Source organism: Astatotilapia calliptera, chromosome 13, assembly GCF_900246225.1.
Source record: "Astatotilapia calliptera chromosome 13, fAstCal1.2, whole genome shotgun sequence".
Lineage (NCBI taxonomy): Eukaryota > Metazoa > Chordata > Actinopteri > Cichliformes > Cichlidae > Astatotilapia > Astatotilapia calliptera.
Genome location: NC_039314.1, coordinates 15,832,624 through 15,951,165, shown reverse-complemented (window position 1 = coordinate 15,951,165; position 118,542 = coordinate 15,832,624). Strand labels below are relative to the sequence as shown.

At 43.7% G+C, this 118,542-nt stretch overlaps 1 protein-coding gene across 1 annotated transcript; it reads right to left on the bottom strand.

The window, feature by feature from the left end:
* Window positions 1–2,510: 2,510 nt before the first annotated feature.
* Window positions 2,511–112,613, bottom strand: zmiz1a (zinc finger, MIZ-type containing 1a). Its single transcript, XM_026189863.1, has 24 exons — window positions 112,402–112,613; window positions 82,410–82,525; window positions 67,001–67,077; window positions 34,981–35,091; window positions 32,195–32,308; window positions 28,628–28,733; window positions 12,300–12,435; window positions 10,293–10,407; window positions 9,946–10,166; window positions 9,650–9,851; window positions 9,264–9,545; window positions 8,983–9,159; window positions 8,752–8,820; window positions 8,443–8,608; window positions 8,161–8,302; window positions 6,993–7,203; window positions 6,704–6,809; window positions 6,417–6,577; window positions 6,241–6,308; window positions 6,090–6,158; window positions 5,728–6,005; window positions 5,187–5,362; window positions 4,436–4,723; window positions 2,511–3,982 (listed from the first exon to the last, which is right to left on the bottom strand). Exons 4-24 carry the CDS (start codon window positions 35,047–35,049, stop codon window positions 3,875–3,877), a joined length of 3,264 nt encoding a protein of 1,087 aa, XP_026045648.1. The 5' UTR covers window positions 35,050–35,091; window positions 67,001–67,077; window positions 82,410–82,525; window positions 112,402–112,613; the 3' UTR covers window positions 2,511–3,874.
* Between the last annotated feature and the right edge of the window lie 5,929 nt (window positions 112,614–118,542).

Sequence of the window (118,542 nt, the reverse complement as noted above, 5' to 3'; positions counted from 1 at the left end):
TACCTTTAGGCCCTGATACTAACAGCCTGAATCTATCTGCAGCTGAACAGTATCTGAAAGTGGTGTCCTTAAAAAACGGAAAAAAATCCATGACGTAAGAGACCAAGAAAGTCATACAAAAATTGTTTGCTTCAAATTCATGTGGTTCTGCAAGCTACTGAGTCATGGAGTGTTCTTTCTTTTTCACTCAGCTGTACATAATATATAAATAGTTTAAACTGACTATATTTAGAACAGTAGCATCACACTATCACTAACAAAGCATGAAGGTCAGAGTTGAGCTGGACGTGGGTTGTAAAGGCGCATGCTGTGCATAGCAACTTGTAAACAGGCTAAAGAAGCTTAAATGTATGGAGTTTACCAACTGGATGTGTCCATGTGTATCAGTGGAGCGTTCAGCTGAGGAAGTGAGCTGTGAGACGGTGAATGATTTCGACTTTGTGGTCTGCATTTCAATGTTCGGGCTGGATCAGGTAACCCTGAATCTTCTCTTAATTATGTTTTATTATGTTATGTTATAATAGGCCTAGCTGCCGAGGGCTTTCCATGACTCACTGTACTGCTTACACACCACTTTGCATTTAGTTACTAGATATTAGTGATCTCTGACTGTCTTCCAGTTTGTCCTGTCTTCCTCTAATTAACTCCAACTCATTGCGTCACATGACTGCCCCTCCCTGTGGTTGTTCCGCCAGAGGTTTCTTTGTGTTAAAAGCATTTTGAGGCGACTGCTCTGTGATTTTTGCACTACATGTAAATACAAGTGAACTGAATTTTTTTATTGTTCCATGGAACATGTTGGACAAGTCGAGCCCAAAATACACAGAAGGCTGCCAACTGTGTTTCATCTGAATACATATTTATTAGATAAATATTAGGTTGTCACATCATCTAACTACATACAGTTCTGCAAGACTAAAAATCACAATTAGTTCCTTTATTTTCTCACCAGTTTAGAATATGAAATGATTGTACATACAATGTACAAAACCAAATAGACAACTGCCACTTGTGCCAATCACTTCAGATTGTACCTTTATAGCATAAGTTTTGCCAAATTGCATAAAAATTATAAATTTGACAAAATGTTTTACAAACTGTAAATTTTGGAAACAACCCTCGAGAGCCTTCTCGAAGCTCGATGTCTCCCGAGTCCCAATTATACCTCAAAAGGTCGGAATAATTTCGTAGCACCTTTATAAAGTACACAGGTAATAACGAAATACACAGAATTTTCATATTACACAAGAGGAAAAACGTCTTTTCTTTTTCTTGAACCCCTTGTCGAAGGGGTTCATAAAGTATCTTACATAAATGAACAGGCATGGTTAGAGAGGTCTGCACAGACATAATCAAACACAGACTCATTTTCCCAATTCAATGTCTGACAGGAGGATGCAAGCTTTACAAATTCTAAATACACTATGCACACTCCCACTGGAGAAAATGAATACATTTCTGTTAACGTGTCTCTATTTGTCATTTACATTATGTACAAATATCCCTTATATCCCAAACCCGTCCCCCAAAACTTACTGGGGGTCTTTCCCGAATTTCATTTTACAATATTAATCGTCTTCTCCTTTAAATCCTCAACTAGTACAAAGTGTGTCGCGAAAATTACTCGATTTTTGTGAAAGGTTACAGTCATAATTACACACTGTGTAGGGAAATAAAACATCCCAATGCGGCAGTGCATTGTCTTTAACAAACATATAAACAAACACAAAACAACATTTGACTCTTTCAGCTGTGTTGTATGCAGGCCATGTGATTACTCTTGAAGCCAAAATGTGGTTCTTGAAAAAGGATCATAAAGCCTAAATATGGGCGACTTTTTTTTTTTTTTTACCAATGACATACAGTTTACTTCATATTCATTGTCTTTACTGCATAAACTGATGTAAACCAAATTTTACTCTCATACAAACACTGGACAAAAATAACTTAAAATGCAAAACAAAAGTGATGGAAACACACAGATCGATGGCTATGAAAAGCTCAGTATCACACCTCAAAACCATCCAGAGGACTTTTTTTTTTTTGCACATTCTCACCTTAAATAAAGAAGATGAGGATCCAATAATATTGAACAAATACGTTTTGGAGAAATTTGGACCCCAGAGCTGCATTAACAACCTTTTATATGTTTCTTCCCGCTGATTCAAAGTCACAGAGTAATGGAAAAAACTGTACACAATACACAGGTACTTAATACAAAGCCAGTGAGAGTGCATTTAAATCAATTCCTTACAATGTTGGACTGTTTATTGGGGACTGTGTGTATTTAATGTGTGTGAGTTGTCACCGACAGACACGCAGTACCATGTAGATGCCAGTAATAGTTAGGTACAGTACTGTACATTCACAATGTATTCACAAAGGGTATATACAACAGCTCTGGAAACACTGTCGGGTCATGCAAGTTGTTTTTTTTCTTCCCCTTCCCAAACAGTAATAAAACAACAAAAGATCAGTACAGTCATACAGATTTTTTTTCTGTGTGTGTGTTTGATTTTTTTTTATAAAACAGTGATTTTAAAAACTTCTGTGGATGTCTGTGGGATGCTGAAATCCTGCTGTTACACCAACACACAGTAATATCCAGACTCAACCCCTTACAAAAAGCACAGGACAGCTGCGGTGACTGATTCGTGTCAATAAAGGGAAAGGGAGCAGGAGGTTGAACGAAGAAAACACAAAGACGCTGACAAAGAACAAAAAACCCCCGATGAATTTACAATAAAATAATAAATATAAAGACTAGAAAGATAATGATTTGATCAAGCACATCTAGGCTGGACAAAAGACAACAGGAGCCGTTGGCACACATGCACTTGTGATGGAAACTGTGCTGAATTCGATGAGAAGTGAAACGTCACAATAAATACACAGGTGCTGAGACAGCTCTTTAAGCTAGATTGTCCCCTCCCTCCCCCCTCCTCTTCTGTCTCAAACTTTCTCTCTCCCGCTGTTTTCCACGTACGCTCGCAGGCAAACGAAAGAGGACGCGGAAACACACTCGCAGTCGGGCACACACACACACACACCACATTTCACACTATGTGCACTCGCCTCCTCCGCTGACACTCAAGGACGATTGAGTTTGTCCTCTCAGTGCACTGATTCTGATGAGTTCCAGTTATTTAACCACCTCACGCACACACAGACACACACAGACACACACACACACACATTCAGAAGTCTAGGGAGGTGGGGGGGTGGCAAGGTCAAAGGGCATGGCATACGCCAAAGTTTTGGAAGAACACATTTCAAGGGTAAAAACACTCTTACAAGACAATGTCTTTGCCGCCGACTCTCGTCCTTTTTTTTTTAAAATGAAAATTATAGATATTTATATAAACAACAAAGCTACAACACTTTTCCTGGAGCCCACAACGGCTCCTGTCTCCTCTGTGTTGATTACATATAATGATTATAGCTGCACAGTTTTTCAGTTGAAAAAAAGTCACAAATATTTAATATATATATATATGTATATGTATACATATATACACACACACACACATATATATATATATATGAAGTCACTTTAGTGCCCACCGACATGGCTGTAAATGGCGTGTTTTGAGTCAGAGGTGGTGGAACTGGTGTGTTGAATCTTTGCACAAGCGAAAGAAGGAAGTGTGGGGGACGAGAGGCTCTCCTGCTCTCTCCCTAGGAGTTCCCAAACAGGTGCCCCCCCCCCCCAGCTGTGCTCCTGTGCCGCACATTCTCCGTTTGTGTGTAAGTGCATAAGAAAGCTGATTTGAAGTGTTAACAGGAGGTCGGTCAGGCGTCTGTGGACGGGGTGGTCCGACACGTCACGACTCCCACGGGGGTGAACGAGGGGCTCGTGGGCAAGGCGAAGGTGCTAGTTGTTCTCAAAAAGGGAGAGGAGGTCGTCGTTGCTGTTGGTGGGAAGGTCGGGGGGGTCCAGGTACGAGAGCAGCTCTTCTGGATTCGCCAGTTCGGGAAGCAACTGTGCACGAAAGGCAGAAAAAAACAAAAACATGATTTCTTTTGTTCTTTTTTTCAAGGAAGGCAAATTTACCTTTTCTAGTGACTTCATATGAAGTGTTGATTTTATTTATTAACCTTTATTTAACCAGGAAGATCCCATTGAGATTAAAAACCTCTTTTTCAAGGGAGACCTGGCCAAGATAGGCAGCAGCAGATGTCTCACAGTTACAGAAATTACCATACTCAAACACAGGCAGCAACAACACACATGCAACAATAAGTGAAAGAATACAAATAAAAGAAAAAATAAAATTCAATAAAATTCGTCAATCAATAAAGTTGATGCTAGCGTGCACATAAACAGCTACCGCCGAGAGTCAAATGTTAACAGAAAACAGCAGAGAGATGAGAGCAGCTGCGGCAGACAACAGGTCAACAGTTAGCTTACGGCACCCAAAGCAGACACACTTACATCCAGGGAGGGTTCGGGCATATCCTGGGCTCCCTGACCCATCTGCCCATCTGAGGAGGGGTTAAAGTTCAGATCGCTGTGAGGATGACTGTTCTGCCCGGGATGCTGAGGCTGCGGCTGAGGCTGCGACTGGCGAGGCGGGTGCGATGATTGGCCACTGTGATGCAAGGGCTGCCCTGACTGGACACTGTGATGTAAAGGCGGCCCTGTTTGGCCGCCGGGGTGGGGAGACGCATGCAAGCTCTGCTGCTGCTGCATGGAGTTATGGGACTGATCGGAATGGGACATCTGCAAGTGCGAGAGGGCAAACAAAGAGCGACAGTGAAGGAGAGACGGGAGGGGAAAAAAGGAGGAGGATAAAGCGAGAGAGACACACAGAGAGGGAAGGAGAGAGTGTTAAGGGGGGAAGGAAGGGGGGGAGCGAAATGAGTTCCAGCGTGAATAATATGGAACAGGCTTTCTAAATGGAAGCTGCGATCAGCAGACATGTACAGCTGCAACATTATACGGTGACATGAACATGTGAGCATGACTGAGCACACATGCTGGCTAGAGGCACAGGCTGCACCTTGGTCAGATAAGAAATACAGGTGTTCAGTACGGCACAGATTCTCTAGAGAGTTTCTTCCTCAGACTAAGCAGCAAACATGACTAACTTAGCATCGCATTAAAAAAAGCCCAAATATATGAAAAGCTTAATGTGCAACTTTATTCCCATAAACCATGAGCAGCCAAAGTCAGATGTACTCACTGGATCATTCATGCTGTGGCTGAGGGGCTTATCCTGTGGGAGGAGACCACCAGGCCCGTCGGGAGGATGGGATAGCTGAGGTCCATGGATGAAGTCATTCATAGGGGGACCCCCTCCACCTCCGGAGGGGTTCCCGTGAGGGAAGTCGAAATTCCCCTGGGTGTGGTAACTGTTGCCTACAAGGAGAGAAGATAAAACACATCTTTTGAAGGGGCTAACTGCAGTTTGGTCCCGCTCACTCATTTGATGAGGAATCCCTGATGTTGCAAATAAAATGTACCTTTATCAAAGCAGTTACATAACAGGATATACCCATTCTACTTTTTTTTTTTTACTGATGAGAAACATTTATCAGAGCAGGAACATTTTTTAAAACACAGTTTCAGCATAAAACTCTCCTTGGGGCTGTTTCTTTGTTTAATGCACTAGAGACACATCAATAGATCCTGCTGCAAAATGCACAACGGCTCATTCTTCCGATAAATGAGATGACTCTCCTGTTATTATTCTACACTGCAGGACGCTGCCTGCTTTTCATTACCTGCTCCCGGGTAATCTCCCCCGTTGCCACTAACATGTTGACCGGGGTGTGGTGGGTATGGACTCGGCCCAGGTCCGGGTCCAGATCCTGGGCCGGGGCCTGGCCCTAGCTGTGCGATCATTTCCATCACATTAGGCATGGTCATCTGACTCGGGCTCATTGTTTTAAAGCGCTTGGCCAGCGGTGCGTCGGGGTCTTCTTTGATGTGTAGCTCAGACTTGATGGGGACAGGTCGCCAGCTACATGTGGGGTCTATAGTTACCTCCTCAAACTCTGAACTATTGGAGGAGAAAACAAATCATGTTGGCTTCACGTCTAAACAATTTGTGCGTGTAAAAACAGGCTAAACAGAGTGAACTTACTTTTGAATAGCATTCAGGATTCCCCACATGTACTGGTCCACCTCGAGTCCTTCTAACAACGCAGTTTTACTATAAAAAAAACCCAGAATAAAAACAACACATAAGCTACTGGATGGATTCCCTAAACGTATTTTTACACAAGCCTCCTTACTTGCACACAGGACACCTCCATGTCCCCCTCTCACAGTTGAGCTGCAAGTAGGACTCCAGATCAAAGCACTGCAGACAGAAACATCACAAATCCTCATTAGGATAATATTCTTCCGTTCACTGCAACACCAGGCACGCATTTCCATTAACATTATTTCCACTTAAATGCACGCAAACCTGAACATGCTTGCAGTCGTGCCCCCTCGCAGGTAGCTGGATGCGTCTGAACGTGATGGGACATTTCAAAGACACTTTAATGGCCGTCTGCTCCACGCCGTCTTCCCCGTTAAGAGTAGTGTTGCCCGCCGAGGCCGCAACGCTGCTGAAGTTTCTCTTAACTGAAAATATAAAGTGTCACAGAGGGAGCAGTCATAGATGTGCTTAAAGAACGATAAAGAGAAACAGGGTTGAGTTCACTGAATTCGGATGTATTATTGAACATTAACTACGCAAAGGAGCCGTACTCTTGGTGATGCAGTGTTCTGCAGGGAGGAGTCTCTTCTTCAGGAGCCCCTGGAGGACGGATCGCACAGATGGCCTGTGGACCAGCTGAAGCACAAACAGGTGGGACTGCAAAGAAAAGAAGCCATGAACACAAGCAGAATTAGTACAGACAGCTGAATCTCATTCATACTCCAGACAATGCAAATTGAAATCACGTGTGTGTAAATCACTCCAGCTTGTCTGAACTAATGAATGAAGCCGCTACATATCAAAGCTGCTAGTCGGTGCTCTGAGAATGCGAATACTCACACAACAGCATGCGGTGACCGTAATTTGGATGGTGTTCCTCCCGGGTTGGCAAACGTGCTTCAGGTGCAGGGGTTTGTGGGAGGTTTTGTTGTCTCCCCTCTCGATGGTGAGAGGCGTGGCGTTGACGCTGACCTGGACGGAAGCAGGCCAGTTGGTGTTCATTTGCCTGTCTTCATGATGGTAGCACTTAAACTGCAGCTCGAGGTCAGACCTTTGAGGGTAACCAGAGGAATAACAGTTAGTGGAAAAAACTGGGAAAAACAAAACGACAGCCGCACAGTCTGTACAATACATCAGGCATCAGAGGTTAACCAATTCTAATGAGTTTGAAAGTCAATCTTTGGTTTTTTTCTTGTTTCCCTTCCTTAGGATGACTTATTGACAGACACCCATCCACTGAGACCATTTCTGATGACGCTTCATGAATAGCAGATGGATCAAGTGAAGGGTCAGATGCCAGATTTTGGATTTTGCCTGTTTTTTAAGACCTGTAACCTCATCTTTTGCCCTCCACGTGTCCAATTTACTCTATTTTTTAAGGACATACTGCACACCCTGAAGACATATGCCAGGTTTTTGGCTCATGGTTGTTTGTTTTTGGCAGCTATGAGGAAAGAACTGAAAATGACTGGAAAAGCAGGCAGTGTCCAAATAAAAACTTTGAAAGATCTCCAGAAATCCTGGAGAACTATTGCTTAAGACCATTTTATAAAAAACACGGGTGCCAGTTTAGCTCAGGGGGTGAGGAGATGTCGCAAGGCTGAATGCAACAACTCGGGTTTGATTCTGACCCAAGGCCCTCGCTCTCCCTCCTTTCCTGTGTACTCTTCACTATTACATTATCTGATGAAGGCAAAAACCTTGCAAAGAAAAAAAAAGAAATCTGCCTCCTTCGATGTCAAATACAAAGAAATGAAGCGGATTGTATGTAGGCAACACTGTGCTAGCTTACGACAAATCAAGATTCTCACTATTAATAAACTCTGCAGTAACACGTGATTTAGTATGTGATTTAGTATCTCATGTCTGTCACATTCATGTGGCGCTATAACAACAGCCTAAAATAACAGCACCCACAATGTAGCAACTTTCACCACACATCCATTTTAGAGCTTGCTGTGCACATGCTGCACTAGTAACAACAAATACGAAACTACAAGGTTTTTACCTCCACATGAGGGTCTGGTGGACGGACGGTCGAAGGTGGAAGACGTGGTTGCTGACAGCCAGGTTGTGCTCCAAGCGGAACGGTTCCAGCACCACTCCGTCCCTGACTGGGAACGTCAGACGTAGTTCCTCGTTGGGGATAGCTGCAGACGAGGAAAACGGGAGAGGATGGCTTTTAATCTCAGAATGTAAATGTCAGGAGGTGAGATAAAAGGATAAAAAGGACAAAAACAGACAAATGAGTCATGTGAACGACTCGTTTCAGGTCTGCTTGGGTACTTACTTGGAGGGGGCGGAAGCGCTGTCATATTTGGTTTCATGTCGGCTGGAAACGGGGGCTTCACATCCTGGTTTGGCGACAGATACGGCGGAATACTACTTCCCGGGGTCATGGGAGGTGTGGGGTTTCCGGGGACTGGAGAGTGTGGGTAGTTACCAGGCCTGGGGGGCTAAAGAAAGGTGGGGGAAGTGCAATAATCAAAAGATCTGTTAAAGTCATTTCACAGACATGAAAGGCTCAAATCTGGCACCAATGTCTTCACCTGCTAAAACTGAAATTGCACTTTTACATGGATACGAAGGAAAAACATACCCCACTGCCTTGGCCGTAAGAGTATCCGCCTCCAGAGAAGTTGGTGCTCTGACCGTTGAAGGGCTCCTGCTGAATAAGGAAAAGCAAAAAGGAATTGATACAGTTCCCTTTAGTGCCAGGGATGCACTATAGTTTAGGTGACAAGGGTTCAAACGTCCTGATCTTCTGAATAATTCGCTTCCTTTGCCCCCCTTCTGACCCTGAGTATGCATAAATGATGGACTAACAAACCTTGTAGTACTGGCTCATGGGCATGCCAGGTGGGTACTGCCCTTGGCCCTGTTGCCCCGGCATCCTCTGGCTGGGGTAGTTAGGAGAGGGCAATGGTCTGGAGGCATTTGATGAGGGATACTGCCCCTGCTGTTGGAACTGACTGTTTGGCCCATACTGCTGACCTCCATAGCTTCCCTTCAAGAAGAAAGTTTAAAAAAAAGAAGAAAAGACATTATATATATATACATGTCTCAGGTGCTACAACAAGAAGAATATTCATGTCTGATATTTCCACTCACATCCCCAGGATATGGTCTCTTTATCCCCTGCATGGGTATGCCCTGTCGAGGTCCACCGGGATAACCTTGCTGAGGCATCCTCTGGCTGTGAGCTCCAAAAGGCGTCATGCCTGGGGTTCTCGCCTGGTTTATACCCATTGGAGGCCCGCTCATATTGGGGTTGTTCATGGCAGATCCCATGCTGGATGGATTCATTCCCCCAGGGGGACCTCGTGGGCCTGGCTGATTCATAAACTGGCTATTGTAGGCTGGAGCATGGCCCATCTGGAACGATGGACACATCTGGAGAAAACAACCGAATAATTAATGGCTACATTTTGCAGCAGGTAGTTACCTAACATCTTCCTCCATCAAACTGTTTGCCTCATAGCAGATGTGTACTGTACCTGTCCATACTGGTTCATGTCTTTATTCTGGGTTTCCTGCAGCGCCGCTACAGTGGCTGTTGCAGTGGCTGTCGCGGTAGCAGCAGCGGCAGCAACAGCAGCAGCTGCAGCTGCAGCAGCTGGCTGGGTGAAGTCACCAGGAGGACGTGTGTGGGAGGCCATTCCCATACCTCCTGGTGGTGCATTCGGGCCTCCAGAGTAACTGATGAACACATGATTTATGTTTTAACCACTCTTTTAAAACCGGAGCTGCTGTCTTAAAGAATAAAAAAGAAGACTGGTATCCTGTTTCTCACCTCCCACTGTATCCTCCAGGACCACCGGGGTAGCCGGGCCTGCCGTACATGCTCTGCTGCATGTATGATTGGCTGGAACCGCCTTTATTTGGGAATTGTTGCTGCTGCGCATTGAACTGGGGTGAATTGAGCCCTGCTGCATTGCCAGACATGCCCGATCCCACTGGGTTACCCCCAGGATTCATGGGGTTATTGCTGTTTGCCATTGGGTTGCCTAGCACCTATATTTAACAAAGAATCAAAGAGGAAGTGAAACTATCTGCTAGGTTTGTGCAATAAACCTGTCTTAAAACTGTTTGCTGAACTCATATAATTACAGAGTGGGTGCTTTTCATGCATGGACATACCTGACTCTGTGATGTGTTGGTAACGCCCCACACTGTTGTAACCACGGACAATGACCCAGGGGGCTGGTTGGCGTTTTGTTGCCAGGGGACAGAGTCATAGGGAAATGAGCCATCACTGGAAAACAGATCAAAACACAAACAATGTGCCTGATGTCACTTAAAGTTCTGAGTAACTCTAGGGTTTCTTAAGCCGAAATGTTCATTCAATTTAAATGTCTGGCGTTGAGTTTCACACCACATTTCGAGCCAGGAAATCTGCTAATGATTGCACAAGTAAGATGAGTCAAAATTTCCAAATGTGCCGATAAGGACTCGTCTGTCCGCATGCACCGGTAAACATCTAAGTTCTTCGGATAAGGATAGGTAGTACACATCTGGAATGTTTAGCGTTCAGATTTAAAACAAATAGAGTAAAATACGAGATTCTGTTACACATGATAAACAAGCTAAGTCTCCATGAGGGGAGAGGCAAGTGGCCAGCAGTGTGGGAGGGAACTGCTGCTCTTGGAAGGCACCCTGTTTTCCCTGAGAGGTTAGCTCTCAGAATGGACGACATGTTCAATATTTCCTCATAAATACACATTATCCCAAGATCTTCAGCAGAAGCAAACAGGACTCTTGGCTAACTCCAGGCTTTTTTCCCCCCTTCTCTTTTTGTTTTTTTGAGAGAGGTCCGAGCACATGCTGTTCTCTAAAAGCATTACCTCACATCTGTCTTCCCTCTAGGTTTGCCCTTGCACTTCACATCACTTCACTTCCACAAATTTTTCTGGCTTTTCTCCAATCAGTGGAAACCCTCATGAGGCCTGAATGTTAGATGTGAACCTTAATTTCTTTAATGACTTCCTCTGATGCCTTATAAACACTATATTGCCAAAAGTATTCACTCACCCATCCAATTCATTGAACTCACGTGTTCCAATCACTTCCATGACTACGGTGTATAAATTTAAGCACCTAAGAATGCAGACTGTTTCTACAATGATCTGTGAAAGAACATGTTGCTCTCAGGAACTCCAAGCTGGTACTGTGATAGGACGCCCCCTGTACTGCTAAATATCAGTCAGCTGTTATAACAAAGTGGAAGTGATTGGGAACGACAACAACTCAACCATGAGGTTGTAGGCCACGTAAAATCAGAGAGTGGGGTCAGCAGGTGCTGAGGCGCACAGTGCACAGAGGTCGCCAACTTTCTGCAGTCAGTCGTTACAGACCTCAAAACTTCCTGCGGCCTTCACAGTGTGTGGCAAACTTCATGGAATGGGCTTCCACGGCCAAACAGCTGCATCCAAGCCTTAAATCACAAGCTCAGTGCAAAGTGTCAGATGCAGTGATGTAAAGCGTGCCGCCACTGGACTCGAGAGCAGTGGAGACGTATTGCCTGGACTGACGAATCACATTTCTCCATCTGGCAATCCGATGGGTGAGTCTGGGTTTGGCGGTTGCCAGGAGAATGCTTCTTGTCTGACTGCACTGTACCCAATGTAAAGTTTGGTGCAGGGGGTTTATAGTGTGGGGCTGTTTTTCAGCAGTTGGCCTCAGCGCCTTACTTCCAGTAAAAGAAACTCTTAATGCTTTAACATTTTGGACTTTGTGGAAACAGTTTGGTATGGAAGAACTTGACTGGTCTGCACAGAGTCCTAACTTCAACCTGACAGATCACCTTCGGGATGAATTAGAGTGGAGACTGTTATCCAGGCCTCATCGTCCATTATCAGTGTGTGATCTCAGAATGGTGAAAAATTCCCATAAGCACTCCTAAACCTTGTGGAAAGCCTTCCTAGAAGAGTTGGAGCTGTTATAGCTGCAGAGGCTGGGCCGACATAATATTAAACCCTATGGACTTAGAATGGGATGTCTCAAGTTCACATGCATGGGAAGCTGGCAATATATTGTACACTGGTTATTCAGATGCAGTTTCCTCCCACCACACACTTTATTGAAAATGTGACTTTACTGAGAGCCAACTGCAGCAGGCTTTGTAATCTGACAGGGCATGTATCTCACCTGTGCGTGAGGCCGGGCTTCATGCTGTTCATGCCGGGCTGCATGGGGACTTTCCCCTGCGGTTCGTTCTGTCTGTTCTTCTGGTGACGCAGAAGGAGGAGGCGACCCAGCTCCTCGCACCACGACGACAGCAGGGCTGCAAGGAGAGCACAATGACAGGTTCATGATTCCTCGTGTGCACAACTGGTCTGCACTGGGTACTTATGTATTATCAGACGCATGTTTATGGCTCTATGGTTGCAAATGATCACACAGAATGTCGCTTATAACAGAGTTTTAAAGTTTTCCTTCAATAAACACAATTACAGGTGTCTAACGGTTGCAGCTTGATGTTACTGCTAAAGCCTCCAGGGGGCAGCCTAATGCAACACTTCCATTATCAATCGCTCTGTGTAGTTTCCACAACAGCTGCCTTACACGTCATATCAACCTGCAGAGTCAAATATAAACTGAGATCTATGTACAGCACAAAGGACCTCCCAGTTTTCTCTGCCACTGTGAGGAAAAAGCTGAAATGGAGCGTGAGAGGCAGACACCAGTGAGTGATTGGGGTTACAGATAAGAGCCGTGTAGAAAGTAAGAAACAGTAACATCTTCAGTCCTCCACTTCCTTCATTCATCAGCACCACTTTATTCTTTGCCTCGTTGTCCTCTCATGTCTCTAAGGACTAATCAGACAGCCTTCTCATCCCGCCTTCATGAAGATAAGAGTTGGGATTTTTTGTTCTTGTTCCAATGATGTGCCAATTTTATTTGATTTTGTTGTGTTTTTTCCCCAATGCCAATCAAGTTGTCTTCTTTTTTTTTTTAATCGATGGGTTATTTGAAAGTTGCCTTGACAAACATCAGCCTAACAAAAGAAAGGTTACCATGTTCATCATTTTATTAAATAGTTTAAGATGCTATTTATAGCCTTGTAGAGCCAGATACAGCAGCTTTTAGAAGGTGCTGTTACTAGGTTTGGGGCGGAGGGGGTGTTACAAAGTCCATGACACTGAAATTGGCACTGCATTAAGATTTACACTATGTCTAAATGATCTAAATGAAAGGAAATTAAAAACATGACATGACAAGTGATTATTTCTGAAGTCACTCGAAAATGACGAGGAGTGAAAGGAACAACAAAGAAAGGAGAGAAGGGAAAAAATAAAGGAGAGGAGCGGTTACATTTTCCTCTGCAGGGTGGAGAGAGCCAAGCCTCCTAGTTAAAGAGGAATTATTCCACCCTGCCATTACGGAGAGCTTATCTCCCCACTAAATCACCACCTCCACACAGAGGGACTGTCTCTTCAACAGGCAACCCACCATTTAGACCTAAAACTCCAAGCTCGAGTGATGGGAGTTGCTTTGAGGCAGGGAGAGACAGGCAGAGGACAAAAGAGAGCAATGGCGACTTATCACATCAGCGTGGTTATGAGCTACTGAATCTAACAAGCTGCCAAGGCCAGATGTCATTCATAATAGAGTGAGGGTCTGCTCTGGGCGTCGTGCATATTTAGCGAGCTTAGTACAGTGTACATGACCTTGTTTTCACCTCACAGCCCCCTGTGTTAAAACCTCTGCCAACACTATCACACACCCACAACTCGCCCGCCATACTCCTCTCGCTTTACCTCTTTACGGCCCTCCTCTTTACAGAGCCCCGCACGCCCTCGGTCCTCATACAAATTTAAATAGCATTCTGATGGCATCTGTCTCTACTACTATCCATTAAGTTGTTTTGTTGACTTCGCTAATGGAGAACATGAGGTGCAGATGTCAAGCGTGCAGACAACCCAGCCAACAAAAACAGAAGAATATAAAGACAAGGTCTCCGTCTCATTACACCTCTCTTTATTTCATCTTTCTATTCATTCCCGTTGAATGAATAGAAAGATGAAACTAAAGCCTTCAGTTTGTTCTGAAGGTGCTAACAGCTGGCTGGTTGAGACAAGTTAAGGTCAGCTACTTAAAGATTCTTCTTTAAAGCCTTTCTCACTCTCTTCCGTCTTTTGTTTCTAATATTAAAGAATGCCATGTTTCTATTCTCTGGTAACTTTAACATGATTGCAACTTTACTTAAGAATGAGAGAATCCTGAAACCAGCAAGATTACTGAGATAGTTCAGCTTTGGGAAATGGTACTTTTAAGAGTGATGGGAGGTCTTCTGGCTCGGTTCCCTTAGAAGAGCTGGCTCTTATGGCTCCCAAATGGCTCTTCAATCGGAGCCTTCTATTTTAGCCCAATTTATTAATTATACATATTTTGTGTGCTGGGAAACTTTTTTTAATGCATCATTTTGACACAGGTCTTAATTTTGTGAATTCAATACTGCTATGGGAGAACATACACATGGGGCTTAAGGCCTGCAGTCTACAATATCCTCGAAATGCGTCGTTACTTCACTTTTTCCTTGCGTTTAAATCCGGCTCCCTGTCTCTCTGTTGCTGTGTTCCAGATATCTTGGAGTTGCGTCACTCCCGAGTTAGCGCGTTCCAGATACAGTGAGGGAAAATTTATTTTGGTTCTTACCAACTTAGAGCCATTCAGGTATCACTAGCAACACGGCATAATACTTATTTTTATGCTCTTAAAAAACACATTCGTGGATAAAGCCCAATCAGTCACATTTAGTGAGTTACAAATACACAACAGTGGCAAAACAGGTTCAAAGTCTACAGTTTTAGTACTGTTTATGTTCAGTGCTGCCATCTTGGATCGCTACCTCAGGTTATGTTGGTCTGCTCCAACATTCCGGGAAATCCAAATTGACGTGGTGTTCCACAAAAAAATCATCTAAGGGAACACGAAAATTTGTACCCGGTCTGTACGACTACCCTCGCTGTCTTCCCAACTGATGCCCCCCTTCCTTCTTTTACATAATGGTATAATCTAAGTCTGAAACTGCAGTTCCACAAATGGCCACTTGAGGCTCAAAAAACATCATAAAAAGCCCAAATTTTACAGCACAATTAAACGTATTTACGTTTCTGTACCAGCCTGACATTTAAAGTGTTTTGGTCCTTATTCCTATATAAATGTCACCATTCATGAAAAGTCTGGAGTCAGGTGGGTCTTGACACAGTTCACAGTTACTCTTTCCACCCGACGATCAAGTGATCATTCCTGCTGTACATCTTTAAGCTGCACGTGTAGCCGGTGCACTGTAACGTAAATTATCTGCAGACAAATCAGCATAGTCACAGGTGAAAAGCTAGTGGGTCATTTAAAAAAGCTAGAATGAGTTTACAATATATAACCCAAGCATGCCCACTTCTGGCTCCAACCCCCTACCCCACAAAAAACCAAACAAACCACTTGGTAACCTAAAGGCTTCACAACACTCATCCACTAAACAACGGGTTACTCACAGTGGCTACATCTAGCTTTAAACGGTGAGATTATCCTATTTCTGCTGAATAGCTACACTGTCAGGGCTACTTGATAATGTGCTGACAATTTACAGTTGGGTAAAAAAGTATAGAGATTGTAGCTGATGGAGAAAGTGTTCCTGAAACTACTTTCTCGACGCATCAGTCTGACAGTCTTTCACAACAATAACATCATAAACTGCTGTTTTTACCTGCATCGAAGAGTCAGCTCTCAGTTACGCCGTGCTGTGCTTTTAAATAGTTCCATCATCAAATTCTATCGAAAGCATTTAATAGAGAATCTCCTTGTCCTTGACTTGCAGCTGGTGAGCCCACAGATATTCAGCAAATGAGTTTATCTAAGCTAATCTCACCATCTGAGACTTTCTAAAAAGCATTCAAAAAGCTGACAGAGTCAAGCGCTTCTTCGTAATACATGACTAAAACCACAGTTACTGATCTGCCTGACTAATATCTGTAGACAACGGTGACATTCAAGCCTCTGGGGCTCATCTGAAGCTACTATTCTGTTCTAACAAGTTTCAGTGGATTCTCCAGCCTTAAACAGAGCCTCCTCCTGAGCACATAGACTGCTCTGCAGGGAAAGCCGGACATAAGCTGAAGCTCTCGTGAACCCGTTCCAACCATCTCCGTTTCTTAGAAGCTGGGACTTTTAATTGAATAATGCCCAGAGACATATGGGTCCTCCTCACTCAAGCTGTATTTAATGCTATATGGCTGACTGATAGCAGAAGCCCTGGCTCATTCTCACCTCACCTCAGCCCCTCTGGGAGCAGAAGGGAGGGAGAATAAGCCCTGGTAACAGGCTGCAAGGCCCATTAACTAATGACAGAGTGTATGTACAAGTCCTTTTTACAAGGAAACCCAAATGCTAATTACTATGAACTCTGGCAGTGCTGTGTGTGTGTAAGCATCTGCGTGTGCGGTAAAAGCCTTCTGCTACTGAGCATATCATTTCCCTTAGAAATCCTGACAGATTGCTAATACTTTAAATGTATCCGCCCTAATATAATTGAGTTAGCCGCAAGACAGCGACCCCACTTTGTTGATAAACACCTGACCTGTTCTGAAATATGAAGCCGGTGCTCTGCCACGTATAAGCGCAAGGTATTCAACTTTCAGCAAAGATGCTGAAAGCAACAGCAAAAGAGTGCTGCTGTGCTGTGGCCCTAAATCACTGTACTAAGTGTACTATTGTGTGGTTAAAGATTTAAAGAGTGAACACAGCGAAGCAGCCCTGTGTCTGAGCATGCCAAGTGCAGAGGTAAAGTGAACTTCCACCCACTCAAACGACTATTTCAGAGGGTGACATCTGCATTAAAAGAGGAACAGAGTTCACCACGCATTTAATACAGCGTAATTATAGTGTGTATAAATAAAAGTAAATTAAAAAACAAAACAGACAGGCCATTTTGGCGGGGGGAAAGCACTGGCATGTCACACATTTTATAAAAATGACTTTAGATGTGAAGTCGCTTTATATATGATCAATACGCAAACATTAAGAAAAGAAGCTGGGTAAAACTGCCCCACCACGGGGGGGGGAGGGTTCATTTTCAGCAGAAGAACGTAAAGACAGCATCAGCTGAGGTGCATTATCAAAAGTATATTATGGCAGCCATGTTTCCAAAATGGAATTAAAACAGTACAAATGTGGTAAGCAAAAGAAAAGAGCTGATGTCTAAATACTGTGAACTGCGACTAAAAGAAAGTACTGTTGAGTTTTCAAAGCCTGTATGAGAAGAGTGCTCCGGAGTGTCAGCCCTTTCCCTTTTCTTTTTTTTTAAAGCTTGCATGGCAACTGAAATTCAGTGCAAGAGAAGTGCACCTGTTTCCTCTTAAGACTGCAGTTACAGCCATGACTGCACTGTGATACCATGATACTGATATGGAATATCTATTACTGACACAGTATCACGTAGCAGCTGGAGGGCTTGGCTGTTTTATGCATACATATTTAAGGGTTAGCTGCTTTCAAGAAAGCTGCTAAAAAGGAGATGTTACATAAGACTTTCTGAGCCTCATTAGTTTGGATGGCAACACAAAGAACGGCTGAAGGAGTTTTATGAAGTAGAAACAGGTAGAGATTTCTTGCTGCTCATACTCCTCTTTGTACGATTCTGACAGAAGAAGCAACTGCAAAGTATAAACTCGGTTAAATAGCTTAATGAGGTTGGTTTGCACAAAAGCTCAAACACGTTTGAGCCACATTCAGCAAAAGCATTGTCCTAATTGTGGAGGATTTAATCAGTTTAATCTTCAGCAGGAATGCACATCCCTCATACTGTACACTCTCACATCAAGCCTGATCCTAAAATTACCACACAAAAAAAGAAAAAAAGCCTCTGTCACAAGTCGCGGCACGCTTTGATAGAGACATGTAACACCGAACATGCAGCTCTACTGTAGTTTTTGTTGATAACAAAACACACACACACAAAAAGAAAATACTACATGAAAAATTACACTTTCTGAGCATGAACACTGCGGCACTAGACAAAGAAGCCTTCTGAGACAATGTGTGGGATGATAAAAAAGAAAAAAAAGAAGCAATTTATAATAGATATCAAAAGCAGAGGTCTGTAAAACACTGGCAGGTAGAATTATGCTGTGTGGGTACAAAATATTATGCAAAATACAAATATGGAGGGGATATAAAATCCTGTGGAAAAAAAAAATCATGCTTTTTGCCGAAGTGTAATGGAAGCCATTTAAGCAGTCAATGATATCCCCCTTCCTGCCCCCTCTCTGTTAAGCCAACTTCTTCCAAGAGAAGAGCATATCAAATGGGCTTTAGTCTCAACAGCTTGGAGGCAGAACAACTCAAACATGCCCTGCAGAGAGAAAGCTCTATGTCAAAAAATCACAGTCGACCAAAACCAAGCCTTTAGTTTAACGTTCACACGAATCACAGTGTTCCAGATCTTCTAGCTTGAAAGTGCCTCGTTTTGTTTGGATTTTTCAAAAAGACTTGATTATTGCTTTTTGTTAATTTGAACTGAAAAGCAAAGCGACTTCCTTATCGGGAAGACTTCCATCCTCAACCTCTGGCTGTACACCAGATATGAGGACAGAGGGGGGGGTGGAGGATGGATGGAAGGATGCTAGACAAGAGGACAGGTGGAGATGGAGGGAGTAGGCAGATCCCCTCCTCCCCTGGATGTGTGTGTGTGGGTCACAAGCCAAAAGAGATGCTGCAGCCCAAAAGGGAGGGTAGCTCTACCTGAATCACTCTGACATCTCCTGCAGGTGCTGGTTTCTGTGGGGTTCAAATTACACATTTTTAAATGTGGCAGAGTTATGAGAATCAGAATAAACACCAAACATAATGCAGTATGACGGCTAGATCTGAGCAGAAGGTTGAAAGTGCTGGAGGATCTCCGTGCTGCCACCAAAAACACTCTTTATTATGTTTTTAATGTATCCATTTGCAGGTAAGCTGAGCTTGACTGAGACTCCCTGCAAAGATTCACATTTCCTGCCATAGTATTTATTGCAGATTTAAATGGTCGCTCTGATGCAATAGATATTTTCATTATGTGTGCCATATATAATATATTAAACTACAAAAGCCAAGCCAATCCTTTGTATATAACACATATGCATCCTAAAATGCTCGTTCAGTAAAATCAAAATATACGTTTTGGTTAATCTACAGATTATTTACTGCTTGTTTAACCAACCAAAAGTCCAAAACCTTAAAATAGTTGGTTTACAGGGACATGCAACTTAAATAGTTGCGGACTCGTTTTGCTTCCCTTAAATCTTTCGTGCGGGGAAATCTTCATGCTTGCTTTGGGTACATTTGCTATAACTGGGAGTATGAAAATCAGGTGACTTGCATCAGATGCAACAGAGCATGTCCTCCATAAACTTCTCAGCCGTGGGGGGCGGGATGTCACCAGCATCCGTCCGTGATCACACAGCCACAATCCACAATAAAACAAAATGCACTGTTGCACTCAAAGGAATCTGGAAACAAGCATGCTCGCATACAAGGACAGAAAAGCAGCTAAAGTAAATATGAAATCTGCGGTCTGTGCTGGTGAGCAAACAAACACATTCGGTCTCTTGGCGTCAGGGAAGATGTGCTTAAACAGTAAAGCACCTCGAATAGCTCGAAAGAACATCAGAGAGGAGCAAGCTGTGAATGAACTGCTCTTATCAGCCACGTGCAGCTCGCCACCACTGGAGGGAACGAGCAAATATCACATGCTTAATTATAACTAGACACGCTACTTGTCTCAACTTCCACAATGAGTCTTTCATCTCACACTGTTGTTGCTTCAATGAAATCATTAGGGTGAAAAACACAATCAGAAATTCTGAGATTTCCCGCGGCTGCTCTTTCATAATCTAAGACAATGATTAAAAAGTGATGAAATTCCAGCTACGGAAGCTGGGTTTTTTGTTTTTTGCACATGAATCAGTAAACAGCGATTTCACGAGGAGCGGCCATGAGAGGCCATCAGCACACCTCGACTAGATGGGGGAAGTCAACGCCAAGAATGGAGAATTTCACTGTTTCCTGAAACACTTCCTGCTGTCCTGCCCTATTGCTCCTCCCCCACTGATCACATCAATACCCGGCATCGGCTTGTCCTGCCAGAAATCCCTTGCTCAGATTCTCCAGTCATAAATCGAACGCTGTTTCGCTCGGGCCACACTTGCTCGTGGTGGGTGGAGTGACACATGTAAGGCATGGTAATGATTCACAGAAAAGAAAAAAAAAAAGGCAAAACAAACTGCAAAAACAAAGTAGGCCACACACACCCACACACACACACACACACACACACACACACACACACACACACACACACACACAAACACATCCAGTTCAAATGTCAGGAATGAGTCACTAAACAGCCTGATGGGAAGTACTCAGAGTGCACTCACTGGGGTTCACCAAAGTGTGTGGAGTAAGTGATACAAACAAAGCGCTGGAGTCAGAGAGAAAGGAGGAAGGCTATGGGGGAGAGCGGCTGCATGTGGCTGCGAGGTTGAGGATGCAGACGGTTTCAGTGGTTTACACCCTGCTCAGGCTAACAGGAAGTGCTGCAGCGCCACTACCGCTAGCTGGAAGTCATATTGTGCCATAATATAAATATGTATATTTCTTTCTTTTTTTTTAACCGCCGGTCAGTGAATGGTTACGATATTGTTTACAAGAGCCATTTGCTAATTAACTTGTCAGTTTTAAGGTTAGATTAAACACTGATTGAATCCCCTGCAGCGCCCTCGTGTTTTTATTGCCTGGCTGCCCTTTGCTCATTCAAATTCTGTTACCCTTTAAAAGACGCACAGCTGACAACACGGCGGACATTAAACACTTTTCAGCATCACTGAAAGACTGAAAGAAAAAAAGAAAAACTAAACCAGGCCTTTCTGTGCACTCATCCAACTGCATTGTCCTTCCATGACTACACTCTACACCCCCTCCTTCCTCCTCTCTCTTCTTCTCTCCTAATGAGTGGACAAGCAGACAGGCTCTGGCTCCAAGCACAGGTCAACAACTTAAAAAAAGAATCCACAATGGAAAAGTGGGTCATCTTTTCCTGACTGAAAGAGGGACACTGACGCACGTACTCCTAACACCAACATGAGCACGACCTCTCTTACATTTCATAAATCTGAAGGATTTTACTAGCTGTACGATGCTGCATAGCCACCAGGGCTCATACAATCATAGTGTAGCATTGTAGCATTTCTATAATTGTAATGTTAAACTGACAACCCTAAATCCTAACTCAAGATAAAACTTAAAACAACCTAAGTGTAATGCACTGCGAAGTGTGTGTTTGCACACACGAAACAGGCAGTCAGTGTAACCCCTATGACAGAACAGCATGTAGGTCAACCTGTGGTCAGCTGATCTCTTCTGATCCTCTCTGGTGCGAGCGACCGGTGTGTTACACTACTACAAAGCTAGAAGCCCGTATTATTAAGCCTGAAATGCACAAATGTCAAGGCACAGCTGAAATGATTATTCCTATTTTAAATGTACTAAAATAACATACTTTAAAGAAACACTGCAGCTAATTGTTGCTTTTTCTTCTTGTATCAATCATAGATCAAAAGCAGTTGCTCAACTGGCCTCTGCTAACCCCCTGATCATCCGCTATGCATACAAACACACTCGCTTAATACGCCAAATAGTTCTGTGCTAGAGAGGCACGTGGAGGGGGGAGCGCACACACACACAGACACACACAGACACACACACTCTCTCTCTGACACTTACCCAGAGCCGGGCAAAGTCCCTGCACATCTCATCTCATTCCCTTCATAGCGCAGAGAAAAGACTCAAGTGTCACAAATGCTCCTGTTTCTGCAGAGGCCAGTGGCAACTCTCAAAGCTTTTTGCTGCTTCCAAGCCTCCTGTGCCTGTGCCTTATCACTCTCACTCTCTGCACAGATCTCTCACTCTGCTCACTCTTTTCTTACTTCCTCTGTCCTCTCCTGTCTTTCTCCCTTCTCTCCCTCTCGCTCTCTTTTCGCTTTCTTTCTCCTTCCTTGCTCTCTGATCTGTCTTTTTCCCTTGTCCAGCGTCTGCACAATGCACATCAATTATTCAGAGGCAGTCTCCCAGTTTCTCCAGCTTATCCAATCAGAGCAGGGCTCTGCACTAATGGGCTCCTGCTGTACCTGCTACCGGCTCCAACACACTCTTGAGACAGCAGAGAGGAGGAGGAGGCGGGGGGGTGGATAGACAAGAGGGAGCAGTGGAGGAGGGAGGATGAGAGGAAGAGATAAAGACAGCGAGGCGACGCAGACAAACAGGACTAGCGATAGAGACGGCAAGATATTTGCAGCGCTTCTCACCTCAGTTGTAAGGTGCCGTTATTGATGTGTAGGCTCTAGCTCTCCATTGCTCTGTCTCTCTAAGCTGTTACACAGTTCACTGTGGAACACACACATGCATGATCCAGCAATGTGACTGCCATTTGTCAGGAAGGGCAAAGAAAACCAGAAGAAAAAAAACAAAACAGAAAAACCCTGCAAGCTCAGATTGCAAACTTGCATAAATGGGTGGAGCTTAAAACGCTGGCTGGAAGCCTACACACGAGGAAGGAAGTGGGAGAAGAAAAAAGATCAATCTTTTCAAAGACAGACAAGAAGTAAGTTATCGGGCTTATCAGAGAGGGGGACTCCTGTCCGCAGGACAATAAAATCTGACAGCGGCCACTTTGCACATCCAGCTAAGAAGACACACCAGAGATTAGCAGAATATCTGAAGTAGATGAATAAAAATGCGAGGCACACAAGGGTGAATCTGAGTTCATTGTCTTTGCGCGCCCACCTCTTAATAATGAACAGGAAAGACCTAACCCGATGTTGTTCTCGCTGCCCTTACCTAAATGCTAAGATGGGGCCGCACAGTCAAATAAAGAAGAGGGAAAAGCCCACGGGCCTCGTGACAGCTGAGAGAAGTTTTTCTTTTGTGTGGTTTTTGTGCAGCGTACGCAGTCATTAACAGTTTCACAAATGTCCCACGCATAATCGAAACGCACAGACACAACAGAGGCATTGTTGGCCAGAAATATAACTTTAAAAGGGTGTGTCGAAAGCCCCTGGGGGGGAGATGATGGTGGGGGTGTTGGCTGAGGTCCTGAGATGTGGGTGCCAGATCAGTCAACCCTGAACAAAAGGAGGATTTAAATCATTTGCTCATCCGGTTTTGACAAGAACAAAGTCTTCTGTGTGTGTGTGTGTGTGTGAGTGTGTTGAGTACAACTGCACTGTCCTGTCAGCTGGGATATTACTAAAATGAATTCGCTTGTAACTGTATAAACCAAACCAATTAAGGAGTGTGTGATAGAGGGCCCAATCAGCCAGAGGCAGCAAATGCAGCTTCCATAATAAGTGTTTCCCCGTGAGTTTTATTTCTATAAAATTAATAGTAAAGTTCTGAAGGTAGTTTTGGGGGTTGCATCATCTAAAATGAACCACTGGAGAGTGTCAGAAGAGAGGCCCGTCTGCTAAAAATAAACCCAGTTTCCTGTTAATAATTCAGAGCCCTGCACTTACTCAGCAGTAATTAAATATAAAAGTCTGTAAGGTTGATTGGGTCAGTAACAAAGGATGCCTACACTTTCCTCTAGTTGTACATACACATGCACGACTCAAAGATGGAAAGAAAGACAGGCCGAGAAAATCAATCAGGTGAAAGTAAATTGAAGCAGATAAGTGGAAGACATGTCAGATTGTTGTAGGCTAAGAGAAGAAAGACAAGGGTTTGTGTCTACGCACAGGCGCTCACACAGTGTGCCTACACAGAGGCTAATAGGAGGACTCATTCTCTTGCAGTTCTTGTTAAAGTGAGGGAGTTTACTGGCTAGTGAAGTGTGTGTTTTCACAGGACATGGGGGTGAGTTACAGCCACACCCTGGAAGTTTTCTGTCACTGTTGACACAGCAGAGCGGCTGTTTTCCTGATCTGAGCTCTGAGCGTGCTCCGCTGACTGACAGAGAAACACCAGCTTTGCCAATAAATTTCATAAATGTCAGATGCGAGTGGGTGGAAGGGACTCCACCAGCCACCTCCAACAAAGCCTTCTCATCATCGTTTCCTCTTTTTTTCTCAAATACTCGTTCTTAACCAGCTGAATCAGGGAAACTACCCTAACATGCAAAACACAGTGCAACACACTGATCACTTGTGTAGATCTAAAATCGCCCACTACACCAATGATAATGCAGTTAGTAGTTAGTTTATGCTCTGCTATGCGGACATATTCATTAAAGCCCAACAGATATAGGACTTTTAAAACCGATACTGATATTTGGTGATTTTTAAACTAACCGATAGTTTGATATATTAGCTGATATTTTTTTTTCTTTCAGACACATTAAACATAAACAGATTTCATTAACATTTGCTATGCGTAGTTACTTATTTACTTGTTTACGCTCGTGGTTGTATTTATGGCATTGCTAACATGTGTCGTGGAAGATTCAAAGCGCCCTCTGGTGGGCAAACAATGCAACGTCAACACTCGTAACATGGTTGAAGGGTGTTTCTCCCACCTCGTCTTTGTATATAAATTTTCATTTATCTGCTGTTATAAGTGCAGACACAGACAGATTAATATCAGCCAGTAATCTCTACCCACCTATACAATTGTTGGGCTCAAGCAAAAAAATGAAAAAAATCTATGTGTCAGGTACAACTTTGTAAGTAAGAAGCTTAATAAGAAGCATATCTCTTTAGCATGCATTTAATTAATCCAGACAAAGCAGGTATGCGTCACCATGGCAACCAAGTGACCATAGCTTTAAAACGTTGTATTTTAATCCAAGGCAATCTTTAATCTTTTTCTAAACCCAACCTCACAGTTTTAGACCATAGCTCTAACCCAGTAGTTTTAATGTCCAAACTTATTCAGGAAACTATTTTTAAATAATAACTTATTATTTTACAAACTTTTGTGAGACTGTGCAAGTGTATCTCTGTGAAACAGACAAACAGAGAGGAGAGAAAGGAGAGGAGACACAGGTCATGTGAACATGATGTACTTGAGTTTATGACTTTTTATGCACAGCTTTCCAACAAGTGCACATCCATCTAAATTCTCTGGTTGAGATGAAAGCTTTGTTTAGTTCTAACCTTGAGCACCTAGCCATTGTCCCGTGTTCTCCTGGCAACGGTGGTTCTTGTTTTTGCGTTTTCCCCTCCGCTGACTGGAAAAGCACCTTTTCTGTTTTACTGACTTCTCCTTTCACAAACTAAGCAGGAGGAAAAAACCTACTGCTTAAAACTTCAGCACTGGGAACCAGTATTGTAAGTGAGACTTGCTAGTACAGGAGAGCAGGCTACAGGAAAGCTGCTGAAGGAGGGGGTGGGGACTAGTTTGCAAAATCATATATATATTTATAGCATTACACGAAAACTAGAGTTAAGTCTATGCCATGTTAAGGCCTGGAAAAAATGTTAAATATGTAATTTTAATGTATGCAGATAAGGTTTTACAGTTCGAATCATTGTTTGGATAGGGACTTTAACCTTCTGTGTAAATTACAATATCACTCGAGATTCCAGTCTAAATAACTATTACGTCTTTGAGTTAGACAAAGGGAAAACAAGCAGCAACCTGTGTGTATCTTAAACATTAAAGCTAAAAAAGCTACCATTCCAGGGAGGAGCCGCCTCTAATCCAGGGCATGTCGAGTCACGCTGGAAACATATACACATTCAAAACAATCCAAGTCACACTTCAGATGTAATCCGAGTACAAACAACAGGAGGAGATATTTTCAAGGAGATGAGGTGACAAGCTGATAACTGCAGACAACTAAAGCTGATCTTGGTGACAATTTGTGAAGCTTTTCCTTCATAAAAGGAAGATAACTAACTCTTTATGAGTTTATATTTAGAGTAGCAGATTCACTGAAAAAGGCAGCAGAAAAAGCTTCGACAGATTTTGTGATTAATCTAATTTCCTATGTGTTGTGTTTTGTGCATTTGTAAGGCGGAAAGTGCGCCTCTATCATCTAATGAACCTCTGAGGTGTAAGCGTATTTGTGCTAGACTACAGATTATTGGGTGTAAAACATAAACACAGATTTACTTAAGTTTATTTTTCTATAAACCTGAGCTTATAGCATGCCTACTCCAAAAAATAAAAAATAAACATGGAGCAAAACATCAATGCTAACAATCCTACTATGCTAACAGCAGTAATGCTGTGTATCTTTGCTGGTTCTGAGAGTTAACAGTGCTAATGCTACGTTGCCTAACAGCAGATAGGTCTCTTCTCTGGCTGATTCCAGATTAGAGCAACATACTAATCCCCCAGGCTTCACTGCAGGGTCACAATCTCCAGACAGCTCATCGTCAGCTGCCTGCTGTTGCTGAAAATCTTTCTACTTCACTCGACAGATCTCACAGTCAGCAATTTATACTTTCATACTGTGCAACTATGCCTTTGTACTTTGTTCATGGGTTCAATTACTTGCAAGACACTTAATTGAGACACACAAAAGAGTTGATGTAAATATTAAAATGCAAAGTCAGCCTTCTTGGAAACCTAAAAGTTTAGTGATTAGTTTCTAATATGTTCACTCAGCATTTATTTGCATTCATTCTACAGTCATTTGTGGCTGCAGTTTTTAAAAAAAACCCACACAAATATCATTTTAAATGTTTTTGTTGAACTGCTCTAATGGAGGGTAGGGATAATTGTTTCATCAATTTCTTATTTGACTGATGCTTTCAAAGAAAGTGTCAGTGTGATTGATCTGCAGTCTGCCTCCATCCCTGAGGAGCCTACAGATAGCATCCCAGACTCCTTGGCCCTTGTCTGGGCTCTCAGGTATCAGATTCACAGGCTTCTGTCGCCATGCAGACTCCAAGAACATTGTGCAGGAGCTGCACAATTAGACACACACGCATGCATAAATGCACGTACATACACACGCGCGCGCAAGGCAGGTGAAAAGACACAAACGACCACACAGACAGCCGACACTTCTCTACATCTCTTTCTGAGCGCATGGATGTATCTTTGATTTCATGCACACATCTTGTCTCCGCTGTCATCCCCTTGTCTGGCTTCTCAGACAGACGTCCTTGTAAGGGAGCTAAGACGGACGCTCAGTGAGTAAGATCTGCCCTGAGTCATATCTGCTTCCCACCCCAGCAGCCTGTCTGCCCTGTTTAATGGCTGGCTGCATCATATCTCACATCCCTCCCCCAACCTCGCATAATTACACTATAGTACCCATTTGTCTCCTGTACATAAACAGCTCTTCCTGAAACCCTCGTGCTGTCTTCTATTAGATCCCAGAACCATCAGCAGGCCTGAAGATGATTCTGACTGTCAGTCGGGCCCAGCCCAGCCCAGCCAGGCAGCCTGCCAGCCAGTCCGTGCCATGGCCTGGACAACAATCATATTATCCCAACGCAGGAACACAGAGAGAGACAGAGAGAGAGAGAAACACAACAATCAATAATGTACAATGACGTCTGTCTGACCACTTAAGTTCCCCCCAACAAGATGCTTCCCGCCACAACTGAAAGCTGATATTCACCCTTAGCAAATGTTCATATCACGGACACTTTGGACAAAAAAACAAAACAAAGCAGAAACTCCCTTCTGTACATTTAACTGCAACACATTTAACTGTAGCCTGTATGAGGAATTATGGGATAAGATTTCAAAACCGTTACTGACATAACTGCAGTTCCTGTTTTCCGACAAATGACACACGTTTAACTTGTCAGAAAAACAAAGAAACCAGACAAAATATTTGACTCTTATTATTCCTACTCATGCAACCGCCGAATAAAGGTTTATCTGTGCTCTGACTGGCTGACAACAGCTTTGTCAGGTTTCTGTCAGGCAGAGCGAGTGGTCCAGCACACATCAGCGACACCTCTCCAGCCATCCATCTCTTTCTCTCTCTCTCCTCTCTCTCCCGCCTCTGCATGTTTCACTTTGACAAATGTACAAGAACAGGCAGCTCCTGCAGGACTGTGGGAGGCGGAGAGGCGGGGAGGGGAGGTATGGATCGGGGGAAATTGGATTTGATAGATAAATGTCTGAGGATAGCATTACTGCTCACTCTTTCTCTTTTGGCTTCATGTGTATGTGCGTGTAGGCTGCACGCACGCAGTGCGGAAACACTGTTGAGTGGACTCTTTTTCTCAGGCTACCTCTCAGACGGCTCATCTCAATAGCACATCAATGTTTAATGGGAACTAAAAATAACTTCACATTATAATGCTCCATGGACTTTTTGTGTGATGTTTGTGGTTGCTGGTAGAAATCAACCAACCACAGATTCATGGTGACTTTAACAGACATTTATTTTCTTTTTATTTATTGAAACTATACAGTTATTTAATTAATAAGCTAAACTGTCTGTTAGCATAAGACTTTAAGATGTGATTTTATGATATGTGACTTGTTTTGTATATAAAGAAAAGTTGTTGTTTTTAAGTGATGGGTCTTACCTGCAGATTTAGGAGTGAATTTGTCCCTGTTGGCAGCACATACAGCCAGCAGCCTGTAGCCCAGGTCCAAGTCAAACCCCTGCTGAGCAGCAACGCGACTCACCACCTGGAGAAAGAGCAGCGGATTGTGAGTATAGCTGCTGTCTATCTATCAAAAGTCCCCAAGTTGAATTTCTAAATATTCTCGACTGCTGAATTTATTAACTGTGCTCATATTTTGAGCCACTTTTGTAAATAAACTTCATTTCTCTTCAGAAAGAGTGAACGCTCACACACAAATACACACACGAAAAGACAGATAGTAAGATTAATGTGGAGTCTGCAGTCTGGCTCGCTCCAATGATCCAGAGTTGGGACGAGTTTGATGACTTTATCCTCCTCCAAGAGAGGCGAGAGTGCCAAACCACAGTCACTCTGCAGAAGGAGCAGAGCTTATGAAGGGTCACCTGAAACAAGTCTGCACTGACCAGGAAGTGAACTGGCCAGAGCGCGACACCCAGCCAGCCGGAGCGTGAGTCAGATGTCCAACCAGATGAGGAGAATGTGGGACTTTTTCATAGTGCTAGTAACTTTTTCTTTTTTATGAGATCATACTGAAAAGTGCAGGCTTTGTTGAATCTATATGCAACAGAGGAAATACTATGTAATTCTGACTGCGCAGAGCCCAATATAAACACACATTCACTAGGAGTTCCCCTGTACTCGCTACCAGGCATCCACCACCCAACTAAAAAAATCAAACAATAAATAAAAAGATCACAAGGTGATGGTGCATTACCAGCTGCTGGCCAGATATTACATTGCCCCAGATGTTCTATGAATGGCTCAAATGAAAACAGGAAGGTATGCAGTTCCAGGGGATGTCCAGACTAACCTCTGGATAGTCTGCAGAACTGTCTGCTCTGAAAGCACCTGAAATAATAGGTATTGGGGTATTTTTCTGTCGATTCAAGCTTCAGTTAGCGGGTAAATATGTCTAAGTTTTTCTAATCCATCTACTATTAAAACACAAAATTGGAATAGTTTGCACGTTTCTATCCAGTTATGCTTTTACTGCTCTGCCAGTGTGTTTAGGATTATTGCCATGCTGAAAGATGAGGATCTTTGCTGCAATCAGAGGATCTCCAAATGGTAATGCATGGTAAATCAAAATCAGACTTTTCCATCATTTTAACAAGAACCCAAACACCACTGGGTGAAATGCAGCGCAAAGCCACAAGAGAGCCTCCACCGTGTTTAACAGATGCCTGTATACGCTTACTGCTGCACCTCTCTCCCAGTTTCCTCCATATATATTGATATAAAATTTCAAATTTGAGTTTGTCGCTCCATCAGACTGATTTCAGAACAGTCTTATGTAAAGTGGCATATCTCAGCCTGAAGAATGGCTTCTTGACAGTCGCCCTTCCACTGAGACCATTTATAATGAGGCTTTAGTGAACAGTAGATGGATGAACTGAAGGAGCAAATACATCTATTAGGTGGCAGGTTTTAAGCTAACAGTTTTTTGGGAATCATCTTATTGGTGCAAAAATACTTTATGCCTGCAAAGCTGTGTTAACTTTGGCATTTTATTTTTATAGATTAAACAAAAAAAGGGAACAAATGATGTGTTTTTGCAACAGGATGCTAGTAACAAGGTGCCAAAAGCTACAACTTAAAACTGGTTCTTTGCTAAGTTGCCTGTTATATGTAGACACAACACTGATTCATCCTGTGAGTTAGGTTCCTTTTTATGCTTAAATGATTCATCGGCCAGTGTTACAGGGGTAAGCACACTAAAAACCTTCCTCTTAAAATAATCATTTATAATGAGTAGACTTAAAATGAGTCAAAAAGCAGCCAATGTCCAAAGAAAGAAAGAAAATAAGTTTCTCAAAAACACTTTAAACAATTAGAAGCAAGTCTGGCTCCTTGGAAGCAAAACAAAAAAAGAGAGGTGGCTCGACACTTGTGCACAATACTGTAAAAAGCTTGGGAGGTGAAAAAAGAGAGAAAACTGGTGAAATGATGTCAATAATAGGGTTTATTTGATTGTTCCATTCAGGAGAATAAAATATGCAATTCTACACTTCCAGTGCAACTTGCATTATATCCATCTGAAGCTGCTCAGGACACATCAGGATTAAGCAAACTATTCTGACAAACGCTCAAATCGTGTTGTTGTCAATGGCTTAATTTCCTGCGTGAGTGAGTCTGCCCTACAGTTTATACAAGGCAGGCAGCCAGTTACAGAGGCTAGCATAGATTCAACATGGATTTAACAGTGTTTCACCTCATAAGCCTTTTTCAGCTTAATCTCCCTCTGAGGATGTGCATCCAAGCACATATTTCTGTCAATATGAAAACAGCGCTGTGAGAGGTGCTGAAAGGGTTAGTAGGCCACTCACTTTCTTGTTTATCTATTTGCCAAAGAGAAAAGGAATCAGTTTTGTAGTTTATTTTTAACTGCTGTTGAAGTCATTCGTGAAAGACGGCTCCTTGTGAACTACGTGGGAGAATTTAGAAAACTGTGGAATCATATACAAAAATAATACATATGTCTGCATCCACTACATTACCGCCCACACATTTTGCATAAATATAAAGAAACAAACAAAACACAAAAAAAACACTACACCTGTCATGTAAAGTGTCATTCTAACAGTGGAATACTTGTTATTTGCGTCATCTCTTCCTGATTCTAAAGCCCCCGGGGAACAGGCGCATCCTCCACATGGAGCATGCGTTCAATTAACAGTCATGTTTAAATTTCTCTTTGGATCTCTGATACACAACCGGCATAAAGACAAAATCCTGAAAGAATGCACAGACTTGTTGCGTGTTCTAATTCTCCAGATAAGCAGCAGTTTGCTCCAAGTCTGACGAAACAATTTAGCTGATGGAAACCGCACCATGCTGAGAGGGATCTCAGTGGGGGGGCTCGATTGTATAGCTCCTTATCGGCCTTTAAGAGGCTTTTATTGTGATTTACACATTAATGAGCATTTGTCTGTTTGCTCACGTGAACGCTTGGACTGGGAACAGCGTTCTTTCAGTGCTGCAAAGGCTTATCTTTGCAATAAACAAGTGAAACACGCAGGTCTTTGCTCTAAGGGCTCGCACACATGGCTGCGCATGTAAGTACGTGTGTGAGAGGTTTGTACACACCTGGTGAGAGCCAGCTCTCTGGCCCTGTGCCCAGATCGATGAGCAGCAGCTAGCGAACTGAAAGGCGATAGCCAGAGGTGACTGGGTAGTTACAAACCTCTTCATACCTCTTCTGTGTATGTGTGTGGTTTTGTGTGTGCACAGCACAATGTAGCAGCAGCTGACGACAACTTCTGTCAAGAGCCTAAGCAGCTAGATCACCTCTGGATCCAAATTACAACGTGCTATTAACAGCTTTGTAAAACAATCTGAAATATCTACACGAATATTACATGAAACTTGTGTATATACGATCCTAAACGTCGGCTAAAAGCCTCAGAGGTGGACACATCCTTATCCAAATCTAATTACTGTTTTCCTTGTGTTCAAAAAAGTACCTGAAAAACTCAACAAAAACCATAATTAGTGTTTGCGTACCGTCAGACATCCCATGAGACTTTGCTCGAAAGGTCGCTGGAAGGCCCGGGGATCTCCACACCAGTCGAGCAGCTCTGTGGCCGCTGAGTGGAAGTTGGCTGGGTTCTGTAAGTGCTGTGCAAACAGACAGAAAGGAGACTGCTATTAGAGACAATGGGAAATAATGAGTGTTATTTTTTTCGCATTAAGTACAAATTGGAAAAACACTGAACCCAAGTAGTTTTGCAGCCTTGTTCTCCCCCCTTAAACTGCCTTGATTTAATGTCTTGTGTTTCTCCGCAACCCTGTGAGGACCTTGACTCTTTCCAATATACGCCCACTCAGGGCTCAGCCGCAATGTGGGAAGAAGATCACACCCATATCAACAATGATGCCAGTGTTTCTTGTTAATCTCTCTTGGCAACACCCATCCCTCACCCCCATGACCCACACAGCAACCAAATCTTTCCCTCCAATTCTCCTTCTCTCACTTCCCCTCATTCCCTGCCTGTTCTCAGTGTAACAGAGCCCAGGCACCATTACTCCACTGGCTGACTTGGCTGTGCACAAAGAAAACAACCTTGGTCCTGGCAGCTATGTGTGCAGACTCAATACGAGCCGTTGGTGTGTTGTCTAATCTCTTTGAGTCTCTGTCTGTCTCTCTCACTTGTTCACTGAGGCCTGAAACAGTTGAGTCTTTTCTTCCCAGTGTCTGAAGGCTACTGAGGCTGGCAGGACACAATAAGCGGTTTTAAAATTGGGCTCCCTTTCTTCACGGCTCAGGAGGTTAATAGCTCTGAAATGGCGCAGAGCTGCAGCTCGTTCACTCGGCGAGATTGAGCCCACTTGAAAGCATTTATTATTCTCATCTAGAGCTGAAGCGTTATGTTTTGTGTGCTCTTGGAAAGAAGGTAGAACTATTGTCTTTAGGGGGCAGCAGAGGTGAGCATTTCTGAAAGGGCAGCTTTCTGGCAATGTGTGACAAAAGGGACTCCTCGTTGCAAATGCGACGTGTCAAGCCGGTGCCCGCCCACTGAGAAAATCTCTGAGAGCGTCCAACGATATCATGGGCTTCAAGAGAGGCCTTGAGTGACTCATCTTTTGTGATGTGAAGATTAGGCATTATAGAGTTAGTTGTAGACTCTCACAGGAGTCTGACTGATGACGAAGAAAAGCAGAAAGAGTGAGAGAAAGTGAGAGATGCTCTCATCGAGGTTCAGTGAGAGGGAGGAGAAGAGCCTGCTCTAGATGAGTGATATAATCTGGCATTATTGCTGCTTGATGGGAGGCGTATCAACCTCCAGCGCGAGAGGAATCAGAACTAGCACAGCAGGGGCTGTCTGTCTAGATCTGAACTCACAGCTCCTCCTGCCGCAGCGCTCGCCACCAACTCTGCCTGACAACCTCGACTCTGGTGTGAGGGGGAGGACAGCGGAGTGAAACAGCTCAGCTGAGTTTCAGGAGGAGGATGGGGCCTGAGCTGTTCTTGTTGTTGTTTAGGGTTGGATGAGGACAAGAACTGGTAAGCGAGGGAGAGAGAAGAGCAGCTGCAGCAGTGATGGGGCTTTAGCACACCAAGAGACAGACGTCTGACAGACTGTCCTCAGCGAGATGACGGACCGGCGTACTCCTCTTTTTAGGCCAGCAGTGGTTCAGGCTGTTCAGTGCTTACCTGGCTGCATGAAAAAAACACGACACAGAAAAGGGCATAACAGCTTGCTCTGTGCCAGCGGCTTTCCCCAAACCAAAACAACACCCTGCTAGCAGAGCTACCACAAGCTCAGCGCTCAATGACTAGCTCAGAGCCTTTGAAGTCAGGTTTACGACAAGCTCCATTACAGCAAAAGCTGAGGAGTACATAAAACAAACTACAATTAGTGCGTTTATTAAGCCAGACGTGTTAAATCCGCCTATTACAGGCTTATCGGTGACGCCAAGGAAAGTAAGCGAGGGGGATTTTAGACGTGAGCAGTGTCAGTTACTTCAAATTGTATTCACTTGAAATGAGCTGACGTTTCAAAAAACAGAGCCTTTCCAAGATTTGGTGTCGTGCAAAAGAGCCGAGGCGATCTGAGCATGTTCAGATGGAGGTTATTATGAAAGGTGCGCAGGAGTTTAGGAGGGAACGCGGGAATAAGGGGGTGGAGGTGGGAGGTTCAACAATGGGTAAAGAGAAATTGCAAAAAATCACAAGCTAAGAAGCTCCATCATTCACTGAGTCACTCTAAGGCATGGTGTCATATGGATGTTTTCAGATATAAAGCATCACACCCACGTAGCATAAATGAATATGCCCACAGCCAGCCAGCTAGCCAACCAGTCTATGAGCTCTTGTAGACGATTAATCACAGGCAGAGGCGGTAGCCCTGGGTTATGTCTGTCTGTATATATGTGTGTCTATGAGGAGTCTCCTGAAAGCTGACAGTCAAAGAAGTATTTAAGCAAAACCACAACAAGGGTAGGCAAACGTCAAGAGTCAGGAACGTGAAGTAAGGGAACACAGGACCAGGAGAAGAAGGGAGGGGGGCTGTTATGTTGCTAGTCGCTTTGAAGTCTGTTCCTGTGTTAGCTGCCAGATTTGCCTCCCCCTCTCTCTCTCGCTCTATGACCCTGTGCAACTTGATCTGTGTGACTGGAGCTAATGGCCAGAAAAACTGATGCCCAAATAAGGTGCTGAGGGGAGAAAGTAATGCAGGAAGGATGAGGAAATGTACATTCTTCTGTCTTTGCCTCTAAAAACTGTGTCTGCAAAGGAGTAAAACAAGGAGGAGGAGAGAGGGCTTCTACACACTGCTCTGCATACACACCTGTTTGATGCACTGCAGCCTGTCATTGGTCTGCTGGATGTGCCGGTCCATTGATGGTAACGTGTTCATCTTGACGTCTCTATCGGGACTCCATTAAAGAGCTCTTTTACTCTGTAAAAGAAGAGGATGGGGAGAAGTACAACTGTTACAACAGGTTTCTGTCAGGTCCCCCAGAGCGTGCAGAGTTTGCAGGCTGTAAATTTCAAACAGTAGCTCAAGAAATGTTTCAAACTGAGAAGCCAGCTTGTTTACGCGCTGACTCACTGAAGGGTTTGATCAGCCTCGAGCGCATATTTTTGGCAAATGCACGAAACTGAGATGTCCTGCAGCAGCAGCATTAATGACAAACGGAAACATGATGAAACTGAAAGGAAACTGTTGCAGCTTTTTTGCTAACTATGTGAGAAAAGTCTCACACTGCAAAAGAGAAAAGACAGCTGTTAGCAACCCTCAGAGCTGAAGTTATCATTGTGCCGTGGACAAACAAATCAAACAGAAGATAAGTTTCTTCTTTTTCTCTTTTTCTTTGCAACAACATGAACAATTGCCACCGTGCGTTCACTTTTCTGAGCATCTCAGAGAAATATGCTGAGATTTGGATTAATGGGTATCGTGCTGATTTGCCAGCGAAGCCCCCGTCCCTCACCATCCCTCTGTGTTTATCTCTATCAGTATTGGTCCGCTTCACATTCCTCCACACAAAAGGCCAACAGAGAAACCACAGGTGGGGGTGGAAAGCTGCTCAGCACTGATAAAGGGTCCCCCAAGATCCCCTGCTGCGAGAAACAGAGCGAAAGAACAAACACGATCGAAACACAGTGCTCAGCCTGAGAGTTTTCATCTGTAGCGCTCAGTCTTGTGCACCTATCTTAGAAAGAGCACAGCAATATGCACACACACTCTCTTTTACACACGCGCGCGCACACACTCTCGCACTTAAGAGCATGTAAACACAAAAGCTTGAATGCTTCACTTTGATTAAACGTAAAGGTAAAACTTCAAAGCAACACTTTAAGAATAAGACTGTATTACTAATCCTCCGAGCTTAAGCATTACCAGATTAGAGTTACACAGAGTGCACTTACAAAGTCTTGAACATCACCAATACACTGCTTGCATGAGTAACAAGGAATTCTGGAGCAAATGTTGTGAAATGCCTGGCAGGGAAATGTCTCATCGCGCTGCACGGTGTGGGCGCTGACTGTCCTGAGGAAACTGCTAAATCCGTAGAGTGCGAGCCACAAAGTCACTCTGACTGTGCAAAACTTGACCCCTAACTTTGTGTGGCCTAATTCTGCCATGCTGCTGTGCCTCCCAGCGTCCAGCAGATGTCTCCCTCTCCTGCTGCTAACCAGCATGTCTCTTTTTATACACTACACCTGGAGCAAGTGGTCCAGAGAGGCCTCCTTTAAGCCCTGACAAGTGCTACAAATCCCCCTTCAGCAAGCAGGCAGCTCCACAGACCGCTAACAGGGCACGCTTCAGCCCAGCGCTGGCCGTCTGACCTTGTGGCTATTGATTAACTGTTTCTCCTCCAGCTCCCCTTCCTGCTGTCCCAACACATCAAGACTAGAAAGAAAAGAGGAGGGCCGGGGGCTTTGGGGTGGAGATAGCTACATATTTTAACCATCTTTCCCTCCTTCCCTCTGTTGCACTTTCACAAGGTCCAACACACACACACACACACACACCCCTCCCCTCCCCATCAACATACAGCTCTTTTGTTAGTCGATGAAAAGATGGGCCCTGAGGTTCTGAAAGGAAAATGAGGTGGAAATGTGACTGGTTGGCCAGGCTGCGCTCAGTCAGCGGCATTGTAACTGAGACTAGAAGCCAATTCACCTGACTGACCGACCGTCCGCGCTGTCAGACCACCCAGCAGCACACGCCCATGTAATGTGTTGCGTAACAGATGATGCTCCATTGTAGACGGAGCAGAACATCTCCCAGTTGCCCCACACCCTCACTCCTCCTCCTGTACTTTCAAAACGAAACACGCTAATCTGTTATCTGATCACTGGGAGGGGAAGCTAAATGTTTTACCGCAAAATGTTGAAATCTCTGCTCTCAGTTTTCCACAGATTCACTGATTAGGCTGGAAAAAAAAACCTTATGTGTGTGTCTTAGTGTAGCAGTTGACTTTTTCCCCCCTCCTTTCCAGAGTTATATTTTTCTGTTTTTGGGCAACTTCCATCATTGTTTGAGCATGCACAAGCCACAGACAGACCTGCTTAATCTTTATTGTCTTCCCAACATCTTAATCAGCAACAGTCAGCACTGCTTACCCGAGGTGCAAAGGAAAGCATTACACATCCAATTACGATGTGCATATTACGACCTCTCTACAAAAAAGCAGTGGGAGGATGCTGCTATGAATCAGTGCAGAGTAAGAGCAAAATATAAGCAGTGCTAACATCCAAGGAAGCTTGTGTTCTTTTTTTTTTGTTGTTTCCCTCCTTCTCTTTCTGTTTCTGAGCGAAAACGAGCTGGGAGAAACGGGGCAAGAAATAAGCAATCCTAAACAAAAGCGCAGTGATATGAAAGGCCCTGAAGAATGGCAGGAAGAGGGAAAGAAGGGCTAGGCTCGGTGGAGAGAAGAGACGGAGAGAAACAAAAAAAAGAGTGTTGAAATGATCTCTTCATTATCAACAGCAGCAGCACGCACGTGCACAGACACAGCGTACGATCGCTCATAGCGCGAGTGATTTCTCATTTCAGACAAATGACTACCACCTTTGTCAAGTGCAGCGAGCTTTGTGAATGTGATCGGTCGTTACACGGAGGCAGCTGTGCAGGAGCTTGTGACACATCGCAGTGCTATGCATTGCGTGGGAATACATTAGGAGCAGGGTTGGATGATATGGTTGCAATCAGCGCCTTGATAGGTCAATCACAGTATTCTCCAAAATCAATGCGCAAGCAGTGAGATGCTAATGAATGCAAAATTACCTGCGCAGACATCAGCTGACGTTACAAACTAAAACTGTAGAAGCTGTGTGCTGTGCACTGATGAAAGAACGGGCCCCTTTGCTCCCTCGAGGGCCAATCTGACACTCACTTAAATAATCTGTTCACACACACTTAAAAAACAACTAAACGTGCTAAAAGCACATTTAAATATGTTATAGGTTCATAGCGTGCCAGTAATACATAATAATAGGTCCAAAGTTAGCTTTAACTCTGTGGTCACAGAGCATTACTCATAATCCCATATGACTTTTTGATGACTTGCTCATCATCTTTACAAAGGCTGCATTGTTTCTGTCAGTCACTGCAGGTCGGCAGTTGGGTCCTTACAATTCGCTTTTGTACTTTAGACAAAAGGATGTAAATGAGATGACGAATGAAAAGATTCATGTGCAAAATAAACTCTTTGTGGGAGTATAGCAGGACCTTATAATTTATTTTATTAGTTCTTAATTATAGCCTATTGATAAATAATAGCGATGTAAAATTATCTGCCTTATTGAGGACCCAAACTTCTGCAGCTACGCAAGCTGTAAGTGCAACATGCTGTCGCCGCTTCCTTGAAATTTCTTTAACGGTTTTTTAAAGTTGAAGTCGGAAAAGGTTTCACGGTGCCTCGGGACGGGTCTATTTCAAAATAATGAAGGGCTTTTACATAACCACGTGGAAAATTATATACTGCTTTCATGCTGAATCTATGCTGTAGGTGAAGTGCAGAGGGGAGTTCTGAACAATGACAAAAAAAGAGCAATCTGATGAAGTCTGACCAGTGATCAACTTCATTTTGAAAAGGAGAACTCAGTTCTCTGGACTCAGCGGGGGATCTTCACTCCTCCTCTTCATCTTCAGTCATATGGCCACAGATTTTCTTTTCGCTCTCCTCTCCTACAGCCCCCCAAGACATCATTAGAGCCACCCAGCATGCGAGTCCCTTACACCACCTTCCATTTTCCATTCTATCATTTTCTTCTCCCCATCCCTCATATCTCAACCCTCCTGCCACTCTTCTTTCCTCCCTCACTCCCTCCCTCCCTCCTCCTTCCCGGGGCCCCGTGTGGGAGCTGCCATAACAGGAGGTGGAATGGATTCATTTGCTCTAATGTGGTTTGGGCTGCAGCGTGGCACGGCACAGAGCAACACTTTATCCCAGTGCACTGAGCTTCTCTCCCTCTCTTTCTCTCCCTGTGTGCAGTTCATGTGTTTTCAAACAGGCCAATCAACACCACTCAGCTGTGATGGCCTCTCTTTACCTCTCCCTCCCACAATCTCTGCTCTCAGTATGTCTGTAAAAAAGCCACCAGCCATTTCTCTCTCTCTCACACATACACGTTATTATCTTTAGTGGCAAACTCACAATGCCATACAGCAGCTATTTTCTTTATATTCTCCAGTCCACTCCATTTTATTGTCAGCTTTCTTCATTTTTTTCTTTACAAACCTCCTTGCATCTTCATATCTTTGTTTTTCTGCCTTGTTTCTGTCTATTTTGTTGACTCCCTGCTAATCCTCTCCTCCGCTAATCTCTACCCTTCTCCTTTTCCCTCTCAGCAAAGCCAACTATTAGTCATATCGCTCCCTCTGGGCTTTATAAAACTCAAACCCTCTACACCATCACAACCACCAGCCTCTATAAAAATGTGAAACGACTTGTCCCAGGGGTGGAAAAAATAAACTCTAAATGTTGCTGTTTGTTTATCTTCTGTTTTAATGTGACAACCACAGGAGCACCGGGCAGCTATGTGACACCCAACACTGCAATGCAAACAGCTGTGATGTGGGGATATGCGAGCGGCTCTGCTGCCGTCTATAAATATGGAGCTTCTGTTGTGGAATATTACAGGTATGCACCACCAGATACCCCCGGGAACAGACGATTATTTCACCACTCTATATGTAAGTTCAAAAACGGAGCACCATGTGCTAAGTGAACGGAGAACTGAATCCTATAATCTTTTAAGTTAATTTTAATTAACACAGTCATGGTGAGGACAGCTGTTACAATTAGTTACCTTTTAAATTTATTTTTAGATTAGATTTATTTTTCTGTTTATAAGGTGAAAAATAACTTTTCATGAGTTGCAGTACTGTGCAAAGGTCTCAAGCCATTTATATATTGATTGGAAAATAGGAAATAGGCACAGCAGTTTATTGAAACACTGGCAAACATACACAGAGATTGAATTTGTACACTTCTAACAGGCTTGAAAGTCAATATTTGTTATGATCACCTTTATTCTTCAACACAACCTGAACTCTTTTAGGTACGATTTCACTCCATAAGACTTTTCTCTCTGCTTCCTGCTTATGAATGACAGCCATCCTTCCACTGAGACCATTTCTGATGAGGCTTCTGTCAACAGTAGATTAATCAACTCAAGGACCAGATGATCTCAGGTCCTGTGTCAAGTCTTTGCTCGATTTGACTTGAAGGTACTTTTTTTTTTTTTTAGACCTGCCACTTCTTCTTTTCTCCTCTATTTGTCCAGTTTCCTCAATTTTGTTAAATGCAGAGATATGCCAAGTTTTGAGAATCACCAAAAATAGTGTATTTGGTGTTTTTTTGTAACAAAATGCCTAGAGAAACAATTTAATTTTTTTCTCAGAAGCTGTGTCTTATATGTAGCCACAACACTGGTTCACCCCTTGAGTTGGGTGCTGTTCTTATGCTTGAATGATTCATCGGTCAGTGTTAAAAATGGTCAGGTACAAGGACCAGCAAATGACCAAAGAAAAACTTTGGAAGACCTTCAGAAAGCCTGGAGGTTTGATACTGTCTTTAAAAAAAAATCACAAAAAATGACTTCTTGGAAGCCAAAAAAAGACCTCAAGACCTCTGCACAGCACAAAGCACTAAAGCAGTGTCGACAGGTGGTTAAACTTATGATTATTTCAGCTCTACCAGGACAAGTTTAGAAATATAAGTAACACAAAGCCAGTAGTGAGATAATTCTACAAAGCTTTGCTATCTTTAATGTTTTACCACTTTCAGAACCAACTAGGAAAACAAAATATTTAATGAAATGTTCTGTATTAACAATGGGTCAAATATAGTTTTGTCTGTGAAAGATATTCCCCCGCTGAGAGAAATTCACAGATAATTATCCACTGACTTTGTAGTTCCATTCAGCTTTGTGGAGCTTGTGAGCTTCTTAGCTCTCTAACGTTTCAGCCACATCAGAAATCTATTTTCAGGGGAAAAGTTCTGATAAATTCTCTATGCATCACCTGTAAACAAAGAGAAACCTGGAGAGGAGAGTTTCGAGGCTCCCTGGGGAGTTAGTATGCAACAAAATGGCCAAAGACATTTATTTATGAGGAAGATCCAGGTGTTACTAAAGGACAAGATCAGAGAGGCTAAGGACAATTACAGGAGGAAGCTGGAGTGGAAACTCCAGCAGAACAGCATGAGAGAGGTGTGGAGGGGCATGAAGACCATCACTGGATTCAGGCCAACCAACGGCAGGGGAGCTGAGGGAGGTGAGAATAGAGCCGACGAGTTGAATCTGTTTTTCAATAGATTCGACACCACAGTGTCTGCTCCCACCCCCACAACCTCACCTGCAGTCAGCCTGGAATCCAGAGCCACACCACTGTGCCAGCCTCTCTCTTCACATGTTGCCTCCTGTGAGATTCCTGACACCCCTCCCCCACCCATCACCTTCACTCAATACCAGGTTGAGATGCAAATGAGGAGACTTCACTCAGGCAAGTCTGCTGGACCAGACGGAGTGAGTCCCCTTGTCCTCAAGACCTGTGCCCCCCAGCTGTGTGGAGTCTTTCATAAACTGTTTATGCTGAGTCTGAGTCTGCAGAGGGTCCCGGTGATGTGGAAGACATCATGCCTCGTCCCTGTACCAAAGACGCCTCGTCCCAGTGGCCCCCAGGATTACAGGCCCGTGGCACTGACTTCCCACATCATGAAGACCCTGGAAAGGCTCATCCTGGACCAGCTGCGACCCATAGTAAGACCACATCTGGATCCCCTTCAGTTCGCTTATCAGCCTCGTCTCGGAACAGAGGACGCCATCATCTACCTGCTCAATCGTGTCTACACCCATCTGGACCAGCCGGCGAGCACTGTGAGGGTCATGTTTTTTGACTTTTCCAGTGCTTTCAACACCATCAGGCCAACCCTCCTGGGTGATAACTTAGCAGCGATGCAGGTGGATGCTTCTCTGGTGTCCTGGATTGTTGATTACCTGACAGGAAGACCACAATATGTACGTCTCCCACAGTGTGTGTCTGACAAGGTGATCAGCAACACAGGGGCACCACAGGGGACTGTCCTCTCCCCCTTCCTCTTCACCCTCTACACCACAGACTTCAGCCACTGCACAGAGACATGCCATCTTCAGAAGTTTTCTGATGACTCTGCGGTGGTTGGATGCATCAGCAGGGATGATGAGACAGAGTACCGGGCTGTGGTCGACTCCTTTGTCACGTGGTGTGAGCAGAATCATCTGCAGCTCAACGTGGCAAAGACCAAGGAACTGATCGTGGACTTCAGGAAGACCAGGAAACACTTGACCCCTGTTTCAATCCAGGGGGTCAGTGTTGACATTGTGGAGGACTATAAATACCTTGGAGTACACATTGACAATAAACTGGACTGGGCTAAAAACACCACAGCACTTTACAGGAAGGGCCAGAGTCGTCTCTATTTTTTGAGGCGACTGAGGTCCTTCAGCATCTGCCAGAAAATGCTGAGGATTTTCTATGAGTCTGTTGTGGCCAGTGCGATCCTCTATGCTGTTGCATGCTGGGGGAGCAGGCTGAGGGTCGCAGATGCCAACAGACTTAATAAACTGATCCGTAAGGCCAGCAATGTTGTGGGGATGGAGCTGGACTCCCTCAAGGTGGTGTCGGAGAGGCGGATGCTGTCCAAGATAAAGACAATGTTGGATAACACCTCCCACCCACTCCATGACATGTTGGTCAGTCACAGGAGCACGTTCAGTGAGAGACTGAGATTACCGAAAAGCACCACTGAACGACACAGGAAATCATTCCTGCCTGTGGCCATCTCCCTGTACAACGCATCCACTTAACACACTGTTTGCTGCTACAACTACACATGTTTCTTTTCCAAATATTTATTTATAAGTGACTTATGTATGTATGTATGTATGTATGTATGTATGTATATATATGTATATATTGTACTATTCTTAGTTAGCGTATTGTCTGTCTTGTCTTAATGTTGGTTTAAAATGGAGCACTGTAACAAAAAATAATTTCCCCCAGGGATCAATAAAGTATTCTGATTCTGATTCTGATTCTGATTTGCACATGCTCTCCGTGTGCTGCATGTGCAAATAAAAGTATGTTTTGTCATACTTGCGCTTGCGCTTTGACAGCATTACAGTGGACAAATCCTGGGTTGCAAGTTGAGCTCTACCACCTGATAACTATAAAGCTAAATGCTCAATTACACCTAATCCCATATTTTAACATAATAGCACAACATTATTATCCAGGTCCAGCTAGGTTTACATTTGTATTGTCTATACTGGAATAATAAGGAAAGGCCATTTATCTAACCATGAGATACAAAAATCAGGTCATCCATGAGCAGAACAGAGCTTTGAGCATCACATGATGAATGAATGAACTCCTTATTCCATACAATGTTCCAGTTCCAGTTCCTGAGGACTAAAAATACCAACTGGGGGAGATTGTATGTCCTGGCTGCCACATATGATTTTCCACTGTCACCAAAGGCGAGATTCTATCACTAGAGATGCAAAAGAGACGAAGCAATTGAGCATATGTGTGTGTGTATGTGTAACATTATGACAGTGTGTGTAGCCTTCAGGACTTCAGAGGCGAGTCTGAAGTTTATTAAGTGGGATAATGGAAGTTTAGTATGTTTTTAGGAATGTGTGAGAGGAGAGGAGAGGAGAGGAGAGGAGAGTGATTGACAGTGCAGTCTGACAGGCTTGTGTAAAGCTAACCTTATGGGCCTGACTCCAGCAGAGCTGTTAGCTCACACACTGCCCCCTGTGGCTGCTGAATGGGTAAACTGACAAATTCCATGTCCAGCACTGGCAAACTGCTGACCCAAATGCAATTAAACAACATCCACCAGGGTGAGTGTAACACATCAGTGTACGGTAGCATATGAATGCGCATGTGATATGTCTGTGTGAGGAGAGAGTGATGAAGTGTGTGCAGGAAGGAGAAACAGAGAGACAGGGGCAGAGGGTGAGACTTACAAAGAGTGAGTGTGATTCAATCTGCTCACTAAGCCATGAAATGGTATTGGTGTCATTAGGGAGAGCAAAAATATATCTGTGCCAGCCTGCCCTCCACTCCCCTTGTCTCAGACACTCCAAATGCACAATCTTACAAAAAAAAGCTCGCAGTCCAACCTCTTTGCACATAGTGGAACAAAATGCCCCACTGTGCTCCAGCTTCTGCTGAACATCCTTTGTTTATCCCTGTGGGCAAAGCCTTTAAACCATAAATAATATTTTTTAAATCTCCGGAAGTTAAACTATAAACATGTGGACTAACCTTTGCATGTAATTTTACATTCTAACCCATACCCACGTTGCGTTTGTATTTATTAATTTATTTTAAACACAATATGATGCTATTTTGACAAAAGAGTAATGCTAGGTCTGGCTAGCTAGCTGGCTAGGTGTGTTAGCCCTGTGCTAAGACTGGCAACCTATTCCAGGGGTACCCCCTCCCACCTATAACTAGCATATGCTCCAGCCCAACAACAACTCTGATTTTGATAAGTGGAAAAAAACAGAAAGCTCGATAATATTTTTATTAATATAATTTTAGCTAGTAAAAAAAAGGCTTAAAAATGTACTTACCAGAGCGTACTTAAAGCTTCTTTTACTAGCATATTGCCAAAGAAGACATAAGTCTTTATAGTCTTTATACAAACAGGGGTGTTATAGATAAAACATTACCTAGCTTTATGGGAGGGCGGTGGTTAACAAAATTGTGCATTTTAAACAAAAAAAAATTCTAACACGGGAGCCCCCTTGCGGACATTCAAGGAACTGTAGTTTTTGCCACCTTTACAAGTGCAAATTTTTTCAGCTCCAAAATAAAACCACAGTAATAACAGTACAGTACAGAGTACCAAGTACTCCCTTTCTCATTCAGTTACCACAAATCATTAACATTACTAATTACTAAAGGTCCTGTCTTCATCAAAAGCCTTTTTTTTAGGTAAAAAGGCATTTTTTTTTACCTTTAGGTATTTTGTGAAAATACCTATAAAAAAAAGAAAAGAAAGAAAGAAAAGAAAAGAAAAATTGGCAATTATTGGTCACTGAAGTTCACATGCCTTCATCAGATTACAGGTACTATAATTTATAATGACTTGTTCTTGGCATGTGTTGCTGCTATCCAGCAATAAATAAACAGCTAAGATATTCTAATGTTAATCTAAAAAAGCTACAGAATCCTTATTGATTTTCCGACTGCCGTGTCTATAGCCGAGCATTGCCTGGAGTCGGCACAGAATAAAGGACTTGTTCAAGGACACTCAAACAAGACTTGATGTTTACCAGTACATGCACCAGGGCCTCCCATACGAGAACAGTGTGTATCAGAGATGCAACAAACCCAAACAAATCACTTTTTCAAGCTCTGAGTGAAATCCTTTGACAGAGGATTTTTACAGAGACCGCTAAATAACCTTAGAGATAGCGAGACCTGCCTGCACGGGTAGATGGGAGAGCGCATTCATCTTGTTCTTTGAAAGTTTGCTCACTGCCGTGCGAGAGCGAGAGGAGCAAACAACACAAAACATCTGCTCGCTGTGAAAATGAAACAGCCTAATGGTGTACACAGAGCACCAGTTTCATTCACTGAAGGGACAATCCACACAGGTATTATTTGGCACAATGAGCGCAAAAAAAAAAAAAAAAAACAGCACTGAAAGGCTAATGTGCTTCACTGCAGCATTTACAAAACACTCTTTCGGAGCTACAAAGCACTCCAACCGCGGTGTGCGTGTGTTTATTTGTCATCTCAAGTCCATCACATCAGCTTATCTTCACGCATGCATGTGTGCGTAACATGTGGTGATGTGTGACATAGCGGGCACGCTCATAAGCAAACGGCACCAAACCTCGAGAGGCTTTAAATGTGTGTACATTTTTTCCTATGAAAGAATCATATTCTGCTGTGACTTCGCTTGTGAGATTCAAGGTATATGTAGAAAGAGCTCAGGAGGACGCGACAAATGGATGGGAAGAAAGGGGGAGACGGAAAACACTCACACAACATATTACATGGAGCGGGAGGCAGGGTGAGGCAAGCAGGGAGAGAAGGGGGGGGGGGGGGGGGGGCTTGAAGAGCAGCAGAGAGAGAGAGGGAGATGGCGAGAGGTCATCCTTGGGTAATTTGTTTTGGTCCTCTCAGAGCGCAGACACACAGGGAGCAGGTAAACCAATTACAGTGTGACATGAATCACTAAGACCTACAGGCAGCCACACAGCTGGCCAGCCAGAGCAGCCAAACAGTCGACCGAGAGCGCGCTTGTCTCTTTCTCTAAGTGCTGGTCAATCACAAGCCGCAGCCCTCGTCCCTCCCTTTGACCACGACTGCACATCTGGAGGGAACCGATGAGAGAAAAAGACAAACATAATTTCCCCCATGCGCTGAGAAATCCCGCGAAGCTCCCGGGACTCTATCGCCAATGGATCTGAATGCTTTTGTGAAGAAAAATACCCTACCCCAGCCACATGACTGACACCCCCCCCGAAAACGCAATGCATCACGGACAACAGCGGAGAGGCATTTACCAAAAGTGATGATGGCTTCATCTGCAATAAATAAATCTATCTGACAGTCCTTTGGTTTCTCAGTTCCGTCCCATTTTTGAACCGCAAACAATAACGATAATGATACTGTTCCTTTGAAGAGGTTGTATGTCAAATCCTAATGGATGTTAAAGCCAATCCAAATACCCCAGGGGGAAGTATTTACACGACAAAGACTTAAGCTTTTACTTTAATTTCCTTAATCACCCGACGGCTGCCAAAATGATGTTGTGTCAGGCCTCAGTCATATCTACGCCAGTGGCTATAAAACAGAGGAGCAACTTGAATAAACAATCATCTAGGTCTCCTTCTCTAATCCTCGAGCTGATGCTAAACTGACAGTCGCATCAGGAAAAGCCACCCAGCATCAGAAAAGGGAAGAGAATGAAGTTGACAAGGAGAGGGATTGGACTGGATTAGATATCGCCTTGGCACTTGGTTTTATTTGATGTGGCCTTGGTGCATGTTGTAGATTCAGACGGGGTAAATATTTGATGAAGGGTGTTGGTGTTGGGCTTGCTGCTGCCAGGGGCTGTTCTCAGGGAGCAACTAATAAAGACGCCGGCGAGCAGGTTGTCGATCACCAGCGGGGGCGCCGGCTGAGTTGAAGTGGCAGGAGACTGTAATCTCAACCCGACGGTTACCCGCTCCTCGAATATGAGCCCCCTTTTTTCTCTCGACTGTGCATGCGCTCCCATGCGCAGACACACACTGTGGCACGCACCAGCGGGGCTGTGGCGAGGTTTCCTAAGTTTTTAAATCTTACCATCTTGCTGCCCCCTTGAAATTAATAAGGGCCTCCGAGCTGCTCTCCCAGAGCCACTAACTGGCCATTTGCACTGTCTGGCTCCTCTCACAAACCCTCCCCTCCTTTCCTCGGTCTTCTCTCCATCACACCCGCTGCTCTCTTTCCTCCTCTCTGTGTCTTTAACCCCACAATTTCCCATTTTCCTTCCCTCCATCTCTATTGTCTTCCTTTGATCTCCACCCTCTTCATCTCTCCTCTCTTCCCACCAAACCTCCTCCCCTCTCCTGACTCCTTGTTTCCTCCACCCCTCCCTCCCTCCACCTCCTCCTCCTCTTTTTTCCTCTCTCTCTCTTTCTCCATTCCTCTGGCCCTAAAACCAGCCCCTCGGCCGCCCGCTTGCGCTCACTCAGATGGCTGTTACCATGACAACCCCGTTCTTTCAGCTCTCGCAAAATAATGAAGACAATGTGTTTTCCATTTAGATGAGTTTTCTGGTGCAGCGGGGAGATATGGAGTGTCCATCTTGCCTCCTCTTTCACTGCGGAGGAAATGTAATAAAAAAAGAGGGTTTCTAACCTCTCTCTCTCTCTCTCTCTCCACGACACTCCCTTGTTCTGCTGCTACAGGCTTGTGCACAGGCAGGTTAGGGTGCTGGGAGCCAGATGGGTGTTAAAGCGATAATAGCAGCAAATGGTTGGAACTGTGAAAAAGCGCATCATCTAATCCTCTACATGTTAAAAAAAGCTTTACAGGTTGTTATGGTATGTTGCTGATTCTTTAAAAAAAAAAGAAAAAACTGCAATGAAGTCACAGGAGCTAACTTGTCAGTGACAGATTACAGAGTCCTGCTCCCTGTTGTCAAATCCAAGCTGTGACAATGACAAACTGTGAACATTTCAAGTTTTTTTTTTTTTTTTAAAGGAGTGGGGGGCTTAGCGATGATATTTTTTTTAAAGCATAATGCTCCAGTGCGGGAATAAATGCCATAAAATTGATGGAAAGAGCTTTCTTTCTTTCCTTTTCTCACTGATGCAGATTTATTAACTTCACAGAGCACACAAGGGGAGCTGCAATCCAACAACTTGTTAACGCTGAAAAGTAACATTTACGCTCCTTTAAGAGGTAATTCAGTTGGAGCATGCTGGCATTTTCACCCAGGGGTGCAACGTAAACAAAGCAAATCCTGGTTTGTTGATTTCTTTCTTTTTTCCTTGCAGTGCATTCTCCCTATTGCCAACTGTTTTGCAATAAATAAATAAAAAACATTGCATGAGTCCTGAAACCTCTATAACGCAATGTTTTGTCTCTCTAGCTCCTTGTTGTTTGTGTTTATAAGCACTGTTTGGCCTTTGCAACGCCTGAAATATAACGGTCATAAATTACAAATCTGAAGCAGCTTATACGCATAGGTCGGGTTTCTGGTTCGCACGCTCCAGACATGTGAAGCCTTCTGCTCGGGAAAGACATATATGCGAGAAAGCGAAAAATGGGAGCAGTATATGTCTGTGTGTATGTCTGTGTGTTTACAGTGGAAATAGTGAGTCTGGGACATTTTCTTTGGGTCTCTTTTCCAGTGTTTATGGAGAGTGGTGAGCAACAACACTTCCTGAGAGGAAAGCCAGCTTTCCGAGTCCAAACCCCATTCCAAGCCGCGCAGACGGGGAACGCTCTGTCTCCAATTTATGTTTTCCACCCAGCGCCGTGTAAACACGAGCACAGAAGAACTGGTGTGCGTGTGCGTGTGCAGAAGGACGGGTAGGGGGGTGTTTCAGATAATCCACACTTGCAAAACAAAGGCAGGCGAGCAGACTAATCACAGACAAATGAGCCAAAACATCTCAGAACAAAGTGATAGCCCAGCAGCTCCCAGTGTTTACCAGCTCTAACAGGCCTCTCACATGAAGCTGTGACAAGAGCACGACACAACTCGGGTCAAGCTCCATCACAATCCATCTCCTGACCTACTCATCTCTACCTGACCTGTCAACACAGTCGACAGAAGGATCCAAAAAAAGGGGGAAAAAAGAAACGAAAACTCTGCTTCTCACTTGCCGTCTCTCTGCTGGCCGCCCTCTGCTCGTTCTTAATTACATCCAGATCAGACTATTAATGAAGTCAGTCTGATTTTAACAGCATCTACGGGGAGCGAAGGAGGGGTTTCCTCATCCAGGGAGCATATCAAATAAAATCGGGCTCTTGGCCTTGACAGGTTTTGTCGCCAATTAAAATGGCACGCTACACCGAAGTAGGGGTTAGGGCTAACTAATAATTATTTTCACTGTTGATTTTCAGTTTTTTGTTTGTTTTTTTTTGTTTTTTTAAATTAAAAGCCCCCTTTTAGCATGACTGGCACTCCCTCCATTTTCACAGTTGCCTTCAGGCATTAAAAATCACAACGTCCGTCTGGCTCCCAGTACCTGGTTTTGGTGATGACATCTTCATAACGGCCTCTAAAAGCATGAAAAGTCTCGTCTAGAACCAGTGAATGTTAGAAATGTTTCTTTTTTTGTTGCTTGACAGATTACTTTAATGATTAATTGATTATCAAAACTTTTATTGCTTAATGTTCTGTCCTTTGAGGTGATTAATAGACTAATCGTTTCAGCGCTAACGCTGTTTTCAGCACTCTGCGGGGCCAGCTAGCTTCCTTTACGGAGACGCATCAGCCATCAGCTCATCCGTTTGAAGTGCAGAGAAGGTTGTGACAGCCTGCCATGTGTGTTGATGTATACATTTAAACAAACCGAAGCATCAGCTGCAGAAACTCCATCACATTGCCTTCTTTCTTCTCCTGTTGTGAAGTAAAACTAGCCGCGTTTGATCCTCAAAGAGTACACTGCCAGCCACGCACATACAAATGCACGAACAAATATGAGGCAGGGAAATTATACAATTCCATATGTATACAATAATGGCAGTCTTTTGATGAACAGGCTGTCAGTATGGGGGCTTTAAAGTGCTCCAGTGATGCAGTTGCTTCCCACATGCGTTTGTATTTGATGTACAGCATGTGGCGGGAAACAGCCTCCGTGCCACAGGCGCTCTGATCTTCTTAAGGCACTCCTGTCAGAAAGCACGATGGCAACGACACGCACCTTAACAGTCTCATCTACTGTATATGTTTACACATGTGAGCCCGTGCACGTGTGTGTGTGTGTGCATGCATGCATGTGTGCCATCAGGTGTGTTCTGCGTGCGCTCAAATGTCTGCCTCTGTCTCTAATACCATTGTCCGCTGCCACCTGCAGCGCACACACACCAAATCCCGACAGATCAAAACACCGCACTCCATCAAATCCAGTGAAAAGCCTGTTTACTGATGATCTGGTGTGAAGACAACAGGCAGCTGGAGTGGGAGATAGGAAGGGAGGAAAAGAGAGGAGAAGAGAGGGAAGGCGAGGTGAGGGGTGAGAGCGGTTGAGGCGGTGAAGCTATCAGGGAGTGGCCCACTGCAGGGGCCTTTTATTATGAGCCATTGTAAAGGAACTAGGTGGGATAATTGGTCTCCTATGCCCAATGTGAAGCATGCATTTTTAATGAGCACACACTGTTGCTCATTTAATATATAAGCAAGACACACATGACACAGAAATGCTATGAAATGTTGATGTTTATATGGAGTGTTTGCTCAGGGGAGACAGAGATATTACACTTTTGCTCCATTCAGTTTGTCGTGCCAGAAAGAAAGAAATACAGATACAGACTCCGCGGCACGCTTTTTGTGTTAGATATATGTTGGCATGTGATTTGCTGTGTCTCCTGTAGCACCACAGCAGTAATTAAAAATTTTATTTCTTGTCCAAATCAATGTTCCTGAGAAAGATTCAATTAAAAATAGATCAATGAATATTATTTTTTGCTGTAAGCTTCAAGTTTTATTTTTTCCGCACATGAAGGCAAACTCAAAGGTCTGCTGTTCTTATTCCTGTTATTATAAGACGGACAGGATTATGGATTTGGTGACTGAATCTCATCAGTAACTAGTTGATCATCCCATTCAAACTCGCTGCCTGTAAGCCAGCAAATTAGATGCCAACTCTGCTCACCCAGGCGCTGCTGGAAAGTACAGTTAGGGAATAAAACACACACCAACACCAGCCAAGACTTCTGACCTGTCAAAGCACCTCGTAATGTTCGCACTGACCTCAAAGCAACAAAACGAGCAGTGCTTCGCTTTACAGCTGTGTCAGGCGGGCATTAGAGGGCTGCGCCGACCAGGAAGTTAAGAGCTTGGTGGCAGAGAGCAGAAGCACCCGAGTTTAAGTGAATTAAGAAAACTAAGTCGTGTTTAACCCCGGCACGAGTCCATCTCTCCTTGTTGGAGGGCACGCTGCCTGGGCTGCCACCTCATAATAGCATTAAACACATCCCAGATTGATGTTTGGGAGGGAGCATGCTGCAATGACTGTGAAAGGGCAGCAACCAGTAGAGGACTCCACTTGGACGTGGAACAAAAAAATAGTTAGGCACAGTGCGGGGGACTAAAGAGGGGCGGCAAAGAGAGGATAGAAGACAGAGAAGAGAGGCGGCAGGTGGAGAGGGGTTTGAAAAATGAAAGCAACCCCAACCCCACACTTCTTCGGGGACCCCACAGACCTCCCCCAGTATCCTGCTCTGAAGCCCTCCATGAGATCTCCGGTCTGGATCCATCCATCAACCCTGCTCCTACTCTGGATGCATGAAGCAGCCAGCCAAAACAGAAAACCCCCTCTGTAGTAACCCATATAATGTTTATACAGCCCCACCTGCTCTCCCAATCATTGTCCATTCTCTCCCCTGGGTCCACTAACAATGAATGCACATTACATCCAGTCTCAGAAACCTTTTAGGGCCGGGTGGAGTATCAGAGATAAGGATAATTTGATACTGTTTTATACAAGATATGGGAAATAACCATTTTTGTAACACCGAAAATGCTTTTTCATTTGAATATAAGCCTGGTTAGTGAGCTACATTTATAAATTGCATGGGTGTGACCCACTGATACGCAAGTCTGCTTATTAATGGACTAATAAATTTACAGAATTTCATTCACTTTCTTAGATTCAATTCAAATCACAAGAGCAGCCTCAAAGCTCTTTATACTGTAAGGTGGAGACCCTAAAACAATACAGAGAAACCCCAATAATCAGACGAGCTTCTATGAGCAAGCACTCGGTGACAGTGGGGAAAAAAACTCCCTTTTAACAGGAAGAAACCTCCTGCCGAAACAAGCTGAAGGAAGGGCAGGCATCTGCCACAACCTGTTGGGAATAAGGGGAGGAAGACAGGACAAAAGACACACTAGGCTGCACCATGCAAGCCAGACATATTATTCCTGCATCCAAAAGCGCCAACATCACAAACACAATGGAGATGTCTGGTTCAATGGGTGGAATTAGTGGAGGTGAAGCCTAGTAGACACCTGCCAGCTTTAGCTCCCTGTGTCAATACACCTCTATGCCAAAGCAGCCACACCCCTGACTTTAAAGCTTTAAAGCTACCCCGTCATACAGTTTTTAAAAAGGAGGAAACAGAGGTTCAAACTGTAAACATGCTTTTTAGTTCATTTGAACGTAACACTCTGTGGGGACTGACTTGCTTTTCGAGTCAACCTCAAGTGGCCATTAAAGGAACTGCAGCCCTTAGCGATTTAGAGGTTGCAGCTTGGTTTTCTACTGGCCGTACCATTGTTAAATAGTGAGTGTGTGGCCACACATGACCAGCCAGGTGTGTTTTCTCTAACATGTGCTCTATATTGCCTACCTCTAGAAACCTAAATGGCCAACCACTCTGAATTGTCCTTTTCTGTGTTCTAGCTTTTTTTTTTTGGCATTGCAGTGAAGTCCATAGTTGGAGTGGATAGGACCTATGTGCTCAACACATACAGTGTGTCAGTGCACATTTCTGTTTATACTGTATGCTGTCAGTGTGGTTAAACAAGGGATCTAGTCATCAGGTCATGGCCATTCTCTTTGATGCCAGTACAAAAGCTCCAAAGCGGATGTGAGCTAGCCTGCACCTCCACCACCAAACACCCCGCCCCCCCAACAGCCCAACGGCCAATCCTCTCCTCTGACTGAGCAACTACCACACACACACACACACACAAAGAGAGACGCAGAGAGCTGAGCATAAGCATCTGGATCACACAAATGAATTCTATTTTCTGACGGTAGACAGACGGACCCACTGGACAACCGCCACTAATCTGCTACCTCCCCTCCTACTCTTCCTCCTCCTCCTTTCACCAGCACCAGCACCACCACCTATAATCCCTGACAGGGAGACAGGGAGTGAGAAAGAAAGTGTTTAGGACAGTGAGTGAGAGAAACAGAATTAGAGGGAAGCACATTTGCACAATGAAAATAGGCTTGATCTTATCCCCGTGCCTGAAATGAAATGGACTGCCCGCTCACTAAATAAACACTTGTTGGCCACTTTGCTAATGCTACTCAACACAATGGAAGACAGATGATGTTTCATTCACACTCTTGGCTGCTTTGTTTGATTTGCTGGCAGAGCACAGTTTATATAGTAGCAAAAATAATAAACTTTGGAGTCCAGTGAAAGCAGCGGCGGTGTAGGTCTCACTCAAGTCTTGTTAGGTGACTGAAGACTCAGCGGCAAACACGCTCAGGACAAGAAAACACACAGCAAGAGCCATATTTCTTCCAATTACGTGTAACTGACTTGTAATTTTGCCCAATCTCCTGTAGGTTTGTATGTGACCCCGCTGCAGTATTGAAAAATGAAGCAGACATAAAGATGAGGTGTATGAGTGTCTGTCTTGTGTGCTACAATATGTGCTTTGTATTCATTGCAGATAACAGGAGGCCATTGGAGGGGAGAAAACAGCAGCCATTGATTTTGTGTGCTGGGCAGGCATTTCTCCATTCCAGAGTCTGGTCGATACATTCACCAAGAGCAGGGAGCACAGGAGTGGTTATACACCACTCTGGACACTGCATTTGCACGCACGCACACACACACACACAAAGACATGTTTGTATTGGCAGTCACCAGCAAATGGACACAAGGCCCATCAGGCAATCAAAGCTTTCTTATTACCCGCCAGCGCATTCACAAACAGATACATGCACGAACAGAGGCAGCAAATACTACCGCTTACAGAGCGAAAGGAACAAATGCATTCAACGAGGCGATTTCTTTACCACGAGCAGCCCATGAGAGGGTGGGGGTGTATTTCAGCATTAAATCCTTTATCATGTACCCGGCAAATCAAACATTGATTTCCTTGAGCCACTGTGCCGAGGGCAATAAGGATCTCCTTCATCAACCGAGGCAGCATGGGCCACACACACACAACACAGCAAGCACACAAACACACAAACAGCAGGCACTAAATGAATATTAGGTGGAGGAGTAATAGCTCCAATCGGAATAGGAAAAACACAGGCTATTCTGTGTGAACCGCCTGTTTTGGAGCCAGAGGGGAACGCCGGTCAGCTTTGATCAAAGACACGCAGCTTCAGCTGGACAAGTGGCCATTAGGGGGTCACAGTGACAAATATGACAGTTCAACTCATGCTAATGTCTAATGAAACCCTTCCAAAAAAATGCTTTTACTAGAATAGCTTCACTTGAGTTTTTTTTTTCTAGTGCATTTCTGCACAAGATCTGCCATTTGGATGTATCAAGGCTTTACAGTCTGAAATCAAATATTTACTCATCTGCAGAGTACAAAGTTCACCAAACTCATTGGCCTCTGCATACTTTTCATAAAGTGCTTGTTGCTTTTTGAATACATGTTTGCGAGAGCTTTGACCATTAACACCTCTAAAATTGATGAGATAACCTTTTTTTATCATTATGTGCGCAGCTTTTATTTAAGCAAAGCACAGCATTGTGGATGAAGTATTTCACACCTCAGTACTCAAAGTGAAAAGTAAAGAGACTGAACACCCTGACCCAAGAATATTAGAAAACATTGCTGTCAACATGTCAGCGCAGAAAGTTACCTTGACAGAAGTACAGAAATTGGTTTGACATTAAGTTAGATGTGGAAAAATGTCTTTCTGCAGCAAAGTGATCCATGGTGTTGAAGGCCAGGAGGAAGTGGAGGGAGGGAGGAAAGAGTAAAACCAGCAAACATCCATTACAGGTAGTGCGATGCTATCGAGTGTAAAACGGGAACGCTGCATGAAGACGACTGAGAAAGTTTTCTTCCACTGAACTGTATAAGCTGCTTTCCCAAAATATGCCAATAAAATCTGGAGGTTATTGGGATTCCCTCATTGAAGTGGAAAGCCATAGTGCACAAAACCGTTTTTGCCTGTTTGATTGTTTCTTGATTTGGGGAACATTAAATGTCAACCTGCACTCAGTCATTCACTCCGAGATGCCAAAACTCACCATGGGAATAAATCTCTGTCTGACACGCAAAATAATCTTTCACAAAAGGTTGAATCGTCTTTGCTTATAAACTCACCGGCCACTTCATTAGGTATATCTGCTCAACTGCATACTAATTGGTCTGATAAGAAGGTAACGGTAACTCAAATGACCTTTAACAGCCAAGCTATGCAGAAGAGCATTTCAGGAGCAGAAGACCACACTGAGCGCCACTCCTGTCTGTTAAGAAAAGGAAACCGAGGCTACAATTCACACAATTTCTGCCTTGTATCAACAACAGAGTAATGATGTCAGGGTGTATTTTCTTGGTACACTTCAGGCCTCTTAGTACCAGCTGAGCATCATTTAAACACCATGTTGCTGACCCTTGATCACAGTGTACCATCTTCTGATGGCTACTTCCCTTAGGATAACGCACCATGTCACTAAGCTCAAGTCATCTTAAACTGTTTCTTGAACATGACAGTGAGTTCACTGTATTCAAATTGCTTCCAGAGTCACCAGATCTCAATGCAAAACAGACCTTGCTGGCATTTGTTTTACCCTGTCTTAGTTATTTCTTTGCTGTATTTCTTTCTTGCTTTATGCCTGAATTATACTTCAGTGGGAAATATACACTGTAACTCATGATGTAACCGGAAACCCTTTTTAACTGTACGCCAAACTTCCATGAAAAATTTAACTACACGTCAGGCCAATGCAGTCCGCAACAACTGGATGGTACATAAGGTTGCAGTGAGGGGTTTCCGGTTATTTCATAAATTGATCTGTAAATTCCCTGCAGAAGCCTAAATCGGGTTTTAGCCACGTGTAGGTAAATACAAAGAAACCATGACTACATATCTTTTCCACCTTGTCCTGGGACAAAAAAAACAGAATGACGATCCATGGAAAAATAAATTGGGATAAGTTCCTTTTTCGTGAGTCTCCCACAGTTTGAGAATTCCTTCTTTAAACCTTGAGATGTACCGGCACTGCTGCCTATCAATAACGTGTTTACACAACATCTAAAGACACGTTTTTTGATGTTAGAGCATCAAGCTGAAAAAGTCGCGATCTGACTCAAACTGCACCGTGCGCATGAGGTCACTTTCCAAAAAGCTTGCTCTTGTGAAATTAAACAGTTGTGACATTTTAAGCTGTTAGCTGAGAGCCAGTCAGAGACGGGGGATGACGAACAGGCACACACAGAGGAACGCAGAAACATATGCATGTAAAAGATACATGCACAGGGAAGCAAAATGGAAAAACAGGCTCAGGAAATTGGCCAGTTCCTGTATAGGAGAGGTACAGAGGGACAGAAAAAAAGGTGGGGGTCGAATGGAAAAAAAACAAGTGGGAGTGAGAAAGACTGACAGAGAAAGACAGACTCTGTGCCTTATGTAACTTTAGTGTCACTGTCCTTTTGTTTTCCCGACACACCAACATGTCACTGTCAAGATTTTCCTGTAACTATTACAGCCACTTAGAGAGTGTCTATGGGCTAAAATTTACCGCAAGTGTTGTCGTTTGTGAGAATGCTAAAACAAGGGTTAGGGTTAAGTCGAATAATAATACTGTATGCCATATATATAGTATATAGTAAGAACACAATAATTACAAGTTTACTTTGCTGACATTTTTAATGGAAAACAAGAATAAAGTTACTAAAATGTTTGTGGTAATGAATTAAAAACGCACAATTAAACAGATTACTTACAGCTAAAACAATTAATTGATTAACCAACCCCCAAAATAATAATAATACTAATAATAACAAACATTTGCAGTTTTCGCATGTTTAGATGCAAAGGTATTTCTGTACAAATGTACAAACGCTTCATTTTCACTGTACCAACAATATAAAAAACATAAATAACCCCTTTTCTACCTATAATGTGTCTTTCGCATGTTATATATGTGTGTGTCTCAGGAAACGTAGCCTAGCCCTCTGTAACCCTCAGCAGAGTCAACTTTAACCTCTCAGACACACAGAGCAGAACAGATGACCCCCGCTGAAATCTGAGCTGCTGGGTTTCCTCTGTAAAGTGAAACTAGACAGACACCTGACCCCGACTGACATGTGACACACACACACACACACACTACACAATCAGAAACACCTGTTCAGACATGCACTAAAGCACACATGGGACACAAACATTACCACATCCACATTAAGGGAATTTTCACTGAAGCACAGAACCCACACTCAAGTGAGTCCTGTGTGCTGTTATCCTTGGACACACAAGCAGAGCTCGCCCTAAAACAACCGTGACAGTGTCTGCTGTATCTGCAGGACAGGCAAAGTGTGAATGTGTGTCTGGAGAGTTAAAGAACATGGTAGGTTCACGCTCTTGCTTCTCCATCCGTCAAGTCAGTTAAAGGACAGTCAGAATTAGAAAGAAAAGCTGCAGGAAATATCGGGAGTCACGGGAGCAAACTAACAGTGTCATGATTTGAGCTCTGAGTCCATTAAGTCGATTCCTTGCATGCTTTTGTAGTTATGTTCATCTCTTTGACCTCGCCATATGTCGCAAGAAGCGTCAGCATTAAAGGTCGAACGCCAAACGTTCTTTTTCCTGAACTCAATGATCATTTAAAAGTTAACTTCAGTGGCATCAGATAACATCAAACATGGATCCAGTGAAAAGTTTCTGTGTCAGTGACATCTTAACATATTGTCTCGTAGCTTTTCTTCTTGCTATCGTCATAAAACAAATAAAAACAATGCAATAATATGTTGTAATGTCCCTTCACTTTTGGCAGCACTAATCCTCAAGCCCATTCATTCAAAGGCTAAATTGTTATAGTTATAATGGAGGCATCTGAGTCATAAATGCACATTTACTGCACAAATGAGTAGTTAAAGCAGCAGACTGGTATATACGTGTTGGAGTAAAAAGAAATTAATATTCTTTTTAATTTGTTAAAAGGTTCGATAAACACTATATTTTTAAATCAGTATTTTCTACCAAGTACTTCATAGTTCAGGCTTTAAAGGGTTAACAAATTTTAGACACAGTCCTCTGTGGCACAGGAGAACAGGCTTATATCAGGCTTTGACTGCACACACATTACTTGGAGACTCACTTCATGGCTGTTTTTGTTATTAGCACGGATGGCTGAAGGACAGATAATCTAAAAAATGTCCCAAAAGCTTCGAAAAGCTGGTATTCTGTATTCGTCATGAATGGAGACCCTTTCTGCAGGATGAATGGCATGTCCATGTGCGTGCATGCATGTAAGAGAATCCTTTTCCTCTTAATAGTTCATTAAGAGGAGCCACTTCACCGCTGGCTGGATGAGGGAGCAGCAGCTCCTAGGCTTTCTGCAGCTCCACTAATCCTTCACTTACCTGAACCACGTCAATACTGCTGCAGGCCCCCACCTTCTGCTCCATTCTCCGCTTTCTTTATCCACAATACCACCCCCCAGCCTTCCTCGTCCTTACTGTTCCCGCCTTGCAGCTCTCATTTTTAGCCCTCAGACACACACACACACACCCACCTTCACCCCTTCTTCCATTCCCCAAAGGTGCTGCTTGATATCCATCCTATCTCTTTTCCTTCCTCTGGACAAAGCAGAGAAGGTACAGGGAATAATAAGGCAGAGCAGCAGGGGTGGGACGGCCCCAGTGAAGTTATTAAGCCTCAGACACAAACACACAATTCGCCACAGGGCTACAGAGGTGAGACCCCAGGGGGTCGGGGGGCCATTTCTGTTTGTGCATGTGTGTGTGTGTTGAGAAGGCACTATGTGTGTTCACGCTGGGAGCCATGAATGATGAGACCACACACCTTTACTGACACTAACAACTAAAGCTGGTACTGGCTAGCATCTTTAATCTGAAATCTTTTCATCCTGAAATTCTGCAGGACCCTTCAAAGTGTATGCTTTGAAGGGAAAAGGTCTCTTCAAACAGCATCTGAGCCATCATGTAAAAGCTAAACTCTCCACTGAATAATAAACAAATTCAATTCATTTAAATGGGTTAATGGCACCTTGAGGCAAAGTGAGACGTGTTTCATTGCAGGTTTTAGAGACTGTCAGTCCCTGCAGCTGCTGAAGTAAAAAGAAACAAACAAAAAACTCCCACATCTAAGCTGTACAAGGTTTGATGTGGAAGAAGGTCGTCCATGTACATAACTATACTACTGTACTATGCAGGGTCAACCTGCCTGAGACTAGAGAGAGGAGAGGTCCAGTTTTAACTAGCTCTATCTTCACAGCTATAAGGATAGGACAGGATTTGGCTTGACCACTCCATAGCTGGGAGCTGATAGCGCAGTGCAGGGCCAGCGGTGGATCATTTTTCATCTCTAAATCTGCTTTGGCATGGTCAGGAGTGCCACTGTGTGTCTAAGTGTGTGTATGTGTGGCAGGGGTGTGCAGGGGGTGGGCACGGCAGACACAGAAAACTCAGAGGGACCGCGAGAGGGAGGGGCGGCCGACCGGGGAGCATTGTGGTTCATCTCTTGTGGTTTTTATTGGTGCTCTGACAACACAAGGCTGGGTCTTCCCTCGCTGCTCAGCTGAGCAATCAGGTCACCTCATCTTGACAGACGCAAACACGCGCGCACAAAGACGTCAACACACAGAGGCGTGCACGCACATGCATGCACACATCGCACATGCAGCCTGCAGCTGTTGCCAATGATGTCAGTCCTGATTTGGCCAAAGTAGCCTTTTGTTTCACAGCATGAACAGAGGACGAGGCTTCATTTGGCAGTACAGTAAGATTGTTTGGATTAGGGCTTAGCTACTGGTTGCTGACAGAAAAGTCTCACAGCAAAATAAATACTTTTCCCCGGTTAAACAGAGAAGAAAAAGTTGAAAATAACTTTGAAAATCAGTTAATAACTCAAAGCATCTTTCTGACTTCTTGTAGCTTGTTGTATGTCAGCATTTGTAATGTAAAGCTGCTTCTTGGAGCTACAGAATAACAAGATTGCTATATTGATTAAACAGCATAAAATGTAGAGCATAAAACTGAGCTATGAAACTATTGTGTACACACCAACAGTTGTGATGCAAGAACAAAAGTACACATACAGCCTCAAATACATACATTCATTCACAAATTTTTTAAAATAAGTGGTGCTGAAGGTTCTAAAATATCTGTTAACTTGACGAGGCCAAGGCCTATTAACTTCTCATTAGTGATCAGGACTGACTGCAACTACAACTTTCTCTTTGCCTGCATAAAAAGGATTTGTTTGACAGCACTTAGTGGACTGAACGATATTAAGAACAATGAGAAAAGTCAAGGAAGTCAATGAAGTAGAATTGTAGATTTACACAAGTGAGGGAGGTCTCTTGGAGACATTTCTAAACACCCGCAGATTCCAAGATCATGACTTCAAACAGTTCTACAACAGCAGACTGGAAGCAGACTGGAAGGTCTGGAAGAAGACCTGAACTGTCACTGTCAGATGTGAGTAAATGGGTTAGGATGTTCAGGAACAACCCAGAAAACACCAAGGCTCAAGCCTGGCCTTAAACTGGAAACTGCTGTAACACCATTGTCACTGTCCACAATAAAGTGAGTTTTAGAAAGAATCCCCTGCCCAAAAAATTAACACCTTCAATCTTGGTTTAAATTTGCAGCTTCCCAGATGAACAATCCAAATACCAAGTTTTATAAGTCAAGAATGAGCTATTTTACCACAATGACAAGAGGTATGTTTGGAGGAGTAAAGGTGAGGGATCAAGCATCAAGTGGTTATAGCATTATGCTCTGGGGCTGTTTTGGTGCCAGTGGTACTGGTACACTGCACAGTGGAAGGAATAATGAAGAAGAATTCTTCAACTTCACCTCAAATCAACAGCTAGAGGGCTGAAACTTGGAAACGGTTGGGACAATGATTCCAAACACACATCAGAACTGGTTTGGGAATGGGTAAAGCAGGCTAACATTAAGCTTCTGGAATGGCCTTCCCCCGACCTCAACCCTCCTGAAAATATGCAGACTATGCTTACAAGCCAGGTCTGTACCAGGAAACCAACCAATTTAAATGAACTCTGCCAATTCTGCCAAGAAGAGTGGTCAAATATTCAGCCAGAATTACTCCAGAAGCTTTATTATGCCTGCCAAAAATGCCTGATCGAGGTGAAACTTGCTAAGGGACATTTAACCAAATATTAGTGAGGGTTTATATATACTTTTGACCCTGTGCAGATTAGAGAAAATACAAAATGAGCTCAAACCAATACCACCTGATTCTTGTTTCTTTGTTTTATAATCACCCCACACTGGAAAAAGAAGAAATCATAAAAATCATGATGATTGCATGTAAACCTCTCCCCACAACTACAGTACAAGAATCTGAATGTTTTTTTCATTTATATTTTTCAAATATTTCAAAATCTACAGCAGTGTGATTAAAAGTCTATATATAAATGAGTACACGGAGCAACAATACAGCATATAATAGGAAATTGTCAACAAACAACTATAAAAAGTGACAAGCTCTTGATAATTGCCAGCCTCCTCAGCAGGTTATTGACACCTCACGGTAATGAGTTGTTTCAAAACTTGCACAAGTACAAAACTGACAACGCAAAAGTTAGAGACCTCAGCTCTAGTCAAACACCCTCTACCCCCTTATCCAACACACACACACAAACACGCAAACACTCACCGCCTCCAACCTCCTGATGCCTGTTGGCAGAACTGTCTGAGGAGCTTAATTGGTACTTTCTTATTTTTTTCTCCTCTTTCTCACTCTCTCTTTCTGTCCCTCTTACTCTGTCTTTCTCTCATTCAGCTGTGCGTGCGCGTGTGTGCATTTCTGTTCTGGTGCAAAAGCATGTGTGTCTGCGTGCTTTCATGGCAAGAGGATAAGAGCGTGGGTGCCACTAAATGAAACAGAGGCTGAAGCAACTGCACACTCTGTGGCAATGCGATAGGGCGAGCCAACTCGGTTAACCAAATCTTGGAATGAGCCGCCGAATTAGGCGCATACCACGAACACACAAGCTGCAGACAGACACGCACGCAGATGCACACAGGAGTTGTCCCGGTGCCCGGGCAGCTTTCCCGCTGCCAATAATGAGGAGGTTTTAAAGATGTGCATTTGTTTGTGCAGATCTAAAAACACACACTTTAACGTCTAACACCACGGTTTGCGCGCACACCGATCGCGCACCAGTTTCACTCAACAGATCCCGCTTTCTGTTTACGTTTGTGTACAGTAGCTTTTATGACACACACCGAGTTACACATCACACCTGCTGACATGAGATACAAACATAGCATGAGACACTCTTCTGCTAAGTTATTATGCTGTCAGTGACATTTTCGGGAATAATCCTGCTTCTCCTGACATTTCATCCGGCGGTTGCTCGAGCTACACGATGCCGTCCAAGCAGCCTGTTGATGCGAGATGTGTTTTGTGGAAGCCCGGCAGCCAGTGCTGCTTGTCGGGAGCGATGATTAGATTAGGTCTGCACTGATTACAGTCTTGTTGGTTACAGTATACAGTTGTATCACAGAGACCAAGAGGGCAGAAGCGGGAGTCACTGAGAGTGGGAATGTCAGTTTGTCAAGCTGTCAAGAGCGACGTTGCTATGTTGTATCCCTGTGTTTAGCTGAAGTAGCCGGGCAGGGAATGAATCAGCTAATATAAAAGAGCACCAGAGAGGATATTAATACGAATCTTTTAGCAGTTATCAGCACTCAGGAGAGCGGTACAAAGCCATACGTGAACGAGAGCCTTTCAATCAGATCATGGCGTAAAGGAAACGCAGCTGCACATGTGAACGGCTCCCATTTCACAAACAATGCTATCACAGGCAAACACTTTTAAAGGCAAGTGCCTTTCTTTGGCATTGTGCAAGGCAGTTGCAGCACAGTGGCACAGCAGCTCAACCGTAGCGTGTAGTATTGGCTGAGAATAAATAATCTGAAAAGCCTCAAATGCCCTTTGCCTTCCTAAGCTTTATGAAATATTAACCAAATTAATCTACAGTATTTTCTCCCTGAGAACACATACTGTGCTGCCACTGATTCCCTGTAAGCCAACAATCATTCCTGAGATTAATTTGAAGAAATGCAGGAACATATTTGATCTGTGAAAGCCAGCGACAAGGTGTAATTATTCCCTTCTATATATTATGGTTCCTATTAATTGCGCCTGTTCCGGCGAACGTTACTGTGCTTGTTTAACTGACAGCCACAGGGCCACAGGCATCTCTCAACACAGCTTTACTCCTAACAGCGAGCGTGCTGGGTAAAACGCATTATTATAACAGTATGGGCTTGCCAGTATATCACCTGATCAGAGGTCAGACTGCTCTTGTACCCTGTGAAGATATTTTTAAAGACTGGTTTTGATACCCTGTTTACTAAAGTCATTTCTAGAGGCCTCAAGGCAGAACAAAAGGGCAGAGTTCACTGGGAGCAGAAAGAGCTTCGCTCCAAACATGTGACCAGAAAATGAGGGCCACAAAGTAAAATAGAAAATCATTTGAAGGGATTTTATAGATTGCAGATTTAATGTGTCCATCTGATGGAAAAAGAGAGAGAGAGAGAGATCAGAATTAATCCTCTTAGCTGTTTGTTTGGTAATCTGATTTAGTCTGATTTTTAGGCTGCTATCTCTGCTTGTGGTTACTGATGCTGTCTCTGGATTGACCACAGCCATTTTCACCTTCAACACCCACCCAGGGATTTGGCTCGACACATAAACAAAATATCGGTATATGTAAATCCCCTGTACAATTCACCAAATCCAGCAATGTGTCTGCTTATGAACTTATTCCCCGCTCTGACATCGCTCAAGAGAGGCACACCACGGCTGTCCCTGCTCCAAATAAATGACCTACTTTGCACATTAACACACATTTACATGCAGGCAAGATCCAGAGCGGGCTTTGTAGTTTCTGTTTTCTAACTAAGACACTTTGCGCTTTAACTGCAACGTGTCTCCTGCTCAGTTCTTAGAAATCGCAGCTCTTTTCTTTCCTGCTCAGTGAATGTGAATGCAGACATGCGTCCCTTTCAAGTCTAACTGAAAAACAGGGGAGTAATATAGTCCAGGTTTGCGAGTAGAATTGTACTTTTGTCGTGCATGCATGTTAAAGGAAGGTGAGGCTGGCACAGAGGCCCACCTAAGGTGCTCCCAGCTCAGGCAGAGCTATTTCCAGACACCCCCTACCACCCAGCCCCTCCCAACTCCTCTGTGGGGGAAACCACACCACTGCGCAGACCCCAGACACGGACACAACTTAAGAATGGATTCATTATTCACATACACACAGGCGCTGGCACATAAGGGTGCGATGTGGTGGTAGTTCGGGGGGGCAGGGTAAACATACTTTTACTTAACTTTACTTAGAACTGCTAAAGAAGGCATTAAAGCAGCCAGCTCAGCTTTTCGGCACAGTTAAACAATGTCATGTAAATGCCCAGTGGGGCAGATTTGCCACTGTGTAAATATGCACCCTCAAAACTAACGAGATGGCACGTGCGTACCAAAAGGAGCCGTGTCGCCATGGACACACGAAGCAAAGCTACACAATAGCAATGTAAGTCAACCCGGCTTTAGACGTGCACGTCATAGCAAGTTTTTAAGAATGCCTCACAGCACAAGACAACTCCACGCAACTTGACATGGATGAATATGTAAGTGCTCTCTCGCTCACTCTTATACTTCCTGTCTCAAACAAACGTGCGTGCACGTACACACAAAGAGGCCAGATTGCACACAAGTTTGCTCACGGACCATGATAAGAAAATGTGGTAAATGCGTAATCTGATATGCATGACTTGAGGTTTCTCTCTGCCTTTCTTTTCCTCTTGGAAATCGCACGTTGCATCCATAATTTACACCAGCCTCCGTCTGTTTCTCTCTTTTCCACTCTGCTCTCCCCTTCTTTCTTTCTTCCCCTCCTCTCCCCGTCGCCCCTTCTCTCTCCTGGCAATCTGGCTTTTGCAGCTTTGCTTATTAGCATATTGCAGAATGTGCAGATGCCACCAAAAATTATTCACCTTCAAGCGCTTTGATGCCGTTTCACATGTATACAACTAACGCTGTCGACATTTTGCACAACCCTCCCAAACAAAACCAGAAGGACTGGGCCTCTTTTTACCTAAAATGCGATGGAGGCCTTAACATGACATCCTTTAGTGCGCTGTTTCCTCATATCCTCATCCAACCCAATTACTTCATGCATCATCGTGGTCACTGTCACATGACGACTGATGGGGTGTTTCATCTCGGCTAAGGTTTAAATGAACACTTAATATTCATGCAGTCCGAGGGTTATCTGAATACATAATGTCCATGCTGTTCAAAGGAAAAATGAACAGAGTATTCAAGCATGTTTTTGCATCAAATGCAGCTTTGTCCTTACAGTAAAGATCGGATTGGAGGATGAGGAAATGGGGATGAGCAGTTTACTCCTCTTGGAAATTGATACGGGCAAATCAATGGTCACACACAGAAGCTCCAGCACTGGTTCAACATGGATAACGATGCCTTGAAAACAAGCAAAAAAAGGTAGAGCTCCACTATAGCACGCATGCAGGAATGTGCTCTTGTAAACATCCTTCAAATGGGCTTGATCTAAAATGACCACATCAGAGGAAAGACCCAGCAAGAAAGACTTGGCATCCCAACTTGTTTGGTCTCACTGACTGACTGACTGCCCCCATTCCTCCTCCACCCCTCACCTGACAAGCACCAGCTGTCTAGCATGCAAAGAGGAAATGCCATCACCCACTATCACGCAACTAATCCCCGTAAACATGTGCTTTCATTCAGAACAATGGTGGCCAGTCATGGTGGCAATTAATTCAGGATGTTCTGACGCGTATGTGGTCTAATATATGAAAGCGTTGGGATAACAGAATGCAGCATGTAACAATTTAGGTATCGCAGGACAATCAAACAACACACAGATGATTTATGTTAAAGCTTCGCGTGTTCTTTTGATGCCCCGAATCGCAACATATTCAGGTTTTCATATTGTTCTTGAAAGCAAGTCTTCTTTCTGCTTCAGTTACCACATAACACGATCACGAGAGCATCCTTTTCTAGGACAAAACACCTGGTATGATACAACGTGGGGCAATATCCAAATGGCAGCCATATTGTCTTATTTGCAGTATCACCACACGAGCTGAAGCCAAACCAGTCAGATGAACACGCAGCTGATAAATCAAGATTCTTACCAGTTTGGATAAGGATGTTCTTGTGTTTCCTGTTAGGCAAAATCCGTTTCTTAATCCTCATCAATCACAGAGCGAGTCTAAAATGAACAAAAAACAAAGTGCCATGCGCATGAGGGAGTGTGACAAAACACAACGTGCTTTTTAGTGATAGGAAAACAAGGCTTAGGTGGCAACATTTATCGAGATGCAATAAAGCACCCCGTTGTGCATCTGACAAAATGGAAGCGCATAACTAGGACTGACAGAGCTGGAGAGAATATGCATCTCTAATCCCTGCCAAATATGAAGCATAAAATACTTAAATGACAAATACAAGTTGATTTCTTGTCTTCCTTGTGAGTGCTTTGTGCCCATCTAGCTGCAAAAACCAGCTGTCTTTGAACTCTCCCGACTCTAATCATGGAGGAATATTTCTTCTCTGCTTCTGGCTCTTCTCTAACTAAGATGTGCAGATCTCCTAATGGGACAGTCGCTCGCTGACTATTAATGCACTAGCCTACTTTACAAGACTGCATCTTTGACTCGCTTATTTCTATGTTTGAAACTCACACACCATTTCATTAATATTCTGCAAGACGTCTCCCCCCGAAAAAGCCCCGTCTGGCTTACATTTCTTCCACATGTGTACTTGTACAGTAGGCAGAAAGAAAAGACTTGAGCTATCTTCACAGGCTACAGATTGCCCCACATTTAATTACTGTTAACACCAGTGCTAGCAAGCTAAATACGCCTCCATGATTTATTCACTTTCCCCACATTTGAGTCAAATTAAATTAGTCATATGGGTTTAATTAACTAAATATGATCTGATATTGTAATTTCACACTTGGATATGGGATATAGAGAAGGGTACTTCAGTACAAAGAAACCACAGTAAACCAGTGTTCATTAGAGGCTCTTGTGTACAGTTGTGTTGGCATTACCAATAGTAGCATTAGCTGAATGATTGCTTCTAATCAAGGTTCGCACACTGGGAGGTTAACGTTATTCCTGCAGAACCAGGAACACTCTGTTTACACCATTATTCACTTTCCCATTAGCCATCCAACCGTAGCTAATATAAGCAACTCCCCCCATATTTTCTAGAACCTGCGCTAATTATTGTTATTGAAGATTGCAGAAGTGCATTTAAGGAAAACAAACAGTTTAAAAGTAAAGGAGCTGGGCTTAGTTGGCCAGATATTAAGATACCTGGATCCCAAGATAGACAGAGCTGCTAGCACCAAATCCTTTTTTAAATGTACATCTGCATGTACAGTCTTGTGAAAAACTGAGTGCACCTACATGATTCACTAACTTGTAGAACAACATTTAGCAACAATAACGTGTTGCTTTTATGACATCTCTTTATGTACAGCTCTCTTAGGTCTGGGGTTTGACTCGACCATTGCAGAACCTTAATTCGTTTCTTTTTCAGCCATTCTGTTTACGTTTTCTGCTGTGCTTGGGATCATTGTAATGCTGCCTGACCTATTTGGTTTCCGCCAAATTCTGCATTCTCTCCACTTTGATCTTATCTATCCAGAGGATTTTGTTCCAGAAGTCTCAGTGTTTGTCCGCATGCAACTTTAAAACGGTAAATGGGGGCTCTAGAGTCTAAGATATAGCTCTTGTTTTTCCTTTCTTGCAGTTTCTCTGAGCATTGGACGTGCTGACCTTTGGGGCCGTGTTAATTTAACTGACCAATAATTTCCGTCATTGTTTTCATCAACGACCTGTCTTTTCTGACAAACACAAGACGATAAATTTAAAAAAAAACAAAACTAATGCATGCAGACAAAAAGGATGATGTAATGTAAAGACATCTTGTTTTCATCAATGAATGCTCCATGTTTCTCATAGAAGCGTGACAAGATGTCAACAGTTGGGAGGAAGAGAAGAGAAAAGTAGACATTTGATGTCAAGGAAATTAAGACACTTTGTAAACTGTGTAGAGCAACTCTCACCGTTAAAAACACAACTAATTTTTACACTTTATAGTTTAGTCAACTGAATCAACTTTAGATTTAGTCTACTATAATCTTATGATATGTAGTCAGATAAAACTAGACTAAAAAAAACAATCATTTAGAGCAGCGGTCCCCAACCTTTTTTGCGCCATGGACCGGTTTGTGCCCGACAATATTTTCACGGACCGGTCCGTGGCCCGGGGGTTGGGGACCACTGATTTAGAAGCCTAAATGACGACTAAAACTAAAAACATCTGCTGGCAAAATTAAAAATGCTTTGGGTTGAATTTGCTGGGACGTGTGTGGCACATGTTTCTGAATGCACCAGACCAGCAAACTGCCAAATCTTGTGCTTTAATAGAGGTGCTCATACTTGCTGATGATCTAATAATGAAGTGCATTTGATTAGCAGGACCTGGGTGCTACGTACCTGCTTCATTCCTATGGAAAGCACTAAGGGTACTTGTATTAGCCTAGCATTGAGAATAAAATAGATGTTATTTTTTATTATGATGCTTATGCTAGCTGCCACGTAAAGCTGTTAAAAGCCCAGTAAAGCGCTGGAGTCTGGTGAAAGCTGCAATGTTTAAAGATCAGATTAAGATCAAGAATGAAATGGAAATATATCTAAAAAAAACAGGTTTTTTGTTGTTTTACCTTCCCTGTTTAGTTTTTTTTTTTTTACTTAAACCCCATAAAAAAGAAAAAAAAATCAAGATGAGAATCAAAATGGACTGTGTATGCTGAGTGTCATCAAAGCTCCCATTAAGTGAGTAAGTGAGTAAATATGTTTTACTGTCATTTAAGTGAACTAACCTATTCAAAACTCTTTTTTAATAACCTGCAAAGTTCTTTACACTTTGATTATAACATGAACATGAATTCAAAGAGTGCATTACAAAGCGCGCCGTAATATTTAATATCCAAACATTTGTAAGTACTTCTGTTGGGGAAGGTCACCGTTGATTGAAACCACAGGGCCTACTGTGGGTTATTTTTTTCATTCAGCTGAACACAGTAATTTCTATGCCTGTCTGTCTTTAATTGACTGAGCAGCTCTAATGCTGGTGTTTTTTCCCATTCATACAAAGGCGCCATCATGGTACTAAACGAGCTTCAGTGAATGATATTAAAAAAAGAAAGAAAAAAGCGTGCGGTAATTTACTGATCCTAGGTAATGAAACATGAGGCCAGTGTGGCATGTTTTCTCACTCTCACCAAGAGGAAATATGGCTGCTGAGAGCTACGCTGGCTTGCAAAACACTGTCACACCGCCTGATGCCACAGGCAGAATTATCAGAGAAAAAACAAATGGAGGCATTGATTCACTAGTTGTTTATTTACAGCCCTCTCTGGAGAAGAAATAAATTCCCCTGTTGAGGCTTTGTTTCCCCATCACACGACACAACGGGACGCATGAGAAGAGGGGTGAGCGGGCAACACACACACACACACACACACATGCACGCGTTCTTACAAATGTAAGATCGCACAAACATACGCGCACAAACGTCTTACATCTGGATTAATCTCGAATGGGCGTCTTCACAGATGCCATTAAACGTAGCAGAAGGCGAGAATCATACAGGAAAGAGGCTGCCATCTGAATAATTTATTCAGAGTCTCATCTTGTCTCACACCAGGGGGATTTCTGCTTTCAATTTACACTGTTTTCCTCCCCATATTCAAATCGGGAGAGCAGATTTGTTGTGATTGGCACACGGAAGGTCAACGTTAGCAAGCTAGCGTCAACGCTGTCCTCAGTGGGTTGGTATGCTGGTCTATTAGCACACTAGGATAGTGTGTGTGTGTGTGTGTGTGTGTGTGTGTGTGTGTGTGTGTGTGTGTGTGTGTGTGTGTGTGTGTGTGTGTGTGTGTGTGTGGCAGTCTTTGTTTACCTCAGTGTGTGCTGGCTGACGCTGGAGAATAGGCCTGTGGTGCACAGAGACATCAGTGTGTGTCTGAGCTTATTAGGCTGCTTTCCAAGGACACAGGAGGATCTAGACATTACACTGGCTGGGGAAGAAAAACACTATTGCTAATCATAGCGGGAGGATGTTAGGGATGCAGACAGAGTGAGGGTTAAGGGTGGGGAGGGGGCAAAAAGGACAAGAGAGGGACAAGAGCTGGAGGAGTCAAGAATGAGAGCAGGAATAAAGCATGTAACGAAAGGGAGAAAGAGCGCCTGTTGAAGTTATGACTCTCATGCATGTCCTCTCTGTGTGTGCCACTCTGGGACTGAGAAAAGGACGGAGAACAGTTCACCAAGACGCAGGTCAGCTGTGACAGGATTAGCCCAACGCATGTGGGGTGGGGGGAAGCAAAAACCCTCTCAGAGTGATGAAGTGTATTTTCAGCTCTTCTGTTTGAGAGATCCAGCATTACAGGCGGCACAAAGGATCTGTTTTGTTGTTTTTTGGTTGGTTTTTTTTTGTGTTTTGCTGTTGTTGTGTGATTCCTTGGGGAATGGATCAGTGTATCCCACTATGCGCTCAATGGCGTACATTCAACAGAGGCGGAAAACATCTCTGAGACGCGAACACCGCGTTTGTCTGAAGAGGCTTGTTCTGTTAGAGGGGCGTGCTCTCTGAAATCCAAACTTCAAAAAAATGGGTTAGGAGGTTGCTCGGGGGAAACTGTGCTTACCGAGCAAAATGCCCGAGTCGTTTCTAGTAGTAAATTGGTATGTTGCTAGCTAACACTGGTGACAGGACTTGGCTGTTGCACGCAATGAATGGCCCTGTAGTAGTCAGGCACGGTGCAGTTGTTCAACAAGGCTTCTTTAACCAGCTGAATGACAGGCAGGCAGACGGGGCAGTGAGCCAGCCACAGACATTCGGCTCTGGCTGTGCTGTAATGATGCCCAGTTCAGCTATACCACAGAGGCCACGTGATGAGAGCAGAAAGCAACCAGGAGAGCAGAGTTCAACTCATGAGTTAGGTTGCCAGGCTATATATGCCCCCTTCTTTCCATGTATCCCACCCTCACATGCCTCCATTTTTTTTATGTTGTCTTTTTGTTACTTTGGGGAGTGTATGCATGTGCTTTTTGCTTTGTTAAACTTTAAATGTCAGCATCCACAGCCCCAAGCGCTGCGTCAGTAGCTCTTTGCACTCTCCACCTTGTGGAAATCTCCGTGCAAACCGAGGGGAAACTCAGCACCAGTATGACACAGCATGCAGGAATGCACCAGCGGATGTGGCTCTCTCCCTTCTCTCTCCTTCTCAGTCAGCTCTCGTCTCCTCCCTCCCTCTCCCTCTGTGGGCAGGTCCATATGCACCCAGTAATTATCAAGGTTATTTTCTCCAGAGGGCTAAATCCCTGTTTATGGCCATGAGCGTGTGTCACAGGGCCCTGGCTGTCAACCCACAGGACGCTGACTCTGTAGACAACCCCAGAGAAAATCTCAATCTCTGCGGTTGTCAGATCCAGCAGTTTTGCTGCTTTTGCACCCATTTGAAAATTACAAAAAAAAACAACAACTCAGTAGCTGTGTCATGACCTCAAGTGAGAAAGCAATAATGATGTTTTCCCACCAACCATAGTTATTATCAAAACCGAGGAGTTATTTCTAGAAATCACAGACTAAACAAAGGCTATTCACTCAGCAGAGAAAAAGTGATATTCGCACAGAGAAAGAACCCAAAACGATCATTTATATCAGTGTTATTTGCTTTTCGTTTTTTATGTCATTTTCACTTTACAATGAGAAGTTTTTTTGTATTATTGGCTCGATTCAATTCTTTCCCAGAGCCAGACACTCTGGAGAATTGTGACCTGAGCTACAGCATACATTTCCTTTTTGGCAACAGCTACAGAGGAAGTAAAGGCCAGTGCTAACAAGCCCTGTGAAAAAACACTAACCAATCCAACAAGCCAGGAATTATACCAGTCAATTAGAGGCAAACAGGAGGCAACTTTGTTTTCTTGAATGGGATACAGAGTAGGCTTGTTCTTGTGGTACAGTAGGCTTGTGAGCAAACAAGAGCCTGGAGCAACCTGAACTGCAAGCTGAAGAGTAAATTTGCATGTAGCGAACTGTTAGCCAGGGTCAGCAGTGCACACGCACACGCACCAACACACAGACAGAATTTGGCTGCTCCCTTCACAAAAGCTGCTTCCTCTTCGTTTCATCACTCAGGCAGGGCTTTGTTGGTGAGCGGAAATGCCTCTAGAGGGAATGAAAATACTGGCAAGTCCCTGCAGCTCTTTCTGGAGGGAGGCAGGTCCTGCAGCTGCACACACGCAACTGCACACATGTGCCAAAGTGCCCATGTAGGTTGACGGCTCCGGTTGCGCACAGAGATAACTGTGTTAACCTAAAGAACATAAACAGCAGTGTGTGGTTACAGGGTTGCGGAGGCAGCTGAGGAGCCAGAAGAGGCTGACACTGACAGCACAGGATCTAAAGTTGCACTAATGTTGTCACGGCTGCCGCAAAATTACAGGCAACATCAATGTGGGGGCTCACGCCGCTGCTGAAATTAGCCCGGGAGACTTAGGTGACGCTATTTCCTTGATTCATTAAGTCATACGAGTCTTGCCGTCTTGCTGAGATAACCCATCAAACAGTCAGAGAAAGGTCAAGGAAAGTTCAAACATTGAGAGCGCTCTCTAAACTGCACAAAATCTATCCATTTCCCCAGCCCACATCCAGCTCAGGTTGCACACATTCACTCCAGTGGGTGCAAACTCTCGACTTTTAGGATAACCACAGAGCCACCGTGCAGCCTAAAGCCTCGCTAATGCTCTTACATCTTTGTTTTAAATATTCCATTACCTCACTCCAGGGCCATCTTGATTGTTGAAAAGCACATGTTTGTAATCAGATGACAACACTCCAACAACAGATGACTTCAATCAAAACAATCGATGGTCAAAAACACACCATATTAGTAAAACATAAAAACCTATGATTTATATGAACAAAGGAGATTGCCCGATTGTTTAAGTACTGAAAATGCACGCACTGAAAATCTTCCACTTGGTGCCTTTAACTTCTCTTCAGCATGTTAAATGATAGCAGCTGTTATGACTACCATTATCCAGCGTGAGAGGCCAAACCTTTTACTAAACAGCCGTCGGCGGTTTTTGACGTCTTAGCCTTCACATTTATAAACTGACAAACATTGAATATTTCAATAAAGACTAAACAGACCATCTAGGTTGACTTTTGGAAGTATTTCGGGTGGGCACGCTCTGTGCACAGTGATTTTCAGCTTCACACCGTCTCACTGTGCCTCCCACACTCACATTCTGTTGACCCAGGAAATTTAAAACCGTATGCTATTTTTATTTAATATTTCATGTAAATTGTGCCACCTACACAACGCTGACAGACTCGCCTGCCTACTACCATGTCTTCTCATTACAGCCTCTACAAGTTATTCTAAGATTAAACTAACCCTCTGCCATCAGCCAGCAGCGTGTGCATGCTTAAAAGTTCTGCTTCTTCAAAATGTGGGTCATTATTCACTGTCTCTACTTATTAACAGTGTAAGATAGTAAAAATTCTGTTCTCACTGACTCCACAGGAAACAGCTTCAAATTTCTTGATAGTCCAAGAAAATAAAAGTGTCAAACCTTTTCGATGGTGACATCCTACATTGCTTTATTTTGAAAAATGTATGACTTCTCGTGTGATATCACCTCACACTGTAGTTGTAAACCATATTGGATGTGACTCAACCACTGGCTTGTAGGGGGGAAAATGTATTCCCCAACTGGTTGGTGGTGGTTTCTGGAGATTGTCGGATGCTTGCACTTTTTCGTGTTTCTCTGCAACTTCTTGCTAACTACTCAGGAAGTAAAGTGGCACATTTTCACCTTCAAAGTAAAAGATGAGTCTATGTGTTTCAAAACTGTTGCTTTGAAAACGAATCGTCTTCATTTCCAGTTTGGTTCTGACTTTCTACAGTTTCACTATAGCTCGGGCAGTAGCTGCACAGTGTTTGTAGACAAGAACATCACTTCCATTCAAAGTAAAACCACAGCAATATGCTATGAACCAAAGCAACCAACACTTTTCTCTGGCAACAGGTGGCTGCCAGTTCTATAAAGTGGCATGTTCATATGCCTGTGTGGCTGGGGCTTAGGTAATAATTTTCCCTCCAACAACCATTCGGTGAACCGGCGGTTGCCAGATGGTTGCAGATCAGGCTCTAAGCCTGTGTGAATGGGGCCTTGTTCGCTCTATTCTACATTGTGACTGTAGCTGTCCCACGTCCAAAATGTCACGTCGCTTTGCGGTTACGTGTCTGCAAAACTTCAGTATAGCAGTGTTCAGGCTGACCAAGAGAGACACTTCACAAAGCCTGTCATTCAACAAAGCATGAACACACCAGCGCCACGAAGCCGCTTTGAAAGGTGTGGCTCATCCAGGCTAATCTGGGCTTAGTCAAGGATGGGTATCATATTTTAACGGCAGTTTACTGATACTGTTTATCGACACGGTACTCTAGCTGCACTCCTATTCTCTCATTTGTGATATTTTTAAAAGAAAAACCATCAATCATCAGATATTCGTATCATGGTGAACCTGAAGATAACCACCTTCGGCTCTGCTGGTGTCCTTTTCGCTTAGCACTTAGGATATAAAGTTCTATATGTGCACTGTACACTCAATATAGTATACTACATTTTGCTGAAGCTTTTGAATACTCTCAGATTCTGATCTAGTAAGTGTAAAGTCAGTCGTGTAGTGTAGTGGGGCACAGCATCCTTGCTGGGGAGGCTGCTGCAGTAGGGGTGTGCTTTTGCCATTTGGGGTTGTGCCTGGTCTTCAACCATGATCGGCAAGTCGGCATGCCAAAGCTACAACCACATAAAAGCAGTTTTGCTACAAATACAGGCAATGTAGATGTATGTAACACATATTTACTGACTAAAATTACAACATTAAACAGTGTGTTACAAATATAGGCTTTACAGCGCTTATGATCTCGTTATCTTAACAGATAAGCTACACAACATACTGATTTCCCCAAAGTGTTCCTTTATCAGGGAAAAACTGAGACTTCTGACCAAACATCTGACTAAAACACTGCCTCAGTGAGGAGATATCAGGGGAAAGCAGATTCTAGATGTACTGACAGAGTGGAAGAGCTTTCAAGACAGCTGCTCTAGTTTCTCTCTGTCACTCTCGCTGACACACACACACACACACACACACACACCCCTGTGCGCACACACACGCGTGCTCGCGTACACACTCCACTCCCTCTCTCCTTTTTAGCCAGTGACAGCAGGCACCCAGCGATGACACGAGGAGTGTCTCTGGCAGCCAGTAAGGCAGCACTAAACAGACAGAAATATCTGCTCTGACAGACGGACAGACCATCACCCAGTACGACATGCTTGCAGCTGTCACTGTTCTCACCGCTCCTCTTCCCCAGCCCTCTGGTTTGACTTTGCTTTATGTGATTCTCCCTCCACCCTAAACAGTGCTTCCCTCCTTTTCTCCTTCCTACGGCCATCATGTACGACACTAACGACCCCTCCTACGTTTGAGACACTGCGCTTGGCTCCTGTTGGTTTACGGCAAGAAGAGGAAGAGATAGAGATGATCAAGGGGCGTGAAAGAGGAGCACCCTCTATGAGCTTTGGCCTCCACAGGTTTAGCTCTTTGCTCCTTTCATTCGGTCTTTCTTTTGCTCTTAAGAGTCGTGTGCTTTCACACAAGTATCTGTTCTCAATCTTTCTCTGTCTCTTTAGCTCGCTCTTTCTCAGTAACAGCCGTTCTCAATTAGGAGGGTCAGGGAGCGGAGCGGAGAAATAACTCAGCCTCTGGTATCTGGAGCTGCAAGGACCCGGAGATCAGCAGCAACAAGAAACCACCGCTGAGTCGAAACCTGGGCTGCGGATACATGTTTGCACGGTTGTGCGCGTTGCATAAATCTGCGCTGTGTCAACAGGTTGTCAGTGACCTCTGACTTCCATATTTAAACACACACGAATATGACAGAGCTGCTAATGTTTTGACTGGCACATTCTCCTGGAGTGTGGAGCTCTTCGCCGTTCAATCTAAAGATTCTGGCTTTAAAACAATGGAAAATCATTCGCGCACAGGCAGGCACACCCATGGACCGAGTCTTCGCCCCGTGGAGAGAGCTGCTTTAATTGCTTTGTTTCAATGGTCCCCTCTGAATGGGAGAGGAGCTGGCGGCTGCCGTTTACAAGACACATCTGCAGGTGTTGCATTTCAAACTGAGAAACTCAAGCTGTGAGAAAGAAAACATACGCTAACAATGACAGAAACATAGGAATATTAAGGCAGATTGTCCCTCTGTCTTTTCCTCTCTGTCTCACACACACACACACACACACACATTGCAGGTGCAGCAATGTTCAGCAGTCCCCTCCAGGCCATTGAGGCACATCTGAGTGATGCCATACTCAAAACTCTCTTTACCTCTGTGTCTCCTTCTATAAAAATACTGACTTTAATGTGAGACAATGTAAAACATAAGACCACACAAAGCCGAGGCACACTATATTTAGGAGGGGCTTGTCAAATTTTCAATGAGGCTCCAGCACTGTGTGATGCTTCCCGGTAAGAATTAAGAGTCTGATCAAAGCCACCTAACGTGGCTTCGGGTTAGGTTGGTGTATGTTTTAGATAACCTCTCCACAGCTGATACACTGCATGAAAAACTACTTTACTTTGTTGCCATACAGCCACTGCTGCACAGCAGCTTCCCCCCTACAGACTCCAAAGCTCATTTGGAGCATTTTTTCACACTTTTAATTTGAAACCTCGCGGAGCAGTGTCTCTATGAGAATCAGATCTGTTTGTTAGAGCTGGGAGTCGAGTAGTTTGGAGGATCTCGGGTAGCGTGTCTCCTAATTCACTGAAAGAAAGAGCAATCAGCTAAGCTTCAGATGGCACCCAACAGACGACAGATTCAATCTCCTTTCTTCGAGCGTCTCTATTGTGACGTTCCCACATGCTGGTGAGCACGCCGTGTTGCTCACATTACTGATAATCTATGCAAATAGGCCACAGATTGACTAGAATGTATCTAATTGAGAAACATATGTGTCACACTCAAAAATAATAATTCTTACATCTCCCAGTGTGCGTGTGTGTTTATTTCCCCCCCCCCTTTACTTTATTTCTGTCAGCATTCGTTCATTTATGCAGTTACATGTGACTGTGATGTTGGCGTCTTGCCGTTTAAAATGAGGACACGGTGTATCTTTTGTTTGTCGGTACAGCGTTGGGAGTATTCCTCGCTCTCACCTTCTCTCTCTCGTTGTGAACCCTTCTGCGGCATCGCAGGAACGTCCTGGCCATTATGAGAAGCCATTAATGAGTGCGTGGCGTGGCGTGTTGTGATGCGCGGCATATTACAGCCATTCATCAGAGTCAGGAGACACTTGACAGGCGACAGCCAACAGGTTGTGTAATCATATAACACAGCCATGTCAGGCCTGCCACAGCTCCGTGTCCCATTCAGGCCTCTAATGTTGTTTTCCTCTGGGTAATTGACAATACCAGACAGAGAGACCCAGTGATGGATAACATAATGGACCGACAGGCACACAAAGATGGCGGCCCACCGCCAGAGTGATGTCATTTCAATTTATATCTGCTTTTGGAGAAATCTGCAGCAAATTTGTGCTTCTTAAAGCCTTGGTCTGCTTTTCCTTCTTCTTGGGTTTGTAATTACTGAAATGGGGCAGCACAGCGATCTCACGAAAACGAGAACTTCAGCAATGTAGTAGCTCACGCGGCTACTACTACTACTACGGCAATGTACCCTTGACCTTGACCACAGTGTGGTGAAAACCCATTAGGTGATTACTGTGTGCAGGTTTCACTATAATTTGACGGACACTACAGGAGGAATCAGGTGATAAAGAAGGCAAAAAAGGTTATTAATCATCCTGATCATGTTTTGTGATCCGAGATCAAGAAGTTGCTCTCAGTGCAGAACAAATAGATACTTAAATCTCTCATTCCCTCAGCTATTAGATCGCTTAACTCTTGACAGGGGTTATTTAGTTTGACTTCTTTTAATGATTGTTCATTTTAGACACATTTCTTTCTCAATCTATTTATTTTCTTTGGGTTTTTTTTAATGAGTTTTACTATTTACTGCTCTTTGCCGACCGACCTCTTTGTTTGACACACCTTGACACTCAACAGTGTTTGTGGTTAAGTGTTTCAGGTTTGTACGTTGTATGTCTATAATTAGGTAGGTTGTGATCAATAAAGTGAGTTGAAAATGGAAAAGTGCCAGTAAAACAACAAATACGACGCTGAACTTGAGCACAGTTTCGGTAATGACTGATTACTGTTACACTTGTAAGTTTGACTGAATCCTGTGCAAAGAGTAGCAATTCTTGTGAACTGACACCAGAGGCCTCGTCATGGCGTGAGCTCAGCCGTCCACATGAGCTAGCAAGAGAATTTCAAAACAGCAGAAATCCCATCCTGAGAGCTTCCTGTTTCATAGTGACTGTTGAGAATGATACGTTAGCAGAATGCTGGTGTTTTAAAGGCAAAGTGAAACGACAGCTGTATTGTTTCATTCCAACCAAGAGTGTGGCTGACTAAACTAAACTAAAATAAAATGTTGGCCTTGTGTGTTTAGAAGCAGGCGTCGAGCTTACGTTTGTTTTTTGTTTGGAAGGAGTTCAGAAGTTCGTGCACTTCCTATCTGGTCGTACCTGTATAAATGCCTGCCTGCTCTGCATACCTGTTTGCGCCCCACCCTTCCTCCTCTGTGTCTGCTTGTCTTCCTCTTTTGCAGGTGCTAAGAGGATCTGCCTAGCTAGGGAGCTCTTACATGCTTTCCCCAAAGGGCAAATACTGCCCTAGATGGTTGCTCTTCATCTGTTTAAGCATTTTTTAAAGTATTTGCGTCCTTTCCTACCAAGTTTTCCGTCCCAAAAACCGATTTCCTGAGATCTGCCCAGGACCATCTGATGAGCGCCCTCTAGGTAAAGCGCAGATCGTTTCATTTAAGTGAGACCAGGTGAGAATAACTCCAGGGAGAGCCAGATTATCTAAACCCTGTTATCTAAATATAGAGCTAAAACTCAAAGTGAGCAGTAGTAACACAGAAAGAGTTAGAAAGTCAAAGCTGAAGCAGGAATTCTGTTTGTAAACCACAATGACTGTTTAAAGTGATTGGCCAGAGTCATAAATATGAAAAGCGAGACAAATATCATCTTTATCCATTAAATAAAATCATTAAAACCATTGATCCAAGTTATTGTGGTGATTAGGTCTAAAGATGACAAAGTTAAAGCAATTACAGTGTACCAGCAGGCCATCTGACGCTCAGGAATGTGCGTCTCCTACTCTGCACAACTCCCAGCTTCGTCAGAGAGGAAGAGGTGGCCCTGAGGCTGTGTTAGACATTGTTAAGGATAGCAAGTATCCTCACACAACCTGTTCTGCTCTGTCCCTAAGCTGGAGAAGAGAAGACAATGTTCTCTCTTATCCTCCCACTCTCACCGCTTCATACCTCTGCTTGTTTGTGAAATGCCTCTTGCAGCACAAAATCCAAAAAGGGCCAGCTTGTGCGTGTGAAAAACAGGGCGTAAGATGTTAACCACAATGAAACTCACCAGCAAGGATAAAAATAAACACCCCCTGTCTTTTGAATATCATCACTGTCTCCTAAGCTGGAGGTAAAACTCCTTAGAGAATAATAGTTTTGATTAGACTCGCTGTCTGTCATTGTGTCTTCGTCTTGCCTTTCTCTCACCCCTTCACATATAGTCGATGTACAGTATACGCACTCAAAAGAAAAAAGATGGGAAGAAAGGGACAAAACAGAAAAGGCAAGAAAAAAAGAGGAGAGTGTAGGACACTGGATGGCGGAAAAATGAAACACGAATGAAAAAGGAACGCTGAGAATGGGATCATAAATCTGTCACAACAGAATGGGTGAGAGGCCTGGAAGACCTAAAAGGGCTTATGTCATTGTTTTCCAAAAAGCTCTGTTTTCCTTCTTCACATGTACACAGGCCCCGAGCTACGCTGTAACCCTGTGACGCAGAAAATTTCCCCTTTAGTGTGGTCACACACTGAAGGAGTCCACCTAACCGCTGCGAACAAAACGCACTCCTCCTCTCTCCTAAATCTCAGCTTCATCGCCTCACAACGGCCGCATTGTTCGACCTCAACAGTGGCCACGCTGTGCGCCGCTGACGTTAAAAAGGCGTGCAGTTAGAAGCTACGGGGATAAATACTCTTCGGTAAACAGCAACAGTCTGTAACGTGTTTGCAGCAATGATAGGCTTTCTAAACAAATTAAGCCAAAGCGGCTCTACATTACTCATCCTGGCCGGCTGTCTGGCCAAATTCTGTCTCCACTGCACAGTTGTTTGATCAACTGTTTGTGCCGAGTCTATGTGTTAATGTGAGGGAGGGAGAGAGGAAGAACAGATATGAGTCCACGGGCTTGAGCTGAGACGAATAAGGCACGACAGCCGCAGGGAGAAGCAGTGAAACTAGTCTTCCTATACTTTCATGTGTCTGCAGTCGTGTGCTGTCACATTCGGAAGCTCTGTTCTTTCTTTCGCTGTGCATTACTTGTCAATCTGCTGATGGTCGGCGTGTGTGTGTTAAACCTGTCACTTTCTGCACTCTGAAGTCCGTGTCCTAATCGCTTTGGCTGAGCCCTGCTAGTCGGGTGTGTACAGTATTTGTGTCGGGCTGGCTATATGTGCACATGAGTGTTTGTGTGCAGGGCAGATGCTCCCAAAGCATAGCCTTTGCTCAGCATTCACACACACACACACACACACACACACACACACACACACACACACACACACACACACACACACACACACACAGTATTAAGGAAGATTACCTTGCACTTTATTTATTTATTTGCTTCCTAAACTGCCCCCACCCAACTCCCAAAGCCCCCCCCCCCCCCAAGTCATTTTTCTTAATCCCTGGTGGAAAAGAAAACGGGAGGCAAATAAAAAGTGTAATATTGGAGCACTACAGACACTACAGACCTACTTTTTAAATGGCTGATAAGTTTTCAGATTTAGGGCAATGAAAAGTGCACCAGACCTTTGAATGGGAGCCACAATAAGGTCCTGGTAAGCTCTTTTAAAGTACAGCGTGCCCTACTATTACTGTTTGTCACTACAAATCTCTTTCGAGCTAGACGGGGTTTTTTTGAAAATCAAAGGTTCTTGAATCATAGCATGTTTTTTTAATGATTTCTCATTTTGACACTGGCCACAAGCATCATGGTGGGGATTTTATTTTAAAGCAAAGCCTGCACAGCGCCTCATAAACAGCAGCTGCAGACTGCTTCCTTAGCTGCCAGCTCAGGAGTGTCCAGTCAAACCAGCCACATCACTCCCTCACTTTTTCTCTGCGTGCCAAGTCGGCTCCAAGTCAGGGAGAAAAAGGAGGCAGGATTGATTCAACCAATGTGCACAATCGATGAGATGCGGAATGAGAGAAAGATCCGTTTACCTGCGTGAACCTTGACCTCGGTGGTAGTGCCGCTGTGGTCGCCACCCCCTCCCCCGCCCCGCCCGTCATGTATTCCTCACGCAGGGTCCCTCGCTGACCTCTCCTTAAGTGGCGATCTGAAGGGAAAGCGAGACAGAAGAAGAAGGCTGTTACATTTCTTTTAATGGAAAGCCAGTGAGAGCCTGGTTCAGACAGAGGACAAATGTATCACAGAAAACAAAAAAAATGCACCCCGGAGTTGAAAAATGTGTGCGGGAAGCCATGAGGGAGTTTGCTATACTGCCCCATTTACTCTACCTCCTAACCCTGCCGGAGAGCCAATGAACCAATAAACAGCTGCACCACCAATCACACTACCGTGCGTATATACTGCAGCAGCAGTCCTGTGTAAACCCCCCACCACCCCCATCCACGCGACCCCACCACCCCCACCCCTGCTGCACAGGAACAATGTCCTTCCTAAAGGTTATCAGCAGCCTGCTGCTTGGTCAGCCCTCATTCTGAATCCATTACACACAGAGCATCGAGATTCACTGCCTTAATACACCTCTCTTAGTCTCTCCTCACTGCTTCACTGCGCCCTTTACAGGCCGATACAAATCCAGCGTAGGCCCAGAACACACAAATTTACACGGGTTTTGAGATTAGCCTATCAGAACTTTTCCTTTCTGTCTCTGTGATTGGTACAAATTTCATCACCACAGAAGCTGTGATGATGAAACGGAGTACTATGCTAGCCCCTACCCTTGACCACCGATGTCCAAATGCTCCAAAACTGACTTTGTCATACACTTTGATTTATGGCCAAATAACTTTGAAACTAACCACATCCCCGCCAGCCTCAGCTGTAGTCTGTGTTTGATGTAAAACAGCAAATGTTGCTTAGTATAAAAAGCTAACAGACTAAATCATTTCGGCGTCCTGCAACATTACTGCAATAAAGTTTATAATAACTGACAATAATAGTCCCCCAGGAAGATACACAATCCCCCTACTTCCTCCAGTGTTTCTTCACATGCAATCTGGTCAAGAAGTAGAATAAGTCTAAAAACTGCAGTTTAGAGTCAAAACGTGGACAGCTAAAATCTTGTTAAAAGTCTGGGGATCCAGTTGATTGATTTCTCTTAGATCACTTTTGTTAGTGTCCATATTTTGCAAAAGTTTGAAAACAGAAGTTTTGCTTCAATCAGCAAAAATCAGCACGCTTTGTCCTGGCAGCAGATGTTAGCTGAAGCTATAATAAAAGGAATAAAATGACTGAAATGCATAAAAGATAACACCATGTAAAAAAACAAACAAAAAAAAACACCTAAAATCGCTGATACCAATATTGAGAGAACAACAGACATATGGTTGGAAAAGCGGTGGTCACTACCATCCATATTTCCTGTCTCTCTTTACTATTCCCATCAATAAAGACACAAAATCCATGTGATGCAATGGCAGGCACCTCATACATCACAGCACCTGCTCGTTCATTTATTCCATGATGGGAAGGGAACATACTGAAGACTATAATGTGAGAAGGGGGTGGGGTGGGTGCTGATTTTGGACAGAGTCCAACAAAGAAGAGGACAGGGCAGAGAAGAAAGCCATAAATACGCAGGGAGGCGAGCAGGTGTTCGAGAAATATGATTTGCGGGGGTCTACGTAGCACGCGGTGCTGACAGGTAAGCCTATTAGGTTGCTATTACCCAGCTATAACATGCACCAGTGTTTAAAGGTGATGGGTTTAAGAGAGAGTTATACATTTATTTTTAAAAATGCAGCAACTACATCATTACTGAGCTGGTTTCACATTGATTTAATTCACTGCATCGCCTTTTTTTGTTTTTTCCGAGCTGACATAATTCGGCAGCCGTGAAAGAAATACGTGTTTCGCTTCGCTTGTTGAATAAAAAACAAGCAAACAAACAACAGCAAGCTTGTTTTATTGCAGTAGATGTTAGGTCTGATTCGACTTTAGAGAGCTACACCAGGTTTTTCTCTTTTTTCTCTCTCATATTCTGAAAACGACATTAGCCTTCACATCCAAAAGAGTGCAAGAGAGAGCTAAACACTGAGATGGCAGTGCATTTCTGCGCATTGAAAACTGCCAGGGAGCAATCAGTGAAGAATGCAAACGTTTATAAGAAACCCAATGCACTAGAACATGGAGATCTGCAATCGAATTTCACTTGAAATACTGCACGAGAGACACAAGACTGCGAGAAAATTGCTACCACTTGAGCAGCACACTACAGATGGTGTTGAGAGCAACACAGCACATAGCAATGTGTTCTTTAATAACGTGGTGAATATTGCAGTGAAAAGCTGAGTAGCTTCTGCAGACTCCTGCTTTTTTTTCCCTTTCCTGTCAGAAGTGTGAACTCTTTCATCCAGGATATAAGAGGCTGCGGTAAAATCCTCAAAGAGACTAATCGCGTTAAATGAGGTTTGTGTCTGTATCCATGACTTCTGAGTGTGCGTGTGTGGGATGTCAGGGGCTGGAGTGAGGGAAGTTGTAGGTGCCTGTGAGCGACTACAAATTCTTGTCACCTTTGAATCTAAACTCTGTCCTGTCTCCGCTCGAGTCAGCCGTCTCCTGTTTTCACTTGGTTAATGCTTCAGTCCTGGTAACTGTATCAGTTGATCGGGGTGTACATTTATGGAGACTAGGGCTGCACGATTAATCGTTAGAAAATCGCGATCTCGATTCATACTTATGTGCGATCTCATTTCCAAATGACAATGATTTTTAAAAAAAAAGAAAGAAAGAAAAGACGACGGCGACGACGATTGTACCGCATTTTGATCCGGGACGTAATCTGCATGAAAACAAGCGCTCACTCTTCCTGCTCAACAAATGACAAGGGCGGAGCCTTATACCACGTGATACAGAAGCTGTGCCGTGTGATGCTAAAATTAGCAGGGAAAAAAACAACGGAGAACACGTCAGGGATGACGAGAAAGTGACAGGAGAAAATCCGTCCCGGTCAACCACCCAAACATCAATAACGGGAACCTTATACAGCGCTTCCCTATACACGTCGAACTCCCGCAGGCACAATGAAATTACGGAGGCTATCACTTATCACCTGACCAAAGATATGGCTCCCATCAACACTGTGCAAAACGAGGGATTTAGGAAAATGATCAACACCCTAGACAAACGCTACACAGCGCCGTCCCGCAACTATTTTTCTATTGTGGCACTACCTGCTCAATACACACAGCGTCGAGCAACGGTGGAGACGGAATTTCAAGCAGTACAACAACATAACGTGAGACATTTGTTGTTTTTATGTTTATTTATTGTTTTTATGTTCAGTCTCAACTGTTACGAAGTTGATGTGCAGTTAATAAGTGCAATAAATATTTACACTGGAAAAGAAAATCGTGAGAGAATCGAATTATGCAAAATCGTGCAGCCCTAACGGAGACACGAATACATTTTCTTTGGTCTTAAAAGTGATTCAGTTTCTGAAGATGACAAAGCCTAAGTTTGCCTTTTAAAAGCCTTTAACACCACCACATTTACTTTGGCTTTCTGGAGGGGAATCCTCGCCTCAAGTGGCCGCTCGTACAGTTCAGCTCATACAGACGCATTCATACAGAAGCATGTGCACAAGCATGCACACATATGCTATGCATCGAAATAAAAGCAAACCTCATCTTCCTTAAAACAGCCAGGGCTGTCCCTGGGTGTCTTAACACAACTCATCAACTGTTAAACCAGAGAGAGAGGCAGAGCAGTAAAAATCAATGCCCCCAGCACTGCAAACAGCAGTCAATTATGTTAGTTGGAAGAGGAAAGAGCGAGAATTTGCAGCAGTGTCTGGAGAGGTAAGGAGAAAGAAATGGGAGGAATCCAAGGAAGGAAGGAAGGAAGGAAGGCAGGAAAGAGAAAGTCCATCTTAAGCTAAAAGCAGCAGGCTAATATATGTAATTGATTACCTCTATGCAAATAGAAGAACTTTAAAAAACCACCGACTGCAATTTAAAGCAGGAGCAGAGGCTCTGAAAATCGATTGACGCCATGAGCGAGAGAAGCCATTTTCCTCTAGCCAAGATAAAACACTTTACTACGAGCTGTCAGATACTTATCAGGAGGAAATTAGCAGAGGAATACCATTTTCCCAAACAAACAGGTCAAGTGTTTCTCCTCTTTTGAGTGGCCTGTCCCACGCTTTCACCGTCTCCCGCTCTGATATCATCATCTGTTATTTCCTCCTGTTTAAATGCCAACAGTAAGGGAGCCAGGGCTGTATTTCATTCAAACAGATCATTTGTAATAAAAGAGGGGGGGGGGAAGCCCCACGCAGGCAGGCCTTGTGCACCGGCAGTAGCTGTCTGTTGTTTGAAACAGAGAGGATGAGGTCTCCGGTTTTGCCTCAACTCCCGGGAGCGACCCCAAAGCCTGCCAGCACCCGCACGCACTCGCTGACGCAAGTCCGTCCTCAATCTACGAGCCCGATCTCACCAAAACAATATCTGAGTTTCTGGCCTGCAGTCGGTGTTACTGGCTGAAAAAAAAGGAGAGAAAACAAGAAAGAAAGAAAACAGACAGAGAACAGAGCACAAAGAGATGTCGAGGCAGGCAGCAGCCCACACAAGGCAACTTTGGTGGAGAGAGAGAAGAGGCCAGCTCGGCGTCAACATCAACACCGGTTCTGCAGTCACTGCTCAGCAGGTAATTATGATAACAACGTGTTCCCTAGGCGGCCTCTCTCTGATTTAGTTTCCAAGCACTTACCCTTCCTAAAATCTCCCCCCTGATAACATCTGATATGATTACAAAGTCGAGATCCCTTTCAAAGAGCGCCCACTTATGTGCCTTTAATTTGGTGTACACTAACTTTCCCTCTCGTGACTACTCATTGAAGCTTCTCATCTTATTGTGTACACCTAGTTAAGATGTTGCACCCTTTGGATTGTCATAACATTTCGGAAAATGCAGTGACATAAACAAACCTCACCTACCGACACCATCCGTTACAGAGTGCGCCACTTGCTTTCTATTACCTTCCACTGTAAACACAGCTTTGCCGCATGGGGAAATACGCCATTTCATTGTGTCTGTTAACATCCAGTTTTAGCAGTGGGAATTCGGCCCTGAATGGAATCAACCGAGCTGACCCTGTGATTACCTCTGCGGTGCGGCATTTTCCTTGGCTGTCATCACAGCCGACCCTTTAAACGGCCAGAGCTGCTTTGCAACAGAGGCTAGGCTGTTGACATACTGAAGACATTTAAGATAATCCCGGAGATGTCTCTGTGATTTCCAAGATTACATCTTCAAAGGGGAAATGCGCCCGGCTGCCTGTACTTGAAGGGGAGAGAGATGCGGAGGGCTCTTGTTCTGAAGGAGGGGGTGGAATAGCTCAAGAATGCAATCATGGTTTTGGAGTGGAATAAGGCCTGTCCTGGCTAGCTAAGCTGGCAGGAGGGTGAGAGGATAGGAGGGGAGCGTGGCGAAGGAGAATCAAACCTGAGAGAGAAAACACACTTGTCGGAAGGGGACAAAACACAGCGGGGCTGAGACAGAAGTCTCACCTGTGCGACCAGACCTGGGCCTGCCTTGTCAAGTTGTCAAGTTGAGATTAAATAGTTATTCACTTCCTCCACATGAATCAACTTTTCTTGCCTAAGAAAACAGACCTGAATGCTTCAAAGTGTATACTTTTATATTTGATTGTGTCATAATGCTGAGGTAGAAATCAAAGCTTCTCAAACCTGAAGGATACGGTCGTTGCTAACCAGGTTTGGGACAAAATATTGCTCTGGTAGCAATTTTCTACTCAAGCACTTTATACCAAATGCCTCATACTCAGATGAACACACTAGAAAGCAACTTGGGGTTCTGCCCAACGATTTGGAGCAGTCAGGGATCGAACCACCACCAACTCCTGAGGTACAGACACCCTTAATATGGCTGTGATATACCGATATATGCTCACGCTTCCTCTTGTGATATGTGTGGAAACACTCACTACTTCATGGCTTCTTGCAGAGGCAGAAATCAACCTAATGCAGCTAATACAATAAAATCAACCTTTACTTTGTTGCCACATTGTTTCGTTTTTATGCAACAAAACACTGAACTACTCTTTCCAGTCCTCTTCACAATAAAAGTCCAATAGAAATAATACTGATACTTTTTTTCTGCTCCCTTATTTCCAATGGGTCACTGCATGTTCGATTTGGCACAGATTTTACACCTCACATTAATCCAGGCTTGGAACCAGTTTGTGTCTCTTCCTGGTCTCAAACCGGGGATCTTTCATAAGTATGATAAGCCTGTCAACCACTATGCTATGAAGTCACTATAATTAAAAAAAAATAAGTGAAGTTAGTTGTGGTGGAAACACAAAGAACCTCATGGGGGAAAGCAAAGAAAAGCAAAAAAACGTAATTATTAAAACTGAATGATATCATACGAAAACACTAACACCACAGTTCAGTGAATACATAATTTGTTTTTCTTCAGTTACACAGATCATAAACTACAAGAAATGAGTGTATTGTGATGTATTGAGATTGCAGATTTGCTTAAGCTGGGAGCAACGTGGAAACCGGAGACCACAGGACGTGAATGATATTTGGCAACTTCAAGTGACTACAGGTGAAATACAGTGGGGCAAAAAAGTATTTAGTCAGCCACCGATTGTACAAGTTCCCCCACTTAAAATGATGACAGAGGTCAGTAATTTGCACCAGAGGTACACTTCAACTGTGAGAGACAGAATGTGAAAAAAAATCCATGAATCCACATGGTAGGATTTATAAAGAATTTATTCGTAAATTAGGGTGGAAAATAAGTATTTGGTCACCTCAAACAAGGAAAATCTCTGGCTCTCACAGACCTGTAACGTCTTCTGTAAGAAGCTTTTCTGTCCCCCACTCGTTACCTGTATGAATGGCACCTGTTTGAATTCATCATCTGTATAAAAGACACCTGTCCACAGCCTCAAACAGTCAGACTCCAAACTCCGCCATGGCCAAGACCAAAGAGCTTTCGAAGGACACCAGGAAAAGTATTGTAGACCTGCACCAGACTGGGAAGAGTGAATCTACAATAGGCAAGCAGCTTGGTGTGAAAAACCAACTGTGGGAGCAATCATCAGAAAATGGAAGACATACAAGACCACTGATAATCTCCCTCGATCTGGGGCTCCACGCAAGATCTCATCCCGTGGGGTCAAAATGATCATGAGAACGGTGAGCAAAGATCCCAGAACCACACGGGGGAACCTGGTGAATGACCTGCAGAGAGCTGGGACCAAAGTAACAAAGGTCACCATCAGTAACACACTACAACGGCAGGGAATCAAATCCCGCAGTGCCAGACGTGTTCCGCTGCTGAAGCCAGTGCATGTCCAGGCCCGTCTGAAGTTTGCCAGAGAGCACATGGATGATGCAGCAGAGGATTGGGAGAATGTCATGTGGTCAGATGAAACCAAAGTAGAACTTTTTGGTATAAACTCAACTCGTCGTGTTTGGAGGAAGAAGAATACTGAGTTGCATCCCAAGAACACCATACCTACTGTGAAGCATGGGGGTGGAAACATCATGCTATGGGGCTGTTTTTCTGCCAAGGGGACAGGACGACTGATCCGTGTTAAGGACAGAATGAATGGGGCCATGTATCGTGAGATTTTGAGCCAAAACCTCCTTCCATCAGTGAGAACTTTGAAGATGAAACGAGGCTGGGTCTTCCAACATGACAATGATCCAAAACACACCGCCCGGGCAACAAAGGAGTGGCTCCGTAAGAAGCATTTGAAAGTCCTGGAGTGGCCTAGCCAGTCTCCAGACCTCAACCCCATAGAAAATCTGTGGCGGGAGTTGAAAGTCCGTGTTGCTCGGCGACAGCCCCAAAACATCACTGCTCTCGAGAAGATCTGCATGGAGGAATGGGCCAAAATACCAGCTACTGTGTGTGCAAACCTGGTAAAGACCTATAGTAAACGTTTGACCTCTGTTATTGCCAACAAAGGTTATGTTACAAAGTATTGAGTTGTATTTTTGTTATTGACCAAATACTTATTTTCCACCCTAATTTACGAATAAATTCTTTACAAATCCTACCATGTGGATTCATGGATTTTTTTTTCACATTCTGTCTCTCACAGTTGAAGTGTACCTCTGGTGCAAATTACTGACCTCTGTCATCATTTTAGGTGGGGGAACTTGCACAATCGGTGGCTGACTAAATACTTTTTTGCCCCACTGTAACTTCTAGGCAAGCAACAGGAGCATCTACCAATGAGAGGATAGCATTTATTGACAGATGATTTGGACGTAAATACATTAGAGACTCACGTAGGCAAACAGAAACTGGAATCTCCACAAGCGAGCAGACGTAGCTTTAGTTTTCATGGGGATATATCGCAAGCTATCCTGTAACTCCTGTTCATATTTCCAGTTCTGACCCACTGATTGGGACCCCCTTCTGTGATGGTTACTTTGAGGTTAAATAAAGCCAGTTTCCCAGTGGATCCACTGACACACCTCTCAGTTCAAACAATTGAATGCCCTGACTGCTAGATGCCATTTGTTTTATAGCTGATCATGCATGCATGTAGATGCCCTATTGGACAACTAAACTGGCGCTAAGAGTCATGTACTGTCTGCGGTATTTTAGAATCCACCTGAACTTTACAATGAACTGAATGCTGGAAAATCTCAGTCCCTGAGTCACTTAATCACTTGAGAAGCGTTTTAAGTGTCTTTATACCATTTGTTTTTTGAGTGCAGATATTTGCAGAATATACTAGATTGAGTCCACACCATCAAAATCTGTTACAAACGTCATTATCTTAGGTCCATCCACTCATGGCGCGTTCAAGTAAAGTTAAGAGGGCAGATTTGTCCTCTGCACACGACCCGTTCTGACAATGAAGGACTTGGGCGCTGTAACTCCAGCGAACATGACTTCACTCCTGTGCAGCCTCCAGGCAACTCTCTCCCACAGAGTGTTTACTGCATCATCACAAAGCATTTTTAGATCCAGTGCATGACATCTGCAAGCAGCCGTGAGCCGCTGCATCTACGCAGAAGACCCGAAAGAGAAACGGTAAATCGAATGCGCCACGTCAAATTAATTAGGAAGTATTAAATAAAAGCAAGAAATTATGACTCATATCTGCAACAAATGTCAGCAGTGACGTCCTGTGTGGCTGTGAGCACCTCTTAATGACTCATGGAAGTGTTCACTAATGTGGCTCTGACGGACATTAAAATCATTCAGCGGGATTCTTTCCAGTCGCTGACCGGCATTGTGATAACATCGGGGTATTTTAACACAGCACACGAGGAAGAGCTGTGAATAACAGAAGTAATAATGGCTATTTAACACCACACAGAGTGGCAGGCAAAAACCCAAATGCGTGTGCTTCCTCTCAGCTGGATTGATGACATCATCGGGACCAGAGCCCAGAGCTGGGATCAAAAAGCACAGAGTGAGGCCTGCCTATTACCAGCTGCACATACTGTACAGCATGAGAAGGCACAAACATCCAGTCAAAGAGGCACACAAGTCACACAACCACCAGAAGGCTATTTATGAGCCGCGGAAGAAAGGGAGACAGAGGAAAACAAATCTGTCATCAGCAGGAGGCTGGGAGTGAGTAGACGAATCGGCTGAATCATAACTGCGTCTCGCAGAAAGGAACTTATTTTAGAATGAGCACCGATAAACTGCTTTACAAGTGTAGGCAGCATTAGGTACAGTATGTTTCCTCTCTGTGAGCTCTGCATCGAGGGCCCCTCCTCGCTTCTCCAGCCTCACTGGCCACAGTTGAAAAATTAATGCAGCAAACTGACAACACTTAGGGCCTCCCTCCCTCTCGCGCTCACTCGCTCTCTCCCCTTCCTCCCCATGTACCAAACAGGATCAATTACCAAAGCAGGGCTCCACTCAGCAGCGCTAAAGAAACAAGAGGCACTCTCCATCACAGCTGCGTGTGAGCGTGCACATGCAAGCATATGTTTGTGTGGTTCGGGCGGCTTATGATGAGCCGAAAGAGGAGGAGGAGGTGGTAATAGTCTGTTTGCTTCTCTAATGACAGCAGCAGAGTGGATTAGTGAGCCTCCTAACCCTTCAGCATCACTCCTCTGAGTGGAGCTTGTAAATAACCAGTTATGGTCAGTGGGAGAAGGAAAGAAAAGATGGAGACACCGAGACTAATAAGCTAACAAGCGCTAAATATGTGAATGTGCAAGCATTTTTTTTTCTTCGTGCACGTTCATTTGTATGCAGGTGGAGATTTCAAGGAGTTCCATTTCTACAACATCAGCCAAGTTATTCAAATGCAGCACATCTGACTGGAGAGGATAACATAAAGAAAGGCATCAGCAGAAATGGCAGCAGGCAGTAATCCCCCAGCCAGGCCACTTGTGTTTGCCACGCAGGCAGGCAGCGCTGTCAGTGGCAGCACCCATACAGGCCTTATCAGTGACAGCCACAGGGCTATTCTAATAACCCCGCTGATGCTCTGCGGTGCAGGGACAGACGGGGAGATGAGCATGCAGACAGACAGGCGGACAGGTTTCACTTCCCGCATAAAGAAAAAGCCTGAGAGCCAGGTATCAGCTCATGCCTGTGTGTGCTCGTGTGTTTGTGTATGTGGAAAACTTTCTAACATGTAATGCTCTGACAGCTTCATACATGCTGTCACTGTCGTCTGAATACGCTACAAGGTTGACCAGCCCACCTATTAACCCCGCACACGTGCCCACTTTGCATTTACGACAACGTTCTCTAAACGCAAGCGTGCTGGTTTTGCAGCCCCCGGTAGGCGCGTATCTGTCTCCGGCATCATTATCACCATTCAAAAGGTCAAGCACAATGCTTCAAGCCTCTTCTTTGTGATTTATGCCTTTGTGCTATTAACTCTCTTCCCATTACTCTCCATCTGTAAATCTAATCACACTCCCTCACTGTTGCAGCGCCTGGTGCTCTCAGGACAGAAGCCGCGGCCGACGGGAAACAGCTTATGTAAATACAACACTGTTGACATAAGACGAGCAGTACACGGTGCCTCGCTGCTATGATGAGACACGCCGATTAGCGTCCAGATAAGAACAGCTATCGCTTTATTGTTCTTTCTTTTCATTTGCTGCAACTGTTCTTTGCTATCTTTTAAAAATCCCGACATCTTAATGTTTATTTCATATCTACAGGATCATTTCCCTGAGCTCACCTTAAGTGACTGAGGTGCTGTTGTTAGTAAAAAGACCAAAAGAACAACAAAGAAATGCAGGCGCAGTGCTGCGGGGCTCCATTTGTAGTCAATGAATAACTCGAATATTGACACCAGTAAATGAGGGTGTCACTCATGACGCAAAGAAACAGAGCAGCGTTCAGCAGAAGTGCTTCCAGGCATTCTCTGCATGTATGTGAGCCAATAATCATTACCTTGGCTTGAGAAAGGCTCCACAACCACTTGAAGCCCCGTGAAAACATCTACTCTCGCGTGCCTCGAAGCAGCCTTGGAGCTCTTTGAGGAAAGTGGGCTGACAAGCCACTCTATGGCTGCCACATGCAGTATAAAGACTTAATCAGGTCTACCGTGTCTAAGTACAACGATGGCTTCTGAGAGAATTCCGTCTGCAAGGACTGATGGGAACTTCGGTGATGACACAGAGAAGCCTGCAGGCCTGTCAGCTCGTCTCGATGCGGTCAAATCAGCGCTGGCCTAACGGAGAACTTTTTACCGCGGCGCTGACACGCACTCACACACTGGCTGACACAAATCTCCAGCATCACTTCAGCCATCCACTCAGTCCTTCAACATCATACTCGACATGTGGCGTCTGTGCGTGAGATTTGCAGCATACACACAGACTGAGTCATTCCAGGTTTAAATTTGGATGTTGCATGACACACGACCATCTCAAAATAACGCTCTGATATGCAGAAGAGCGGCAGTGCTTTAGCACAGAGCCAGCTGGACCAGAGACTACAGTGAGGATGAACTGGTAAAGGTTACATTAAGTTCACTTGGCACAAACTCTTTGGTCTGCATCAGTTTCTGCGTTGTATCGAAATGTAAGATCTAATCTTAGCAAAGCAATTTTAGCTCTAGATTTGGTTTCAAGCCCTGGGATAGATTGGCAACCTGTCAAGGGTGTACCCTGCTTCTCACCCTGTGACAACTGGAATAGGCCCTCCCAGCATGCCTGAATTGAAGAAGGAGAAGAAAATGGATGGATTTGGTTTCATTTGATTAATACAAGATTAAACAGAAAAACTGTCAATGAAAAACTTAGTACCCGATGTAGCAAAATGCTAGAAACTTTGCCAAATGCTGCTTTTCTTGCAAGCATCTGAAACGCACGCTATTCAAAACACAAAAGAAGAGAGTTTTAAGAAATCAACGCAAAGCCCTAATCTCTTTGACAGATATCATAACTAAAGATTTCAAGATGGTGACTTATATTTTATGTGCCACCAAAAAAAATGCCAGGAAAGAGCGTTTAATTATTGATGGTACTGGAGTAGGGAGATAACCGCTCTCCTCCTGTTATCAATCATTAATGGAGTTTCCATCAAAAACACTTCAACCCCTCAAGTATCAAATATCTCTTGAAGGTGGAAGACCCACATTCAAACATCCCACTTAATCAAAGGGCACACAATGTGCTCTCAGTTTCTCTCATTTTCACTTGCTCAAATTAGGATAATCGCAGCACAAATTAGAAAATTGTTCACAGCTTAAGTGTAAAAGTAGGCATTTTCGCAGAGGTCTTCTTTTGAGTGATGAGGGTTAATGTGCAAATTTTAAATGTTTAAATCACGGGGGAGAGAAAAAGAAAAAAAAACAGCCAGTGCTTTTATTTTCTTACAGAGACAACAGATCAAATGCTGAATCTGAGAAATGCTTTCTTTCTATTTTTTTTATATGATGCAACACCTCAAAGTAGTTGGAAAAGGGCTATGTTTACCCCTCTGTTGCATCAACTCGTCTTTTAATAATATTCACAAGCATTTGGAATTTGAGGAAACCTATTTCAGCTGCATTAGTGGGCCTTCTTTTTCATATTTTTCATTTCATAATGCAACACAAGAAGTCCGCTGAAGTGCAGGCAGGTCAGAATCTGCACTCTTTTACTGTGCAGTCACGCTGTTGTGATATACGAAGAAAGCGGCTTTGTCTTGCTAAAAGAGCGGAAATATAACATGGCCGACAATTTGTACTGTGGTATTTTGAAGATTTGTTACTGCTATTAATATTATATCTGTAACACGAGCTAGTTGTCTCACAGAAGTACATGAAATACAAATCTTTTTAAAGTCATTATCAAAAAGGAGCAACACAAATAAACCACATGACTAAAAACATTAAATTATCTACTTTTAGGCTTTGTTGACAAAAATCAAATATTTGGCACATGAGTGGCACGTGGAGTCAGTGCTTAGAAGGCTGCTTTTCATGCTTTTACCAGATGTAGCGTCGGTTTAGCAGGCCGGCTGTTTTCAAACAAAGTCAACATATGGCTCATTAGCATATCTGTGCCTCACCTGGCTCCCTCTTTGTGTGTGTGTGTGTGTGTGTGTGTGTGTGTGTGTGTGTGTGTGTGTGTGTGTGTGTGTGTGTGTGTGTGTGTGTGTGTGTGGAGGAGCTGCCTGAGCCCCACCCACAGTCAAAGACCAGCACACAAGCAGCAGAGCAGAAATGATTTAAAGTTAAAAACTTCCAAAAAGCAGACACAACTCCTGTCTTGGTCTTGAGTTATCTCGGTGCATCTCCGCTCTCTCTTCTTCATCCTCCATCTGTCTGCACTGTGCTCAGCAACAGCTCCTCTCCCAGCTGTTAGCGAACTGTTATGCTACCTGGCTAGTTAGCGTCATTTCCCAGCATGCTCGTAAGCGCCGTAATTACTGTTAAATTATTTTATGTTTCACAAATTACTGGGAGCGTCACTGAGAGGTGAAGAGAGCTAACTGTGGATTGTTAACGCCCGTGCTACCGTACTGCTCGGTCTGTGATTTTAATCCTTGTTAAGTAGTTGCTAGGCAATGGGATGAAATCAAAACAGAACTTTTTTTATATAAATCAGATGTTACAGTTGTGAAATTAAAATGACACAATGCTTAATTAGGAGTTATATGTGGATTAACACTACCAGTAGGTCACTTTAGCCCGTTGGTAGGTGGCTGCCAGGTAACGTGATGACATCATAACATCTGATGTGGATAAGAACCTTTGGGAGCTTTAATGTAGCTGTGTGCCAATTCTGATTGCTAAACTTGTGATCGTGTTCACCAATACGCCAGCCATATGAGTCGTGCGATTAGAACTATGAGTGAGAAGGGTTCACAGTTACTACAGACCCACTCTCATGCTTTTTACTGCTACCGGTAGACAATAATATAGTCCATTTAAGCCACTTGAAAAGCCTATGTGGATGTTTTATCCGTTCGCCACTATGCCACCCGGCACTACAAGCTACCCCTTTGCTTTAACTCAGAGGATTTACTGTCTATGTTTCCTAAAAAGGAAAAGAATGTATAATTTAATTGGTAATGCCACATGACACTTTTCCACTTTGCCTCCGTCCATCTTAAACAGACGACAGCACTTCTAGATCTTCTCTGTATACATTCTTTTCTTTGAATGGTAGAGTTTTAACTTGCATTTGTGGATGCCGTAAAATGTTCATCAGTTCAACAGCTTTCAGATGTGATCCTGGGACCATGCAGTGGTTTCCACCACAGCATCTCTTCAATGCATTTCTTCTAAATTTATTTTGGAATTGGGGTTTTTTTGTGTGCGGTGATTTCTTTAGATTGTATATGAATCCCAGAATTTGGTGCAATCTTATGCTGAGACATTTTTTTAATTTAATAATTAACTTATCACACCACATATAGAGTGATAAACCTATCCCCATTCTTACTTCTGAAAGCCTCTCCGCCTGTTTTAACATAATCTTGTTACTAATGTAACCCTAATTAGTTGTTAGATGTTTCACCAGGCTTTTTATAGCCCTACACAAATTTTATAGCTTGAATTTGATACTAGTTACACTGTACAGTGAGCATATGTTTTTTGAAAAGCAGTACAGCTTCTGAATCTCACTGTTTGATATATGTTGTCTCTGCTTTCAGTTACATATAAGCAATAAATTATTTGCACCATTCATTTACATTCAACAACGTGTCTGAACTTGTATATGCAGCACTGTTTGAAGAAAAATCTGTCTATCTGGCTCGCTCTGTAAAGCTGAAGGCTGGCCTGGTCAAAGTCACGCAGGACACGATGTGCATCAGCGACACTCACAAAGAACCGTAACACTGCTGCTACCCTTTAAAACAAACACAAGGTTACACACAGCCCCGTGTGTGTGTTTGTGCATGTAAAGCTGCACACACACAAACACACACCAACGCACACGAGTCAGTTAGAGTTTACAGCTTTGGACCGTCTTTAAGGGATCAGCCAAGATCCTTCAGTCCACCGCCCAGCTAAGGCTACACGGTGTAAAATTGACTTTTACGGTATCCTTGCAGCATCTCCTCTAACAGCCTCGCAGGCTCAGATTTCACATACACACCATACACATTCTACACTACATAAGCACTGCAGCTAAGTGATACCAAAAATGACAGAGTATCCCTAATTACCCATCAAGATGGTTCTGACAGTGTTCCGTGTGCCAGTGATCAGTGTCATGGCGTATCGCCAGCAGCGACTACAGTTTGTCTGATTTGTAGCTGCAGCTCAGTAGTGGGTGGTACACCATCAGAGCTGCAGTGCCATATACTTTCTCTCTCTCCCCCTTCCCCTTCTGCCCCCCCCCCCCCACACACACACACACACTGTCCTGTTTCACTAGCCCCGACCTTGCCTGTCATCGGTATAAAGCAGCTTCTCAAGGCTGCTGCATTACAGAAACACAGGGAGGACACTGAGAAGATTCTGTGGAGAGAATTCGTCTTAAAAGGTTCAGACACAAACGTGGGCTCTGCTTTAATTTAACAAGCAAAGCAATATGCTTACATGCGGTGTTGAAAACACGAGTTAGTGAGTGAAAATAGACTGTCTACATTCATGCAGCTGTGCTTTGAGCTGTACCCCAATGCCAACGTGCTCACAAAAACTGTGGTAACACGCAGATGGTTATGTTTACTACATTTAACACCTAGTTTTCTTGTGTTAGCGCTGTTACCTGTATTAAGCACAAAGTACAGGTGAGGCTGATGGGAGTGGCATCAGCATTGCAGGCAGCTGGTCATAAACACACAAGTGTTTGGAAGCTGAAACTTCTGCCAGAATGTTGCGTGAGCAGAAATGATAATGAAAATCACAGGGAAGAGAAGTCAGTTTGTGCACAGTCCATTCAACAGCTGTAAAAGCACTTGTAAGAAAAAACCATCACCAAAGTCGGTAGTTTTCTGGGGAACATGAATGTCAGTGGAAAATGTCTGGGAACGCTGTCCCATAGATGCTAAAATAGGTCAGTATACACCAAAGTGTTTTACCAACTGACCATCACTGCTATAACTAGAACCACGTCAACAACATAGACTATATCAGGGGTGTCAAACACAAAACCCAGGGGCCAGAATTGGCCTGCTAAAGTTTCCAGTCTGCCAAATGTACATCTTTGGAAAAAATTTATATTTTTATAGCTATCCCTTCTGATCCAGAACACTTAGCAATTTATACAATACCAAAGTAAATAAGCAACAGACAAACAATTGTTTTTTCACTATCTACTATAGAAGAAAAGACAAAATATTAGCAGCATTTTTAATCATGTAAAAAAAAGCACTTCTTTGGCTTATATTAAAATATCTCCAGGATTAAATGGGCAGTTAAACTTCTTTACACTGACAAAAAGAGGAGTTTTACTGGTCCAAGCCACTTAAGATAAAAGTGGGTGTGGCCCACTATGTAAACAAAACTATATAAACAAAAATACCGGGTCACCAACAGGAGGTGTTTGACATGCCATGAAGCTCCCAGTGCACAGTTTATGTGCCGATGTTAATGCCAAAGAAGGTTTAGAGCTGGTTTATTAAGTCAGCAGTGTGCTGGGGACTTTTATGCACTCAGCACTCGGCTCTGTAAACCTTACACGTCTGACCTGCTGTGGTTCCTAAATGCTTCCACGTTGCAGTAAAACCACTTACAGCTCATTGTGGAATATAGAGGAAATTTCACAAACTGACATGTTGCAACAGTGGCATCCTATTTCAGGACCATGCTGGAATTCAGTGAGCTGTTTAGAACAAACCATTCTTTCACAAAAGTCTGTAAAGCCAGACTGAGGCTGAAAACACCTGAATTACAGATTAAGAGGTGTGGCTCAATACTTCTGTCCACAGAATGTAGCTAAACATGAAACGCCTGTCCAAATACGAGGTCTAGTCCATGTCAGTTCTATACTGTGAAAAAAACACTTACTTTCAGACAAAATAAAATAGTTGAAAGCACCACTTTAGAAAACTGAGATGACTAAAAAAACAACAGACTTATTGTGTTGGCCTGTTTAATTGAATAAAAGAACCTATAAAAACAATAAATGCACGCGTGGAAGATGTGTCATAATTTATCTCATTAGTGTTGGGATAGCATATGTTATTATAGTGCCATTGTGAACCTATGAAAGGCTGATTTATACAGTGTAAGCACACTGTGAGCTTTGGCTATGGTGCTGTAAGTGAACTGAATTAATGCACAGAGCCAGTTAATATTTGCTTAGTGAAATGCTATCTGAAATCTGCAGCGCTGATGGTTTTTTTAAATGCCTTTAAAGTGTAAACCAGCCATGAGTTTGTCAGGTCATATGAGCTGTTCTGATCTTAAACCAGAGGCAGCATTACTAATGAAGGGTTGATCTATTCAATACACTGTCTACAATGTATTAATTGGGTAAATTAACCTCTTTGCAGCGACAGTATGTAAACATTTATTTTCAGGCTTACTGGAAGAAGCCTTTGCGTTTAAATCATGGAGCCATCATGGGCTTGGGTTCCTGCCAATAAAGTGTCAGAGGTCAATTACCTTTCAAAAGATAACAGCTACATTTACCATTTATCTTATCGCAAGCCTGATTTCCATCTTGTGGATTCATAAGTAAACAAGATGCTGAGATATTTATTTTGAAAGGGAGCAGGCGTAATAAAGGGGACTAATCTACTTGTCACACATGCTCGCCTTTTACTTTGTGACTCTGCTGACTCACACGAGATGAGCTGAATCAAAGCGGCTTCTGATTCAGTGACTTGGGAGCTGAGTATTCGAGAGGCTTTGAGCTGACAAATAGGTTTACTGCTTTATCTTAAAGGACCATACCTGTGGTTTCGTAGACCTTTCATTTGCTGCGCACATCTCAGATTTTTTCAGTTTTTATTCAAAGGCCTTTTGCTCATTGATGACTGTCTGCCAGGACAGAAAAATACAAGACAATCAGAAGTTTTGTTGTTCCTGTGCCAGAGCCAGACAAATCGAATCAGAAAAAGCGGCATGAAAACAGCAAAAATGCATCAGCTGAAATGATCTTTGAAAGTCATCAGACTGAAATCATAATTCTTAAATACCTTCCTTCCTTCAACATTAGTCTAACTACTCCAACCAAGCAGTAGAGCAATCTAAATCTGAAAATGATTTTGACAGACAAAAAAAGACACTAATCATTTGTTAGTGGTAAAATAGCTCCTTCATCTCCCTAACAAAAAACACAGCCTAACGTCTGATTGAATCAAGAACCACAAAGAAAAGCTTGATTCAGTCAGACTATGTTTTTGCACATTGAACTTAACATGTATACTTTAAACACCAGCCAATGTTAAAGAACACTATACCGGCCATTTTATTAGTTACACTTTTCCAGAGTAGGGTTGAACCCCTTTTGCCTTCAGAACTGCATTAACTCAACAAGGTGCTGGAAACATTCCTCAGAGATTTTGCTACATATTGACATGAAGTATCACACAGTTGCTACACATCCATAATGTGAATCTCCTGTCCCAACACATCCCGAATGTGCTCCACTGGATTGAGATCTGGTGACTGTGGAAGCCTTTTGACTGCAGTGAACTAACTAACTGTGATGCTCAAGAAACAGTTTGAGGCGATTTAAGCTTTCTGACATCGTGAGTTATTCTGCTGGAAGCAGCCATCAAACATGGGTACACTGTGGTGTAGAGAAGAATGTGGACAGCAAGCATATTCATGTAGGCTGTGGTATTTAAATGATCCTCGTTTGGTACTAAGGAGTCCAAAGTGTGCCAAGAAGATATGCCCTGCACCATTATACCACCAGCAGCAGCAGCATGAAGTTGATACAAGGCAAGATGGATCCATGCTTTCATGTTGTTTACACCACATTCTGACCCATTTCTTCCAATCTTCCATTTTTCAGTTTTGGTGAACCCATGTAAACTGTAGCTTCAGTTTATTCTTAGCTTCTTAGTGTGGTCTTCTGCTGCTGCAAGCCCTCTACTTCAAGGTCTGACGTGTTTTGTGTGTTCAGTGTCACTCTTCTGCATACCTTGGCTGTAACGAGTGGTTATTTCAGTTACTGTGTCCTTCCTATCAGCTCAACGGAGCGTGGCCATTCTCCTTTGACCTCTGACACCAGCAAGGCATTTTTGCCGAGAGCACTGACACTCACTGCATATTTTCTCTTTTCTGGACCATTCCCTGTAAACCCAAGAGATGATTGTGTGGAAAATCCCAATAGATCAGCAGTGTCTGGAATATCCAGACCAGCATGCTTGGCACCAATAACCACGGCACAGTCAAAGTCACTTAAATCACCTTTTCATTCTGCTCCTCCGTTTGAATTACAGCAGGTCATCTGAAACATGCCTACATGCCTATAGGCGTTGAGTTTCTGCCATGTGATTGGCTAATTAGACAACTGCATTAATGAGCAGTTGAACAGATGAGCCTACTGAAGTGACGGTGATTGTAAGTTTTTATGCTGATTTCCAAACTGTTTGCTTTTGGGTTTTAAAAACTAGAAAAAATTATTGATTCTTAAATAAGTTAGAGTTTGTCACAGTCTGCACTGTGCTCTACAATTGTAAGACACTTAAATTGCAATCAGGAACCATTGTCAAAACTGTTGTTGCAGTCAAAAGCTGAAAAGGCACTGCTTTGACAAGCTGCGCTGTCAGAAATTCAAATCAAAATGGGAAGTGAGTAAACATGGATATGAAACGGCGCGTGTGAATCTAGTTTTCTTTCTTTCCTTTAAAGGTGGCTCACAAATCTCTGATGTGGCGTCTTCAAATATACTCGCAGAAGGAGTTTTCACTCTGCTGTCAACCACATCACTAAGTGCCGATAACATAACTTAAAGACAACTAAATGCTGTGTGTGCTGTGATGGATTAGCTGTGTCAATCAAGCTTCTGCAAGTTACACTTCATAATCTAGTGAAGTCACTGGAAACAAACAGCAGCTTAAAAACAATCAGAAAACATCAGAAAAGATATGCATGTGTAAAATACAGTGTAAGTGATTTGGTGTCAATGAGCTGGGACATGCAAAAAAATCATAATATTAGTAGCAAAACTAAGTTATGGTCCTTTAATTGTGAGCTTTCATTTTCCCATGACCGAGTGAGCGTTCGCCAGTCTAGTCACTTGGCAGGAACTCACCTGTTTTGGGGAGGGGGGAGGAGGGGAGCCACTACTACAACACCAATAAATGTCAAAACGGTGAGCGGGATCAATATGCAGGCATTAATCTCTCGAGAAGGTATGCGATGTATCAAACTTGGCAGACGCTGTGTGTGTCAATCCACACTTATGCTCTCTTTAAAAAAACCGAGCAGCCGCAATTAACGCCTTTTTATTCGTTCTGTCATTGGTTTTGTCATTAATAGCGTTGCCCCAGGCACAAAGAGCCAGTTTAACTGTCAAAATCCTCCCTTCAGATCAAGTGCACATCATCATGCCTGATGAACAACCTGATAAAACTGACATTTCCCTCCTGCCTGCACCTGTGAGTCTAAGGAAGAGCGTTACCAGAAGACATGGGACGGTGCCAGCCCAGCTTGACTGAGTGCCACACAGTCCAAAGGACAGACGCTTCACATAAAGACAACAAACAACTTAATACCCTGGTGTGTGTGTGTGTGTGAGGGCGCCTGCGTGTGTTTGGTTGTGTGCAGTGTGAATTTTAATGAGAAATGCAGAGAAAGACACTGGGAGACCAAAACACAAGAGATAGAGCTCTGAGATTGTCTCCCACTGTGTCTGGACTGGCGGCTGCTACTCTTCTTGACCCCGATGCTTCGAGCCACAGATCAGATCAGGGACGCTATGCGACAGATGTCTGCCCTGGCGCTCTGTTCCAGGCATGAGTGCTGCTGGCACACGAACCGACGAGGGATGGCGGCGAGGGGCAAAAAAGGGAGAGAACAGAGTGAGCACAGAGGACGAGCTGGATGGCATGAAAAAGGAGAGGAGGGAAAAGAAAACAGGAGAAGAAGAAAGGGGTGGGGGAATTCACATGTCACTTCCTGCAGACTTCATCAGCAGGACGAGATATACTCCGTCACATCTCTGTCAGAAACCAGTTTGGGCAGAAAGAGATGCTACAAGTTCAGACATACCTCCAGCTGACCCCGACTGACCTGGGGGACGAACAGGAGGTCCTCACGCTCATTTTGAGAAATAAACGCTTGCGTGAGGCAACACACAAGCCTCGTCTCTGTGCAGCAAAAAAACCTGATAAAACTACAAGTTTTCAATCAGGCACCGCTACACAAAAGTCAACGCACGACCTCCACACAACGACTCGCTTTCACTCTGAGGAGCAACACACGATAAAGATGATGAGAAGAGAGAAGAAGGGAGCTAATTATAGCCGCGCAGCAGGATGGCCAGAAACAAACTTGATTATCATCATCGTCAAGAAGGCACAAAGGAAACCTGCTGCCTCCCCTCTTCCACCACAATCCAATAGAGAGGCTTTTAGCCTTCGTAATGATTTAGAAAGTGACAAGTCAAACAGATTTACTGTGACAGCCTGAAAGGGACCAGCACGAACACTATAACAGCTCACGTGATCCAGACCTCCGAGCACTTCTCCTATTCCCCCTTCCTCTTCTACATCCCCTTTCTCAAGCCAGCCACCCCTTCACCCACCGTTCCAGTGGTCAGGGAAGAATGAGGCCGGCTCAATAGAGGTAGGCAGCAACACTATTCATTTCCCCCCTCACTCAACACGAGCCCCCTTCAAACGAGAGGGAAAAGCTCTGCCTTTGTGGAAGTTAGTTACTTAAAGCGACAGCCCACCAGATAAGGATCTGGTCACGGAAAACTTGTGGTACGGAGTAAATGGAGATACCTTTGTACAATTTTAACACCATTACCCATGGTTTATCAGATTTAATGAGCCATGAATGTGAGGTCAAATTTTCAGCTTGCAGGAGCAGCTGACAACATTTCTAAAGCACTGTTTGCCCTTCCAGCAACCGTAAAACACAATTAAAAATGCTTATTAATCTGCAAAGGAGAATCATTAAATGTGGAAAACATAAGGCAATCATTGCAACATCCTTTTCCTTTTTTTATCATTATTAGTTTTTGAGTAAAGACAGTGCTGTTTCTTACCCTCGGTTTTTCATCCATATTCATTGGAAGGTATCTTTTGTGCCCTGAGTGACAGGCTCTACATTTGACTTTCATTTCCGTGTCTGAAACATGGAGAAAATTTATGTTTGAGCAGCGCCGGTCCCTCCAGGCCTGAGATGGTTTTCCTGGTGCAGTCATCTGATTTTTTTTTTTTTTTTTTTTTTTTGCATGCCTCTCTCCGTCTCCTTTCTCTGGAAGGTGAATAACACCTTGGCTGTTGCGAGCTTTGAAAACAGAGCTACCCCTAAAAAGCCGTCAGAGATGGCAGCAGAGGGATATGCGTGGAGAATACTCAAGAAGGAGAGACCCTCAGGCTACCCAGATTTGGTTTCCACTCGTTCTGGCTTCCAAAAGCAAAGGAATTCCAGAGAAAATCAGGGCAGGACCTCACCCCAAGCCACCTCTACTGCTGCTGCTGCTGTTACTACCACTACCCCCATTTCCCTCACAAACACACAGCACAGCAAAGGTGATTTCATGCACCCATCAATGAGACATCCCTTCTCTCTTTGTTACACATTTATGCTGATTTGATATCCAGGGAGACATGACAAGTAAAAGAAGATGGCAGTGTGTGTGTTTGTGTGAAGTTTGGTCTCGTCCATCTGCTGCTCTTGTTTACCGTCACTAACCAGCACGACTTAGACATCATCTCTGGACTGGAGCACAACACTGTGCAACCGCCTCAAGATATTGCAGGTGAGGCAATGATATGACAAACTGCACCCCCACCCCATCTTTTCCAACATGCCCCTTGCTTGACTCAGACATGAAACGTGTGAGGTCCTCACGTGTGTCTTTAACAATGTCAACACATGCCATTCAGCCTCCACTCAGCTGGAGCTGCCAAGTAAAGGTTGGAAGACGGCTGTGAGAGCAATACAGCTGAGCCGTATAATAACTCTGGTAGATCATTAACATGTAGGTAATGGGAGGATGTTGGGACTGGAGCAGACACGGCTGACTGAAGAAATATTATCGCCTTTTTACTAACAATATTTACAAGCATGTTAAATATAAATCGCTTTACTCAAGCTCACATATTTATGAACAGCAGCCCGCATCCTTAAAACACAAGGACTCTGGTTGGTTTGTCAATAATGTTTGCCAGATAATTAAAGAGCCCTGGGAGACAATGATAAACATTGTTTAGAGGCTGATCCCTGGCAAGCGCCAAGCAGTGTATCATTGCTGTCTCCGGAATACACACGATTACCCTGGTCTCATTACTGATATGATAAACGACGGCTTCCACCGTGGCTTTGGTGTGCCGGGAGGACGCACGCAACAGGGGTAGATTAGGGGGGAAAAAGTGGTTAAACACATTGCCCCTGTAATAGACCAGCGCTAAACAAGAAAGATGGGTTATCTGCAGGAGGACTGCAGATAATGTTTGTGATATTTGCAAAGTCAGGGCTGCAGCCAGCTTTTATGGTGCTTCCAACCATTTATTATGAATTGCTGAGATTACTGTTTAATAATGTGGACTCAGACTCTTTGCTTCTTTATTTGCTTCACTCCTCATCATCCCATTGCTCCCTTCATCCCTCTCCTTCTCTGTGAAGTTAATGCTGTTGCTCGGCCCCGGCCCACCAGCCCGTCTCTTTTTACAGTTAGTGTATCCACACAGAGGTTTAAAATATGCCCCTTTATCTGAGCCGCCCAGGCGGGAAAATGAAAGGGATGTCAGTCCTTAGAACCCTGGGAAAGCGCCTGGCTCAACCGCCAGTGTCAAAACTGAGGGAAGGGCAATAAGCGGGCAAACACACTGAGCAACGTTGAGAAATAGGAAGAAAACAGCCTTATTAGAGCAGCGAGGCTCACGATTATATGCCAATATGATTTGAGGAGGCTCTCCATAACAACCACAACAGGCATCATTAACTGACCAAAAGGCAAAACTGGAAAATCAAACCCCAGCGTACGGCCGACTCCCCGCCCTTAAAGCTGAATGACATTTTTATTGCTCGCCCGCACCTCGGCAAAGAAAAACGAATGCCGCTTTTCGCTATTGACCACGTTATCAGCCCAGCGCTCCTTGCATGCGTAAGCAGCAGGCGTCGCGTGAGAGCAGATATTGCACGACTCCTTCGCAGCCTCATAACCCACACCGCGAGCTGGAGAATAAATGCTGTCCCTTTGCATTAGTAACATCCCAGTTAATTTACGTTGTCAGAAAACAAGGAAGTATGTATCCCTGGAGGCCATGAAGGGAGACAATTCGACCGCCTTCATAGAATCTCTGCCATCACTCTGCATCTCCCACGCAACCTCCACCAGAAAATCAGCATCAGCGTGCACTCTGAGAGACAACAGTGCCGACTAGACAAGGCGCTGTTTATAGCACAAATGGTATTATAAACACAGCATGTGGTGTATTATCTTTAGAAAATGATTCATTATGGCCTATAAGCTAGAAAGATTTGCAACACGCTGGGTGGAGGGGGTAACTAAACTGTATCTAAAATTAATTCCTATCATTGGGAATCCTCCTCGAGATGAGGTGCTGTTGCTTGAAAACATAACAGGTTATATTGATGCGGGCCCAGCAGGCCGGTCGGCCCAGCACCTGGCATGAAACGAAGCGCAGGACAAGCCTCCTGAGATAGCGAGAGGGAGTCTAAGCGCAGACCTGAGTGGCTCTCTGGCAAATGAACCCACGTGGGACACTGTGCAAGGTGTGAGGACCTCTTGGAGGAGGCTTGCAGACGTGCTCGAGTATCAAGAGAAGCAAGGCAAACACAGCAGATCAGTGCCAAAACTGTAAACCCACTGACCCAGCGTGAAGAGGGAGAGGGGAGTAATTAGCGACTGTACTTACAACTCAAAGGAGGAGGAAAGAGTAGAGGAGAAAGTAGGGAAGAGAAGGGGGCGGGGGGGGCTGAGAGCACACAGTTGGAGGATGAAGACAATGAGTTTGTTTAGCTTAAACAGGATTTACAAGCCAAACAGACACACGCCAACGCCACTCACTCAGACACATACTATCTCTTTTCCCCGCTGCCTGCCGCCCCTCCCCGCCCCCTCCCTGTTTTGCCAACACAGACGCACAGAAACGCAGCCGAGACGGGCTCTCAGCGAGGATTTCATCAGCTGGAGGAAAAAAGTGAGGGTAATTGCTCGCGATGGTGAGAAGTCTTGAGTGCATGCAGCGGCGTTGGGGCGAATGGATGGATAGAGGGAACATTTTGTTCCTCCTGTGCGGGCTCCGACTCTCATATTGTTCCTGATGAGGCCGGGTGTCATTTATGATTCAAGGGCCCCCGCTCTCTCACGGCGGATGGGAACAGGACACGGCCATTGTGACATCCTGTGCACTCGTTTCTCAAAGAACATTAAATCAAACATGTATGAGATGGTGACAGGGGTGGGCCGGCAACTTCTCCCTATTCGCTCTCCTCACCTTCTCTGCACTTTGTTTCGCTCTCGTCTCAGGGAGAGAGAGAGGAAAAAAAGAAAGCACTTAAGAGGACTGCGTCTCCCTGATGTTGGCAGAGCTCAAGAGCTGAAATGACGGCTCTTAAGAAAGAGGAGTTAAGCTGGTGTTTTGTCTATATTAAACCGATATCTGTCAACAAGGAAACAACTGACAGGCAAAGCAAGGACAACACGGAAAAATTATATCCCCGCTGTAGTTCCTCATAGTAACCAGAGCCTTTATTTACCTCAAATGCAGAAGGTAACAGGCCTTTATCTGAAGCAGGATTGCATTAGAGGCAGCATTTTATTTCTAATTCCCTCTGTTTGATCAGCGTAAGTGGTCACGATTAAACAAAGCCTCATTGCAATCCCATTTGCCATGTTAAAGCTCAATCTGTTAATACTATGGCGACTTAGTCTTGAGAGAAAACAAGGAAGCTAAACTCCACCTACCCACTGCACACATGGTATTAGTTCATTTCCGATCTAACATGAAAGTAAATAAAACCCAACGGGAGCAAACAGAGCAACTCATTCATGACAGCACGTGCAAAACATTTCACCTGATGTCCATAAACATCACCCGCATGCCCACTCGGGCTCACGGCTACAGTCCTACACGGTCCTTAACGAAACAATGCTGCTCGCCACCGCCGCTCGAGGTTCGGTGCCTTGCTCAAAGACTCAGCATTAGTCATGCTGACTGTCCAGCCTACCTCAAGCAACTCAGGAGTTTAAAAGCAGTGGTCTCTTCAACCACAAACCCAAACCACAGCGTAAGGTTGGCAGCTTGAAGAACAGTGGTGACAGGCATGTGGAACTGAGGGTTTTTTTTAATCCCGGCGCCTCATGTTGGTCCACTTTTGGCTTTCTGCACTGAACTGATGTCATTGCACGCTGTCAGCAGGATGAGTTACAGCTGCTGTATGCTTCATTTTCTCTGAATTAGTTAGCCTGCAATTACCAGGCTTTAACTTGAAGGGAGCTTAACTGTAGACTTATGGGTAGAATTACAACAACATTTAGGAAGTAGTTAAGTGTCTGACAAGAGGGCACAACCTCAGCTCAAACTGAATATTTCAGGTTTTAACTCCCTCTAAGCTCTTATTCTCAGATTGAGTCTTTAAAAACGCTCTGAGGCAACACACGTTTTCCCTTATTAAAAAGACCAAAATAGGCACATTGAAAAACAAAAGGCTGGGTTTTTAGATGACAAGTAATGCCAAGTTTGAACCGCACTCAAGACACAGACAGCGAGAGAGAGACAGAGAGAGAAACAAGGCCTGACTTCTGCTCTGGACACGAGTGGGTGGGTTAGGGCTGCTGGTGAGACACCAGACTACAAGAATCTGTGTCAAGTTGAACAGGCAGCAAGTATTTCACAGTAGTCCTCGAACAACAGGAACAGTCAGATGAAATGTCAGGCTGTCAAAACATTGATTAGCGTTCGCCAGGTTTTTAAGCACTTAGCTGGCTGCAGCTGTGCCGACACACACAGCAAACAGCGGCAGAGATGGTGCAACTTGGTAAATTGCTGAGTAACAAAAAGCTAATTACTGAGACACAAGTAATTAGTTGTTTTCCTGCTACGTACTTCTAATCAGCATTACCTCACTGCTTTACCGAGGTACAATGACAGGGGGTAATGTTAACTCACTACCTTAATCTTTTCTGTGACTAATCAGCATGTGAGACTGAACAACTGCACAACTTAAGCATGCGTCGCAACTTTCTGCAGCCCAAACTATCAGAAAAGACAGATTGATACTAAAAAGATTTGGTTTCAAAGGATACATATTTCCCAATATTTTCCCCAATATTGGCTAATGCTGCAGCTTAAAGAGAATAATCTCCACATTCTGCCTCAGGATCAAACACGCTGTTGGATGCAAACGTAATTTTTCTTCCCGTTTTGCTGCAACTTGTAGCGGGGCCAGTGCATGTGTTGTATTTCTATCTGCTGAAAATTTCACTATTTTTCCAGTAAGATCGCCTTCACATTCTTGCACAGGCAGCCAAGCACTCCATTCTCAGAGAGCACGCCTGCAATTGTGTCCAGCACCATCTTAAATGACTTTGGAGAAGAAGAAAAAAAGAAAAAGAAAATTTTGATTTCAAAGTGTGTATGCTGGAGCCTTTTAGCCTGTTTAGTGAATCAGACACTTCTGTCTTGTCTCTCAGTCTGGCTGGCTGGCTGGTTGCAGAGAGGCCCCATGAGGGACAACAGAAGGAAAGAAAACTCACACGAACACACACATACACAAACAGACACACTTCCAAGTTTCAAACAGTTGCAGATGGCTTTAATTCCTTGCCCTCTTTCTTTCACAATTTATCAGGTAACCTACTCTGAATGACTGCGCTGCCTTTTCATGCTTTGGTGAGATGACTTAATGCTCCTTTGTTTTGTCAGAAGAAGGGGGGCAAACAGCACTAATTAATGTGGTGCAGCTGACAAGTGTTGCTGCTGAAACAATTTCATTACATCACCAATTTAAATTACCCAGGAAGGAGACACTGGAGGGCGCACCCATCCAAAATCTGTTTATACACTTTCTGAGACAAACAGGGAGTGGACACAATAATACGAACACCTGCAATCCAATGCAATACCCCAGTAATGAACCCAGTAACTGTTTTTAAGCCTGTAATATCAACTTTTATGCAAGGCTGTATCAGATTTCTTAGGAATCTGGTGCTTTTGGGCGTTTAAAGCATGATGACATTATAACAGCAGTTAATTTGATCATCCGCTCCAATCACGCCCCCTTCAACTTCAACCTTACTAACAAGTAAAGGGCCCTTTTTGTCACCCTCTCTCAAAGTTCAGCTGTCCTGTAGCAGGATGCACGGTAATGAAAGAGCAGCAGTCTCCACCTCCTCCTTCTCCTCCTCCTCCTCCAATCGTGAGCCCCCCTCTTCTCCACTCTGCCCAGACTGGCCTCACATCCAGACAGGAGGAATTTAACGGGGAGGGTCCACCAGACTTAAGGCAGAAGCCTGCACTGAGTCAAAGCTGCTCATCCACACTCTGCTGCAGAAGGGCTTGTAAATGTGGCAATGCTGTTCTCTATCGGGGATAGTTTAATGTAGAGCAAGCCAGATGCACATGCTAATACTGGACCATTACAGATGTGAGTGCACTGCAAGGCTCCAGTGCAGGCATACAGCTATTATAAATCACCTGAGCATTGTCTTAATTGTAATAGTCACACTGCAACACACAAATACACACAAATACATATAGTGCAAGTAAACTATCTATCAGAGGCCAGATTCACAAGGTGTCCCTGCAAAGGTCCCAAACGACCTAACACGTTGAGCCACTGATCTTTGAATGATCCCTGACTACATCCAGCAAACACAACTAGTGTTATCAGATAGCAATTACCACTGAAGCTGCATGACATGTGCCGTTCAGCAGAACAGAGCAGGGCAGCATATGGACATGCCTACTAATTGCATTACAACAGGTAGCGGATAATAGCCTTGAAGGGAGTCAACAAGCCCAGGCACACTGCTGACTGTTAGCTAAGTGACACACATTCTCAGTTTAGCATCAAACGAGCCATCAGCTGATCCACCGAGACGAGACATTCACCCACACACATACACACGCAGACCTGCAATCACTGACTTACTAGCGCATTCATTTCTAGTGATTTTAAGAATAATGTACACACGCCTCACGAAATGATCCTACAGACCCAGTGACTTTGGACGTGTCGCTCCAGCGTAACTACACAGGTAGAGGGGATACGCGGCACAGTCTGGATATTACGCCGCGTAAACGAGCTCCGGCTCGGCTCTTAACGTGCACCCGCTGGCACGAGACTCTCAGCGGCTGCTAAAAGGTTTCCAGGAGGTCACCCTATTGTTAGGAGGTAGTATCTGTCCAGCGGGAGGCAAAACCACACACACGCACGCAAACACACGTTCAAAACCCCGCTGTGTAACACAAAAAATAACCAGGCGCGAAACTTACTTTGAGCTCGGACCCGAGCGGCAAAGCGGCGTATTGTGTCTCCAAACCGCGTGTTTACGATGCTCCCCTCGCTCACTCGCTTCCCTTCCACAAAGACGACGTGAGAGCTCCGAAGACGCTGTGACTGAGTGACTGAATCAACTATCGTAGAGCACGGCAAGTTGAAGTGTCAGATTACACTGGCTATTCAGTTACCAGAGAGAGCCGTGCTCGGCGGCCGGCGTGAAAACGTGACCTAGACTTTCCGCGGAAGGACACCCGGGTGTGAAGGTGTAAGTAGACGCTAACAGCCTGATAACGGCACGTTTCACACTGGAGCGGACTGCAGCCGGCAGCTCCGGCTATTGTCTGCTTTTGTGTCATTACAGCAGTGATGCTTCAGAGCTGCACTGTGTAACCGAGCCAGGAGTTAATTGCTAATTCAGCCATTGTGTGAGTTTAATAGCTGTTAGTAAAACATATTAGGAATATACATGAAAGGCAACACCGTAAGCTTATCTGAGATACAGATTTATTCACGTTATTATCAAAAAACGACTTAATTAACTAGCTAGTAATTATTATTGTTTTTTTGTTGTTGTTAGTAGCAGTAGTGATGTGAACTCTATTAACTTTATTAGCCAATTTTTATTGTTCTTTTTCTTATTATTATATATTATAGTGTCTTTATAGTGTAGTGGTTTACATATTTGCTGAGAAAGCAAACAGTCCCTTGTTCAGTCTCAGAAAAAGACACAAATCCCTTTGGAGTTGTATCAGGAAGGGCATCGGGTGTAAAAATCTACCGAGTCGAACATCCAGTGTGGCCACCTGTGCATAAGGGAGAAAACAAATCTCTTAATAACTGTCTAGTTATTATTATTATCATTATGCTTTAAGGTTAAGTACAGGTCATGCCTCACACCACATCTTAAATCATCATTAAATCTGAGAAAGGATTCAAATTGAAGAAAAGTCAGCAAGACACTGTACTTATTGGTTATTTATTTGTTTGTTTTTTAAATCATTTCACTTTAGCTTCACTCAGGGGCAATTCTAGGTTCAGATTTTTAGGAGGCCTCAGCTCATTAGTTGGATGACCCATTGTAGTGTCTAAGATCAACCAGAGATTTCAATCCAATCCACCCCTTTTCGCCTGTTTCAGGGTGGAGCCTTTAGTTATCAAACCCGAGGCTAAGGCTCATTTGTTAAAGAAGTTAAAGAGGTATTTGTGGCAAAGCAGATAAGATGTGAAACACGCACAACATTATTTCAGTCTCTTAATCACATAGAGGCAGTCCACCAAATCATTAAGCACTTAAAGTAGCATTAATCAGTACAGACACTGGAAAATCACTCTACAACACCATAGACCTGTACATGAAGCAGGCTGGCAATAGAGTTGTTTTAAAATTGTTATTAAACTTTTTGAATTCATACAAACCCTCTGTTTATTATGCAGACTCAGCAGAGAGCATCATCTACCCGAATTTCACGAGTGGAGAAATGATTTGTAGTCAGTCACTTCAATGTAGTGGCAGCCATCCTGTTCGAGCCATGTTTAGAGTGGTATGAATCTTATAAAATGCTGTCATTCATATCAATATTTTCTGTCTAGAACCCCCACTGGCATTTTTAAGTGCGCTTCTAGAAAGCACGCAAAGCATCTGTGAAATGCATGAAAAACTACTAAAAATAATTGTAGTTTTTCCAGCTAACGTCACTATTTGCTCCTTCATTCTTCATGTTCTTGTACAACCTCTCTGTCCTTACTCTCCATCCTCTCTCTTTCCAAGAAACTAGGAAAAGATAAGATAAGATAACTCTTTATTGTCATTGCACAGTCATACATAGTACAATAGTACAATGAAATTGGAAAACTGTCCTACGTCGGCACTACATATAACACAACAGGACCCGATACGACACATCACAACGCAACACAAACAACACAACACAGTATAATAACTTAGTAATAAAAAAGAAGAAGAAGTGTATTTGTATTGCACACTGTTATTATTGTACATTAATTGTTATTGCACCTTGTTATAAATATAAATATTATTATTGTTACTGTTTTTACCATTGTTACCTCCCCCCCCCCCCCCCCCCCCCCCAAAAAAAAAAAAAGTCCAGGTAGGTAGCCAGTCAGGTCAGCTATTTGCATTGATCAGGGCTATTGCCCTGTTGTAAAAGCTGTCCTTGAGTCTATTTGTTCGGGACCTCAGCAGCCTGAACCTCCTGCCAGACGGCAGCAGCTTAAACACCCGGTGTCCTGGGTGTGTACCATCCCGTAGGATGCTGCGTGCCCTCTTGAGACAGCGAATATAATCTTATAATAATAATCACAAGAGCAAGTGGGGGATCCACAATGCACAACAGTACAGCACACTGCCGTGTTATGTGAAATCATCATCAATGAATGTAGAAAAATGGAAGCTACAGCTTTATCATTTTTATGAATTTCACCACAAGTCCATTCTTACCCGTTTCTTTTTGCTCTTTCTTTTTGCTGTCTTCATCCTGCTCTCTCAGTCTTTGTGCCGTCACCCAAAAGTTCAATGTTGCAGTCAATGAAAGACATAAAGTGATCCGTCAGTTCATAGCAATATTCAAACTGAATACAGGCTGCTGCTGCACATAGGTAAAATCATTTTGACCTGCTGTCACCTGGATCTGGATCTATACTGTAAACAAACACTGAAGTCCAATTCAACCAGAAAAGGAACAGAAGTTTTTTTTAACAAGCTAAAATAATAAAGTACAACAGCTCCTTGACTGGCATCTAGCGATATACCAGCAAACTATGAGATCAGAAGGTTAAAATTAGCTAATAATCTCTAATGATTTAAGCTACGTTAACTAATGTTTTTGACGCTATTTTGAGAACAAATAAAAATTAGCAGACACTGTACAAGTCAAACCACTATCCACGCATTATCAGAACGGTTTTTATTTTGCTGTATTTCAGTTAAAGTGTGTTTTAAATCTGCATAACTGATTTGTGTCATTAAATTAGCTCTTCATCTTCTTTCTGCCGCAGCAATGAAAGTCTTATCTAGGCGATCAATGATAAACAACATTGCTGAAGCAGCAACACCTCTGTGTGAGCGCACTGTAACATCATCACATCAACAACACTGGACACTTCAATCTATCCTGTACTGCTGTCAGCCGACAAGTTAGGAAAACATAACCTTTGACGCTAATTCCAAAAACATATAGAAAAATATGTTATTATTAGCACTATTAATATAGCTATTATTAGGAGGTTCTCTGATGGGGTCGTTTAAACACTTGCTTATGGCTTTCCCTTGTTCATTACTGCCCAACCTGCAGTTGCTTTATGACCCACCAGTGGGGCCACAGGTTGAGGACCTCTGATTTCTCCCAGTTAGCTAATTAATTAAACTTATATTAAGCAGTTACATGTGTATTATAAGTCAGCAAGACACAGTAAGAAACTACTGTTTAGTTGACCATATCTTTCTCTTGGGACCTGCCCCACAGTTAACAGGTAATCGGTCATGGACATTTTAGTTAAGCATATTAGTTAATTAATTATTATACGTTTCATGTGTATTAAAATATATTTATTGAAGTGTTATTTACGATGAGCAAAAACCAGCCTTAATGAACAATTATTATGTTATTATTATTATTATTATTATTAAACATAATTAAGCATTATCCCAGTCACAGCAGTTCCAGCAGAACATTAGATATTGTTTGAAGTAATAAATAACATTAAACTGCAGAAACACGTTTTTATTTATTTATTATTATTTGTTTATATTTGAACGTTTCATTAATAACTTCCCATGTGTGAAGCCTATGTTCCGTCTGCACTCCGCTCCAGCAGTTGTGCAGGCCGGGCTCCAGGTTTTGCAGGCGGCCGGTCTCTGGTGGAAGCCTCAGAATAACAAAGACATGTTTGAGAGCAGCGGCAGGCTGGGCTGAGCGGTGACGTCAAGGAACAATGTCTCTCCTCCCGACACGCACACGCGCGCACGGCAGCACGCAAGCTCTTCCCCTCTCTTCCTACTCTGGCGAGGCTGAACTGCCCAGAGGGAGGGCCGGTCAGCTCGTGGTGCATCAGATAGAATCACTCACTCCTCACGCTGTGCCTACATACAGGATGTCTTCAGTGTGTGTGTGTGTGTGTGTGTGAAGAAAATTAAAAAGAAAGAGCAGAGTCCCAGCTAGTCACAGCACAGCTAGACCTGCATGCATGTTTTCCAAACAGTGTATTTCTTGTCGGTGAAAAGCATAAATCCAGTATTATCAGTAAAGGTGATAAAGATTGACAAGATCAGGGCTTCTGAAAGGTAACCAACAATTTCCCTTCACACACTGTCCTCAGTCCAGGGGTCAAATTCCTATCAGCAGCTCCCGGCCCTGGCTCTTTTCCTTTTTGAAGGGAAGGAAGAGACTGCCATCCTTTTAGTTTCCTGCCTGCAGGGCTCCTGACACTGATGCAGCACGGCCCTAAACGGGGGTATCTGCAGAGAGAGGGGGTTGGTTGGGTGTCTGCATCACACTGTGTCTCAAGGACACCCCAGCCCTCTGGTCGAAGCAGCTATCCACACTGATGGGGACAAATGTGGCCAGTGACATCACCGACTCTGGCAGTCACTCATTTTTATTTCAGGGGGCCAGTTTCTTAGACGGAGATTGGGCGAACAGTCAATGTCACAATGCTGTAGCTGTAAACTCATGATGTGATTTTTTTTCTTCCCCCCTTCAAAAATGGCTCATTGAGATGACCCCCTGTCTTTGTGGTGACACCGCTTCTGTTATGGATGTTTTTCATCTGCTGTGTTACAGCAGTAATATTGATGTTAACACTGTGGTTCACATCTGAGAAATCACATATATGTGTGTGTGTGTTTCCTGAAATCCTCAGGCCGTCGTGTTGTCAGACATTTTGAGCCTTCTTCAATTTAAAAGAAGACAAATATAGGTTTCCTTATTACTCTTTCCTCAGAACTTGGGATCAGCAAGTGACAGATCTATTGTTGGCTTTTGCCATTTAGTTTTTATTCTGATCGTAATATTAGCCGTTCGGGATCATCCATCAACGCTTTGTTTAATACCGACTCAAGGCGACAAGCCCTGTTATGAGTGTCAGGGGGGCTTGCAGCTGGTTGGGTCATTCTTCGGTGGCACTCCGCAGTTCAAAGAATGGCTTGTTGTCAGAAGTCCTCACTTTCATGGTAAGGCATGCGCCTCAGCTTCTCCAAATAATATGGCCAGATGGCTGCCAATAAGATGGATGGATTATAGGTGGGGTGACTTCGGCTTGACTTTGGCTCTGTGTATAATTTCATACACGCAGCATTTCAAAGCCTGAGCGAATGCATCAAAGGAGAACAAAGAGAACTCGCAGTGAAGCATGCTCCGACAAGGTTAATACATATTGCATTGTGTTGGGGTGTATCAAATTAACATATGAAAACTGTTTAGCCCTTTAAACATTAGTTAACATCAAGGCAAGCCTCGGCTCCCGACTCGTGCTCAAACACGAAATGATGTACATTTCCTTTGGCCACCGTTCTGCTGGTGACAAGGCGCCTCTCTATAGAGGCAGCGCCGGGAGTGATGGATGCTGCTGGGGCTTCATGTTGCTACATGATGGAGGGAAAATTTCAGTTGTGCTGACATCAGCTCTCCCATTCACACAGAGGTGTGATGGTGGTTTATATGCCACCCTGTTGTCGCCGCCATGACTGAGTGACTGACAGAATGACTGATACGTCTTTCACAGGACAAAGACAAAAGAATGTTTTCCACTGGTGTAAGGCGTAAATGTGTTTTCTGACCCTGCTCCTAACCAAGCTTTCTGCTACTTTGCTAACAAAGACATGCAATTATACAACTAGCAGTTTTATAACAGTGCACTCCAGTACTTTAGAAGCAATCCCAGGATTTTTCTCCCAATAAATTCTGCTGTGACCCTTCAGGATGTTTGTTTAGCATTATTTATTGCATTAACCTTTCATAAAGTGGGAGTAGAAAGAAAAGAATCCCATGAAGTTTCAGCACTTTGTCCATATATGTAGAAAAATGCTTCAGACCTCATGTGAACACAAAACACACAACACAATTTTTCCAAAGCCCACTTTAAGCCTTTAAATTGTTTGTTCTGCGTGATGACCACCA

What these genes read in the sequence shown, in the direction of transcription:
- zmiz1a (XM_026189863.1), bottom strand. Translation starts at nt 35,049, where the DNA reads ATGAACACGTTACCATCAATGGACCGGCACATCCAGCAGACCAATGAC. An exon ending in ATTCACTCCTAAATCTGCAG is followed by an intron (nt 12,436 to 28,627) that starts GTAAGACCCATC and finishes CTCTCCTTGCAG; the next exon opens with CCCTGCTGTCGTCGTGGTGC. An exon ending in AAGCCCGGCCTCACGCACAG is followed by an intron (nt 10,408 to 12,299) that starts GTGAGATACATG and finishes TCTGTTTTCCAG; the next exon opens with TGATGGCTCATTTCCCTATG.